At 39.4% G+C, this 144,179-nt stretch overlaps 3 protein-coding genes across 22 annotated transcripts in view; 1 reads left to right on the top strand and 2 right to left on the bottom strand.

Moving 5' to 3' along the window:
* Positions 1-10,789: 10,789 nt before the first annotated feature.
* Positions 10,790-92,111, bottom strand: EMSY (EMSY transcriptional repressor, BRCA2 interacting). 13 transcript variants are annotated; one of them, XR_004527876.2, is made up of 23 exons: positions 91,979-92,111; positions 90,158-90,266; positions 84,815-84,914; positions 83,255-83,329; positions 81,877-81,918; positions 78,236-78,411; positions 76,470-76,622; positions 74,274-74,533; positions 65,401-65,677; positions 56,681-56,935; positions 48,586-48,735; positions 45,369-45,539; positions 39,262-39,398; positions 36,622-36,795; positions 34,476-34,674; positions 26,390-26,554; positions 24,511-24,666; positions 23,396-23,437; positions 20,570-20,721; positions 18,028-18,591; positions 16,560-17,060; positions 15,157-15,367; positions 12,671-12,809 (listed from the first exon to the last, which is right to left on the bottom strand). XR_004527876.2 is itself a non-coding variant. In XM_033862232.2 (22 exons), exons 2-22 carry the CDS (start codon positions 90,225-90,227, stop codon positions 12,615-12,617), a joined length of 4,011 nt encoding a protein of 1,336 aa, XP_033718123.1. In that variant the 5' UTR covers positions 90,228-90,266; positions 91,979-92,110; the 3' UTR covers positions 10,790-12,614. The 13 variants fall into 13 exon arrangements, 12 of the variants coding, with proteins under 12 accessions (XP_033718123.1, XP_033718121.1, XP_033718122.1 ...); XM_033862232.2 differs by lacking the exon at positions 15,157-15,367 and having other exon boundaries at positions 10,790-12,809; positions 76,470-76,619; positions 91,979-92,110; XM_033862230.2 differs by lacking the exon at positions 15,157-15,367 and having other exon boundaries at positions 10,790-12,809; positions 91,979-92,109.
* A 15,304-nt stretch (positions 92,112-107,415) lies between these two features.
* On the bottom strand, positions 107,416-137,494 carry GVQW3 (GVQW motif containing 3). Of its 7 annotated transcripts, none has more exons than XM_073808421.1 (3): positions 135,984-137,494; positions 121,886-121,963; positions 119,226-121,658 (listed from the first exon to the last, which is right to left on the bottom strand). In XM_073808421.1, exon 1 carries the CDS (start codon positions 137,059-137,061, stop codon positions 136,432-136,434), a length of 630 nt encoding a protein of 209 aa, XP_073664522.1. In that variant the 5' UTR covers positions 137,062-137,494; the 3' UTR covers positions 119,226-121,658; positions 121,886-121,963; positions 135,984-136,431. The 7 variants fall into 7 exon arrangements, with proteins under 7 accessions (XP_073664523.1, XP_019804363.1, XP_073664522.1 ...); XM_073808419.1 differs by having other exon boundaries at positions 134,249-137,494; XM_073808422.1 differs by lacking the exons at positions 119,226-121,658; positions 121,886-121,963 and adding an exon at positions 107,416-107,606.
* Positions 137,495-137,562: 68 nt separating this feature from the next.
* THAP12 (THAP domain containing 12) overlaps positions 137,563-144,179 on the top strand; it is a 26,804-nt gene continuing 20,187 nt past the window's right edge. The window contains exons 1-2 of one of the 2 annotated variants that reach the window (XR_012333406.1): positions 137,563-138,145; positions 141,049-144,179. The exon at positions 141,049-144,179 is cut by the window's right edge and continues 5,033 nt beyond it. Coding sequence is in view for 1 of the 2 variants with exons in the window: in XM_019948800.3 (XP_019804359.2) it covers positions 138,057-138,145 (89 nt within the window). In the remaining variant the exon portion in view is untranslated. The remainder of the gene's footprint in view (positions 138,146-141,048) is intronic. The other variant, XM_019948800.3, reaches the window with a different exon arrangement.

The raw sequence follows: 144,179 nt of genomic DNA on the forward strand, positions 1-144,179 counted from the left end.
AATGCACAAAGAAGCAGGAGACTCACTGGTCCTGTGCTCGGGTCAGGGCCTGCCTCTGTTCCCTCACTTACCCCTCTGACTTCTGGGGCAGCTCAGCTGCCTCCACCTTAGATTTTGGGCTCTGGTCTGGATCTGCTCCAGGGAGAGACTGAGCCTGAATTATGCCCCCCTCTTACTCCTTTAGCAAGGCTGTGTATTCTCATTGCGGAGCTGAAAAATTATAACTATGTTCATAATAATGATTCTGAAGAAACAAGAGATGGCAGAATCATGTTCAGGATGGTAGGATAATGTATTTCTGAAATTTACGTTCTAAAGAGGTTAAAATTAACAACAACAACAACAACAATGTCCTGTTGCTTAATTTATTTGAACTGTGGCAATCCGGAAAAGTCGTCACTATGAAATGACTCATTCCCTGAGGGTTCTGAATAAGATTCTAAAATCACCACCCATGGTTTTCCTGCACTTTGAAGTGACAGAACAAATGACAGCAGAGATGGGCACTGTGCTCTGAGTCCAGAATGGCTGATACACAAATATCCCACAACAATAACATCCTCATCCAAAAACAGCCTGCAATAAGGATGTTATTTCTGGGATTTGCTCGTGCATTTTAATGTTAATAAGCATTTGTGCAACTGTGGGCAGAGCCCCAGGACCAGAATGGTCTGAGGTTTTTTTATACAGCCAATCAACAAATTTGTTGATGCCTCATCCACGCCAGGTCCTATGCTAGGGACGTGAAGCGGAATCCAACTCCCAGAGCAAAACTTTCATGGAGCAAAAATTGGGAGGCATAATGAAAATATAGAAGAGCTATAATGGAGATATAGATGAGAGGCTCAGGGGGAAAAGGTTTGGGAAAGTATCTCTGGAAGTGACCTTGGAGATGCAGGGTGAGAAGGGATTTGGTCAGTAATCAGGGATAAGTGCAGTGTAGTAGGAACACAAGGCCCAGGAGGTGAAAGAGCTTGTCAGGGTTCTTTTTCCAGCAGGATAACAATCTAATGCTATGGAGAAAAACTGAAGATAAATAGTCCTTTCGATCATGTAACAAACCATGGATAACTCCATGAGACCCTGACAGAATGCTTTGTTGGCCTCTGGGTGTGTAACAGCCTCCAGGGGACTGCTCTGAGCTCACTGCTCCCTAGTCACTCCACACTCAAGCCCAATTTCCCACCCCATCTTTGGGTTACCTGCCTATTCCATTCGCCTACCCTCTTGCCCATGGAAGATGTCTACCCTCCTTCCAGCATCAGCTCTGGTGTTGCTAATGAAACCAAGAATTAGAAGAAAAGGAGTTGATCTTTCTTGGTTTGGGACAACTTGAGGCTGAAGTACTTATAGGAAATCCACTTGAGGATGTCTCAAGGCAGTTGGTTTTGGCTCAGGGAAGAGATAATATTGTAAATACGGATTTGAGATGCAACAAAAAATTGAAGCAAATGTTACCTACCCACCTACCTGCTTCTGTTCCTGAATATCTTCTTTCTCTTCTGTTGTAATGGATGAACCCAGCACGTCCGCAAATCCCTTCCCTTCCCACTATTCAAGTACAGTGCACGAGGGCTTCCATGGTGGTGCGGTGGTTAAGAATCTGCCTGCCAGTGCTGGGGACACGGGTTCAAGCCCTGGTCTGGGAAGATCCCACATGCCACAGAGCAACTACGCCCGTGCACCACAACTACTGAGCCTGCACTCTAGAGCCCGCGAGTCACAACTACTGAAACCCATGCGTCTAGAGACTGTGCTCCGCAACAAGAGAAGCCACTGCAATGCAAAGCCCACTCACCGCAGCGCGAAGTCTGCTCACCGCAACGCAAAGCCCACTCACCGCAATGAGAAGCCCGCGCACCGCAATGAAAGGTAGCCCCCGCTCTCCGCAAATAAGAAAGCCTGCGCGCAGCAACTTAGACCCAACGCAGCCAAAAATAAATAAATAAATAAATTTATATTATAAAAAAACAATAAAGAACAGTGCACGAGCAATTCTCCTCTCTCCTGCATTATAAACTTTCTCCTCTCCATCGGATCAATCCCATCAGGAATCCCATTTCCTTAAGTTACAAAACTAAAATAAAAAACAAACTTCTTGACCCCACTTGCCTTTCTAGAAATTGCTCCTTTACAGCAACTCATTGAATTATCTATATTCTCAGTCACCAGTTTCCTCCTCACATTCTCCTCTAGCTTTTATCCCTATCTCCGCCATAACTGCTCTTCCCAAAGTCACCAATGACTTCACATGGCTAACTCTGTGAGTTCTCATTTTATTTGACTTAGCAGCTTTCTTCAGCTGTTTCCAAGAAACTACCACCTCAATCTCCAGCTTTACCTCCCATCCTTCTGGCCACTCCTTCTCAGTCTCTTTTCTGGTTCTGCCTCATCTTCCTGACCCCTGTGTGCTGGACTGCCCAGGGATCAGCCCTTGGACCTCTTTTCTTCCCTACCTATCTACTTGACTTTTCCACTTGACGTCTAGCAGGTATCTTGAATTTAGTTTATCCTAAACTGAGCCTTTGATATTCTCCTTCAAAATTAGATCTTCACAACATTGTAAAGCAACTATACTCCAATAAAACTTAATTTTTTAAACATTAGATCTTCCCATAGTCTTTCCTACTTCAGTTAATGGCTATTCTACTCTTCCAAATAGCTCATGACAAAATCTTGTGTTGATGATGATGCCAGCAAAATGGTGGAGTAGTCAGCTCCAAGCTCCCATCGTCCCACAGAAACATTGAAAAACAAGCAGAAACTGTCAGAACCAACTTTGTCAGACTCTGGAATATAGACAAAGGTTTACAGCAATAACCAAACGCTGAATCAAGCAAAAGGCAACTTGAAAAGTGCGGGATGGTCACTAGGGGCTGGGGTGGGGGGCAGGAATAGAAGTTATTATATAATGGGTACTGAGTTTCAGTTGGGGATGAGGAAGAAGTTCTGGAGACAGATAGTGGTAATGGTTGCACAACAATCTGAGTGTACATAATGCCAATGAACTATGCACTTAAAATGGTTAAAATGGTAAACTTTATGTTATGTATATTTTACGACAATAAAAAAAATGAGACAGAAAAAAAACATAGGAAAGCTTTATGGCATTTTACTAGCCTTCACCCTATCCTCTCCCGGGCTTGGTAGTAGTCTCAAAGATGTCCATGTTATCAGTGTAGGACCCTGGTTCCTGGTTCTGGAAGGAGCACAGCAAATCTTATTTGCAAATTATTGTGTACATCTGGTCTAACCTACCTCAGGGCTATTTGAAGGACCGACACAAGGCACTCATTGCTGTTTCACTTAAATCAGAACTCACTCAGGCTGAAAAAGCAGCATACATTGGTTGAAAACATGGTAAGGCTGACAAACAACCTGTAGACACCTGAAGCAAAAGATTATGGTTGAGAAATCAATAAACCACCTAAGGACTGGGAAGAAAAGCTGGGGAAGTGTTTTTTTGGGGATGTGTTTTTTTGTTGTTGTTGTCTTGTTTTTTTGAAATTAGGGCATTCAAAAGCACCTGTATATATAAGGAGAAATTTAGAAAGCCATGCATATACTTAGGAAAAAAACTGAGAAGACCTCAAGCTTTCACCTCAGGATGGTCTGTAAGCTCAGTGGAAGTCTGGGTAAGTGTTGAAGGGCCACAGCACAAAGCCAATCTGCAAAGACAAGGGTGTGTGTGTGTGTGTGTGTGTGTGTGTGTGTTTGCTTAGCTCCTGGGGTCCAAGGAAATCTCTGTCAAACACTAGTTGAATACATGCTGAGGAATAGAGATTTCAGTGACCACACATGAAAAGGAAAACAGTTTCTGAAAAAAAAATAGTTAGGAGAAGTCATTAGACAAGTGAACGATAGCTTTTAACAATCAAAATCAAAAACAAAGAAACACCAAAACAAACAAACAAAAAACCCTGCAAAGCCCAGGGGGAAAGGGAAAATCTGATGTCCAGAGTTACCACATCATAATATTCAGATCTTCACTTTTCAACAAAAAAAACACAAAGTATACAAATAAAAAATAGAGTACAACCCATTCAGAGAAACAAAATTAACTGAAAGCCACCCAGAAAACTCAGACATTGGACTTACTACACAAAGCCTTTAAAATAACTGTCTTGGGCTTCCCTGGTGGCGCAGTGGTTGAGAGTCCGCCTGCCGATACAGGGGACAAGGGTTCATGCTCCGGTTCAGGAGGATCCCACATGCTGCGGAGCGGCTGGGCCCGTGAGCCATGGCCGGCTGAGCCTGTGCATCCGGAGCCTGTACTCCATGGTGGGAGGGGCCACGGCAGTGAGAGGCCCGCGTACCACAAAAAAAAATAAAAAATAAAAAAAATAAAATAACTGTCTTAAATATGCTCAAAGAGCTAAAGGATAACATGGACAAAGAACTAAGGATAACATGGACAAAGAAATAAGGAAAGTGATGTCTAAACAAAATGAGAATATCAATAAAGACAAATTAGAAAAAGGAACCAACAGAAATTCTGGAGATGAAATATACAATTATTAAAATGAAAACGTCATGGAAAAAGTATAAAGGTTCCTAAAAAATTAAAAATAAAGCTACCATATGGTCCAGCAATCCCACTTCTGGGTATATATCCAAAGGGAATAAAATCAGTATCTCTAAGAGATATTTGTACTCCATGTTCATTGCAGCATTATTCCCAATAGCTAAGACATTTGTCCATCAACAAATGAATGGATAAAGAAAATGTGTGTGTATGTGTGTTTTATATATATATATATACAATGGAATATTATTCAGCTTTTAAAAATAAGGAAATTCTGTCATTTTCAACAACATGGTTGAATCTGGAGGACATTATGCTAAGTGAAATAAGACACAGAAAGAAAAACATTGCATGATCTCACTTATATGTGGAATCTAAAACAGGAGAACTCATGAAAGCAGAGTAGAATGGTGGTTGCCAGGGGCTAGGAAAATGGGGGAGATGTTGGTAAATAAGTTTTTTTAAAACTTCACTAGAGGGGCTCAACAGCGAATCTGAGAATGCAGAAGATGGAATCAGTGAACTTGAAGATAAGACAACTGAAATTATCCAGTCTGAGGAGCAGAAAGAGAAAAGAATGAAGAAAAATGAGCAGAGCCTAAAAGGCTGGTGGAACACTAGCAAACAGATCAATATATTCATTATGGGAGTCCCAGAAGGAGAAGAAAGAGAGGGAAGGGCAGAAAGAATATTTGAATAAATAATAACTGAAAACTCCCCAAGTCTAATGACAAACACATGAATCTACACATTCAAGAAGTTCAATGAACTCCAAGTAGATAAAGTTACAGATCCACACTAAGACACATCATAATCAAACTGTCAAAAGACAAAGAGACAATCTTGAAAGAAGAAGAGGGCAGCAACTTGTCATGTACAAAGACTCTTCAATAAGATTAACAGCCAATTTCTCACCAGAAACCATGGAGCCCAGAAGGCAGTGGGATGACATATTTAAAGTGCTGAAAGAAAAAAAAAAAAAAAACCTGTCAATCAGGAATTCAATATCTGGCAAAACTGTCAAAAATAAGGGAGAAATTAAGACATTTCCAGACAAACAAAAGCTAAGGGACTTAATTACCACTAGTTCTTCCCTAAAAGAAATGCTAAAGGGAGTCCTTCGGGTTAAAACAAAAGGCCTCTCAACAGTAACTTGAAGCCATATGAAGAAATAAATAAATAAAGATAAAGATATACATAGGCAAATACAAAAGCTATTATTATTATAATTTTGGTTTGCAACTCTACTTTTTACTTCTTACATAAAAGACAAATGCATTAAAAAATTATAAATGTTATTGAGCACACAATGTATAAAGATGTAATTTGTGATTACAACATAAAGAAGGGATGAAGTTTTATAGGGGCAGAGTTTTGTATGCTATCAAAGTTAAGTCAGTATCAATTCAAACTAGATTGCTATAATTTTAGGATATTCAATGTAATCCCCATGGTAACCACATGGTAACCACAAAGGAAATATCTAAATATCTAAAAAATATACTCAAAGGAATTGAGAAGGGAATCAAAACATTTCACTACAAATAATGAACTAAACACAAAAGAAGGCTGTAATGGAGGAAATGGAGGATAAAAAAGGTATAAGACATATGGAAAACAAACACCATATGGCAAAAGTCCTTCCTTATTAATAATTACATTAAATGTAAATGGATTAAACTCTCCATTCAAAAATATTGGCAGATTGAATTAAAAAAAGATCAAATCTGCTATACACAAGAGACTCATTTTAGATCCAAAGACACAAATAGATTGTAAGTGAAAGGATAGAAAAATATACTCCATGCAAATGGTGACCAAAAGAGAGCTGAGGTGACTAAACTAAATATCAGACAAAATAGACTTTAAGTAAAAACTGTTAAGAGACAAAGAAGCACAATATACACTGATAAAAGGGTTGATTCATCAAAAACACAAAACAATTATAAGGATATATACACCAAACAGAGTTCCAGAATACAAGAGGCAAGTATTAATAAAACTGAAGGGAGAAATAGTTCCACAATAGAGACTTGTGGAGACTTCAGTACACCACTTTCAATCATGGATAGAACATCTATGGGAATGAAGCTAGAAATCAATAAAAGAAGTAAAACTGAAAAATTCACAAATATGTAGAAATTAAACAACACACTCATATAACCAACAGTTGAAGAAATCACAAGAAAAACTAGAAAATATCTGAATTAATGAAAAAAAAAAAAACCCAACATACCAAAGTGTAGGGAATATAGCAAAAGCAATGCACAGGGAAATTTATAGCTGTAAATACCTACATTAAAAAGAAAGCTCTCAAATCAATAACCTAACCTTACATCTTGAGGGACTAGAAAAAGAAGAAAAGCTAAGACCAAAGCTAGCAAAAGAAAGGAAATAATAAAGAATAGAATGGAGATAAATTAAACAGAGAATAGAAAAACAATAGAATCAATGAAGCCAAAAGTCAGTTATTGGAAGAGAAAACTGGCAACGCGTTAAGTACTGACAAAAAAAAAAAAAAAAAAACCTATAAAGATCCTTATGCAATATAGTTTACAGTAGGTAACTAATAATAAGTGCTTAGTAAACACGTTTCTCCCAAAATGCTAGAGGAACCTAGCAGTGGGGGAGGGGGTGGGGGAGGAATGAATCCTCCTTGAAGAGATCTGGACAGTCCTAGTGAAGGAGGTGAAATTCAAGCTGGGCTTTGAGAAATGAGTGAGACTTTCTAATGCAGAGCATAATGTGTGTGCAGTGGGGGAGATAGGCAGTAGGCCAGGGTAGTGAAATGAGTTAAGAATCTAGAAATGTAGGTTGAAGCTTTGGCTAAGACCCTTGAATGCCAGCTTCATACTACAGTACTGGGGAACCACTGAAGATGTTAGAGAAAAAGGACATAAGGAGATGAGACTAGCATCAGAAAATAAATGTTAAATATATTTTTCTGCTCCAATGGACCAACATAACTCCAAATATTTTGTAAATGTATTAATTCATTTTACCAGCTCTAATGGCTTAAAACTTAATGACTTCTCGTTGTTCTTAGAAAAAAGACCCAAACCTTTATAATAAGCTGCAAGATCCATATAGTTTGGTCTCCACCTTCCGCTCCCACCACGCTCACTGCCCTTGCTCTCCATGCTGCTGTCACACTGGCCTAAGTTCCCCTTCCACCACAAGGGTTTTTATCTGCTGTCCATCTACTGGACAGCTGTCCCCCTCCTCTATGCCTAGTTCAATCCTCTTCCTTAAGATTACACTTTAAACAATCCTTCCTGAGGGAAACTCCCCAACTTCCCATTTATATGCTATCATGGCACTATTTCCCTGTCATGGCATTTAGCACTGAATACATTTAGGTGTGATCTTTGATGAACATATCTCCTTTGCTAGGCTGAAGCTCCATGAGGACAGGGGCTTCTCCCCCTGGCTGACAATTGTATCCCCGATGTCAGCCCAAAGAAAGTACCCAGTAACTATTTATTTGAAGGAAGAGAAAGAAAAGTCAGAAAGAACCACTTGGGAGGAATATTACTCATGTCTTTTTTAAAAGTAGGAATTATAATTCATTCCATCTTCTGCTGTTTTAAGCCTCTTAGAGCTTGTCCAAACTCACATGGCTTGTCAGGATTCAAACCAAGGCTTGTTGGGTTTTTTGTTTTGTTTTCAAAGCAAGCACATGTTTTCAGTTACAGTGTATACATAAGCAAGGAAGAGAGAAAAAGGCAGAGTGAGCCTTCTCACAAGTACAAAATCTAGTGTTTCTTTTTTCAATATATATATAGGTCGTCAAACCTCACTTACTTAAAGGCTTACAAACCTGCAAGCAGAGGCAGAAGACTTTTTTCACTATCCTTTCTTGGAAAGGCCTTGCTTATATGGTGCTTTTTTACTCCACTTTCTCTTATCAGGAGCTTGTGACACATAATTAAACTCAAACTGAATTGAGCACCTCTGTTTGAGGCACGTAAGGCTGGTGAAAAGATAGTGTTATAGACAAACGCCAAGTTCCTCTGTCCTTCCAAAGGCTTCTGTCCTTCCTCTGTCCTTCTGTGTGAAGGCAAGTAAGGGGGGCAAAAAGATCGTGTTATAGACCAACACCAAGTTCCTCTGTCCTTCCAAAGGCCAGTCCTGTGTCTGGTGGCACACACTCCTCTAGAGAAAGCAGCAACTTGTGTGACTTGGCACCATACCTATTAGCTCATAATTTGTGAGTTTTGGTACATCATTTTTCTCCAAGCCCTCAGTTTTCTATTTATAGAGGAGTGGTATAAATACTAGACTTAAAAAAATACAGCTCGTAACTCTGTGCCTGGCATTTTTTTGAGATGAATCTGCTTTTTAAAAAATGCCTGAAATTTTACATAAACTATTTCATTTAGTCTTCACAATAATCCTATGGGGTCAGAAACATTCACTTTGTATTATGGGGAATGTGACTTCCTCAAGTTCACATGACCAATAAACAGAGGAGCCTGGGACTCAAATACAGACCACCTGACCACTATTTCCTTTGCACTATCCCAGGTGCTACTGAGGTCTCCTAGCCCAGCAGGCTATTGACAGAACCTCACAAAGAAATGTATTTAAAGGCATTTTCAACTATAAAGCTCTGTACAGTTTTAAGGATGTTAAGCAATTTGTTACATTAGAGGAAGAACGAGAACCTGATTAAGATTTTAAGGGTGATGAATTAATTTCCAGAAAACAGCTTACTTTTCTCTTTAAGAGTAGTAATATTTCTGTACTTCAAAAGCTCTCAATTTAAATAATAAAATAGAAAATAATTCAATTGAGAAATTGGCAAAGGACATTTCTCCATAGATGTATGAACAGCCAATAAGCACATGAAAAAAATGCTCATCATTAGCCATCAGGGAAATGTAAATCAGAACCACAATGAGGTACCACTTCATACACTAGCATGGCTATAATTAAAAAGGCAAATTATAGCAAGTGTTGGTTAAGATGCAGAGAAATTGGAACTCTCCTACACTGCTGGCAAGGATGTAAAATGTGTAGTCACTGTGGAAAAGAGTTTGGCAGTTCCTCACAGTGTTAAAAATACTTACCATATGACCCAGCAATTGCACTCCTAGATATTTACCCAAGAGAACTGAAAATTTATGTAAAACTTGTACACAAATGTTCGTAACAGCATTATTCATAAGAGCGCAAAAGTGGAAACAACCCAAATGCCCATCAACTGATGAATGGATAAAATGTGGTATATCCACACAATGGACTATTACTGAGCCACAAAAAGTAAGGGAGCACTGATACATGCTACAACATCAACCTTGAAAACACTATACTAAGTGAAAGAAGCTAGTCACAAAAGACCACATATTGTATGATTCCATTTATATGAAATGTCCAGAATAGGCAAATCCATAGAGACAGCAATTAGTTTAGCGGATGCCTAGGGCTAGGGTGGTGGTGGTTTCAGGGGTACAGGGTTTCTTTTGGGGTTACGCAAATGCTCTAAAATTGACTGTTGTGATGACTGCCGAACTCTGTGAATATACTAAAAAACCACTGAACTGTATACTTTAAATGGGTGAATTGTATGACATGTGAATTAATCTCAATAAAACTACTTTTTTTTTAAGTTCTCTAAGTTCACCATAAACTGCATCTGCAGTACAAAGTATTTATCAACGTTTACTTTAAACCAAATGGATTTTTCTTATCACTGTCTTTAACAGTTAGGGTTTATTAATTTTGTAGCATTTGCATTGTAATCTCTGAATATCTTTCACGTGGATGACTTAAATTTACATTTAACTTATGGACTTAAACATATGAAATACTAATAGATCTAATGTTAAGACTTTCAATAAAAGTATGCCTGGAGATGGCATCACCACCCACCTACCTAATCAAGAAATCTAAGAGCCACTCTTGTTACCTCTTTCCTTTAGCCTTCGTATCCATTTCATCAGCAGGTAACCTTGTTTATCAACTCCATTAGGGTAGGATTTTCTGTTTATTCACTACGGTATATTCCTGGTGCTTAGAATGGCACCTGGCACACAGAAGATGCTTAATTAATATTTGTCGAATAAACTGAAATTCATGCTCTCCTTGAAATTAACAACTTTAAAAGAAAAAAGATTATATCCCACACTTGATAGTTTGTTAAAATATATACTAATTTTTAAAAATGAAGACTATGGAAATTTCATTTGCCATTTCAGTTGCTGAAACATATTAAGGCTAAATTCTCAAAGGGACACAGGTATGCTATGGTGCCAGAATATGTAGAAGTAGAACATAATGACTTTATTCAAGTTTGCTCTTGTTACCTGATGCATGAATATTTAAAAGATATTTTATAAAAACTTACATCTGTAAGTAATGGACTGACCATAACAGAGGGCTTAACCTGGAATACATGGATAGGCTTAGGGGCCCATGAACCCCTAAAAATGTATGCAAAACCTAACGTGTATATTGGCATGTGTATCTTTTTGGTGAGAGAGTTCATAGTATAATTAGATTTTCAAAGAAGTCTATGACCCAAGAGGTTAAAAAAAATTACTTAACTAGAAACAGTCACAAAGTCTTTTCAACGTGAATTTGTACAACAAAATAATAACCAAGAGCTCCATCTATGGGTATAAGTCCTTATCACGTAGCAGAAATAATGACAACTACCAGAGATCAGTGCATCTTGTGAATGCTTGTGTTTAAATCTTCAGTGTCACTTCAGTGGGAATTTATTAACTACAGGGTCACAGTTTTTTTTTCCAGATACAGATGTAAAAATTCGGAGACCATTGATGAATTCTACTTACAGTACTTCAGCACCAAAAAATTGGGCAGTTATGCTGATATATGTATGTACAGTTCAACATTTGTCAGTCTTAAAACGCTTATTTATAGTGAAATCTATATAAAACCGTTAAAAATTTTTCTATTTACATTTAAAAAAAATGAAAAGTATAGTTTCCTTTGCCACAACTTGTCAAAACTGACTCTTACCCTCCCACCCTCTTACCCCTCACTCTACTTGTGACAGACAGTGATCACAAGACCAAACATATTGCTTTAACAAATGTGTCCTAAAAAGGTAGAATGTTTAAAACCATTACATTTAGAACTGTAAATGAACTTTTTATACATTTCAAAGGGGGGTAAACAAAATTATGTAAAAGTTATTTTCAAAGTCTCAGTCCAACATGAATGTGCAATTTCAATGTTAAGATAGCATCATATGAATAATTTGTTTTCCTGAACATAACTGAACATTTCCTTTGGATCAGAAAATGTTTCTTTTCCTCTGTTTCACAATGAAACATTTTCTCATTAAGTTTTCTTAAAGGAGAAGAGGGAGGTTTGGAGATGGAAAAGGTAGGCAATCCCAGCGTACAGGAAATTTGTCAGAAGGAATATGGCCTGCTTTGAAATGTTTACATTTAAATAAATAGAAGGCAAGTGTGCTGCCTAGAGCACAAAGGAACAACAACACAATAAATTAGCATACAATTGGTGAGAATGTACAAGCCACCCAAAAAGTATTTCCCACGGGTTAGGGACCTGATTTCTACCATCTAACAAGGTTTCTTTAATGCCAGTATTAAAGAACTAGTTATTTTATAAAATATGAACTGAGCAGATGTAAAATGTTAACCAATTCAGCACTTGCAGGGATTTGCAAAAACATACAAGATTTAAAAAAAAACTGTTCCTGACACACTGTTTCAAAATACAAACTATTCACATTCTCCTTTTTTGATGGTGTTTTGCTCAGTAGAAACCAGCTGAGGAACATTCACAGGAAAAGTCGCTTTCCACTGCAAGACAAACTTTTCCATTAGCCATGGTCCGACAGAGAAAGAATATCATGTCTCACGTCACTGTAGATGTGCATCTTTTTCTTTTTTCAAAAAGAAGTATATTCCCCTGTGAATTTTATCTTGTTTTAAAATGCTACTCCTGCAGCAATCCTTGTTCAAACACTGCTGTTTCAGGGTCCACAGTCTAAGCATGGGCAAAGTGCTCTCTTTAGACATCAAAATACAAGGGCTTCCCTGGACACTTGGTAACCAAGTAGGTTTTAAAGTGCACTCCTGTGTCCAAAACACTAGGACCGTTCAGCAGAACTCTGAGAGGGGCTGGGTTCGGTTCCCTCTTCTGTGCTACTGTCTATGTCCTGCTCCATTGCCGTCTCATCGTCATCCAACTGCTGACTGGTGAAGTTGTTTAGCTCAAGGAGCCCGCTGGGCTCTACTACCACATTGGAGCTGGAGTGGCAAGGAATAGCATACTGGGGAATGGCCTGAAAGAGAAGACACAGGAGAGCTTTACAGTTTAAAAAAAAAAAAAAGGTGACAGAAGGATTTCCTCAACAATAAGGAAGGAAAAAAGGAAACTGACATTAATTGGACAACTACTAGATGCCAGGCACTGTGCTAGATGCTTAATATTATTCCCATTTTACAAATGAGGAAACTAAGATAGTAAGCGACTTAATCAAGGTCACACAGTTGGTCAGTGTTAATGCCAGGATGCCATGATTCAAACCCAAGTCCTCTACAACTCAAAGTGATCTTTCTACTCCTTAATGGTGCCTCTTCTAACAAAGGAGGCTGAAGTCTGGGCCTAATTCAAGAGACAGACTTTGAAGGACATTTTTATTTGGTCATTAAGCATATTTTAAATGTAAATGTAATCAGATTTTGCTTATTATTATCTGTAAGATGAATGATTAATCTGCTGATACCATAATATATTTTAAGCCCTTTGGTAGTTCAAAGGGGAAGTTATTTGTTTGGGTCACATAATAACAATCTTTATTGAAAATAAGACTAGGGAGGACAAAACTGTCTTTTGAACAATAAAAATACCAATAGATAAACACATATTAGGCCATATTGCCTTGTCAGATTCTTTTTTCTCAACTTTATTATATACCTTCTTAAAAGGTATATCAGTTCATATCATACTTAAAACTCTACAATTGTTTCCTATTGTACTTGCTATGAAATCAAAAGCCTTACCATGGATGGCTCCAGCCTTATGCCAAACTCACTGGTACCATAGGGTGTTTGCACTAGTTCTTCCCTTCTTCCTGGAATACTCCTCCTCCAAATCCTTACATGGTTGGTTCCATCTTGTCATCTGCATCTTAGCTCAAATGGTTAGAGTAAAAGGCTTTGAAAAGCCTTTCTTCTATGAAAGGAAACCAGAGTACTGGCTCGATCCCACCCCCCACTCCTATTATGTTCTGTTACATTTTCTTCATTGCATTTATCATCTCTTTGTTTTCTTCTCACCCTTAGAATGTAAGATCCAAGACAGTACGGACCAGAGCACAGAACTCGACTATCTTTTTCAGTGTTAGATGCCCATAACTTTAAACAGGGCCCAGCACACATTAGATGCTCAATAAATACTTTCCAAATGAATAATGTATCTTTAACATAAAAACCCCAGAGCAAAGCTGAATATCAGCACTTTGAAAATATACCTAACCAAAACAACCATCTACTGAGGGAAGATGCAAATTTAAGTTTAATACTATCAAGAAAATAGTGTAAGATGCCTAGGCATTGATTCTAGGGTGCTGAAGTTTTTTTGTTTTTCCTCCCTCACCCTCCTGCCCCTGTTCCATATAGCTAATCATTGTGAAAAAGTCTCAGGTAGGGTCAGAATTTTAGTTCAGCTCTGGCTTTGACTTGCTGTGGACCTCTGAAAAAGTCACTTCACTTCCTTGAGCTTTAGTTTAATCTTGTGTAAAATAAGATAATTAGAGAAGATATGCTCTAAAGATCATTGCAGTTCTAAAATTCTATCAATTCCACATATATAGACTCCTTCAGAACAGAAGATACATTCCTTTTGTTTACTCCTCTATCCTCACAACTAGCACAGTGCCTGGAAGACAGAGGTTAAATAATACATGTGGAATGAATGAATGAATGAATAAATGAAATACAGATTATCTGTCTACAAAGCGTTTAATATTAAACATGCTGAATTTTTACAGAATAGTTTTTAAGGAATCAAAGAACTTCTGCAGACTTCCTTCACTCATGTCAATAGGTTCTTTACTAAATCAGTAAAAATCAATACTTTGGGTCAAAGCTAAGCATAACTAGTGAGACCTGAAAATGTTCTAACCGTATATTAGTGATGATTATAATAACAGAAGCTATCCTTATTGAGTATTACTCTGTATCAGACACTTAACCAGCTGCTTTATATACATTTTCTCAATCCTCAAAACAACCCTGTGAGTTAAGTGTTATTGTTTCCATTTCATCACAGGGACAGAGGTTAACTCTGTTGCTCCAAGCCACAATGTGGTTAAGGAGTACAGGTGAGATTCAAATCTAGGCATTTCTGACTCCAAAAGCTTGGTTCTTAATCACTATGCTGCTCTTCCCTCTGGCACAGCAACCCAGCATATGGTACATGCTAAAAGTTAGTTGATATTCTTGTAGAGAACCCACTCATTAGCTGTCATCCTTGATACATGAAGCAAATTACATTTTCACCCCTTTTCACAAAGTACAGAAAATAATTTCTAAATAAGTTATTCAAAATTATTTTCAGTTTAGTGAGTATACCAATTTAAACTCCCAGGAGCCACAGTAAATTTTAGTAAAAATAGTAATAGCTACCATTTATTGGGCAATCACTACAAGCCAGGTACTGTGCTAGGTGCTTCATCTCAATTTTGTGTAATCCTTATGTCAATCGTGTAAAGTAGGCATTCCTTACTCCCATTTTACTGATGAGGAAACGAAGGCACAGTGAGGTTAAGTAGTCTTGCCCAAAGTCACACAGTGAATGGCAAAGCCAGGAAACTTCGTTTTTCACCAAACCCTACCTCTGCAGGTGGAAAGAAAACGTAACAAATCCTTTGGTCAAGGATTATTTAGTTCACTAACATTTGTTCTGACAGGAAGGAACAAATTATTTGAATAATTTAATGGCCAGATCTATTTGCATTTAAGCATTTCCCCCATATTAAGTTAAATCATATTTGGATTAATATTGGTCAATTTGCATTCTCTCATGGCTTGGCATCGCAGGAAAGGCAAAATTTACTATAGGAACACCTAAGTCACACAATAGTGAGTCTACGGTAAATACTAGACTATCCACGTTTCAATACATCCAAATTCTCAATTAACTAAAATGTGCTGCTCTGACACCTTCCAAGCAAAAACGATAAATGTCAAGAGAACAACCTGATACCTTGCAAGGAGAGAGGGAAATAAAACACAACTTCTAAAAGCTACTCTGGACCCAGTGTAACTTTTCAGTCTGGACCTGTTATACAAGATGACAGATGAGTTTTAAAATGAAGGGAATGTGAGGCATAGTTAGATCTACTGTCAATGAATAATCCATCATGTTCACTAGCCTGTACTTACCAGGGCAGGACAGTAACCATAATAAGATTTTTCAATAACACAATGATTGAAATAAAAAGCAAAGCTTTACGGTTAATCTCAGGTTAGACATAAAATTAAATTACTAAGAAACATTTTCTTACAACATGTTTCTCCAGACATTTCAGTTAATTAAGGTTTTATTGTCCTGAAAACCATAAATTTGGATCAAGAACTGTGTTTCTGCAAGGAAAGGGTCCCTGAAACTAACTTGAAATAGGAGTACAATCCAGTTATATCCCAGAAGTACAAACTACTTATATTCTTTGGGCAAAGACTGGGGAGCCCAAAGTTTGACCTGGGAAGTTGCTGATCTTGTAGGTTGACTTGCTGAGTCAACACTGGCAAGTGTGGCTTGCATCTATGAATCAAGCAGACACATGGGCCCAGGGCCCTTGACTGCCTCTAAGGTGTGCTGTTGTGACAATATCCATCAATTTTCTAGGACTTTGTTTCAGAAAATAAGTATAAATTTGTAACAGGTAGTAAACCAAGTTTGTCATATGCCATCTCAAAGATAAATCTCTTTCCAATTTTGGCTTGACTTTTCCTGTGACATCCCAAAACACACCAAACCCACAACCCCCAATATGCTCAAGATTTCTGGTGTTCCTTCCGATTCTTACCTGGATGATAATTTCTGCTGGGCTCTCTTCAGCTTTCTTTTGGACTACATTCTGAATACGCATGAACTGGCCTGTCGTAGGCACTCCTGGTGCATCGATTTTCCTTGTCGTTAGGGGAGGGCCAACAGCAGATGGACTTGAACAGGACTCTCTACATTTCTGTTGCTGGGGAGTGGAATTCGCCATCCCTGCCACCACCACATGGGTGGAGGGTAATGATCCTGCTTCACCAGTGAGCATACTAGTGGCAAGAGCCTTCTTTGGGGGATCCACTACCATATGCTCTACATTTGTATCAATCTGAGCTTCCATCAAAGACATTTTCAAAATGTCTGACACTGCTGTCTTCTCAGAGGCCTGAATGGGAGATATGCTTGTAACTGGTGATGTCAACTTAGGCACAGAACTGCCACCAGTTATCTTTGTAACTGTGGGAGGCTGGCGCCCCTCAAAAGTTATCTTTGTAACAGAGGATCCTTGGGTTATAACTGGCTGCTCCACCTGAAAACAAATTGGGGTTGTGTGTGTTACAGCTACATATCTTTGAGAAAACCTATCAAACACCCCAGACAATATGGCAAAAGAAACATTCGTGCGGTATACTAGGAAGATATTTTGAAGCTCGGTGTTTTAAGAAGAGGGCTGATGGGAAAGTATCTGATTACTTGTCAGAAACCTAGTAAAAGAGGAGGGGTCAAAAGAACCTTTGTTCAGCCAGCCAAGGTTCATAACAGTAAAGGAAAAAAAAGTCACAGCAGCCTTGTTTTCCTTTGGGATTTACATCCCCACACAGTATACCTTCAACCGATCTCAAGTTATTTCATATAATCTTCAGCTTTTTAAAATAAAAAGTAGGGTTTTTTTTCAATCTTCTGCTTCAAAATACATTTATACAAACATATTCTATATATATGTATTTATAATACACACATACATCACTTCAAAGCCACTGATTTTCCATAATATAATTTTTTTTCAATATTCACAGATAATTCCTCCAAAATCTAGAAGATAAATCTAGAAGATAAATTTATTAACCAAATAGTGATGATGTAAAACTACAAAGGAAGATGGTCAATGAAGCTCCTTAAAAGACTATATTTTACTTAGCATTATTGCCACAGAAATAGAGTTTACAGGCATGGAAATAAATATTTTATACCTAAAAATTAAAAATAATTTAGGGATATCGCTTCTAGGCACTGTTGATCAATGCTGAAGTTATTTCATTAAAAACTGCCTGGAAAATCAAGTTCTGAGAGCTATGCTTTTTTTTCTTCCTATATTAACGCGTGCATTTCTTCCCTAATGTCAACCTTCTGATGGGGTAAAGTAATACCAGTGTAATGAGGCTTTTGAGTTTCCTCTTGCCAGGAGAATGCACTGCTAATCACGATAGGGCCGTGATGTTCTCATTTTTTCCGTGAACAGAGAAGTTTAACTTTGCATGCTATCAATATTCCGTTACCTGGCTTGCCGGCTGTTTCTCTGACGAGGCTGGGAGCGGCATTTGGCTCTGGGGGGTTTGGGGCTGCACGTAGATTTTTGGTTGGTTCGGAGCCTGCTGCAGTTTGGGGAGCTGCTGCGTGGTTTTCACTGCAAGCACCTGTACTACAGTTTGTGGGGGCTGTGCCATTAAGGTAGGAAGCTGCCTGTCTTTGGCCACCATGGGATGCTGTGTGTGCTGTACATCTGGCTTGGGCTGTGCTTGTTCTTGCTGGAGAGGGGTGAGTTTTTGATGCCTGATGGAAAGCTGGGGCATTTGCGGGAGTTTGTGCTGGAGCTGGTCTGCCTGCAGGTGGATGGTCTGCTTCTGTTTAGTCTGGAAGCACTGCAGAGTTTTCACTTGCAGCTGAGTCTGTTCCAGCTGTGGCTGGCTAAGTTTCTGCTGTTTAGCTGACTGTGACTGAGTCAGGGCAGATCGATAAAACAGACCTGTCTGAGGGTCTAAAGTGTCCATCTCTTCAACCTCGCCCTCCTCAGTTCCAAGTTCCTCGCTGTGTTTGGTAAAAGCAGTGTGACTGCTTAATGCCTAAGTAAAAAAGGCACAAAGTAAGAATGAAATAAGAAAAACACCTATATTGCTACATTTTCCTCAAATTGGAAAAGACTTGATTACAAGAATCATTCAAAAAAATTTCAGAAGGGAGAACCTAAAAAGACCAAAAAACCCCAAGGTTTCTAAACCTAAAGGGGGCCTTAGATTGAAACTCTTATAATTTCAACTCTTAGTACTTCAACATTAAGTACTGCAAAAACTGGCCAAACTCACTGCAATAAGCAAAGTCCTAGAGGGCCCAGAACTTATAGGTAAGAGAAATAAGGATGCCCTGCAAGCACAGCACGACACAGAAAAAGAAAAGGCTCCCTGGCTCAGGACACAGCTCTCCAGCCTGGTCATCAGAGCTCTTCACCTGTCCAAAGGAAGAACGCAGCAACCCAGGAGTGAGGCAGCCAGAGAAAAGCCAAGGTTCAGAGAAGCCCACTTTGGCCGTGTGCCCATCCATCCAGCACGGTCCAGAGGTAGGCGTTATCTGAAGGCCGTGCCCATCCCAGTCCCCACAGAGGGCCTCTCGGCTCCGAGTGGAGACGGTTCGTCAGGCTTCACGCCAAGGTCTGCATGAACTGCTCGCTGCCCCAGCCCTCCTCGCTCTTTGCTTGGGTTCTAGGCCCACCAGGCAATGGCTCCCCAGAGACCTGGCTCCCAGGAGGGAAGGAGACCGGGGAGGGGACAAGAGTGTTCCTATCAGTAGAAAGGGAGATGGCCTGGTGTCAGTTATAACAGTGTTGGGAGGAGGCAGCGATCTTGAGTGACATGGTTAGGGTCAGCTGTCCGACCTCTCTGGGTGTCTTGAGGAAGGTCAATGTCAGGACAGCCAGACGAGGGCCAGACTCCAGGCTGAGAGCAGACACCCAGCAAAACCTCTGGCCATCTGGCTTCCCTCACTGACAGAAGATCCACCCCAACCCCATCCTTCCCACTGCCTTGTCAAAGGCTACACATCTACTCTAAACTTTAAAACTTTGAGATTCAACTGAAACCCTGCCCTATCTCATAATGACCTTACGCATATAGGTTTTTAATTCAACAATTTCTTCACTGCCTTTCCGGTAGTTTGCCTGTAATTAGGGTCAACCTCTACCAGCTGAGTAATGATAATTTATGTGGCTACTAATAATAAGTCATGCTTAAATCTGATATTTATGATATAACTTTATAATAGAGGCAGGATGCTTTGGGTTTAAATCCTGGCTCTGCCACCCAGAATAGGTTATTTAATTTCTATGAGCATGAGTTTCCTCATTTGTAAGAGAGATAATTCACCCACCTTGCAGGATCATACCAAGAATTAAACAAGTTAAAGTATTTAAAGCTCAAAGCACAGTATCTGGCACAAAATCAATGTCATCAATATATTTTTTCCTTTTCCCCATTACCCTTGGTCCCAGATTTTCTGTTTCATACTAATTCATTCTCCTTCCTGTGAGTCTCTTCCTCAACTGATCACATACAGTAAAAGAAGTAAAATATTCAATAAATATGTTAAAAAATGAAAGAAGTCAAATATTTATTTACCTACTTAATGTTTCCATAAGGATTCATTATAAAAGCAAAGAGTAAAACAAATGAAAAACCCAGCAACAGCAACAAACAGCTAAACAAGCCAAATTCTGTTTCATCTGAAAATCTTACCTCAGTGATAAATCCTTCCATAACAATAAAATACATAGAAACAGTGACCAATTCTGATGTCATAGATTCATCTAGATAGCCTCACCCTTTTGAAATGTTAAGAGTTCACAGAAGATCCAAGAATACTATTTCTTAATTACTTTCTGGTGTTAAGACTCTCAGTTCATTTCCCTTACTCACTCCTCACAGATGAAAGAACTATATACAAACACTCCTCAACTCAGTTATTTCCCCTCTTATAAAAGGAGATGAAACTAAACCTTATTTCAGGAAGGAGGCAGTTACAGAAGGTAGGAGGAAAAAGAAGAGATACAACCTGCTGCATGATGTGGGTGATTGCTCCAGGGGAAGATGCTGGGATGGACTTCACCACCACCGAAGTCTGTGTTGCAGTCTGTGACTGAGCCACGTGTTGGAGGAGGGTCCGCTGAGGCTGGGAGGGCTGCTGGGGCTGGGAGCGATGGCTGACTGAAAATAGAGAAGGTGATGATATTTCTCTAGAAATCACCACAGCATCTGTAACCAGCAGTCATTTGAAACAAACGTCTGTGAGATTGCATCACAGAGAGAAAGTGTGGTACTAGGAGGCAGAAGACCAGAGTCTGCCCACTTATGAGCTGTGTGACTCTGAAAAAGTCACTTAGCTTCTCTGAGACTCTGTGTCCTCATCTGTAAAACGGGAATAACAGAGCTATTAGAAGGATGAGATGAGAAATGTATGTGGAAGCACTGTGAAAACTATTATCACAAAGGAGGAACAAATCCCTTAAAGTTATATCCTCTTGTGAGTTGTACTCTTTCTCCAGTGACCTTTACCCCATTAAGGTAACAAAACAACAATCAGTTTCTGCAATCAAATCCCAGACTAATATCTTTAAGGACAGTGAGACAGTACAAGTTCTTTAATCTCTTGGTCCCCGTTCCAGATGCAATACAAAAACCAGAAGCATTCACTCCTTTATATATAAAGTGACACTGTCTCATATCCTAAAGATGTAAGAGGTCAAGGTGATACTGCAGAAAGAGAACTGGACCAAGAGTCACAACTGGATTCTGTCCCGCTCTGCCACCAACCAGCTATGTGAATTTGAAGAGGTCACTTAAACTCTATGTTATTAACCTCTAAAATTTAGAGGTTTTATTTGTGTTTGTTTTATTTTTGTTTTTTTATTGGGATAAAAACTTATTTTTTAGAAGAGGACCAAATGAAGTAATGAATTGAAAATGGTCCTTAAATTGTTAAGTACTAAAATATAAAGTTAACAAAATAACAGAAAAGTCAGTGTTCTTTCTTTCATCTATTCAAATTTAGCTCATCTGACACAAATGAGTGAGAGTATAGTTTAGGAAACAACCCCACCTCTTAGTCTCTTGCTACAAGGTCCCATGGAGCAAACTATACATTTATATTTACATTTATATACAGATGTAAAACGATACATCTATGTTGATGCCAAACTACCATTTTTAATCAGCCTCAATTTCAACTTTTTTTTTCTTTTTTAAATGTATTTATTTTTGGCTGCGTTGGGTCTTGGTTGCTGTATGCAGGCTTTCTCTAGTTGTGACGAGCGGGGGCTACTCTGTTGAAGTGCGTGGGCTTCTCATTGCTATGGCTTCTCTTGTCACGGAGCACGGGCTCTAGGCACGCAGGCTTCAGTAGTTGTGGCGTGCGGGCTCAGTAGTTCTGGCGCACGGCCTTAGTTGCTCCACGACGTGGGATCTTCCTGGTCCAGGGCTCGAACCCGTGTCCCCTGCATTGGCAGGCGGATTCTCAACCACTGTGCCACCAGGGAAGTCTTCTCAATTTCAACTTTTTAAACAGTATAAACAATTATCACTTCTTATTCTACAGACCTTTAAAAATGCTTATGGTCACTAGGAAACCAACTTTTTGAATCAGGAACAGATTAAAACAAATCTGTAAAATTAGCTAAGGATTTTGAGAGTATCAAAACTCTCTCAATAATCCGTGGTTCTAATTCTCATATATCTTGATCTACAATTTCAAGTAGTAGTGGTTCCATACTTTAAAAAGTCATAGTGGAGTGACCCAGGGTAAGGTGAACACTACAAAAATCAGTGTAAAAGTGCCATTTATGTGTTACAGTACAGAACTTTAAAACTAGCCAGTGAAATATAAACAAGCTTTATTTTTATAACATATTCTATCTAAATTCACAAATGCAGTTTTTCTATTGTTGCTATACATATGCCTACATGTGATATGAGGTTATAGGTAGCACCAGCAGTATTCTTTTATAAATGTACTACAGTATCTTACTGTATTTCACAATATGCTTTATATGTACATTTTAAATTATATGTGTTAATAAAATCTTTCATATGTGTTCAATCAAACTGAAAAAAGGTTTATATTAAAATAAGTATTGAATCATTTATAATATAACTGAAAAAGAGAAAAAACAAATCATACTAATAATATTAAAATTAAGCAAGCAAATTAATGAAGTTTTTTACTGATGTAAGCATCATCAGAAATGAATGACATTTGAAAAATAAATAGTACATAAATATAATTTCTGATGAAATTATCAGATTATATGGCAGATTTCTGTTGCCCACACTAATCTTCATAATTATTACATTAAATTTATTAAGAAATGAAATGGATTTAATAGATGATCAGCTAAAACCATTTAAAAATAATCCTCATTCAAGACACTATAAATCTCTTCATAGTAATTCCCCAGAGTGCAGAAAAGTTAGAGAAAAATAATATCCACTGCAGGATGATACAAGAGGCCAGGGCCAGGAAGCTGGCTTTGAAGTCAAAGAAAAAACTCAGTGAGGCTGAGGATATATATGATGGGAGGAGATTATGGAAGGGAGGTCACAGAGTGCATACTTGGAAAACAGCTGAAGTGACCTTAACTGGGCCATGTAAACACCATAAAACAGTCACTTATTTCTTTAAACAACTCATTTTTCCAATGTCAAACTGCTCATTTCTGAGAAAGAATCCTAGTATTCTGCAAAAGGAAAGTCTCTCTCCCTTTCACTGAGTAGAGCTTACCTTTCCTCTACCAGATCAGAGTAGAGCGCATCCATTTAAGTGGTTCCCCCTCAAACAATCATATTTTACCTTAGGTTATACTACAAATGGATGCACACCACTTACCTAGAAGGGGAAAAGCAACCTCTGTCCCCTCATCAGTGCGTTCTGAAAAGGATAAGTAAGGGAAGAAATCATAGGTCTTTTCATCTATTTACTGTTTGATAATCTAGTCTATCCCCAGAGGTTATTATTGATTTCCCCAACATACTATGCTCTGCTTTTTGCTAAATAGCTCTAAAGAAAGATACTAGATGGCTTTCCATAATCTTTAATTGGATTTTCCCTTTAGGCAATTTTAACCCATTAATCTTAACAATATCTCCTAAAATGATACCAAAGAATTCCTTTTCCACTTTGTTATTTACATCCTTCAAATATTTGTAACTTTATGTTCTTTTTTAATCACTGCTAAAGAAAACGTAAGACAGGTGTTCTTTACATACTGCCTCATAAATTATCTCTCCTAACCCCTAATTATTCACATTGTTACTCTCTGAACTATTTCAAATCTCAAGGTAATGAAGTGTCCAAAACAGAAAGCAGTATTCCAGGTGTGGTCTCACCAGAATATGAAAGAATCTATTATCCTTCTTGCTCCACTTCTCTACATATGCCATCCAAAAACCTCAATAGTGTTTTGCTGCCAGACCACATTTTAAACAAATACCTAATGTGCTTTCCACCAGAACTCCTAAGTATTTACAGGGATTTAAAATTTTCCACTTTTCTTTATATTTTAAAAAAATTATTTTAATTTTCCACATTTTTTTCTTTACATTTTCTTTACATTTAAAAAAAGAAAGAGGCTTTTATACCTTATTTCTCCCTTGACCCACCTCCCCTTCCCCAAAACTAAAAAATCCAGATGCATATGAATATTTATTCTTATATAAAAGATATTCTATCCTCTCACTGCAACTATTGCCCTATGTTCACAGATGTTATTTATGGCCAACTTGCAGTTTTATGTTACTAGCAAACTTTCTAACAACCTATTGATTTTTTCCCCCTGGTCATTAAAGACAGGGTAAATCCCAAGGACAATGTGAATTTGCTCTCAGAGAAAACTGGAAGAGATCTAGAAATATAAAAAATATATTCTCCCCAAAACAACCATCTCATGAAATCCAGATATGTAGCTCTCCTACCTTAATACTGCTTTTTAAGAGGACACCTACCAGTAGTGATGTATTCAGCAACTAGTTCGGACTCTACCACGGCAATTGATGGACTCTCAGGAGAATGTCTCTTTTCCTGGGTCATCTGAATAGGCACTGCCATTTGACTCAAGTCAATAGTGGGTTGTCTTGGTTTAGATTCCAATTTTTCCTTTACTGTATAAAAAAGTCAGGGGAAAAATTAACTTTTATTACAAACAAGTACTAAAACCAGAGTTGTTCTCGGGAATAATGAACAAGACCTCTGGGGTGCCACATGGGCAGTAACTAAGGAGTCAGTGAATTGAAAACAAAAAAGCAGACTGCTATGTATGGCTGTAGAGTGCACAACTTGTGCAACCATACCCAGTAGCCTAGCAAGAACTCATATGCAATCAGACTAAAATCCGCCCCTATTATCACTAGGCCAAACAATTGCATCTGTTTCCCCTGTACATACTCCCCTTAGAACATTTCCTTTACCCTTCTTCAAGGCGGTACCTGGTATTGTGGAGTTCACCAACCTGAAAACAAAGGGTGAGTAAGCAGTACACAGCATGATTTGCTCTAGGGCACACCTGCCCAGAAGAGCACAACACAGTGAATAGTGACCAGTTTAATTTGATCTATTAAAAATTCAAGATAATCTCCAAAGAAATGTTACAATATTTTTAGTGACTCTTAAAGAATAAAAATTTTCAGTGTCAGGAAAATATGGCCTCTCTGTTACTGCAAAAATGTCAATGGAATGGTCTGGAGTCAAGAATGGTTTCCATGGATAGAATAACTTTCTATATTATCACTTTTTCTACAAAATCATTTGGTTTCTACCCTCTATAAGGCTTTAATGGAAATAGCTGAGTATGTAAAAGATAAGGAGCTGAGGAAATGCCTAAAGCCAAAAATAACACCAATAGAAAGATTAACCAAAGACTTACAATAAAAGCTAGTATTCTTTGGGTAGTGTTGAGTGGATGTTACAAACAAATAGTAACCAGTAATTAAGTACACTGAATGATCATTCAGATTATTCTCACCAAGCATATAATGTAACAAAATCAAGATAATCATTTAAACAAAGAAAGCAAAACAAAACCAAAGGAATACAAAAGTCACCCCACAAATAGAGAGGACATTGAACTAGGAATCAAAAGACATGGACTCTCACTCTGCCACTAACCAACTGGGTAACCTCTCTAGGTCTCGGTTTATTTATCCATAATGAAAGGGTTGGATGAGATCATCGCTAAGGTCCCTTAAATACTCTGACAATATTTGACCTATTATAATAAAAGTCAGTATAACTAACACAGTTTTGCCTAGAGCTTATCAAAGATATTTAGTAACTAGAAATACTGATTGGATCTTGTTAAATAAGAATAGCTTTGCATGGAAGCTCAAGTTGTTAAATTACACAAAGAAGTATGAAGATAAAAAAACAAATTAGAATGCTAGCAAGGCCATTAATGGTGTTTTAGGACCACAAAACTGTCCCATCAATATCAAGGAGGATGGCAGGGGCCCTCCAATCTGCCTCCTACTATTCTTGAATAGAACTGGCAACTGTACTGCATTTATCTCCGTGCTAAGAACTCATAGACCTACTCCTTTCTGGTGACAAAAGGCAACAGGATTGTCCATTTTAAGCAGGAGACAGAGAAGAAAGAGCTCTGCCATTTTTTTCTTCTTTCTACTGATTATAGTCTGTCTATCCTTCAGTACTCCTGTGAACATCCTAATGAACTGACAAGTAAACAGACTGCACCAATGATTATAGACAAGTCCAGAGGGGGGAAATGTGCTCAAATAATAACAAAGAAAATATAACAGTAGTAGTATTTTAGCACAACCCATCTCTAGAGAAAACATGCTTCATTCAATTGAGCATGTGAATTCATACCTGTTGTCTGTTGGAGTTCTAACAGAGCTTTGATTGTTGAAGTAGCTGATTGTGATTCACTGGATACATCCTGATAAATTATGGTGGGGCTAGTCTCCATTGCAATCTCATGTTCTGACCAATCCTGACGCCGGGAAGCAATTACATGAACTACAGGCTGGGAATCTGTTTTATATTAGTTAAAAAAAAAAAACCCTATAAACAAAGTTTCTCTTAAAAAAAAACAATTTGTTTTTTTTTTAATCTTTGTTTTACTATAAACTTCATGCTTTATCTCCCCAAGAAGACTGTAAGCCCCCAGAGGGCATAATGTCTTTCATGTCTGTATTCACTTATTCATTCACTCACTGATTCAACAGACTAGGCACCCATGTGCCTGAGTCAACATTTGGCACTGAGGATATAAAGGAGCTCACAGAATAATCAAAGGATGCTCAAGAAGCACACAATCTGGTTGGAGAGACAGACATGTAAAGAGACAAATTACAATTCAATGTTATAATTGCTATAATAAATAGGTGTGCGTTTGTGTGGGTGGGTGCATGTTTGTGTACAGTAAGAACAAAACGCTGTATGAGTCTTGTTTTCCCCACTGCACCTAAAAATGTGTTCTGTATTATAACCTGAGCATTCAGTGAACACTTATTGGATGGCTGAGTTACTGAAAGGAAATCCTGTCCATGACAACAAGAATGGATAAATGATCTAGAAGTAGCATGATATGACACGTATAACATTTGGAGTTCAAAGGCTTACGTTACAGTCCTAGCTCTATCAATTATCAGCAAGTTAATTCTCTGGGTCTCAGTATCATTATTTCTAAAATGGCAACACTAAAATTACCTCTCTACCTCACAGGATTTCTAAGGATATAATGAAATGACATACATAAAAGAGCTTTATAAACTATGAAGGACAATAGAAGTGTTTTATTTTGTTGTTGTGGGTTGAAAAGTTCTAAGCCTTTTTGTTAGTTTCCAAATAAATTATAGCCCTAACTCAAGGCGTATTATATTCATGCTATATAAGTATGCATGTAAATACTAAATACACATCAAATCAAACAACAAATTATTTATTGAGTTTTCCGTCTACAGAATAAGTAGGTTGTATTAGACTATTGTTAAGTTCCTACACTCCTTGGTCCAAGATACCACACAGGAAATTATACAGGCTATAGAAGCATGACTCTTACTCGCAAGTTTAGATTATAATGGAGGAGACATAAAATAAAGATATACATATAGCTTTGTATTTTGGGATAAAGTCAAATGATTAGGGCAAATAGGGCAACTATATAGAAAGAAAAAGACTATTGTGAATTGGAATGGTCAGTGAAAGCATCACAGAAAAGAATTCATGCAGCCCTAAAACCAAGAATAAACAACTTAAGTTCAACCTTCTATGAACTTTGTATTTTCAAAAACCACAAAGTTGTCCAAAAAGGTAAAGCGGGGGGGGGGGGGGGGGGAATGACTCTTAAAAAAACAAAAACAAAAAAACTGTCTTCCTAAAGAAAACAAAATCAATATACAAAATATCTGGAATTTTTATTTACCATTAACAAATTGTATTTCCGCTCCCCACCCTAGCCTCTAAACACTAGGTAGAATATATACCACACCAGGGATGTATAATTTCCATTAAACTTAAAAAAAATCTAGATGACTGAAGGACAATATCCCGTAGTAATATCAAATGCCACATGAGGCATGTAACAGTTTTTCTTTACTCATTCTAAGTTGATATATAGAATTTAAACTTAAGAGAACTGATTATATTAGGGAATCATTAGTTTTATATAAACTAAGTTCTCAATTTTAAGAATTTCTCATGATGCTATAAGTACCCCTGGCTAGGTGAGAGGACCTATAGGCAAAGAATGACTTTGCAACCCAACTCTGTAAAATACACACACTGAATACCCAGAAGAAAGCAAAAACTGCACCGGTAGAGAGATAAGGTAGAATAAGACTGGAAAAGGAGAACAAATTTCCACATGGGACCACCTGTCAGAGACATCACCCCACATAACATCATCCCATAGGGACTGGGGAGATTGGTCTTTCTCTTTCTGCCCATACTCAGAAAGTGTAGCTGACCATACAAAGCACCAATGCAGCAACCCCAAATGCTGTGACACAGAATGAGGGTGTGAACCTAAATGTGAAAAACATTCCTTGAGTGATTTTCCTCTCTACTTTTGGCTTATGCTTAGACTAGATAAATCTACTGCCTACCAAATCTGATGCTGGGGTCAGAGTGCAATGACTGAGACACCAGGAGCCTGATCTAACAGTTCCATTTGATTATGCAGTGTGCATCCATCTAGACTTTCCTATGTCTCTTGAGGATGATGGCCTACTGACCCTCAGATATCTTTCCCCACAGGTCATTTAACAAATATTTATTGGGCATCTACTACATGTTAGGTACTAGAGATAAACACTGTATTGCTATATTCAAAGGCAGATTCAGGCATCTCTATGGAAGAATGTCTCCTATGTCTTTACAATAAAAAGCCTATATCACATTTGCAAAGAATCATAAGATCTCTCAGCTAGAAAAGACAATCTAAAAGTATACTATCATCAATGATAGTATGATCATTGATAGATGATGATATCATCAACTATCATCAAGTAATACTATCATCAATCCTATGCTAAAATCTTCAAAATATCCCTAACAATCTAGGAATCCCACACCACAGAACTCACTGTTTTCTAAGACAGTTTCTTTCCATCTTTGCACTGTTAGGACAATTAGAAAATTTTCTTATATAGAGTGGAAACAGGTCTTCTGATCGCTACTCAATGGTTCTAGTTCTGTCCATGTACCTACCAAAGACCAATTCTTTTCCCTCTTCCATGTCACAGTCCTCAAGATAACTGACAACAGTTCCGTGTCCCCCACAACCCCACCCAATTTTCATCTTCTCTTCTCCATGATAAATGTCCTTTCTCCACCTACCATTCTTCATATAAAATGATTCCCAGATGCCTTATGCATCTAAACCATCTCTTCTAAACTAAACCCAAGATGTCTATATCCCTTCCATGATATAATAGGTACCTTCCCTCTGAAGTACTGTCATAAAGCCCAAGGTCTTCACAGTATTTAACTGCTTATACAGCTTTGCCCCACATGTTCCAGAGAACATTAATTCCTCAAGATGTTCTGCAAAAGGGACTTCCCTGGTGGCGCAGTGGTTAAGAATCTGCCTGCCGATGCAGGGGACACGGGTTCGAGCCCTGGTCCGGGAAGATCCCACATGCCGCAGAGCAACTAAGCCCCTGCGCCACAACTGCTGACCCTGTGCTCTAGAGCCCACAAGCCACAACTACTGAATCCGCATGCCTACAGCCCGTACTCCGCCACAAGAAAAGCCACTACGATGAGAAGCGTGCGCACCACAATGAAGAGTAGCTCCCACTCATCGCAACTAGAGAAAGCCCGTGAGCAGCAACAGACCCAACACAGCCAAAAGTAAATAAATAATTTTTTTTTAAAAAGATGTTCTGCAAAAGAAGGGTTCCATGGCCAAAAAAGTTGGGGGCATTTTACATTATATCCTTCATCTTTCACAACATATATTAGCATATAATGGCTCTGAAAAGTTCTGCAATAAGTACGTTTTGCTTAACCTCGATTTATTCCTCACCCTCACCATGACCTACCAAGATCATGAAGCTTCTGGAAAAACCATCCTAGAAACCAAGTTGTGGCCTACTTAAAGCAATGTCTTTACAGGATGCATTTTTATATTTGCCTCATGCCATGTTCCATCTTAAATCCTTACTCTTGGTTTTTCTCCTTTTTCTCTTCCATTTTACTTCACATAATCTTATATTCTAGCTAATCTACCTTAAAACCTTTTGGAAATAAAGAGAATATAAATAAAGAAAACTTTTAACATTTTTTCTTTCTTTTTTAAAAAAAATCTATAACCCAATAAGCCCAATAACCCTATTCCCAAGTGAGAAAGGGAAAATAAGAAGATCCAAATAGGAAGGAAAGCTCAGGCGCTGTGGAAGGCATACGGTCCAATCTTCAGTAAGTGATCTAGGCAAGTATGACCTTGAACTATTAGGGTTGGTCATCTAGCTATCAGTGTGTAAAAATACTTCAGGGGTATACAGCTTAAAAGGCCCACCCACTAGGTTAGGGGAAACGCCAAAAAGGAAAAAATGTTTTGGACTCAGGCAACAGAAATTAGTTTATAAGGCTGAAGTTTAACTCCATATCACAGTTATTATGGTTGCTGTTCTGCTGTTTGTTCATTCAGGGACTTTTACTGGGTGTCTACTTAGAGCTAGCTAACCTCTTCGCTAATTATTGAATATATAGAGATGAATATGATCCTTGCCTTTGAGAAGCTAGTAGCCTAGTGGAAAGGAAAATAATTATATTAAACAAACAAAAAAAAGTACAAAATAAAATGATCAATGATAAAATAGCTGGTAGTACAAAGCAACTTCGGAAGCGTAGTATATAGAAGGAGTGATGAACCCTCCTAGGGTGATCAAGGAAAGTGCCACAACAAGGTGAAGGTGAAGGTCTCTATTCTAGACTGTGAGGAGATAGTTCAGAAATAAGGTATAAAAAAAAAAGAAGAAAGAAATAAGGTATAAGGCCTAAATTGCTCCTCCTTGCGGGTGGGGAATGGTGGGGAAAGTTTCGAAACCACAAGTAGAATCAAGAAATTCCTTGGCATAAAAGACATCCTTATTCTAAGACTTGTGTAAAGGAAGTCACCAGAAAAAGGATATGAAGTCAAGCAAAGTTGATTCATTATTACAGTAGAATGCCAACTATCTAACAAATAATGGGCTTTAGAAAATTATCAATGGATGCTTAAACTAGTAGATAAATGTTTTATGAGGAATATGATATTTATATAGTCGCAAAGCATCTCCCATAAATTACCATTAATCTCAGAGGGAAATATGGTAACTTCATAATGCAAAAAAAACGGGAAGACATCATCTTAATTAACCAAGAGATCGACATTAACATCATCAATATTGGGACAAACTGACATCAGTGCCTCCTGATAAGACAAAGCTAAGGATATATCACATCTGTAGAATTCCTGCTGAATCAAACGATAAAGAAACATCAGACAATACCAAATTGAAGACTATTCTACAAAGTAACTGATTATTTCCTTCAAAAATGTCAAGATCAAGAAACACAAAGAAAGGCTGGAGGATTATCCAAATTTAAGGGGAAAAAAGAGCCATGACAATTAAATGCAACTAAATGTAATGCATGATCCTAATTTGGATTATGGACTGGTGGGGGGGGCGGGTGGTGGTAAAACTTCAAAGAACATGATTGGACAGCTGATGACATTTGAGTGGATTGTAGATTACAGAACTGTAACTTCATATGTCTTGATTTTGATAACTGTATTTTAGTTATGAACAGACTAACCCTTAAGAAATATAAACCTACAAATGTAAGTATTTAGAGGTAAAGGACATAATATCTACAACTTGCTCTCAAATGGTTAAAAAATTTAAAAATTATAGACACAGGGAGGACAGAAAGAGAATCAACAACAAAGCAAATAGGGCAAAATATAAATAAGTGGTGAATCTACGTAAAGAATATACACAGGAGTTTTTTTTTTTTTTTTTCGGTACATGGGCCTCTCACTGTTGTGGCCTCTCCCATTGCGGAGCACAGGCTCCAGACGCACAGGCTCAGCGGCCATGGCTCACGGGCCCAGCCGCTCCGCGGCATGTGGGATCCTCCCAGATCGGGGCACGAACCCGTGTCCCTTGCATTGGCAGGCGGACTCTCAACCACTGCGCCACCAGGGAAGCCCACAGGAGTTCTTTTTAATCTTCTTGCAACTTTTTGTAAGTTTGAAATTACATTAAAATTTACTAAAAAGAGGTGCACTAAAAACTACAAAAGCGATATAAAGAAAGAATGGACTCTTATATAGTGCTTCTATTCCCCGTTAAGTATGACCCTCTTATACCTTGAAAACCAAACATAAGTCTTAGACTGATCAAAACCTTTATCCCTTTCCCTGGCGGTCCAGTGGTTAAGATTCTGCATTTCCACGGCAGGGGGCGTGGGTTTGATCCCTGGTCGAGGAGCTAAGATCCCACATGCCCTGAGTTGTGGCCAAAAAAACCCCCAAAAAACCCAAAAAAGCCCTTTATCCCTTTCTCTTAAATCATAGCATATGTATTCCCAGTCCCTTGTCTTTGTGAGAATGTACTAAGGAACTATACAAGGATATGGTGAGAGGAGTAAATGCAGACTATAAAAACTGGCTTTATAGGCAACTATATTACATATACCTACTTTGAATGGTGAATTTTTTCTGTATTACAGAATATTTTAAAAAGAAGTAATATGCAATGAAAGATAAACAACAAAAATAAATGAGGCCATATATAATAACAGATCAAAGAGCAGAAAACTTTACACTCAATCAGTTCCAAAAATAGCCAAATTTTTGTCCCTTTCTTAGAATGAAAATTGAAGGCTCACTAATGAAATGGCATGTTAGGGAAGTAATGATTGGCTTATAGCTCTCTTGGGAAAAAACTAGCAATTTCAAAAGATAACCTGAGATTATGTATACACAGACATCTACTGTTCAGGTCCCCATTTCAGCACCAATTCATAACCTAAACATTTTACTGGCCCACTATGAAAATATTTCTCAAGGGAAAAAAAAGGCTGGTATTATTCAAATAACTACAGACTTAAAAATAAAAGAGGGAAAAAAACATCTGATGAGTTAAACTAAGAATGGAATCTATACATATCAAATCAGTAAGTCTAAAAGAAATAAAGAATAAGCATCATCTTACTATAACTAGACATAAACTGATTCATAATCAATACAGAAATAATAAATTAAATCTTAGCAAATTGATTCAGAAAATATTACTATTATTGATAATATGCAGAAGAAAATTATCCATTTTCTAAAATGAGTGCCATATTGTCTGTTTGTTAAAATCAACATTTTAATTTTTAACTGATGAGTTTTCAAAGACCATTTCAAATGCTACCTCCTTCATGAAGCTTTCTCATGAAGTTTAATACATAATATAAACTAATAAATAAATGTCAAATTGAATTAATGGAATAATCAGCAATGTGAACCATTAGTAAGACTAATCTAGGAAGATTCCACTGAAGAGTTAAAATAATAATTCCTGCACAATATGAAGAAGCTGTATTAGAAAAGTGAAGGTGCCAAGAAAGCATTCCAGAGACAATAATGGAGAGGTGAGGAGAGGAAATGGAGTGAGTGAGGAATGATCAAGAGAAGATAAACAGTTTTGTTTGGATATATCAGAGCTTCTAAGTACAGGTATAAATATACTACCTGACAATATGGGTGGTTAAGGTAACTGACAGACATGGGTACTAGATTTGTAGAAAGTCTCAAAGCTTATGATCATGAGTCTATTTCAAATGACTTACTAGAACAACATAATTAAAATAGCACTAAGGATAATGATTTTCCCTATTATGGAGTCTGGCTTCATAGCACCTTCCTTATAATTAGGACAACCATATAATTATCACTAAACTGGAACACTTTTGAGAGTGAAAGCGAATGCTATTAATAATTATTCTAGAACAGAAATAAACTAAGACTTGTCCCATGCAAACTGCAATGTATGATCACCCACTTACAGCCCACTTATGGCCCCATCTCTGACCACCTTGATCCTTTCTCAAGATTCAGCAACAACCATTTCAAAAGGTATATTCACTTTCTTGCATACTTCTCCTACTTACTCAAAGCAAACAGAAGGAATCACAGCTCTATCCAGTTTGATAATACCTACCTGCCAAAATCATCATCTAAAATTTACCAATTACTTGATGAACATATGCCAGGCAGGAAAGAATGGTAATAAGCCTTACCAAAAACAAAACTTCAGCTCACTGATTACATACCAAACAAAAGACAATAAAATCAAAAGAACTAACAAGTCAAAGCATACATGTTTATTTGAGATCCCTAGATTCAACTATTTTAGGACTAGGGCACTATGTCAGCAGCAATTACATAAATCAGAAGTAAAATGGATCTTACCTTGGGAACTTTGGGAGGACTCCGTAGAAGAGGAACTACTATCTGTATAACTCTGTGGTTCTTCTTTTCCCTCCTGAATAGATGAATTACCAGCCTCTGCCACCCTGGATGCTTGCTGTAATGTTTCCGTGACCAGCTGCCTTGTTTGTTCACTAACAACTGTAGCTTGAAACGTCACTGGTTTAGGTTTAATAAGAACCTAGAACACAAGCAAAAATACAACCAGTATAAATTTAGAGCATTTAAAAAATGCTTAACTTCTAGGTCATGATGAAACAAATATTTTCCTGACACAGAAAACAGTGCTCTGTACATTTATTATACTTTGGGCACAGCACTGTTCATCAAAGACTAATTCAATCTATGAACAAATTATAGCAGGCCACATACAAAATTTCAAGCGGTACATGCTACATTACAACAGCTATGATTCTAACAAGAGCCTTTGACCCTGTTTTTTCTTGCCTGTAATGACTTCAGGAGTCATTTTACAGTCTGTAGGCTATACAGTAGAAAGATAGTCACAAACTAAGGATGGCAGAACAGAAAGACACAAGGAGCCTAGATTCCCAGGGGAATTTTTGAGTCACAATAACAGTCCAGGATTTCCTTCCTCTGAATATTTATCAACATAATAAAAATAAAACCCTAATTTGTTTAAGCCACTGTTCTTCAGGTTTCTTTTCTTTAGCAACCAAATGAAATTCCTAATTAACACAACTGCACAAAGTAAAATTGCTAAGGACCTAAGTCATCTTTGAAGAAATCCCCAGAGGAACACTAATTTAGACAACTATTACAATCGATAAGGAACATGCGATAGATCAACTCTTGGCAAAGGTCAAAACCACAGACACTACAACAAGTGAAATGGGAGAAAAGTTTCACAGTGAACCATTCCACTTCAAAATCTGGACTCTGGGAGTTAACTTCAATTGGGTACATGGAATAAAAATATTATTTCACCACAATTATTTTTTATTTCTCCCATATATAAGTTTCTAAACCTTTTCAGACTCTTTAAGTCACCATTTCCAAAAATTCAAGAATGAAAACATGGGTTATGACTTAGATGATAGAGCAAATGAAACTGTTACAGTTGAAATTTAAAGGCAATTTGAACTTATTAGAAAATCACAAAACTTATTGTTTAGATATGTAAACTATTTGGCTATAATACTGAGGGAACTGATTCTAAAGGCAAATTATTAGTTTATAGGTAAATTAGTAGCTTTTACAAAAATTCTAGGATAGCATTTCTCAACCAAAGCTGACATCGATTCCTTTGATATTCTCAGAAAAGTAAAGTACCTGCAAAATAAACAGTAGCCCAGCAACACAGGATTAAATCCTGAGCCTCAGTTTCCCAGACAAATCTCCAGAAAAGCTCCCTTATCGTTTACTTGTTGAAAAATGAATGGATCTTCAGCTTCTCCATTATTTAGGTTTCAAGTAAATCAAATTTTATAATATCCAAAGTGCTTTCAAAGGCCATATAAGCTTATAAAAAATACTTTTGAGAGATTATGAATAACCATCATCCCTCAACCATCTTCTTCTCAAAAAACAATATATACCTTCAGCAAATTTCATTCCAAGGGGATTCTTTTTTTTTTTTTTTCAAAGATTTAATTTTATTTATTTTTTTGGCTGTGTTGTGTCTTCGTTGTTGTGCACAGGCTTTCTCTAGTTGTGGTGAGCGGAGGCCACTCTCGTTATGGTGCGTGGGCTTCTACTTGCAATGGCTTCTCTTATTGTGGGGCACCGGCTTCAGTAGTTGTGGCTCACGGGCTCTAGAGCGCAGGCTCAGTAGTTGTGGCACACGGGCTTAGTTGCTCTGCGGCCTGTGGGATCTTCCCAGACCAGGGATCAAACCCGTGTCCCCTGCGTTGGCAGGCGGATTCTCATCCACCGCGCCACCAGGGAAGTCCTCCAAGGGGATTCTGTTCTCTAAGCTTTGCTCATGACATGACACAAATATTTAAGATGTATATTTTTTTAAGTACTGAAAAGTACTATTTTGAAAACAGATGATTATACACATTCAATCATAACTTTTAATAATCTGATTCTTTAAATATTACTGATCTTTTCTAGGAATTTGAAATATACCAGAGTCAAGAAAAATCACCATATCTTAGCATACCTGTGTTTTCCCTTGCTGCCCATAAACAATTTTTGTTGGGATGATTTTAGCTGCTGGTTGAACTGTGGAACCTATTCCTTTTGGCTGAGTTACAATCATTTTGGTGATGGGTCTTGTAGCAGTGATAATAGCTGGCTTTGCTCCTGTTGGTACCGTCTGAATAGTCTTTTCTCCCTAAATTGAAGTCAGTAAACATATGAGATTTATATGCATTTTTTCACTGAAAATCACAGAAAGGTTTTACCAGGATGATGGGCAAAGGGCTGTAAACTCTGCAACAAAGTACAATGTTTCCAGGTGATCAAAAATCTTAGATCTAGTTGAAATGATCTCAGAAGTCCTCTGACCAACCTTCTGTCCTATGAAGGCATTAAATACTTCTTGGTGAGTGAATTTAAAAAATCACCTTATGTAAGAATACTTATTATACTGTCTCATTCATAGAATATGTACATAAAATAAGAGTCAAAAATTATAGAAGAATATATACTAAAATGCTAACAATGGTTATCTCTAAGTGTTGGGACTATAGGTCTTGTCCCCCCAACATTCATCTTTATTGACGTTTATCTGAAATGAACATATGTGTAATAAAAAAATTACTGTGCATTTTACCAATAGCTAAATGTTCACATACAAAATAAACTACCTCAGTTCCCCAAACATGAAATTATAAGGATATATAGCAGAAGGCCTCTGTGAAACAGTATGGGCAAAAGATGAAATCAGCAGAGATATTAACATTCTTTCTGAGGTTACATGGGAAAATACAAAGAAAAAACATAGGACTTCTCCCACGTCAGCATGTTACTAATATCACTTTAGTCTATTAACTAGATAGTTTAAGCCCATTAACTTTTCACCATTTTCATCTGCTTTATTCTTAAGTACCATTTTCTGGTCAGTTATGGAGTCAATACTTGAGCTTAACTAAATTAAATTCAAATACAGTCATTTTACTAAACTATTAAAATTTTAAAAATTATAATCCATAAAAAGTAAAGGATCTGAAATTTTTTCACCTTATCAGTTTTTCTTTTTAGTCATCATCACCTAAATGTGTGGCCATCTAAACTTAGCAGCCAGTAAAAACAAAGCACCCAGGTGAGCTGGCAAAAAGGTAATCACTCTGTGAATTTAGAGCTAAATGATTACAAAATTCACATGTTTAAATATCTGCCGCAGTTATCTAAGGGAAACATGGAGTGTCTGCCAATCATGTGATTACTTATTTTAATACATGTACACCCTTCACAGCAGCATCTCTGGAAAGAGCTCTAGTTCATTTGCCAAGAGCTGCTAGTTTGCAAGTGGGCATGCCCTTCTATTAAGTAGCTCAATGGGGCCTGTCCAAGTATAATTAAAGACCATTCAAAACCAATCAAAACCAACTAGCAGGCTATTTTTTGAAAAAGCTCTTCTGGTGTGTGTGTGTGTGTGTTTACGCATACACAGGTAAGCAAGTTATGAGTACAGGTACATGTACATATGTGGTTAAGCTGATGGTCTTATACTCTGATCTGCTTGTTTGACTATCATTTCCTGTGTCAAACTGTTGCTATTAGATGTATATAGCAGCTAGTACTCACACACACTATTCTTAGATCTATGTGACCATAGGACCTAGAGTACATGGCACTCCCCTCTTTTAATATCAAGTTCCATGAAATTACAAACCAAAAGATAAAGCATTCTGAAAATCTGAATTCTAATCCTGGCTTTACTTTTGGCTTACTATGTGAACTAAGGCAAGGAACAATCTATGTTTTCCCACGTGATGAAAAAATCTAATACTAGACCCCTACCAACATTGTAAAGACTGTGATGCCTAGGAAGCTACTAGAGATCAACTACAATGAAGTATAGCATTTTTTTTCTAGCAAAGTAGGGACACTACCAAACCTAGATAGTTAAGTACAAAGAGTAATAACAGTAAGAAAAAAAAATTATTGAGGACTTCCTATGTGCCAGGCACTGTTCTAAGCACTTTCAACAGCTACCAGTTAGTTACTCAACAAATTCACTGGTAGAGATCATCATCCCCAACGTACAAATGAGGAAATTAAGGATGAGAGAAGTCGAATAAGTTAGCCAAAGTCAAACAATTATGATACTCAGAGACAAAGCCTAGGTTTGGCTAACTCCAAATCTCTTAACCTCTTAACAACTGCCTTCAGAACTATAAATGAATCTGTTATTTATTTGATTTTTTTTCACTAGCTCAAAGACGTAAAAATGAAAGTAACAAATCATTGTCATTAATTTAGTCTTAGTCCCAAATATTTCTCTTTGCCTAGCCTAGGCGAAATACTAGACTGGTATCTATTGGCCAAAAGCAGGAATAAACTGTCCTCTGACAGAAGTCCCTCTGTAGTTAACCCAGTGGAATCTTCCATCTGGACCAAGCTAAGCATCTAAATCATGGTCATAAGCAACTTAGGTATGAACAACATGTTTTAGAAATTACTATAAAAAATGGCATCAGTAGGTGGTGTTTTTTAACAGTTATTACATCACAGCAGGGGTAAATCAAGCCATTCTGGCCATTGTGGGTTCTGAAGTCCTTAGACAAATATTTGTATAGCTGGTCTTTAAAATCCTTAGTGGATTGCTGAGTCTGCAGTTCAAGCTCTTACTTACTCCAGCATTTAGCAATGTTGTGACAACGTTTTTGCCCGGGAGGCCTTGAATGGTGGTTCCTTTTCCTGTAGTCTTTTGCACAACAATCACATTGGGCTTGGAAGTCATTGGGATTGTAGTGATTTTGGTAGTCGTTCCTTAGAGAAGGGGGGAGAAAAGGAGGCCCGAGTTAAGGACTAGTGATATTTGGTTACTTCTGTTTATGTTGTATACAATTAATACATGTAGTTGATGTCATCCCTAGATGACGTGAAAGCTGTCATGAGGGTGAAAATGAAGGCCTGGAATAATAAATTACAAGTTGTCCTAGAATGAGAGAATATTAAGAATTGACTCTTACAGCATTCATCTTTTTGGAATCTGAGGGCCTACACACCAAACTCAGAATCTAAAAATATCACTATCTGCTTCCCCATCAATATTCCTCTCCTGACTAGTTAACTGAAACAAATTAGAAGCTCTATTCCATGACAAACATTTCTCCCAAACTCAATGGTATTACCTGTGTGACTAGTGTGATAGGAAAACTCTTCAAAAAATAACATAGAAAAGAGGTAAATATGTATCAAAATTCTCATGTAACACTAGACTATAGAGAAAATTGATGAAATGTCATTTATTTTTATGTGACAAGAAAAACACAAAATAAACACAGTCACAGACCAAGTCAGATGAAACGTATACTCATCACCTGCAACACTCTGAAAAGTCAGAGGATGAAACCCTAATTTATATACTTATATATATAAACTTATATTTTCCATCATTAACATCTATGTAGTAGATCTATATCTACTGATCCAAACATATTATTATCTTACCCTCTCCCCCACATCCTTCCACAAACTGCTTCTCTTCCACCTATCAAATCTATCTACCTATCAAATTTATACCCTATATTCTTCTGATTGTTCAAGTTGGAAATCCTGGTGTCAATCTTTGCTTCTTGCCTTGTCTTCATTCCCTGTACCCTCTAACAAAATGAAAGCCCCTTGGCTCCACACTGTATCTTTTCACGCCACTGAGTCCTCAGTGCTTAGCACACACTGTACGGCAATTACTCAAGTAATCATTCAACGAGTATGTGAATGAACTAAATTTGTCACCAACATATGTCTTCTTTCAAAATGTTATCAATGCCAGCTCAATAGACAGGCCCACATCTCTTTTGGCTTCCCATATTTTCTCCCTATTTCAAGTTTCTCTATCATTCAAATAGCTCTGATGCATCCTGCCATAGCAAACATCCTAAAAAAACAAAAACAACTCATTTCACCATATCAAGAACCAACAACATGTGAAATTGGTCAAAAACCTTCCAAATCCCCACTGTATTTAGTTCCAACTTCCTGTCTTGGGTTTCAGAATCCTTTATAATCTGGCCTTAAATCCACCAATTAGATCTTATTTGTTCCTACTCCAAAATACACACCATAAACTCTAGTTTAACAAGTAACTCCTTTTACTATGGCTTCCTATTACCTACCACACAAAGACCAAACTGCTCTGCTTAGCCCTCCAGGTTCCGTCAGACCTTAATTTTCAGGATTATCCAATATATACCTCTCCTTCAATGTGCTGGTTTCCACACTGGTCCTTGAGCACACCAATCCCAGTGCTACTTCTGCACCTATAATTTTCTCTGCCTATGAAAACAGGCAAGTCATATTTTTCTGCTATAGGCCTGCATATCATTTATCAAATGACTAAGCACAGAATGGGTACACATTAAAAACACAACTGATTAATATACTCTCAAGAATAAAAGTTAAAATTTAATCTTTTCTACTGAGAAACCCTAGCATTCCTTACTAGTTTTAGAAATAAGATTGCACAAGAATAAGAATATTCTAGTTATATGTCAGTTTTGGGCCATCTTGTTACAATATCTTTATAATACACTTGCCATCATCTAATGCCTCATCAGTCCAAGGTAACATGCTCAGGTAACATAAAAAAGCACTTTTATCCGTGGGCCAGTTTCACAAATGTTTTTCCCTTTACCTGCAGTCTCTGAATAGTGAACTGTTAAGAGCCACAAAAACCAAGCTGCCTCTTATCCACTTACATCAACTTTAACTCTTAATTAACTCCAGTCCCTCATATGTGATTATGATGCCTCCTCTGACAATGCTCCCTCACCAAATAATTGGTTAATAAAAAAGTGTTCTTAGAAAGTAAGCATTAAGAACTATCTCAAGGAAATGTAAACCAAGATTTAACTCCATACCAAAGTACAAGGATCACTTTTTTGACAAAACTTGCTTAACAAATGAATTATATTTATAACTATGAAAATGTCAAATCCTTTCCATTACGGGTGTGTCAATTTATGAGACAGTTGCAAACCAAGTTCACCAGCTTAACAAAATGGGAGGTGGGGGCAATGTTAGAAAACAGAAGAAAAAGGCATAGCATAAGGAAAAGCAAGTACAGCATTATATTACAATTATGAATAAATTAAGAATACAATTTATGACTAGAATTATCAAATTATAAAAGTTTAAAATTTCAATAGCATGTTTCTATATCTCAGGTGACATCTACATTATATTGAAGAAAGAAGTATTACTCATTTAAAAAAAAGTCTTCCTCGGACTTCCCTGGTGGCACAGCAGTTAAGAATTAGCCTACCAATGCAGGGGACATGGGTTCAATTCCTGGTCCAGGAGGATCCTACATGCCGCGGAGCACCTGAGCTCATGTACCACAACTACTGAGCCTGTGCTCTAGACCCCGCAAGCCACAACTACTGAGCCCATGTGCCACAACTACTGAAGCCCACATGCCTAGAGCCCGCGCTCCACAACAAGAGGAGCCACTGCAATGAGAAGCCCGTGCACTGCAACGAAGAGTAGTTCCTGCTCACCCCAACTAGAGAAAGCCCACACGCAGCAACAAAGACCCAACACAGCCAAAAATAAACAAATAAATAAATAAATAAAGTCTTCCTCTATGTTTTCACAGTATTCAGTGTATAGTTCTCATGTTACAAGAGACTATAGAAGTTCACCTGTTTAGCATTCTTTAGGGCAGAGAATGCACCTCATGTACATCACGGTGTATCACAGCATCCGACCACATATCTAGTTCATAGCGTATTAGAGAACTCACCTATACATAGTCTTTACTTATAAGGAGTCAAGATACAATGGGTGCAAGTAAATGTGAATCACATTTGGATCATGGGCCATGATACTGACGCATTCCAGAGATTCCTATTCAAAAATAAGATGCCTGTAAAAGTTTGAGCATTATGGTAGGTAGGCTTAACGAACACAAATTTATTGGCCCAGATTTTACTATTCACAGATTCTTAAATCACTCTGACAATCTTGGTTTTTTGGATAATGTTTTATGTGTTACTTTGCTCAAAGAATGAGCAAATGAATGAACAAATGGACAAGTATATAGACGCAAGCCTTGCCTGGACGTTGTACTAAAGATCAAGGGAATCAAAATCAAGTCCTGCCATTGTCAAAGGTTCTCATAATGTCCTTAGAGTCAAGATAATGAGTTTACCTCTGGGTTCTGAAGGAACCCATCTTCTGCATAAAATAGGCATGATTTTTCAACAAAGCTCTCCAAAAGACTTACATATCTAATAGTTCTCTCTATATATACACATATAAGTAAATATTTGATTCCATAAGACATGAATTAAATAACTGCAAAAATAGTCATGCCTTCCACTTAATTGCTTATTCTAATAAAAACTTGACCTTTCTAGAAAGCACTTTGAAAGCATGAACTTGCCTTCCAAGATATTATACAAAGAAAATAAGAACTTCACATAATAATTTATGTATAATGATGTTTGTCACAGGATTATTTATGACAAAAAAAATTGTTAAGTAACCTAAAACATTCAACAATGAATAAACAGTTAAATCATGGTGCATCGTATGAGAGAACACTGTATAGTAATTAATCTGGGGAGGGGGTGGGGTGTCAAAATACATTTAATGGAATGGGAAAATGATATTATTATATGAAAAAAGATTAAAACTGATAGTATTAGATCTAAATTTAATTTTAAAAATATACATATATACACAAAAACATTTATACAAAAATCTAAAAAGAAAAAGGAATAAACAGAAATATATACACTTAAATTTTAACATATTTCTCTAGATGGCGAAAATTACAGGTTTTTAATTTTCTTTGTATACCTTTCTGTATTTTCCAAATTCCCAACAATAAAGGGGAAAATATCATTTTTTTAAAGCCTTCTATGCTTACAACCAGGTGTTTGAGTATATTTTAAGAAAAGCATTTCTTTATGGTTGTGGGTTGGTGGGGGCATGGACTCTAGTATCCAGCATCTGATCACGGATGAAGGCAGAAAACTATCTAAATTCATCCAACCAGGCTTATCGGTTTACTGTGAAAAGACAGGGATTGAAAACTACTAATAAACTAACCGATAATCCCAGTATCATAGAGCAACAAGAGTATTATAAAATAAGAAAACTATCTTTATAAAGAATACTGATATGTAACGTAAGGATCAGTTTAAAGCAGTCAGAAATGAGAGAAGTTCTTTAGAATTAAAGTGTCAAATAGTGAAGCAAAGGTTGAGGCAAAATGAGCTCCATGCAATGAATAAAGCTATTTCAGCTGTGAGCCCAGTACATCCTATAGTGCTGAAAAAGTTTAAGAACTCTTCCTCTGTACACCCATACACTTGAAATAGTGACTAACCATGAGTTACTTCATATTTAAAAACAAAGGTGGATGAAATGTATACATGTGTAGGGTATATATCTCACCGCCTCTTTGCTTCTAGGGCAATGTGCTTGCCTGTATTGCTCTAACCTCATACAAAGCAGCTAAATCATAAATAAGGTTTGAAAACAGAGGCTTTTTGACATGTAGACATTCCTCCAAGCTATATGGTATTAAGAATTCATATGTAAGTAAAGAAAAACCCTTATGGTCATAAAAAGCTATACACTAATAAGAAACATGATTACTTTTTGAAAAATGTTTAAGTATGCGCTCTATACTATTTAAAGATATTGTCAGGTAATAAATTATAATTTGAGTTTTAACTGTGTTATTTAAAATATCCTCTTAAAAGCTGGAGTATGATGATTCTTTCCCTACTGATTTCACCCTCCTCAGTTTGGCAAACATTGAAACTTACACTTAAAAAGTAGAGCCAAATTTACCAGCTTTAAATGTAGTGCTTTATGCCAATACCATGCCCTGCTTTTTTTTTCACTCCTTGAGTTATCAGCAACATCATATTACTGCCAGGAACTTCAATCCCTTCACTTTAAAATGTTAGAACAATTCACCTGGGGCATACAAAATATGGCTAGTCTACAAAAATGGTAGACAGTTAAAGTCCACAGGGCTTGCTTGGTCAGAGATTATTCACATCATTTTAATTAAAAAATAATAATCAATGAAAATGGATACCATGTTAACATTCCAGTTCAGGATACACAACGCAAATATTGCAGGAATAAATGAGCCAATAAAAACCAGGTAAGGTTCCAAAATACCAATAAATATTAGCCTTCACTATCTGAGTAAAACATTTTTAAAAAGTAAATAGCCAATATAAATGGTGAAAAGCAAATAAAAATATTCAAGTATTTTTATTTTTAATATGCTAAAGTGACATTAGTAATTGAAATTATGAGATATGATCCCTCAAACATATTTAGACTAATAAATACTAGTTCTTCCTCTATCTAGCTTGTATGGTTTTGGACAGGTCAAGTTCATCCTCTAAACTTAAATATGTCTGTACCTGTAGACTGGGGCTGATACCAACTATTTCAGAGTTATGAGGTATGAATTGATAAATGGGGCAATACTTTGTAAATGAAAAATCTCTACGCAAATGTAAACCATAATCCTTCCATTCTGATTAAATGCAACTAGATGTTCTAAAACTCTCAAAAGTTTAACATATGAAGATTTAATACTAGAACTAAAAAACTATACTTAATCACTAAAACATCAGGACTAAAAACAAAGCTCTAGATTTCTAAGCAGAAAACTGCAATCAAACAGAATCCTTCCAACAGTGAAATGTTTTTTCCTCTTATTGGTCACCTATACCTTTAATGTACTTCAGATATACCTACCAGAAACTATATTACTGCTAATTATCTTGCCCCCCAAGGTAGCTAATGATTTGGGTACTACTGTAATAATGCTACCACTGGTAGTTTTCACGTAGGTTGCAGCTCCAGGGGTTGCAGCCATCCGACCTATAGATGGGCTCACTGTTGGCCGAGTATAGGTTGCCTGTGTGCCTATAAAAGGGAAAAGCCAAGAGAAAAACTTGTCATAACTTTTAGAAGAATGACGATTTATACAGTTTAACTATAATTCAACATAATCTACATTGCTTTAACTTGAAAATGGAATTTCAAGGTGTCAAGCCATTAAGTAACAATTTATAGCCAGTTTTCAATGCACATAGCAAGAACTATAGCCAACTCAATTTGAATTAATTTTACATGTAAAATTTTGTAATGTGTTGCATCAAATTACTAACCCCAAGAAAAAGTATAACCAAATCTGTTCCCTTCTTCCATTACCCTTCTTCCACTAGTTTGATGCCAAAAGAAACTTAAATTTAATCATCTTTCCTGCCAGAGCATTTTAGATATTTCTGTTATAGATTTCAAGGTCTCTGCATCTGTTTTATGCCGTCTCAGTGCCAAACCCAACGGCAGCACTCAGCAAATAAGGCAGTATATTGTTTGACTAAAATTTTATAAATTTTTAGGGCTTCCCTGGTGGCACAGTGGTTGGGGGTCCGCCTGCCGATGCAGGGGACGCGGGTTCATGCCCCGGTCCGGGAGGATCCCGCATGCCGCGGAGCGGCTGGGCCCGTGAGCCGTGGCCGCTGGGCCTACGCGTCCGGGGCCTGTGCTCCGCGGCGGGAGGGGCCCCGGCAGTGAGAGGCCCGCGTACCGCAAAAAAAAAAAAAAAATTTTATAAATTTTTACTGTTTTGTACTCTGCTACCCTCTAAATATATTTCAATCTTTTAAAGAGATATTCCATCATTTTACTAGAGATTAAAATTGAAGCTGCCAAGAGTTACCAGGAATATTTCTTCTTAGCCTAAAAAGTTCACTATTTACATATTTCCTCTTAACTGACCCATTAGAATATTTTTCTTCATATCTCTCAAAGGACTTTACATTCTTCCCCACTATTTCTAGAACTTTTTCCTTTCCCCAAACAGGAATTAAAAATTAACCAGATAAGCCTGTTGTAGTTTGTCACAAATCTGGTAACTCAGAAACACTATTCCTAAGCACTGTTCCTAAATTCCTAACACTGTTCCTAAGAGCCGTTAGTTTTGGGGAGAATGAAGATAACTCAGATAAACACATTCTTCAACTGAAAAAAATTTTTTCATGATAATTAGATTCAGGGGTCACTGTGATAACTATTTCAACAACCCCCTCCCAAAAATGGTTTTACTCAGTTAGTATTTACCGTTTTAAAATATAATCACTACCCAAAAAAGGGAGAAGTGGAAAAACATTAAGTAGAATTACTTTAAATTGATTACAAACATACATCTAAATCAGAAAAAAAATCTAGTGCAAAATAATTATGCTATGAAGATACATAGTTAGAATTAGTTAATTATAGCTGGAAAATATTTCAACTTAAGCTTTTGTTTTAAAATTAGAAACACTTATTCTAATATATATACATAAGCAAAGACACAATATTATTTTTCACTACCTTTCCCTAACATGAGGAATCATATCTACATAGCACTACTATCTTTGTACTAAATGGAGAAAAGTTTTGGGTGAAGAATGATAGATTTAATGCAAGAATAACAGTGTTTTTAAAGCATAGGCTTTGCAAAGAGACAGAAAGTTAGAATGGCAGTTACCAGGGACTGGGGAAAGGTGGGAATGCAGAGTTATTGTTTAATGGGCACAGAGTTTCAGTTTGGGAAGATGTAAAAAGTTCCGGAGCGGGCTTTCCTGGTGGCGCAGTGGTTCAGAGTCCGCCTGCCGATGCAGGGGACACGGGTTAGTGCCCTGGTCCAGGAAGATCCCACATGCCGCAGAGCGGCTAGGCCCGTGAGCCATGGCCGCTGAGCCTGCGCGTCCAGAGCCTGTGCTCCACAACGGGAGAGGCCACAACAATGAGAGGCCCACGTGCCGCAAAAAAAAAAAAAAAAAAAAAAGTTCTGGAGCTAGACGGTTGTAATGGTTGTAAAACAATGTGAATGTACTTAATGCCAATGAACTGTACACTTAAAAATGGTGAAAATGGTAAATTTCATGTTATCTACATTTTACCACAGTTTTTTTTTTTTTTAAGCAGTTTTGGGAGTCAAACAGATCTGGATTCAAATCCCAGTCTTGTCTTTTATTGGCTGTGTGGCCTTGTGCATATTGCTTAACATAAGCCTCTGTTTTGTCTCTGAGAATGAAGATATTAAAGCCTAAGGGAGATTAAGGGTAATGCTTATACATACTTTTATATAATGGCCAATAGATGATAGCTTATAAACTTGAGAAAGGAATCATTTTACACTCTAGATTCTATTATCTAAATCTGGCCCTCTTCAAAAAGTCTGGTAAGAGTTATACAAATTTAAAATAATGGTACTGGCTAATTCTAACATTAATTAATCGTAATGGCTATTGAGCACTCTGCTGGGGACTTTCCATACCTGATTTAACACTTACAATAACTTTATGATCACATTGAAATAGACAATGGAAAAGACTGAGAGGAATTAAAGTAAACTGCTCAAGGTCACAAAAGGTGGTACTATTTAAAATGTTCTATACTGTCACTTCCTTGGGCATAGCCTGGATGCTCTCATAACTGGATAAAATGGCATCCTATGCTTTTCTCAGTCTGAGTAATGCTTACTACACTGTAATGTTATATAGATTCTCAACCTCATCAGTGTGAGATCCTTGCAGGCGGGGACTGTGTTTTCATTCACTCAACAAATCCTGACTAAACACCTACTTACCGACTAGCTCTACATATATATGGTGAATAAAACAGACAAGGTCCCTTATCCTCATGGAGCTCATGGTCTAATAAGGTGAATAACATTAAACAAATCGACAAAAAGTAGCTAAGTAATTAGAAATTATAGTATGTGTTATAAAGGAAAAGAAGAGGACCATGACAATAGCAGAGAGCTAATTTCAGTTGGGAGGAGGAAAGAGTCAAGAAAGACCTCTTTGAAGAACTGTCTCATTAATTTCTATATTCCCAATGTCAAGTGTATTGCTAGTACAGAGAAATTACTCAATAAGTATGATGAATGAATGGACTGACGCTCAAGAAAACTTACCAGTAGGAGTGGTTACAAGTTTAGTTGTCATAATTGCACCATTACTGCTAACCACCATAATAGGGGAATTGCTACTGGTGGGCAGAGTTGCTGTCACTGGTTTGGGTAAGATTTTACTTGGTTGAACTTGTTGTGTGATGATTTTAACACCTTTGAAAGAAGAAAGATAAATCTCAGTACAAATTATTTTTAATAACATGTGCTTTGTATCAACCCAAGAGGGCAGCAGTTACACACATTTACTGAGTCTTGCCTAAAAAGAGGCTTTTGTTCATACTGATGAAAGATATTCTTTTAACTTTTATTCCTCAAATTCCTATCTTCCCAAATTTCTCTCATTCAGAAATATAATTAAAATACCACAAAAGCTATTAACAAGTTTTAATGAAAAACAATTTTTCTTTTGTCTATGATCACATCATATAAGAGCTTTCAAACCAAATTAGCCATTGATCTGAACTTTTACAAACAATCTGTGTTCCATGCAAATACTTGGGATGAAAGGACTAGGATAAGAAGTCAAAAATAAAAGCAGGGCAGGAATACTGATGCAGACATAGAGAACGGACGTGTGGACACAGGGTGAGAAGGGGAGGGTGGGATGAATTGGGAGATTAGGATTGACATATATACACTACCATGTGTAAAATAGATAGCCGGTGGGAACCTGCTGTATAGCACAGGGAGCTCAGCTGGGTGCTCTGTGATGACCTAGGTGGGCAGGATTGGGGGGTGGGGGTGAGGGGTGGGAAGGAGGTCCAAAAGGGAGGGGATATATGTATACATATAGCTGATTCACTTCGTTGTATAGCAGAAACTAACACAATATTATGAAGCAATTATACTCCAATAAAAAAATTTAATGTAGCTTTTATATATTCTCAACTCTACCAAAGATTTCTCTAACCTCTTAAGACTGTAAAGAGCAAGAACATTTTGTTTTTGAACATTTATTTTTAAATTGACTTCTTTTAAAAGTATTTAAATAGCTCACTTTGTCAAAAGTAAAGAACGCACTATTATTGCACCTACATAAAATATGCATGTGGACAAGAACTTGAAGGCAGTATATAAAAATAAAATTAAAATGTTAGGGTGGTGATGTTATGGTAGTTTTTACATTTTTCAACTTTTTAATTTAAATGTTATAAGTGTTACACTGCCTTTTCAAATGTAAGATGTCCATTTAAAAGAAATCTCTCATGTTAACTACAAATTTAAGTACTAATAATTGTTAATCAAGGAAGGAAATTTTTGGTAACACTTTTTCCCCACTAAACTTCACTGAAATAATTCATGGGATAGAATACATTTCAACAGACAACTAAAATTTTTATTACTTTTTTGGATGGTGATTTAGGTTAAGACATTAGGAAGCAAACAAATTTATTTATTTAATAGCCTTAAATAATTTCAAAATACTTGTAGCCAACAAAGAAGTTAAAATTATGACATCCAGGCATAATTAGGCAAATTACTTAATAATCTCTATGACTCAGTTTTCTCATTTATAAAATAAAGATACTATTAGTATATACCTTCTAGGGCTATGTGAAGATTAATTACATCACAGTTGTGAAGTGCCTAATACATAGCAAGAGTTCAATAAATAAAGTATTATTATTGTATAAATAAATTCTGATTACAATAAATCATAAACTGTAAAGTTGTAGGGAAAAAATGATTTCTAATATTATCTTATTAATGAATTACAATAATGCTTAAGGTACATAAAAAGAAACCCCCAAAGAAATAACCACAGAGATAAAAATTAAGGAAATCATAAGACACTACTTTGCTTAGTCCTACACAAACAAGTTGAAAATTTGGATCAAATGGATAATTTTCTAGAAAAACAGTATTTATCAAAAATTGACCTCAAAAAAGATATATAAATAGACAAGTTTCCTTGAAACAAAATTTTAAGAGCTCCTCCCCCTTTCCCCCCAACATAGCAGGCCCAGATAGTTTCACAGGACAATTCTATGGTCCTTTAAAAAGAAAATAACTCCAATGTATTTAAAACCATTCCTCTCATCACAAGAAAAAAAATATGTAACTATGTGGTGATGGATATTAATTAAACTTATTGGGGTAATCATTTCATAATATACGCATATATCAAATCATTATGCTGTACACCTCAAACTAATACAATGTTATATGTGAATTATATCTCCACTTAAAATAAACCAACAACAAAAACCATTCCAGAGAGTGATTTCTGACAAGAGAGCATAAGGAGCTCTGCTAACCTGCTAACCCAATGAAACTGGCAAAAATGATTTAAAAAAACAACCAATGAAAAGCTCTGGAAACGGTCCTAAGACCAAATGAAGAAACATCTATTCAAGAATACACAAAGGGCTTCCCTGGTGGCGCAGTGGTTGAGGGTCTGCCTGCCGATGCGGGGGACGTGGGTTTGAGCCCTGGTCTGGGAGGATCCCACATGCCGTGGAGCAACTAGGCCCGTGAGCCACAACTACTGAGCCTGCGCGTCTGGAGCTTGTGCTCCGCAACAAGATAGGCCGTGACAGTGAGAGGCCTGCATACCACAATGAAGAGTGGCCCCCGCTCGCTGCAACTAGAGAAAGCCCACGCACAGATATGAAGACCCAACACAGCCAAACATAAATAAATAAATAAATAAAAATTTTTTAAAAAGAAAACACAGAAATATTTGCTAAGAACAGTGAAATCTATGACATTTAAACTAACACCTGTTCCTCCTCCCTCCCTATAGGTGAAGCAAGGACTGCTCTCCAGACTGCTGCAGTCAAGAACACAGGGTTTCCTCCTACCCCAGCTCCCAGTTGGCGGGCTTTCTTCTGAGGAGCAGAAGGACTTCAGCTTATCTCTTTCTGCTCCCAGGCACCTGTTTTAAGTCCCAGGCAACTGCAGTCAATAGGTGGGTACTCCCTGCTTCTGCCCAGCCCCCAGTTCATGGAACAAAGGCTCTATCTTGGGCACAGAGCCACTGAGAATACTGGGGTCCTGACCACCACTGCCCTGGCTTGTGAGGGAGTGGCTCCACCAACCAGGGGAAGCAAGCTGAGAGGATCTCAGGCTGCTTGCCCAACCTCCCACACTTGCCTTCACTGAGTGCTCAGCTCCTAGAGCAGGGGTATCATTCAGAGAGAAGTCTGCCATTGACCCTACCCCCAGAGCTCCAGAGCTGCCTGAGGATAGAAACATGTCCTAAAACATATAGCTCCTAGCCTCTTCCCAGAGGAACTGACTTCATATGTAACAGAGCATGAAGAAGTTCAAGCCTAAGGGTGCTCTCAAAAACAGTGGAGGATGTGAATGAAAGGCAACTAGAAGGAGAATCATGGATTTAATTAAGATACCTTTTAGACTATAGGCCAGTTTGCAGGACAGAACTGAATAGTAAGGAAGCTGAGAGGAACGCTCCTATGGTCAGAACAAATATCAAAAATGGACCTTTGAGATTATTCCTTCCAAGAAGCCACAATTTGGATGAGTTCACAGAGCAACTTATGCTCCAGGAATTGTTGAAAAAAATAGAGCAATCAGTTAGTGGAGTTTAACAGCTGGGTGTGGTCAGGAAAAGAGGAAAAAGCCATACCAATATCACTGTCACCTCAGAATAACTGGGCATACCCAGAGCTGTACCTCCCTGAGGAACAACAGCAGAGACTTAACTTCAGCAACATAATTGATCTAGTCACTAAACAACAAAGAACCATGCCAATAACAATAATAAATCAGGGGTGGGGGTAGGGGAAGATCAGTACCCAGCTACAATATATAATGTCTAATATCTATATATCTAATATCTAAAATATCAATGTAAATATCTAAAATGTCCAGTTTCCAACAAAAACTTGCAAAGAAACATGAAAGTATGACCCACACAGTGGAAAAAAAGCAGGCAACAGAAACTGTGAGAGCAACCAGATGTCAGACTTAACAACAACGAAAACACTTCAAAATAGCCATTACACATACGTTCACAGAAGTAGAGGGAAGCATGACTACAAAAGTAAAAGAGGGTATGATGACAAAGTTGCATCAAATAGAGAATATTAATTAAGCAATAGAAATTAGAAGAAAGAACCAAATGGAAAATGCAGAGTTGAAAAGTACAATAACTGAAATAAAAAATTCACTAGAAGGGCTCAAGAATAGATTTGAACTGGCAGAAGAAAGAATTAGCAAATTTAAAGACAGATCAATTAGAGATTATGCAAGCTGAAGAATGGAAAGAAAAAAGAATGAAGAAAATGAACAGAAATGTGGAACACCATTAAGTGCACAACATATGCAATGTAACTACAAAAAGGAAGGAATAGAGAGAAAAGAGAAAAAGAAGTATTCAAAGAAGTAATGGCTGAAAATGTTCCATATTTATTGAAAAGCAATAACTTACACATCCAGGAAGCTAGACAAACACTGAAGAAGATAAATATAAAGAGAACCACAAACAGGCACATCACACTAAAAATGCTGAAAGTCAAAGACAAGGAGAAAATCCTGAGACCATCAAGAGAACAACAATTTCCATTTACAATGGGATTTCATTAAGGTTAGCAACTGACTTTTCAGTGGAAACAATGGAGACCAGTAGGCAGCAGAATAACGTATTCAAAGTGCTCAAAGAAAACCTGTCAACCAAGAATTTGATATCCAGCAAAGCTATCTTTCAAAAAATGCAGATGAAATAGTCTTTACCAGATAAACAAAAACGGAGAGAGTTTGTTGCTAGCAGACCACCTTACAACAGACACTCAAGGAAGTTCTATGAATAGAAGGAACAAGAAACAAAACAATGATATCCACTCTTGCCAGCTATATTCAACATTTTACCAGAGGTTCTAGTTAGGGAAATTAGGCAAGAAAAAGAAATACAAGGCATCCAGACTGTAACAGAAATTATCTCTTTGCAGATGATTTGATCTTTTATATAGAAAATCCTAAGGAATTCACTATAAACTACTAGAACTAAAAAGTGAGTTCAGCTAAGTTGCAGGTACAAAATCAACAAAAAATCACTTGCATCTCTATACATTAGCAATGAGTAATCCAAAAGATGAAGTTAACAGTTCCACTTACAACAGCTACAAAAATAAAATACTTAGAAATAAATTAACAAAAGAAGTGTAAAATTTATACACTAAGAACCACACATTTCAACACGTTGAAAGAAATTAAAGATCTAAATAAACACAAAAACATCCCATGTTCATGGATCAGAAGATTTAACATTATAAAGATGGTAATACTCTTCAATTGATCTACAGATTCAATGCAAACCCCATGAGATTCTCGGCTGATTTCTTTGTAGAAATTGACAAGCTGATTCCAAAATTCATACAGAATTGCAAGGGACCCAGAATAGCCAAAACTATCTTTTAAAAAAGAACAAAACAGGAATACTCACACTTCCTCATCAAAACAATGTAAATCAATGTAATCAAATCAGCATACAAATAGACATATAATGGAACAGAATTGAGAATCCAGAAATAAAGTCATACATGTGCTCAGTGGATTTTCAACAAGGGTGTTGAGACCATTCAATGGGGGGGGAAGACAGTCTTTTTAACAAATGGTATTGGGACAATCGAAGAGCCATGCATGAAAGAATGAAGTGGGATCCTTATTTCACACCTTAACAAAATTAATCAAAATAGATCAAAGACCTAAATTTAAGAGGCAAAATTATCAATCTCTTAGGGGAAAAAATAAGGATAAATCTTTATAACCTGGGATTTGGCAAAAGATTCTTAAATACAATACCAAAAGCACAAGCAACAAAAGAAAAAATAAACTGTACATTACCAAAATTAAACATGTTTGTGTTTCAAAGGACATCATCAAGAAAGTGAAAAGACAACCCACAGAATGGGAGGAAATATTTGTAATTCATGTACCTGATAAAGGTTTAATATCTAAAATATGTATAGTAAAAAAAAAAAAACATACAATTCAATGATAAAAAGACAAATAACTCAATTAAAAAGTGGCAAAGGATATAAATAGGTATTTCTCCAAGGAAGGTATATAAAGGGCCAATAAGCATTATGAAAAGATGGTCAACACCATTAGTCATCAGAGAAATGCAAATCAAAACCACAATGAAATACCACTTCACACAAACTGGGATGGCTAGAACCAAAAAGTCACAGACTAGCAAGTGTTATCAATGGACAAGTGGATAAACAAAATGTGAATTATTATTTGGCCATAAGGAGGAATGAAGTACTAATACATGCTACTTCATGGATGAACCTTAAACATTGTTAAGTAAAAGAAGCCAGTCACAAAAGATCACATATTATATGATTCCATTCACATAAAAATCCAGAATATAGAAATCTATAGACAGAAAGTAGATTAGTGGTTGCTTAGGGCTGGAGAGGTTGTCACGGTGAGTAGGGAGTGATAGCTAAATGGTACAGGGTTTCTTTTGGAACTGATGAAAATGTTCTAAAATCAACGGTAGTGATGGTTGCACATATCTGTGAATATACTACCTACCACTGAACTGTACACTTTAAATCAGTTAATTGAATGGTATGTGAATTATATCTCAATAAAGCTGTCCTTTAATAGAAAAAGTTCCAGAGCGTTTTAAAAAGGAAAACTTTACAATTCTTTCTTGGAAGCACACATATCATTGAAACTAAAGCCTGACAGAGACTGCAGGCAAAGAGAAAACTACAGACCAATTTCCCTATGTCTATCAATGCATTACTATCCATACCTCATACTAGGTATGAGGCAGAGGTGAAATGGTACAAACTTCCAGTTATGAGATAAATAAGTGCTGGGGATATAATAATGTACAGCATGATGACTATAGTTAACAATACTGCATTGTATATTTGAAAGTTGCTAAGAGAGTAAATCTTAAAAGTTCTCATCACAAGAAAAAAAATTGTAACTATGTGTGGTAATAGATGCTAACCTATTGTGATAGTCATTTTGCAATAGATACATATATCAAATCATTATGTTACACCTAAAACTAATACAAAGTTATGTGTCAATTACATCTCAAAAAATAATAATAAAATGTTCCTATCAAAAAATAAAACAAGGGACTTCCTTAGTGGTGCAGTGGTTAAGAATCCACCTACCAACGCAGGGGACATGGGTTCGATCCCTGGTCCAGGAAGCTCCCACATTCCGTGGAGCAACTAAGCCTGTGTGCCACAACTACTGAGCCCACATGCCACAACTACTGAAGCCCGTGCACCTAGAGCCCATGCTCCACAACAAAAAGCAGCCACCGCAATGAGAAGCCCACACACCACAACAAAGAGCAGACCCCACTCGACGCAACTAGAGAAAGCCTGCGCACAGCAACAAAGATCCAACGCAGCCATAAATAAATAAATAAAATAAGATAAAACAAACAAAAAACTGAAAATGTCAGCATCTCCCAAAGTCCTTTTCTACCACCAAATAAAATCCAGCTTCAGTGGAGGAAAAAAATCCATTTTCTTTTCTTAAAGATATTAAGTACGTTAAGATGCTTCTTCGTCTCCCTGTATCTAAGCCTCCATCCTACCTGCCTTTCTATTCAATACTTTTATGATTCGATAACTTAACAGTAATTGCCTCCTACCCCTGCGTTCCCACTGTGCTAGAGATGCTTTCAATAAACTGCTAAATTGTTATACCACAAACTTCTTCACTGTACACAATGTCTTTTAATCTTAGCACCTCTGCCCATGACAAATTTACGCCAGATTCACAATACGGCCTCTAACACAAGACTCCCCAGACTAATTTTTCCACTGCTCACTTCCCATAACCCCAGTGGGCTCCAAAGTATAGTTCTAAAGTCTGGGTTTGTTTCCTCGGCTTCCTTTATCTCTTCTGAGAGTTCACTGAAAAAAACCTCTTCCTGCTGTGCAAACAGCTTTTTTCTCCCTTCTCTATTCCCAAGCACCAGTTCTCTCTATGTAAGTATTTCCAACAGGAGGGTCTCAAAATATATTTTGGAATTAAAACTCTAATGCTTGAGGAAACTGTATGTGGAAGTGAATCCATATATATTGCAATCTTCAGAGAACTGGTGACTGGGGAAGAATTACCATCTCCTGAAACATTTTCCATTTACCTGACTCCTGTTTGATTTGAATGGTAGGCTTGATACCAGGTGGCAAAGGAGACTGCTGAGGCTGTTGCTGATGAGATACCGGAGAAGGCTGGGCCACCTGTTGCTGTGTCTGTTGCTGTACTTGATGTAACTGCTGCTTAGGAGACTGTTGATGCTGTTTAGGAAACTGTGCAAGAATCTGAGTTGGGGCACCCACTAAGCTTTTGGGAGAAGGAAGTCTGGTTGATGCCATTTTGATTGCTGATGTAGATACACCTATAGAAGAGTAAGGATTAGAACATTTAATAGTAAAACATAATTAAAGCTACTTCTGGTTATTGTAGGAAGTAATAGCTTAAAACTAGGCAAATCAACAAAAATAATGATTATTAAGCACCTAGTGTCAGATATAATGTCTATGGTATTTTACATATTTTATACCTAGTCCTCAAACTTTGCAAGGGAAGCATCATTGCTCTAACACTCAAGAAACTAACTGATTTTCCCTTGGTGAAGAGTCAAAACAAAAGAAACAAAGTATCAGGCAGGATGTTCTCACACATGTTTCTCAATAGGTTTTTCTCTTAAAAAACACAGGTTCTCAATGTGAATAAAAGAACACGGGTCGGACAGGGAGGGTGGGAGGGAGACGCAAGAGGGAGGGGATATGGGGATATATGTATACGTATAGCTGATTCACCTTGTTACACAGCAGCAACTAACAACAATGTAAAGCAATTATACTCCAATAAAGATGTTTTTAAAAAAAAAAAGGACAAAGCAAACTAGGTTTTGAATCTTATTTGTAGTACAGTTTTTCGAATATTATTTTTCAGGTTCTAATGAGTCAATTTAAACATAGCATTAGACAAAATAATTCACACTGAAACATTCACCTTTCGAATTATTCAGCATGGCAAAGTACAACAGCTTTTCTATGTCTCATTTCCAATTACCTATAAATAAAATCATTTCTTGAGAACTGGGTCATTACATAATCATGTGAAAAGTTACAAGTGGGCATACTACTCAATATATCCACAGCAAAAAAATTCTCGTGATACAAGGTTTTAAGACACTTCTTTTCAATGCAATACTAATATTAGCAACCATGCGTAGGTAGCAAATACCAACAATTTTCAGTAAAGATGTGTGAGTCTGACAGAAATTCTTCCCTCTCCAAGATTTTTCATCAGTAATCTTATAATTCATCAACAACACAATAGGACTATTATCTGTAAGTAAATTAATACTCCTCACAGAAAGAACCTAGATAGAATATAACTCTCCGTATCAACTTTTTGAGCACTGATAAAACAATGAAAAGAAACTGATAATTTGATGGCCTAATTACCAAGTTCCAATTATCAAACAGGCTATTTCACTCCTTCCTCCACCACAGCCCCACTATGACATTTACATTGTATTACAGAAAAAAATTTAAATAATATCACATTTTTATGTAAAATGTTTCTGGAGAATAATAAAAATGAAGAAGAAGCCTTGAGAAGTCACTCTGACCCTCTCAGGTTCCCCATATGTTGAATTTTCCTTGCCCTATAATTCTCTAAGGGTTGCTATATGGATCAGGTAAAAATCATAGATTGAGGAATAGTTTGAGAGAAGACAAAAGAAAGATGTAGTCAGAATCACCTGGAGGGCTGACTCACATTACTTACACATTCTCCTGCCTTGCCCACTCCCATCCCTCCCTGAATGCTAGGATCTTGGTGACATGTGTATGTTATACTGCTTAGTTGTACTGAACTAGATTATCTCTGGAGCCCTTTTCAGTACCAACATTTTATAACTTAATGAATATAAAGTGCTATTCAAGTAAAACACACTATTTTTAAACGATGTGAAAACTTTAACCTTTATATTGCATTCATAATGAACTCTTGTATTAATTGAGGTAAACTGTGCACATGAGTAACTCCCTAACTAATCTACGTTCTCTATATCCTATTATATAGGAAAAGTATCTAATGTAAAGGCAGTCAGGGTGACTTCAGAATCAGAGAACTGTGTTCAAATTATGTCTTCAGGGCTTCCCTGGTTGCGCAGTGGTTGAGAGTCCGCCTGCCGATGCAAGGGACATGGGTTCGTGCCCTGGTCCGGGAAGATCCCACATGCCGCGGAGCGGCTAGGCCCGTGAGCCATGGCCACTGAGCCTGCGCGTCCGGAGCCTGTGCTCCGCAACGGGAGAGGCCATGGCAGTGAGAGGCCCGTGTACCGCAAAAAAAAAAAAAAATTATGTCTTCAACACATAAACTCATAGTAGCTGTGTGATCTTATTAAAGTATTTAATTCCTTTAGATATTTATTCATTCAATAAAAACTTACTGAGCATATACTTTATGCTATATCCTTGGGAAACTCTTTTGTATCCATGAAACAGTCCCTACCTTCAGGAAGGTTAGAGAAGACAATCAAATGATCACACAAATCTATCATTACAAATTGTAATAAATGTTATTTTTGTTTTAACAAATAAAAAGCCCCCTTCCTCTTCCTTTTGCTCTTCTATTCACAAAAATTTAGTGCTAAAGCCATCAGATGCTGCAAAGCACGATGAACAACTAGATGGCTAAGCAGAATAATGGCTAAGCATGGGGTGTTAGAACCCACTGCAGAGACTGACTGAGCATGGGAGTCAGAGTCCAAGTAGGTTGAGGAGGGAGTACATGCTGTGGGAGCTCAGGGTACAGTGCCACATATAGAGTTAGAACTCAAGTAGGATAAACAGGGGTTCCATGAATGTGAGCCACCTAGCACAGGTTCTCAAAGCTTGAGCAGGATGTCCACAGGAAGGGGTGGGATCAGAGTCCAAACTGGGTGAAGAAGACTTCTGGGTAGGAGGGTGGCCTGGCACAGGTGTCAAAATTGAGCAGGGTGAGAAAGACATCATGCAAAAGGGTGACATGGGGAAAGTGTCAGAACTCAGGTGGAGTGAAGTAGAAGTCTGCAAGATGTTAGAACCTGAGTGGAATGAGGAAGGTATCTGCATGAAGGTAGAGGCAACAGCAGCAACAATGACAGATTGGTTATAGAGTGGGGAACTGATAAAATAAGTAAGTATATGAAAGATAATGGAAGCTAGGTTTTTGAAGAAGGGAGAAAACTAGAATTAACAAGCAGAGTTTGAAATTGGACATATCAGTATGGACCCAAAGTTTTCAACATATAGAAATAAATATAGATGTATATACGTGTGTGTATAAATCTACATGCAGACACACACACACACACACACACACACACACACACACACACACACACCCCTTAGCAATTTTCTTCTAATTATCACTTTCCACTAAAATGAATCAGGGCTCCTTAGAGAAATGGCTAAACCAAGGACTAGAGTAGGAAAAGTACATGAGGTTGGTAAATATAAAAGACTCCCCCCCCCACCTTTCCGTAATTTCTTTAAAAGAAAATTGACTGTTTAAAGCAAAAGTAGTAACAATGCAATGTGGGGTTTATGATATATATAATTAAAATGTATGATAACCAGAGTGCAAGGATGAGAGAGCAGAAATAGAAATAGAAGTGTATTATTCGAAGATTCAAATACAATATGGGAAGTTGAAGACAGACTGTTACAATTTACAATGTATAATGTAAGCTCTAGAGCTGAGTTCTTAACCAGGGCAATTGTGCTCTCCCTTTTGCCCCTGGATATTTGGTAATCACTAGAGACATTTTTTATTGTTATGACAGGAGGGTGTGCTACTGGTATCTAGTAGGTAAAAGCCAGGAATGCTGCTGAACATCCTATAATGCACAAGTCAGCCCCTCATAACAAAAAATTATCTGGTCCAAAATGTCCATATGTGGAGGTTGAGAACCCTACCCTAAGCAATTATTAAAAAAGAACAAAAAAGTAGAGCTAATAAGCCAATGTGTAAGAGATAAAATAGAATCCTTTTTCTTAAAAAACTCAATAAATCCAAAAGAAGACAGTAAAATGGGAGAAAAGAAAGCAAAGAATACAGAAAACAAATAAAAAACAATTATTAAGATAGTAGACCTAAACTCAATCATATTGATAATTATATCGAATATAAATGGACTAAACACTTCAATTAAAAGGCAAAGATGGTCAGAATGGATAAAAAAGTAAGCCCTGACTATACAATGTTCATAAGAGATGTATTTTAAATACAAAGGCACAGATGGGTTAAAAGTAAACAGATGAAAAATATGATGCAAACCCTAATTACGAGAAAGTTGGAGTAGCTACATTAATATCAGAAAAGGTAAACACCAAAATAAGGAGTACTGAGAGAAAAAGAGCAATGTTTCATAATAAAAAGGAAGTCAATTCATCAAGAATATACAACGTTTCATAATAAAAAGGAAGTCAACTCATCAAGAATATACAACAATCCTAAACGTGCATACACCTAATAACAGAGCTCAAAATACATGTGACAACAACCGACAAAGGGAAAAATGTACAAACCCACAATTACAGCTGGAGGTTTTTACACTCCTCTCAATAACTGATACTACAAATAGACGCCGCCCAAAAAAGGAAAATTTGATCAATTTGTCTTTTGTGGTTGTGTCAAAAGAATTTAAAAGCCAACTTGAAGAGGCTCCCACTGCAACAGATTGGACAATTTGAGCACCAAAAGAATATTTGTGATGGATTGACAGACATCACAAATCTTAATGATACGGGGAACAAAAATCTTATTGGTCACTGAACCATCTCATTATCTGAAAACATATAAATAAACAGAAATAATTCCTGTATGAACTGTACCTCAGGATAACCCATGGTAGTAAGTTAAAGTTCTTTAAGAATTCCAGCTAATAAATGAAGAAAATGAAGATAAAATTCATTTTGCAACTACCAATAAAATAATGATCTAGGGAAAGATTACCAATAGCTATAAAAACATTTGGTAACACTTATATCTACCGATTAATGTTAATATCATTAGAGACCAGACATGTGCCTCCTAAAATGATGCACAGGAAGTACACTTAAATACACTTATAGGTACACATCAGGAATACCACTTATCGAACGTTCATTCCCCATATCTCCAAAAACAATCAGACTTGAATCTGATCAAGTTTCTTGATTTAACTACCAGTTTTATGGAAATATAAACAGGAGAGGGGCTTCCCTGGTAGCACAGTGGTTAAGAATCCGTCTGCCAATACAGGGTACATGGGTTTGAGCCCTGGTCCGGGAAGATCCCACATGCCGTGGAGCAACTAAGCCCGTGCGCCACAACTACTGAGCCTGCGCTCTAGAGCCCATGAGCCACAACTACTGAAGCCCACATGCCTAGAGCCCGTGCTCCACAACAAGAGAAGCCTGCGCACCTCAAGGAAGAGTAGCCCCTGCTCGCCACAACCAGAGAAAAGCCCGTGTGCAGCAACAAAGACCCAGTGCAGCCAAAAATAAAATAAATAAATTTAATAAAAAAATAATAAATAGGAGAACTTGTTAAACCATAGGAATTAAAATCAGCAAAACCCAGACTACGGGAAACTCTCAGGAAAAATGACTGATTTCTTCAACAAATAATTTGAAAAGAAAAGAAAAAAACAGAAGAGGGACCCATGAGTTAAAAAAGATATAACCATATCAATGTGTGGACCTTATTTAGATCTTACTTTTAAAAAATTCTTTTATGACATAAGGAAATTTGGATACTAACTAAATATTTTATTATATGAAGAAACTGTTAAAAATTCTAGATGTGATAGTGGTATTGTGAGTTTTGATACATACTGAAGTATTTATAACTGAAATTATATGATATTTGGGATTTGCTTCAAAATATTCCGGGTCACTGATGTGTAGAGGAAAATAGCAGGTTCAGATGAAACAAGACTGATGATGTGTTGCTCATCCTTGAAGCTGGGTAATGGGTACAATGAGGGTTCATTTTACTATTCTATCCACTTATGTGTTTGGAATTTTCCATAATAAAAAAGAAAATTTCAGTTATCCTGTTTCGTGGATGACCAATTCAGAATAAGCATTCTAATTGGTAGAATTTAAGACTTCCTGTATGAGCCAACCATACACAATCCCCCTACTCCCTACCTCTGGAACCATCTCTACACTTATAAACATGGAGTTAGCCACGAAGTTATTGCTACTAAGACTCTTCCCCCTCTATGACCAGCTGCCCCTATAAGACTAACCAGAGACAGATACATCAGCTCTAAAACAGTCTGTCTCTAGTCCCCAACAGAAGCAGACACTGAATGCCCTTGTCCCCTAGGTACCCACACAAGAGCTGCTAAAGAAGCCCTGCAGTCAGAATCACAACTGCAGTTTATATATTACCACTTCCACTAACATTTACCTTTTTAAAAGAAAATGGCTTAATTTCCTTAGCACTTATATCTAAATTAAATATCTCAAACAAAACCCCAAAATAATCATATAGTTTCCTTGAGTATCTACATTCAGATAGTTTACTTTTACATCTTTCATGCTGTATTGAATTTATGAGAAATCTTTGAGATGTCTAGCTCCCCTAAAATGACGTAGGACTCAAAGAGATATAGGATGCTAAGAAACAAAGGAGAAAATAGGGAAGTCATAAGTTCCCAAGAGATTCAGAAGATAGTTGGAGAAATATAAGAATGAAAAACAGAAGCATGGAATATTCATTTTGCTTAAAAATATTTCGATAGTAACTAAGAGAGATACCCCTCTTATCTCAAATAATAACAATTTCCTTGGAAGAACAGTAATCCTTCTACTACAGCAACACTTTGGCAAACTGTGTGATGAGCACTAGAAGGGAACAACTATCAATGGATGACAACTTTGATACAGGGGTCAGTCAGGTGAGAAAACAGGTGGTCTTTCCTTCTCTCATCACCTTGAAATTTTGAAATGGTGAATTTGGATCATGTTTGCAACCAACATTTATACAGATTTTCTATATAAAAATTATTTCTATTTTTAATAATACTATGTTGTAGTTTACTGCTGTACAAACAGAAAGGCTGGAATGGTTTATTTAAATTACTTAAGGTAACAAATAAAAGAAAATTTCAAGCCTACTATTTCCTATCATTGACTGAGACATTAAATGGGTATTGGAGACAGAAAAGGACAGATGCTCTCACATTCTACCAGTTAGACCTGCAGAATGAATGAATACTGACTGCATCTGCATCTATGTAACCTCTTCCTTGCTAACAGTTATATGGAACACACTAAAATTACTAAAGCAATTATGAAAAACACTGTTTGCCTATTTGAGTGCCTGCATCACCACTAGTTCATAAACTAGGATATTTCCAAGTCTCAGCCTATCTTAAGCTATATATTGTGCAAGTAAAATTCAATGAAAACGAACACTAAATACTGTTCTATATTGCTTCTGTGCTCCCTTTGAAAGACTACAACCATGGCTATGAATTCTGTATTATAAATGGCTCCCTCTGATTCCCATCTTAAGACTTACCAACACTATAAAAAGAAAATTCTGACAGTGTGCTATCTGCTCTTTATATGAGAGGAAAACAAAGATTTGGAAGAGAGCTCAAGTGATTTAAGCTAACATGGAACTGAGGTTTCCACATTTCCTTTCCTCTGCTATTAAGCAGCAATTGTCCTTCAGTTCAGCCTCAGTTCCTATCAATACTTTCCATCATCCTCCCATACAGAAAAATTTAGAAGCCTGAAGAAAAGGTGAATGGCATGTCCTTGAAATCATCCTCTTCCCCCTACTTCTTATCATTGGGTAACTTACTTTGAAGAGGTTGTAGGTTGTATATTTAATGTTTCTTTTGAAAAAACCTATAGTAAAATAATTTCAAGTTCCTCACTTAAAATTTTCATTATATTACAGATATTTGTATATGCCTTTGAAATTTGTGGTGACAAGATTTAACCTACATAATTGCCTAGGTGACTAGGTACTGTGCATTTGAAAAAAAAAACTCAAAGTAAGGATATTAATGTAAGGAAACTGAGTAACCCACTATCTTGACATTCTCAAACTAGGGGAGGGAAAGTGGTAATCTCTGATATAACAGATGGTACCTTCACACCCAAAGCATACAAACACACCCACAAAGTCTTCTTCAAAATTCCCACACCCTAATGTTCATTGCAGCATTGTTTACAATAGCCAAGACATGGAAGCAACCTAAATGCAACCTAAATTCGTCAACAGAGGAATGGATAAAGAAGATGTGGTACATATATACAATGGAATATTACTCAGCCATAAAGAAGAATGAAATAATGCCATCTGCAGCAACATGGATGGATCTAGAGATTTTCATACTGAGTGAAGTAAGTCAGGCAGAGAAAGACAAATATCATATATCACTCATGTGGAATCTAATTTAAAAAAAAAAATACAAATGAACTTATTTACAAAACAGAAAGAGACTTACAGATACCGAAAACAAACTTATGGTTACCGAAGGGGAAACGTTGCGGGGAGGGATAAATCAGGAGCTTGGGATGAACATACACACACTACTATATATAAAATAGGTAACCAGCAAGGACCTACTGTATAGCACAGGGAACTCTGTGATATTCTGTGATAACCTATATGAGAAAAGAATCTAAAAATGAATGAATATATGCATATGTATAACTGAATCACTTTGCTCTATACCTGAAACTAACACAACACTGTAAATCAACTATACTCCAATAAAATTAAAATATTTAAAAAGAAAGAAATTCCCATAAACACAGGGACAGAATTACCTGATGAATTACCACTTACCTTGTGCTACTGTTGACATGACCACAGATGGTGTGGAAGAAACCACAGCTGTTACTGCAACTGTATTAGGAATAGGTGATGGTGTAGAACTGCTGCTGCCACTGCTGCTACTACTGACCAGAGAGGACTGTGAAGCAGTTATAACCACTGGCGGCTTCTGAGTTGTGGAAGCAATGACTGATGTTGGTACAAGCTTAGTGACTGCTGCATAGTTATGGGATTTGGAGAGAATGTTGGGCACGAAGGTTGAACTTGGTGATGTGGTCACTATAATAACCTAAGGAAGATAAAATAAGTTATTTTCATGTACCTACCATACTACTAATGTATCTAGACTCACAGTTACATACAATTTAAAAATAGCTTATGAAACGTGATGAAGCAGTTCAAGAAAAAGAAATTTACAACTAAAAATATACAAAAGCTCTCCTTTACTAGTAATCATCAAAATGTATTTAAAAGAAACAATTTTTACCAACCAAACATTTTAATAGACAATATTCAATGCTGTACAAGATCAAGTAAAGTAAGCATTTCAATATACTGCTTAGGGAGTATAAATTGGCACAATTTTTCTAGAAAATAATTTGGATAGTCATTCATTTATAAATATTTGTTGAGCATCTACTATGTGCCAGGCATGGTTCTAGAGGCTGAGGATAGTGGAATGAACAAAACAGACAAAGTTCTTATTTTCATGGAGCTACATTCCAGTAAGGGGAGAAAAACAATAAACAAATAAAAAAGTAAATATATGTCATGTAGAGATAAATGGAAGAGACAATAAAGCAGGACAGGAAATAAAAGAAAATGGAAGTGGTGCATGATTTTTTATAAAACATTCAATGAAGATCTCTCTGATAAGGTGACAACTAAGCAGAAACTAGAAGTAGGGGCTGATCCATGTTGCTACCTAGAGGAAGAGCATCCAATGGAAGCAGGAGTAGCAAATACAAAGCCCCTGAGGCAGAAGCAAGCTTGGTATGTTCAAGAAACCTCTAGGACCCTAATGAACGGGATTGAAATTTATAAGGTAGAGAGCAGTAGGAGACAGATTTAGCAAAGTAATGGGGGACTAGGTGGTGTAAGGTCTTGTTGATAGCATATCAACATGTTATGACGAAAATGGCACTTTATCTCTGTGGTCTTCCTTCCAAAAACCTATAACCTTAGTCTAATCATGAGAAAAACATGAGATAAATTGCAGTAGTGGGGCATCCTACAAAATACTTGACTAGTAATCCTCAAAACTGTCAAGGTCATCAAACACAAGGAAGTTTGAGAAACTTTCACAGCCAAGAGGAGCCTAAGGAGACATGACGAGAAAATATAATGTGGTATCCTGGAACAGAGAAAGACAATAGGTAAAAACTAAACAAATCTGAATAAACCATGGACTTTAGTTAATATTAATGCATCAATATCGGTTCATTAATTGTAACAAATATACCATACTAATATAAATTGTTTAGAACAGGGGACACTGAATACAGGGTATATGAGAACTCTCTGTACTATCTTTTCAATTTTCCTATAAATCCAAAACTGTTCTAAAAAATAAAGTACTTTTAAAAAAGCATTACTTGATCTGCTAGGTGAAAAGTACAGCAGGGCAGAGACAGTAGAAACAGGCAGACAAATTAGGAGGCTCTTTCAATGACCAAAATGTTTGTGGTAGAACTGATGAAAAGTGAACAGATTCTGAATATATTTAAAGGTAAAACCAACAGGATTTGCTCATAGATACACAAAATGGAGGAAAAAAGCGGCAGGAAAGAGACTTCAAGGTTAGCCAGTATGACTAGAAAAGTGTAGATGATACGGGACAGAGCATTTCAGATGGAGAGAACAGGATGGGGCAAAGGACCTAAGGTAGGAATTAGCTTGATGTATTTAAAAACAGAAAAGAGAACCAGTATAGCAAAAGCATATAGGGTAAAGAGGGGTTGCAAAAGTAAGCAGAGTCCAGATCAAATTTGTAAACCAGAGTAAAGAATCTAAGTTTTATACTAAGTATAATGGGAAGCCATGAGAGGATTTTAAGTAAGGAAACAACAAAACTTGATTTATATTTTAAAAGATCATTCTAGCTGCTATGTGGTAAGAGGTAAGAGCAGAAGCAGTGAAACTAGTAAAGAAGCCACTGCAGTAGACTAGGCAAGAAATGGTAGAGGCTGGTTGGACTGGGGTGTTAGTAGTCAAAATAAAGAGAAGTGATCAGATTCAGATTATCTTAAGAGGTAGAGTCAACAGGACTTGATGTATGGAAATGGCAGGGTTGAGGAAAAGAACAGAAACAAGATTAGCTCCTAGAGCTAATACACATTGGCCTATTTAAATCTCCCAACAATCCTATGACAGAGATACTATTATTATCCCCATTTTACAGCTGAGAACACAAAAATTACTTATAAATCTGTAGTATCAGTTTTATTCTGGGCAAGTATAATGGTAGTTTAATGATACCCCCAAACAACACAGAGTGTCTTCTTCCTCTTTCACCAAAATTATTTTCACCTACCTAGGAGAGAAAATTGTTTTGAAAAATCCAAACAATTTAAGGGGGAAATTCTTTTGCATTTTTGTACCAGTCCTAAAGAAGTTCTGAAATTAAATCAGTCAGTCAAACTTACTGAGTATGTCTGTACTCAGTATTGACATCTCAAAGAAGCTTTGATTATATCATCATAATTATATATTTCAGTGTTAGAGAATTCTAAGTATGTGTCCATTACTTTAAGGAGTTTGTTGATTATCTGAGGAGTCAAGAGAGACATACAAGTCTTGACCAGCAAACACCTCTATAGAGTTGACCAGCATACTTCTACATAGACTCAACCAGTAAACACATATATAGCACTATTACAAACACAACCATCAGCCACCATATAAACCGAGAAGTAGACTAATATGGCAAAAAGACCAGAAGTTAAGAGACAAATGAACCTGAGCTGAATCCTGCCTCTGCCACTAACAAATGGCAGGGCCCTGGACATGTTAAAATCTCTGGGTTCCAATTTTCATCTATAAAATAGGGATAATAATACCTACCTTGCAAATCATTATAAAGATTAAATGAGATAATGATGTGAAGCATCTAACATAGTGCTAGGCACATAGCAGGTGGTCAATATTTGGCAGTTCACAAATGGTACTTATTAGTATCTTGTTATTACTACTTAATAAATGTTAGAAGGATATCAGTAAAGGTGTTATAGATCAAATCAAACTGGAAATTTATTTTAATGTACTCTATTTTTGTTTCATTAAAAAATTTTATATATCTTTTTCCCAAATTCTGATACCCTTGAGAATCCAAAGAGCTCACAGTTACTAGCACAGCCAAGCCAATTAAGAGTAGTAATAGCAAGTAGGTTTCATATTTGCCAATTCTGAACTAATAGTAGTGCCTTCCTAGAATACAGTTTTTATAAGGACTCTGTGACACAGCTGAGGATTCACCAAGGCTTGGCAGGAAAGTAGGCCACAGTTAATAAACAATCTCTGTCATGGGTAGGGAAGGGGAAGCATTCACACTTGGGTCAAACATTTGCAATTTTAGAACTAGAGTATGCATGTAGACTTCTAACATTAAGACAATAACTTCAGCAAAATAAATCTAGAGTCTTTGAGAGCATGTTTTAGGTTACAGGTACAAATGATAAAACATATTTTGAGATTTCAGTCTACAAACTAATTTCTGATCTGAAAAGGGGTTATCCAAAATTAGAGATCCACCTTGAAGAAAATTTACTTGCACTTTAGTTACATGTTACAACAAGGGAAACAAAGGGATTTTGAAACCAAGTGAACCAAACAGTGTTTATTCAGGCCATAATTCAAATTACTGACCTTCTAGCACTCACAAAAACTCCTTAAGAGTGCTGGGACTTGCACCCTAAGGATAAAATGAAAAATATCAATCAAGCATGTGAAAGCATAAAGCTATATTCTGTTGCTTTGTTTATATAAGTGTTGTACCAATGTTATACTCAAAATGAAGGCACCACATTAACACAGGTGGAAATTTGTCTACCCTGAAAATATATGACCTACTTGAATTTGAATCAAGTCCACAAATTCATAAGTAATTATACTTAATGTACAAGTAACTTTAACTAAAGTAATTTCCTAAGTTGACTTCCATATGATTTGTGAGAAATCCAAGGTGAATGTATAATGGCAACAGCCTTACAGAGATTTCAAAAAAAATCCAATTATCCAGCAAAAGGAAAACAAAAAACACACAAAAAATCCCAAAGAATATCTATTAGTCCTACCCACACTCAGTTTGTCCAAGAAATAACAAAAGTAATGGCACTGAGTACACATGAAGTAAGAGTACAGTTTTACATCTAGAACATAATAGATACTTAGCAAATATTTGTGGAATGAATGAGTCTTTTTTTTTTTTTTTTTTTTGCGGTATGCGGGCCTCTCACTGTTGTGGCCTCTCCTGTTGTGGAGCACAGGCTCCAGATGCGCAGGCTCAGCGGCCATGGCTCACGGGCCCAGCCGCTCCGCGGCATGTGGGATCTTCCCGGACCGGGGCACGAACCCGTGTCCCCTGCATCGGCAGGTGGACTCTCAACCACTGCGCCACCAGGGAAGCCCTGAATGAGTCTTATTTTTAATTTAATTTGTTTTAAATGTTTATTTTTTAAACACAGTAGGACAAATCTAAGGTTCTGAGCCTGGAATCTCATGGTATGACTCATATATGACTTTGGAGATAAATATGTCCTCTTATGAGCATTACAAGTCTGACAATCTCAACCATCCACTCTCAACTGACAATTCAGAAGAAAAGAAAAAATTAAAATATGGTAACGTCAGTGAATCAAAAAAAAAAGTTCATCAATTTCACTTACAGGTGAGCCCCCATCTACTACAAGTATTTTTACATAGGTCAACTAAGAAGATTGGAAAGTTAATAATGTTAGGTGACATTTACTGAACACTCATCATAAGCACTATGTTAAGCACTTTCCATGAATCATCTCATTTAATTATCTAGTAAGCACTATTATTATCTTTGTTTTATAAGGAAGCTGAGGCTCAAGAGAGGTGGAGAGCCAGTACTGGAACCAGATATACTTATTCATTTATTCATTCATTCATTCAACAAATATTAGTCAACACCTATTGCATGTCAGGCACTGTTCTAAACATTACGGAATAGTAATAAATAAGACAAAGTCTCTACCTTCAGTAATTTATACTCTATGGGAGAAATGGGAAATAAATAAATATAATGTCAACTAGTTATAAGCAAAACAGAATAAGGAAATAAAAGGACATGGATTTGAGATGGGTACTCTTTTAGCTATAACTTTGCTGCATTATTTTCTCAAATATCAAATTAAAAGAGAAGATGAGAAGGGGGAGAAGAGAGAAGAATTACTGATAAAATAGATCCAGCAAAGAAGGTAGTAAAAAATTACAAAAGTAGATTTAAAAATTCTTAGAGTATAGCAGGCTGAAGACACCTAATATACAGCTTGCCCAGAAAGCAATATTATAATAATATATAAAAATTGATATTCAGAAAGATTACCTTGGAGCCATTAAATACAAAAATTATGTTAAGTGTAACATTTAAGAAACCACCAAAAATAGTCAATTTCTATATATTAAGGGGTAAGCTTCAGTGAACTGATAAATTCATTATTTGGAACAGCACATTCTCAACACTGCAATTAATTTTTATTTTTAAAGTTCACTGACTTCACTTATAGGTTTACCCCTTCTATTAAAATATTTTTATATAGGTCTACCAAAGAAGACTGGAAAGTTCATAAAGTTAGGTAACACTGCTTTCCATAAAATACCTGCAAGGGAAGGGACCTAACATTTTCTGAGTACATACATTATGCTGTACTTTAAAATACCCAATCCCATTTAATCCTCACGACAGCCTTATAAAATTGGCGTTACTCTCATCTCACAGATGGGTAAACAGATTTAGAAAGACTAATTTATCTCAGGTCATACTGGAAGAACTGGGGTTCTAATCCAGGCCTCTTTGACTACAAAAATTCTTACTTGATTTTAACACTAAACTATAATGCCTCATCCTAAGACTGAAGCTAGAATTATATTACACAGATCAACTCACTGTCATTTCTAGTTTGTTAAGAAAATTGTAATTTTTTATATATTATATAATGACATATTTCCAAGAAACTCAAGGAGTTTCTTTAAATGAAAATTATCATGAACCTGAAGATTTAAAAGTAGGAAAGACCGTCTATTGAAAACAAGAATTCATCTCTACTCCTTCCCCAAAATCCCTCTAAAACAGTATGAAGGGATTTTTTAGAAGAGGCACATAAACCCATAAGGTCAAAATGGAAAGGAGACAATAGCTATCAACTTCTGGAAAGTGGAAAACAAACAGACAAGTAGTAACTGATCAAGCATACTCAAGAAAGTGGAAACCTAAGACAGCAAACAGAAGAAAAAACAAGACAGCTTTCAGAGAACCACAGAAAGACTCAGTAATTTGAGAACACCAGATACTTCTGAAGTGGGGATAAAAGTGGGACTAAAAAGATGTAAATTAGTTGAAAATCTGTTTAAGCAGCATTAAGATCCCCAGCTATCCTCCCTTATCCTCAAGGAAGATTTAAAACTTATTCTCTTGAGGGAGAGATTGAATCCAAAGGAATCTGATGATACCAGGCAGAGGCAGGTAGGTGCTATGCTGAAAACAGAGAGGTTAGGTAAAGTCTATATACTGAATGATGAGACTATCCAGCCCACTCCTTGCCTTTACTCCCAAAATACTAGCAGACAGGCTTACTACTGTAGGCAAAAGACTGGAAGATTCTTCTCTGAGGAAACTGTCCAGTCCATGAAAAAGCCCTAAAGAGAATGACAACTGGTGGAGGTAAAGGGGTGGCGGGTGTTCATCAACAAAACAGCCCAGCTAGCTCAAACTACAATGAAAGTTAGCATGTCCCACCCTACACACAGAGCCTTCTGTCAGCTTTTAGTGTCCGTTTCCACAACCAGCATTTAAGGAAACTGAAATGGAAGAGATAAAATGAAAAAATAAAAGAAATTTACAGGTAAGAGAGAAAACATGAAAGAAGAAAACATCAAAAAAAATTATCATGAATATCATCAGAAAAGAGAACATAGTGACTATGAAAGAGCAGGATGCTATTTTTAAAAAACAGAAAGAAAGAAACTTTCAGAAAACCAGACAGAGTTACTAGAAATTTAAAATAGGATGGCAAAAATGAAAAATTCCAGAGAAGTAATGAAGGATAAAGTTAAAAGATAAAGAAAATAATACTTACAGAGCATTTACTATGTGCTAGGCTCTGTTCTACTGGTTTGTATTTATTATCTCATTTATTTACACCCCAAAACCCTATAAAATAGATATATTATTTTCCCTATTTTACAAGAGAAAAACTTAGGTCTAGAGTTTAGTTTTCCCAAAGTCACATAGCTAGTAAGTAGCATAAAATGGGATTCAAATTCAGGAAGTCTAGTTCTAAAATCCAGGCTTTTAACTACTATACTACAGTAGAAAAAGCAAACAAATGGAAATTGGGGGTGAGAGTCACATAGCTAGTAAGTAGCATAAAATGGGATTCAAATTCAGGAAGTCTAGTTCTAAAATCCAGGCTTTTAACTACTATACTACAGTAGAAAAAGCAAACAAATGGAAATTGGGGGTGAGAAAGACTGAAAAATTAAAGGATGAATCTAGGCATTCAACATCCAGAATAACAGGTGATCCAAAAAGAGAGGACAGAGAAAAATCAAAGAAATAATTCAAGAAATTTCCCAGAATGGAAGGATATGAGTGTTATTCTATGAGTGTTATTCTAGAATAACAGGGGCCACTGAGTATGTAACCCAATGGATAAAATAAAGACCCACACCAAGGAAAATTACCTTGAACTTTCAGAACTCTGACTTCTTCCAAGAGAAAAAGAGGATCTGGAATTAGAATGGCATTACTGGGCTTCTCAAAAGCAATACTGGAAGCCAACAGCCCATGAAGCAATACCTTCAAAATTCTCAAGGAAAATGACTTCTCACCTAGAATACTTACCTAGTTAAACTTATATCAAAACAGTAGGAGGGTAGAATAAAGAAATTTTCAGTCTACCATACAAGCTCTTAAAAACTTTACTTTCCATCCCACCCATATACCAAGAAGCTACTGGAAGATATGCTCCAGTAAATCAGTAAATAAACCAAGAAAGAGGAAGATCAGAATGAAAGTGAAGGGAGATCTCGGACACAGAGGTATATAACAAGCCTAGGGTACCATCAGCATCCAGATCAGTGTGGCAAGTAGAGGGCTCTAATAACAAAATTGACAGAATACTGATGATTTGAACATACTGACAGAAGAGTTTAGAAATGAATTAATGATAGCATTTAAGAATTAAAAAGAAGATAACAATTATTCACTTAATCATATCCTTCCTTTCGTCTATGAAACACCTAACTCTGACAACTTCATTACTCTGGCAATATAAGAACTAAGTTCCTAAAGGTAAAGTTATCCAAATACAGGCTGAAAGAATCCTTTATATTTTAATTATTTCCCAAATGGAATCACAATGGTAAAATATAATGAAAGTCTTAGAAGATCTGCTAGCTGTGTCATATTAGGCAAGTCATTTGGCATCTCTGAGCCTCATATACAAAAATATACACAAAAAGTGAAATAATAATACCTAACCCAAAGCTTTATGTGCAGAATTAAAGAAAGAGATGTGAACATTCCCACCATAATGCCAAGCACATAGTAAGCACTCAGTGCCATGTTTGTTAAATCTGAATCATATTGACTGAAAGAGATAAAAACAGCAATTGGCAGACAGACTCCCTCCACCACGTACCTTCTGTGTTGTTGTGTTTGTTGTCTGTGTTGATGGCTTGGTGAAGGTTATTTTCACAGGAGACATGTGGGGTGGTAAGGAGTTGGCAATGCTCTGCATGATGTTGCTCATCTTAGGACTGCCACTCACAGGTACAGTGATCGTCTTTGAGACCGGAACAACAGCCTTTGGAACTTCCTTTAGGACAACGGGGGAGGAGCTAGAAGAGTTTGTTCGCCTTCGTTTTCTGGGTTTTTCATCTTCATCTGAACAGCTAACACCTGTGAGGCAGTGACAATATTGCTACACTTATAGCAATATAACCTTGTATTTTATACTTTATTTTTAAATCATTGCATCATCACTCATCCTTGACCTCTCCCTTTGCCTCATGCCCAATCAGACAGTAAGTTCTATCAATCCTCCCTCAGGGAAGCTGTCTCTGAATGCCTTCCCTTTTTTCTTTAACCCTATGGCCATGTCAGGCCTTCTTATCTTCTGCCTGTATTTTAGCGACAACCTCCTAAAAGGTGTACGTGCTTCTAATCTCTCCACTTCCATTCTACCCTTCATCCTACTACCAGCTATAAAAATCTCACACATCTAATAAAGCCAATGCCCTGCCTCAAATCCTTTAGTAGTTTTTATCTCCCTACAAGATGAGGCACAAAAATCATTTCTTTATCATTCAAGGTCCCATATCTTTCTAAGAACACAATACCCTATTCCACCCACCTTATCCTGGCACACTAAACTGCTCACCATTCCCCAAAGTCACCTTATCACATATTCTATCCATCTGGAGTCTCTATATACTACTGTTCTTTGGGGAACACCACATACATTCAATGACCTCTTCATCATCCAGCAATCATGATCCTGCAAGCCATCTCCTCGGTGAAGCTTTCCCTTACTCCTCTAAGCAAAGCGAATTCATGTCTCCTCTGAGCTTATAAAGCACTTTGTACATTCTCTTCTGTATCACTTACCCCATGGTAATGTGGCTGTCAGTCTGCACATCTCCTGTTATTAAGGGGCTCCCAAAGGACAACGACTAAGTCTTATCGGTTTGTTTCCCTGGTATAGTGTCTTGCACATATGAAGTTAGGTGAATGTATAATTATATCTCAAACTAATGTTGCCTGTGTGACTTCTGAGAATGAAACAATAAACTTCCTGTTACTTCAAACTATATATTGTGTGAAATGGTTTCTTCATGTTTGGAATTCACCTTCAACATTTAAAAAAACAATTAAAAAATAGACCTCTATGGTTATTTTAAAAGATCATCTTGGCTAAATCCACAGAAATCTGATATAAACTTAATATTCCCAGATTCTTAGTTTTTTCTTAATGCACTAAAGCCTCAACTGTTTTTGTACTTTTTTTAAAAAATCAAGTGAGAAACATAAAACCTTGCAATATACATAGGAAATCTCTATAAAGCAGACATTTAAAAAATGACTCATGGAATTGGTAATAAAACATAACTCCTTATACCCTCAATTTTTAAACCCTAAGCAAGACTGAAAATGACCTAAAATCATTTGTCTAAAACAGCTAAGTCCATCTCTAAAAGCTACAAAGAAATCAAGTTTATAACTATACTGAGAAAAATGAAAGTCAAATATTAATGATCTCCAGTTGATACCAAAAGCAAATCAATACTGACATAACAGACATTAAAAAAAAAAATGAACTGGACATTAAACTGCTTCACAGCGTAGAATCAAAGGGGTTAAAAATTGCAAATAAATTTCAAAAAATTACAGTCAACTAGAAATATGAAAGGACTCTCTAGAATGCTTCACTGAATTTAACAGTTGAATGATATGGTACATAAATAATTTTTTAAAACACTACAAAGATTACATTATAGGAGTAAACACTACATAAATGACATAAGCACATTCCTTTAGTTTCTATTCACATTTCTATTCCATGAAAACCAAAACAAGTGAATCTTAGAGTATAGCACTGTTCAAGGCAGATTCCCCATAGAAAACAAAAAAGAAGTAATTTCTCAACCCCAGAACTGATTAAAAAGCAATATATACCTAGTTACATGTAAAGAAAGGAATTCTTTACAACCTTCAAAAACTAACCACTGCTAATAGCCAGTGGACCAATGAATTAATCAGGAAGGCAGATCTAATCAGAGCCTATGCTGCAGCTTTTAGTCAAGATGGCCCTGATAACACCGAGAGTATCACTTACTTTTGACATAAACAGTACTTCCACTTGGCAAGACAACTACATTGGAGGCAGGACTGGCAGGTCTTGGAGACTTAACCGTTGCTATGCTGCCACTTGGAACAGGGGTAGAGGTTGGGGTTGACGTGGTACTTGTGTAGGAATAGCAAACCACTACTGAAGGAACGATAAAAAAGTCTGCTGTTAACTTTCACCAAAACTGTCCATGCATACAGTAAAATTATTTTTTTTCTGCAGGCCAATTTTAACACTTTTATATAATCAGAAGTTAGAGGCCAGTACTAGGTTAAAACGTATTAATAAGCTTTCCTGAAAATCATCACTTAACTAGGTTTCCCCCAAGTATTTCGCAGCTGTCTACAGGTGACACTGACAATGGAGAAGAGGACAGTTACAAAGAAACCAAGTTTAAAACTGAGAAAAATGAAAATCATTTTTCCTTCATGGCAGGAGTTGGACAAAAAGCATATACTTGTATTCTTTTTTAATACTAATAGCAGCATCAGTGATGGAGTGATGGATAATTTTTCCCTAACCATAGCAATTTCCAACTTGGCTCCTGGAGAGAAACAAGGTAAGTTTCTTTTATCATAAACAACTCACTAGTCACTTGCCATCTAAGCAGTGCAATAATAACTAAGGTAATGACAACATCATATTTCAATTTATTGAATAACAACAAGCAGAAGTAGCTCATAGGCACTATTTACTGAGTACCATACATTATGCTAAATCCTTTCCATATATTATCACTAATTCTCACAACACTACATCCTCATTTTAAAGATGAGGAACCCAAGGCTCACAGAAGCTAAAAAGACTTGCTGGAGGTCACAAAGCAAAGAAATGGCAAACTAGGATTCAAACATAGATTAGACTATTGAAAATTCTATATTCTTTCCAGTGAACCAGAGAGGTGGTAAACAGAAAAGACAAAAGTCGGAAGAGAAGAAAGATAGCTCTCCTGCAACAAAGAAAACAGGAACTCAGTGGAGGCCAAGTTTGCACACTGATAACTGTCTCTCCCTAAATATAGCTTCCTTCCGTGTAAAACAGAGTCTGGCACGTATGAAAGGAATGCCTCTTCTGCTCCACAACCCATTGCTAGTCAAGAAAAGACAATTCTGCAAAGTAATCTGACAACTGCATTATTTTCAGGGTCATTTTCATGTAACACCAAACTAAGCTACCGAAGTCAACCCAAACATGCGCTCTCAAATTTAATATTACTCTTGGTGACCTCAGGAGACTCCAAGGATTTTTAAAGCATGTATCAATTATTAGATTAAATAACAATAAGAAAGCCATCCCCATCGGCCACGTAACCCCTAACAGATTCAGCACATTGACTGGAACAGAGAAGCAGCATATACCACTGATTCCAGAAGACAAAAACAGAGCTTTATTTTCTAAAGAATCAGTTCAGCATCTTTCTTCAGCAGATAAATGACTTCTATCATCTTATTAATTTTCCATGTCACCTGTTAAGGCCTCTTATCCACTTCTAACAAGACACGCTCATATGAAAAAATTCATTCCAAGAAGGCTTTTTGCAATTTTGTGATTAATATAATTCACACTTTGAACAAAAGGGATATTTAATTTTGGCTGAGACTAAAAACTTGGCAGTTTCTCGTTTCAGAACAAGTGTTGCTCATTATGTTTCACAACTTTTAAACACTGGACAAAAACAGATGAAAAATAAGACAACTTTTCTTGAAGAATCTGAGAAAAGTCATTTCTACACACAGAACTATTTCTCTACTCACCTTCCTTGCTTCCTGTTTCTGCAGGCACTGGAAGAGATGCATTGTGCTGGATAGCTGCATTGGCAACAGCATTAGCTGTTACTGTGAAGGCAGTTTGGGGAACCAGCCGAGGCATCAGGGGTACCAATCGACGACCTTCAATGGACCATTCTGAAGAGCTATTAGGTCCAGACATACTAAACAAAAAAGAAAACACTGCTACAAGAGTTCTCAATTGCTAAAAATGAAGCAAATATATACACTCAAATATAACTTTTTAAATTAGAAAAAGTGCCCTGAGTGAACAGGAGAGGCTTTATTTTAAGCAAGCAAGATCAAAATTATGAATAATAATCAGAATTCAAGGAATTTCACACACACTTAGATTTTTACACATTTTATTCCATAATCTGAATCTTATAATGAACATAATTGAAACTATGAAAAACTGTCCCATGCCTTTTAAATAAATATCAACATTATTTTCATTAGTTTAAATCTGGTATTGCTAATGAAAACTAGTATTTCTACTAACTTTTAGAACTTAATGTTATAATTAAGCTAAAAAGGTAAAAAGTACTCATTATTTCAAAAATCAGATTTTCCTGAATAATTAAGGATGGAATTCATTGAACTTTTGTAAAATTATCCTAACTGCCTGCATGGCCAGAGGTTCTAAGGCTTTCAAACAAGGGAAACTGAGGCAGTAAACGAGGGAGACTAGGTACTGGGGGATAGAAGGGAGCTGTATATATCACTGCATGTGTCACTGACAGTGTGTTATATTACTATCCTTCCTGTTAAAAAAAGTATACTAGATGTGAGGACACTGCAAGAAACCTGCCACTACTTTAATTTTACTTATTTATACCATTCTTCACTCTAAGGAATGTTTGAGGCAATTGAACTCTACCCCTAAGCAGACATTATTATCAGTTTTACTCAATTTCTTGAGCAAATTTTATCCTAGGAATCCAAACAGAGGTTGAAATATGAAAAGACAGTTGTTCACTTCCCTTGGCTTGGCTCCACAAAAGGTAGTGGTATCATTTTTCCTGACTAATGATTAGTGTCGAGGTTTAAAATTCACCCAGAATCAATCAATCAATCAACCTCTTCACTAAGTCAGAAGTATTTCTGCATCTTTTTCAAAACCAAAGATTCTACAACCCAACCTAGAGTTTAAGATTCTGTAGGTCCACTGATTCTTCAAATTTAGATAGAGTACACAAAAGCCCTTGTTAGTGGATAGTGGAATAATGATGATGATGGTAATGATGAAAATTAACATCAATTAGCACTTAGTATATGTGGGGCATTGTTCTAAACATTTTACATGTATTAACTCATACAATTCTTTCAATCTTATGAAATTGGTAATATTATTATCTCCATTTTTAAGATGGGAAAACTGAATTACCAAGAGGTTAAATAACTTGCTTATGGTCACACAGCTACTAAATGTCTCCTTCAACAAGCATACATCATGCTACTGAAAACAACTGCCACATCACAAGTGGAAGGTATAAAAATTTTCAGATGTGTTTTGTCTAACTTTTGCCTTTGAATTATACTAAGTGGGCACTGCTGTCTAATCACTAGTAACTTTCACTGAATGGAACAAATAAATTACTTTACAACTTGAGAAGAATTTACACTCAGTCAAGAAAGGAATTTCTAGGAGTTGATGAATTCAATAGAGTTACAGTGGGAAATCTGCAAATTCCTTCATGGTATAACATAGTCCTACCTAAGACATGGGAAAGAGGGATTCTTACCCCAATAACCCTCACAAATTTGTTATCACATAATCTCCAATTGATGCTAGTTCTGAAACAAAATTCGTACAAACAAGAAAGAGAGACAGAAACAGACCTATTGCTAATTGTCAAAGGAAAAAATTCTAAAAGCTATTCAGCATTTTCTTGGCTTACTCCTAGTTTGCTATCATTTTATTAGAATATCACTACTAAATATGCTTGGTGAGAGTTTACCATACAAATAAAGTGATGTCTACACTTACCTGGTACATTGTTAAATGGTGGCAGAAATTATGGAAGATTAATAATTTAAAATACATGAATATATATGCTATTGAAAGGACAGAATTTGCAGTGCAAAAGATACAACTGCAACTTTTAGAAAGATCTATAAATCTTCCAAATTTCTACTCAGGCAAACATATTCAAACTTTTTTTAAGTGAATGAAAAATTAAACATCATGTTAGAATTAGATCAAAATTCCTATTTTGCTTACTAATGAGGGTGTATATATGCATTAGTTGCACAAATCATCTAGATAGAATTTTACAGGTTTCTGTAAACATCTTATTCCAGGGCTTTCCTGAGATTCCTAAGTTTCAAAGAACTCCTCTCTATTTATACTAAATATAGCAAGGGAGGGTGGAAACCTGGCTCCAGCCCCTTTTCTGAGAAGTGGAACTACCTTGGCCCTCTCATCCTTTGGTATGCAGCGCACCAGCATGAAATCCTCATCCTCACATAGAAACTTAAACAGCATCCCATGAATGTCTGGCTGATGGAAAAGGAGTTAAGAGAATAGTAATTCTGGATAGCCACTTTATTTAGATACAATGCTGGCAAGAGTGGCCCAATTAAAAACTGTGAAGCCCCTTGACATTCCAGGCTTTAATACTATAATATTCTGACATGTTTCAAAACTGAATTAGAGTATCAAACTTAATAAATGGTCTCATGCCAAATAATAAACACGTGTTATGGTTCAAGCAAGGCTTTTCTTTGATCCCAGACACTCCACTCCTTTTGTTTCCATCTCCTTTGTGCTCAACCTTCTTGGCTTTCTCTTTACCTTTCAACCACATTCCTTCTGGCCTAAGCTGCTGTTTTGAGTGGGGGAGGGAAGGGAGAGGAGAAAGGGAATGCAGTCAGTTCAGATGCATTCCTCCTTGGCTCAAGTTACTTTTTTCAGGCTCAGAGTTTGAAGCCCTCCTATAGATAATCTTTAGAACTAGGTTCTGTTACTACTTCTGAGGGAAAGAGGGCAGAGGAGACAGACAGAATGAGCGATCTATGTCTTCCTCACCATTCCCCACTCATTGACCCTTGGGCTCAACAAGTAAATACGACGTCTGGTCGAACTAAAACCACAATATAAAATATTAAAACAGGAGTATAGAAAGACCTAAGTAGCTTAAAATTATACATTGAAGTAAACGGTTTTCAAAAAATTAAATTTATGTGTTAAAGAAATCAGAAAGGAGAGAAAAAAAGAGGAAACAGGTAGATAGAAGCCAACTCTCAATTATCCATGCTAATAGAGAGAGGAGGGAAAGGGAGAGGTCAAACAGATCAAAGAAACTAACATATTATCCAAAAATACTTTGGCAAATACTTGTAAGTTCTTCCATCAAACCTCTCCCAGGACAACTAACAAGTAGTAAAATGAGTAATTAAAATTTTCACCTCCTCTCCCTTCCCACCCTCTGACTAGAGGTACTTTCAAGCAGCAAAATAGCTAAAGGGTGGGCAGTATTAGGAAGGAAGGGGAGGAGGGGAAGAGAAGTAAAAGCAAGGGGCACAGTTAATTCATAAATGGAATATGTGCCCCTGAATAATTGAGAGCTTCAATTTTGAAATAAATACAAGAAAAAGCCTGAAATAATAATAACCTATTTGCATACCTGTAACTTGGTCTTTCACCCAAATATAAGGATAAATTCATTCTTTAAAGGGGAAAAAAGGAAAAGGAGACTAAATAAGTGTTATCTTTAAGTATGAAACTGATGCATCAACTTACAACTAACTGCCCCACAATACTGTTCCAATGCTTTTAAGGTACTAATTTTGTCTCTAAGTGCCTCTGAATGCAAACTATTATCTACTTCTTTATTACCTAGCACATAAGTTTCCTATTACAAGTTCTCAAATTAGAATCTAGGCTCAGTTACTATTTTTAGAGTATCCCAATTTAAAAGTTTAGAGCATTTAAAGAAGGAACACAATATGTGAATGTTTTAGCCATGTTGGCCTAACAAGTAAATACTTAATGATGCTAGAGGAAAATTTTCAAATTTCTACAGTGCATACATACCAACCACTGAAAAATCTCCAAATTCAAACAGCTTAACTTTCAAACTACACAGTTAAAAAGGTAGCACCCCATTTTATCAGTCAAGTAAAATCAGTAACATTAAAGCACCACATGAAGCTAATGGATCTTCAGGGTCAATACGATACTGCCAATTGGGTTAAAAGCATTATTTATTACATTATGGAAATGTACTGAATTTTTTCCTTTAGTTTTATTTCACATTAAAACATAAAAATAAAAAACAGATGAATATTCTATAACATACCTTATTTTATAAAATGTTCCTACCATCTTGCATTAACATTTAAAGGATAATTTCTGTTCTTTTCTGTTTTTCAGGAGGCACTGTCTCCATACATACTGTTAATGCTCAGTCTGTGTCTTCCACCACCCTCCACCCCATCTATCAAATAGTTATAATGATCTGAAAACAGTTTGATAAGAATCCTTTACAATTTTATTTTTTTGGCTTTTCAAAGTAAATTAAGGTATACTGTAGTCATATTTCTTAAAAGCAGAATATATATTTTACAATCTTTTTGCTGAATCTCAAAATACATGAAATATTAGTCAGTTAAAAAATTTATAATGCCTATTTATAAAGCAATATACATATCAAATACTATTACAAAGTAACTCTAAGGGGCTGTCAAATTTGGGGAGCACACTACTTTCTTCTTGAACTTTGCTTCGAGTAAAGGAATCATCTGCTAAACTGTGGAGGCCTTTAGTTATACAGAGATTACACTGCAACAGGATTTGACCTGAGTACTTAAAGCTTGCCTAACCAAATGCAAAAACATAACCAATTGAATAAATAGTTAACACAGCTATGGTCAGGATCCCTGAGTACAGAGATATTACTATCAAGATAAAAGACTCAGGAATCTGCTACACAATAGGAAGACTTTCAAAACTACGGTATACTACGTCATGAAAAATCAGGGGTGGTATGACTAATGGCTTACTTATGTGCAATTGTTGTTAACCGTTCATCGTTTACTGCTCTCCGAACTTCAGCACGGTGGCGCTCTGTTGAGATGCTATGAAAAAAAATAGCCATTATAGAACTCTGCCAAGCAGGCAGCTCTTTTCTATACTTTTATTAATGTTTAAGTCAACATTTTGCTTGTGGGGGGGGCAAAATTGATTTGTAAAAAGATATAGATAGGGGCCTAATATATATCTTCAAATGCTTTAATTAAAGTCATAGAAAAGGATTCAGAATGATTCTGTGTAATTGCAGAGAGAATTAGTTACAAATTAGAAATCACAGGAAGACAAATTCAGCTTGATATCAAGTCATTACATCCAAAACTCAGAAATATCAGACCATGTTCAAGATTAGCAGAGGTTCCTGTTATCTAAATGTAAAAAGCCACTGAATGACCCCTAACATGGTTACTGAGAAGAGGATTTTGGCACTTGGAAGAAAGTCTTCTAAAGTCCTTTCTAAAGCTTAAGAGCCTATAATTTTATGTTTAGTGAATATAATAAAGAAATGAAAGTGGCAAGATAATGTTTCCTGTAGATATATGCTATGAAACTTGACACTAGGATATTACTCCTTTATTACTCAACACTTGAGCTGTGTGTCTTCTACATTGTATCATGTTACCACTATAGTAAAAATGTACTTATGTTGATTCTGATTAAATACATGTAAAGTTAAATCTAAACAACTGAAAAAAGGCTATACCCATTCCATTCATAAATACTCAATAAAATGAATAGCACCCTTAAAAGTGTAATCTTTATTGCTAAGTTAAATCTATATCACGGACTAAAATATTTAAGGGGCTGGAAAGCAGAAATTTACGAGGCAATGTAAACAACAAACAAAAAATATAAATTGTTAAGTATGGAGGCAATAAGACTGATGATTTGGCTTAATAACATCCCTATTTTAATGTTAATTAAATGCAGGAAAAAAATCTCTTCCCTATTTTCACTTAAAAAAAGAATAGGACAAAATGGTCTTAAATGTAGAAAGGAAACTTCAGTTAAAACAGAACTGAATTTACTGATGTAAGATGTTAAGAATGGATCAAGGCAAAGTATCAAAGAATCCCTTTCACCAGAATTTTTTTAATGAATTTTTTTAACTCTAGTGGGAAGCTGAAGGTATAAACTATCCCTAAGGCTATGACTATTAATCACCACCCATTTCTATAAATTAAGACAACAACTTCCTAGTGTCTCCTTCTACCCCCTAACAAATGCCACTGGGCCACTCTAGATCTTCCTATCCAGTCGCTGCCAGCTCTTCTTTCCTTCACCCAGGTCAAAAATACCTCCCTTTTCCAAGCGGCCCAAACCTAAGATAACCTGCCTTAAACCTTTTCTGATTAGATTACATAATAAATGGTAAATTACAAAATTTTCTGTAACAAAGCACACAACTGGGATGGGATCTCTAAACACCAACAACTTGACACCTCTGTCTTCACCTTAAGAGTGAAAAGTATTGAAACACCTCAAAATGAAATTTCTAGACTCATCTCTCACAAACTTTTATGATAATTTACCTAAGAACTTTTGAGAGTTCTCCAAGAAGATCTTTCTTTTCCTTGGTGAGATCTCCCTGTGCCCGAAGTGCACTGATAACTCCAGCATATGCCTCCAATTCTAGAAGAAGAAAATTATTTTATCAAGATAGGCCATCAATATTTAAGTACTATGGCTACATAGAGTGAAACTTCAGGGCAGGAAACCTAAAAATCAATATGCAAATATTTCATTAATGTCCTCTCAAAAATTTTATCTAAAACCATAGGTTAAAATGTGGCTTTTATAATCTTATTTTCTTTTTTACTGCCTCACAGAAGTCATGTATATAAAAAGTTTAGGTAGAAAAATCTAATGGTAAATATTTCGTCTTATGCATCATCCTGAAGAACATTCAACTCAGATGCTACCAACACCTGGGAACAGGTTCCAAGTGATATAATAAGGCTGATGAGAGAAGTTTTTAGCATTATTGATAGGTACCTTTACTGGCCAAACTTTGAAATAATTCCTTAGGCTTGCCTAGAATTTGACCTATATTCTATCTGTGAATAGTGTGCAAGTGAAAAACTACTGGATCAAGAGTCAAATGACCAGATTCTGGCTCCAGCACTGACACTAGTTGTGTGACTTTGGACAAGTCCTTTCTCATCTCTGATCCTCAGTTTCTTTATCTAGAAGACACTTTGAAGGTACCTTCCATTTCTATGATCCTCTGCATCTATAAAAACCACCAGCAAAATGACTAAGGCAGATTAGCACACATGAATTGCTCTTACAGCAATCAGGACATAATACACTGAACCCTAATGCCAGACAGTTTCATTTCACTAACTTTCCACAGCAACAACTGTTATTTAATGAAACTGTCAGTCCCTAGTAGTGGTTAAAATATAAAACCAAAAAGCCCTCAATGGCTCCCAATGAACCATGCCTGCCTCTCAGTGTACTTCCTCGTGTACCACCTTCCAATAGTCCCTCCCACACTGACTCTGGGCTTGGCATGTGACTTGATTTGGCCAATGGAACATCAGCATACATGAGGCAAATAGCAACCGTGGACACAGGACCTTGCTTTCTTGTAAGCTTGAGATCACCAAGCTATGAAGAAGCCCAGGATGAAAGGTCACATGGAGAGAGAGGCCCAGCCACCTCAGCTGAGCCCAATTAACCAGCTAAGCTACCAGCTGAATAGAGCCACATGAGAGAGCTCAGGCAAGACAAGTAACCCATAGAATCATGAGAAATAATAAAATAGTTGTTTCAAACCATTAACACTATGAGACAAGTATACCTGAGCAAAACAAAATGATGGGAAATAAGTGTCCAGACTACAGTTATCTTCTTACTCAATTCAAGTTGCTACCGTATTTGCCAACGCCTTACATACAACAGATACTGAATATTAGCCAAATAATTAAGGCATGCATACCTGCATCCAAGGTACTACACCAACAATAAAACAGCAGCCTCATTCAGTTCATATTATTCACAGTTCTATCAAAAGAAAAGACTTTATATAGAAGAGTGAGCTTAAATAGAAATGTCTGGTCCAACTGAATTATCCCATGTGTAAACATCCTGCATGTTCAATCTAGGCTGGATATTACGTAGATGTTTCATGTGGTCTCTCTGGAAGGCCAAACTCTGCTTCTCTGGAGTAGTGAAGGAAATACTTTGTTCCAGGAAACACATATTTCAGCTTTTATTAGGACCTAAAGTAGAGTTCAGAAAGACACTGGGGATAACTAAGAAACCACTATATCTAAATGTTTATGCCCCATTTATGGAATATTTTACTCAACAAATCAGTATTGAGTCCTATTATATATACCAGATAGTATGCTAAATCCTGCCCTTAAGAAGTTAACTCTAGAATAAAGCTACAGTGAAACAAGTCATCAGACAATTCTAATACAGTGGTAAAGGCACAGAAGAAAAACACATCATCTAGTCTGGAAGCATAAGCTTTAATCAGAAAGAGAACTGTGCTCTAGGCAGGCAGTGGGGGAAATGCAAATGTGCAAAAGGAACAGAGAGAGTAAAAGAGCATATAATGTTTCACAGAGACATTAAATTTCCAGTAATAGTGACTATTTTGAGAGTTTTACACTAGGGAAAGTAAAAATATGTCCATACTTGGTTAGTTGCTAATTCAAACCAAACTACTAATTGAACACTACTACTACGAGGTACCATGGAGAATCTTTATATGAACAAAACAAAGTCCTTATCCTCAAGGTGATTAAAATCCAACAAGGATAAAAATGGAAAAACTGTTTGGGGCCAGACTAAGAAAAGCCACCATTTCCAATCTAAAAAGTTTTTGATAGAACTCAGTGATTGATTAAATGTGGAAGGAATGGCAGAAGGAAAAGAATCAGGTTTTTCAGTTTCCAAGGTATTTAGTAGAATGGCAATACCATAAAAAGAAATGGAGAGGTCAGAGAGAGGAAGTGGTTTGAGGAAAATCTTCACTTTTGGCCTGTGGAATTTATGATGATCAAAATTTCACTATTTCACAATATTTCAAAAAAAGTGAAATTAACTAAAGAAAGACAAAGATTCTTGACATCTCAAGTCTCATTCCAAGTCCAACTAAAAAGTCATGCACAAAAGAGGTGGCAACCTCACACAAAACTGTAACTCAGAACACAGTTCTCATAGCTACACAATCCAATGCATACCTCCTCCCTTCATTCAATGAGAAACTCACTCATTGTAAAGAACTTTTACTAGCTTCCCAACCTCATTCACATTTGTGGATTTCATTTGATGAGAATCCTAAGATTCTGACAAATATCAAACTCAGTTGAATTTCTGGTATTATTTTTGGTACCATTCTATTACAGTGTTAACTCTAATGACGCATAAGTATAACAAAATAACACACGAAAAAACACAGAAAACAAAAGATTTGCCAAACTATTTTTATAAAGCCCTCAACCCGTTCCATTTAAAAAAACCAGCCATTCAATTATACTACAGTTCATAAAGCCTCATGTAAGAGTTACAGTTCAGGAGTGGTCATAAAAAAATAGGGCAGGGGAGAGGCAGGATAGAAGGAAGGAAGCATTTATCTATCACTGGTATGTTCAGTGTGTCATAAAGAAATTCTCTATCCCAATTTCTCTACACTTAAGTAAAATGTAATGTTTAGCATCTGATGTTAAAATAATTTATAACATTTTTAAAAAGAATTGTTTTAAAATGAATTCTTTTTTTTTTTTTTTTTTTTTTTTTGCAGTACGCGGGCCTCTCACCGTTGTGGCCTCTCCCGTTGCGGAGCACAGGCTCCGGACGCACAGGCTCAGTGGCCATGGTTCACGGGCCCAGCCGCTCCACGGCATGTGGGATCTTCCCGGACCGGGGCACGAACCCATGTCCCCTGCATCGGCAGGAGGACTCTCAACCACTGCACCGCCAGGGAAGCCCCTTAAAGCTAATTCTTAAAATATTTTAAGCTAATTTTTAAATGCAGTACCTTCTCTAAACTTCGGACCTAGAGCTAGTGTTTGAAAGCTATTCAAAGGTTTCACTGTTATGATAATGAGCCAACGGGTGGGGAGGAAGTCTTTCCGCAAATCACTCTCAAGGCTCACCTCCCAAAAGATGATGATGTTACCCTCTAGGAAGGCTGTTTTCTTTTGTATAGAAGCAGCTCTTCAGCAATATTACCCACACAACTCTGACTAAAATTAAGGATAAATTTAGACTTAAAGATTACAATTTTTATATTCAAACATAATCTCTTGATTCAAGGTCCCAAAAGCCCAGAAACTCTAATGCAATCAACTTCAGTTGTGATCTGCAATTATTTCAGCTATGAAATAAATAAAAATCCAACTTTATAACTGGTAGCTAGCAAGTTAGAGCAATTGCATATAAGTGTGTAGAAAATCACCCTCGAATTACTAAAAGTTTGGATATAAGGTTAAAAAAAAAAAAGAATAATTGACCCCCAAAAAAAACAACCCACCCCAAAACAAAACAAAAAACCTCTCTAGAGGTGCCAAAATACAATGCTAAGAAGTAGTTTAAAATATAGAAATCCTCATAGTGGCCTAAGGGGAAATAAAAGGGCAAAGGTTATTAGCAGGCAGGGCCATATTTGCTATGATTCAGATTTATGCATAGGAATTCCCAACAAAGATTTCCTTTGAAGAAAAGATTCACCTGCAAATAAATAAATGTCTGAAAGCAACTGCTTTAAAACGCTATATACTCATATGTCAGGCACTGTGATAGGCCCTTTTTATATACACTTAATCCACTTAAACTTATGAGGCAGATATTATTGTCCTTCATTTACAAAAGTGTCAATAAATTTAGGGAGATTAAACAACTTGTCCTTGGATCATGTCGGTCATTAGTAACAGGACCAAGACCCCAGGTCTATCTGAATTCAAGGTCCACACTTTCCCTTTCAAAGTCAGAGATATCTAAATAATTCCTATCCACTGCCAAAACATCTAATATTCTTTTTCAAATTACTTTTTTATTTACTGAGTCCCTACTATGTGCTGGCCTGAGACTACAGTGGTAAATAAGACAAAAAGGTTCCTTCTTGGACCTTACAGTCTAAGGCTGCATTTCTCAACCAAGGATACTCATGTAAACCACAGAATAAAGAAAATGATTTGAATAACTCTTTTCTTCTCAATTTTCCCAAGGATAATACATACCATTCTAGATGCATGAAAAAAGTTAGTTCATTACATACAATGGATAACTTAGTATTAGGGCTTAATTCTCTCCCTAAATGCTAGTTGAGAAAGGCTGCTCTAAAGGAAAAGAAGCACTAAATAATTCATTACAGGCGTAAATGGTGTTTTATTACTGAAAGTAAAATATAATTTGTTAAAGTCAGCATAGCTTACATTAACTTAGAATTCAGAAACAGTATGTAATTCACACATACATTCATGAAGGTTAAAAGTATGTTAACATGAGACTGGAATCCTATTCCCTGGGTTGAAATTCTGACCCCATGACTTACTATCAGCATTACTTCGGGTTCTAAGCTTCAGGTCTGTCATCTGTAAAACGGGGACAAAAGAAGAAACATACCTATCTTTTTGGTTTGAATGAGGATTAAATGAGGTGCTGAATGTAAAGGACTCAGAATAGCCCAGTAGCCCTGAAGAACTTTTAGCTGCTATTATTATTAATATGATTCATGCATCTACTGTGTACAAAGCACTATACAAAGCAGTAGAGAAATAACAGAGTAAGACAAGAACTATACCTCTGAAGAATTTCTAACCATCATGAAATATGATATCCATGCAAACAGCCATGACCCAAACAGAAAGGGAAAAGGATCACAGGGAGGCATGAAACATCAAAAATGAAAATCATACCCAATTTTCGAAGAATCCTTTTGCATTCATCCCTGCTGAGATCCAAAAGCGTTGGCCACACAACAGGCATTGCTGCTTCTTTTTGGTAGCCCCAAAGAGCTTGTCTTCCCTACCAAAACAAAAACCAAAAACTCAAATTACAAAAGTACATTCAAAAGCCCACTCACGTGGAGATCCACACGCTAAGAAGCAAAACCAGTAAGAATATCTCACAATCCTATTTCACCTCCATGCTTTCCAACTTCTGACAAATGAAGAATTTAACCATATGCGAGCTTACTATTCCAGCCTATCATAGTGGAAAGAGCATAGGCGTTGGACACATATAGGTTCTAATTCAATCTTTCAACTTACTGGCTGTGTGATCCTGGGTAGATTGGCCTATCTGAACATAAACTTTACACATCTGTGAAACAGAGATTTTATGAATCAGTTTGTTATGAGGATTAAATAACAGTGTATGTGAAGTTCTTATCCTAGTGGCTGACACATTATTTCATAAATAGATGCCACTACCTGTGTAACCTTGGGCAAGTCACTTGACTTCTGCCGGCTTTCTCATTATGAGCTACATGAAATAAAATACGTAAAGTTCCTAGGACGTTAAGTGGGTTAATGGAACTTAATATAGTACTTTCTCCTCGAGTCTTAACAATGAAACATGAATTTACACCCAGCAGTCCTCAAAAAAACATTTACCAAAAGTTTAGATGTCAGGAACTTGGTACTGGGAATTCCCTGGTCTAGAGAAAAAGACAACAGCGCTGGGCCCTTGCACTATACCTGCTTAGCACACAGCAGATCCGCTGTAAATATCTGTTAAATAAACAGATGAATGACTGAGAAGAGCAAGTAATATGAATGAATGAATGAATGAGCGAGTGAACGTATGAATAAGCGAGCTCAGTGTCTCGTCTAGGAGTCAGGCATCGACCCGTAATAACTGCTATCTCCCGTTCCAAGAGCTGGGACTGCTAACTCCAACTCCACGCCTGAAGTTGAGCCCCCTCCCCCTACTTCCCATAGTCCTCTCATCTAAGAACCAACCCAGAGCAAGGAGAACTGGAGTGCGCGCCCCAGCCGGCAGAATGACATAAAGAAAAGGGGTGGGGAGGAAGAAGGGGCAGAGCCAAAGGAATCCGCTCCCTCCACAAGCCAGTCCCCGCCTCCCGACAGGATCTTGGAGGCGGCCGGCGGCAGCCGGAATCAAGCACCACGTCACAGCATCCCGACGCGTCCCCGCCGGCGGACCCCATTGCGGGGCCGCATCGCACTGGAAACCTGGGCAGAGGTTGCCGGAGCCCGCTCCGAGAACCGGAATCCTGTCTAATCCTTCCCCCACTCGAGTGTCAAGGAGGCAAGCCCGCCCCGCCCCCTCCCCAAACACGCACTCTCTCGCAGCACCACAACAAGAGCAGCCCGCCCACCCTCCTCACCGGTGCCGCTCAGCGCTCACCCCAATGTCAAGCTCACGACCCAAGCCCTCTCAAGAACAGTAGCCGGAGTCAGGGGCTCCGGCAGGCATCAGCGATTCTCTCCCTCCTCAGCGGAGAGGACAACGGAGAGAAAGAGTAGACGCTCGGTCAGCCAGGCAGACGACCGAGACTCACTGGGAGGCCCCCAGAGCTGGACCCCAGCAATCTCAGTACCAGGCCTGCCAGAGTCCCCCTCAGCCCACCTCGGGAGCCCCACGATCCCGTTAGGAGACAACGGAGGATGGGGTTGGGCGCCCCAAGCCGGGCTCCGAATGCTTGGCCCGGCGCTCTTCCAGACTGGCTATCCTGCCAGTTCTTCCCAGCACCCTGTCTAAGAATCACCCACCTGCCCGGCCTTTCTGGGCTCATCTAAAAGGCTCCTCCGCCAAGACTAGGGGACACCAGGAATTGGGTTTGTTTGCTGTGCCTCAGAAGGGGCAAGATGGCGACAGGTATCAAGGCGCAGGCGCAGCCGCGCGCTGCCAGTCGGGAGGTGTAGTTCGCCTTTCCCGCCTTTCGGAGAACGGACACCAGAAGGCCTCCATTCTTCTGTCCCTCTTTTCCTGCACGTTTTGAAAGGAAAGGAGAGACATCGCGAGGGGTGCTGGGAGTTGTGGTCCGAACCCAAACTCCCTCCTCTTTCGCTCTTGGTGTGCACGCGCAAGGAAGACTGGGATTGTAGTTTCCTTGGCTTGTCCTCCACACCTTCCTCTCCGGCTTCGCGCGCCTCGCCTCCGCCTGCAGCCTCCCAGCCAATGGGCTGCGCTCTCCGCTACGTGCGGCGTCACACGTAGTGATCAAGATGGCGTTGGTAGCTGTAGCTGAAGGTTCCCCGCGACCTTTATTCTGGGGGGGGGGGGGGGCGGTGAGGAACGGTGGGAAAGCACGTTAGTCCCTGAAGCGCCATTGAGGATTAGGATCGGATTCCTCAAGAGTCTTGGGAGCAATTATCAGCGGCCTCCAGCCCCGTCAGACGCAGCTCGAGGAGAGAGAATACACGCTACGACACCTGACACAGTGGACGTCGCAGTTGCGCGTACCCGATCTGGGGGTTGCGGAGTTGCAAGTAGAGAAGAGGAACCCGAGCGTTCTCGACTTTGGGTTTCTCCGCGTGTGAAGTAGGAATGATAGTGCTATATCTGTCAAAGGCAAGAAGGAGAAGGGGTGTGTTTGAGGCCCTGCGACGTGGTAGGTTCACCCTTCAGCCTTTGTTCGTGTTTAATCACAAAACAGTTGTGTGAAGAGGGTATTGTTGCCCCTGTTTTACGGATGAGAAAAGGGGCCCAATATACAAATAATCGCGGCCATAAGATCGAAGCCAGTAACTGCTACTGTTGAAGATCCAATCAAGTTTTGTGATTGCTCTCCCTTTTAAATTTTGTACTTTGGGAGACATCGGATATGGTAAAAATACTCAAATGGAAAGGAGTTTTTAAAGTGCTTTATGATATTAACAAAGTTTTCTTATAAAATGTTAGGTTAATATTACCCTATAGGGATGTTGTGATACACAAAGTAGAGAAAAGTTATTTGTAAATTTTGGACCACTATACAAACGTGTGAGATTGTTCATGTTCTTGAATCTCCATTGTAGGTTAGGTTAGGAAGAAAAAATAAATAACGGCATTTGTGTACTATTTGCCCATTAGCTAAAAATCCTCTCTGAGGCCCAGGAAAATTATTGTTGAAACCCAAGTCTGCCCCTTCAGAAAGTCAGGAAGTGGGACAAATAGTCTCCCGGCTTTCCCACCACTCCTTCCCTGATCTTCCAATGCATTCTTTTCCATCTATTTTCTACTGAATTGAGGTACCACCGCTTTCTGGCCAGATACTTAACTCTTGGAAAGATTTAAATGAAACTTTAATAGAAGATTTTGTAGTTGAACATATATTTTTTGATTTGAGTATCTTAGTGAGGCAGGTATAATTAAGATTACCCCCTACTAGGAGTGAGAAAAACAGATATTCAAGAACTCACCCAATTGAAGGGAGTTGGGCTTTATAACTCCAGATCTTCGACTGGAATTCACCCAAGTCCTATAGGTTTGGCTGAATTCTCTTCTTGTAGTCCCCCGAATATCTTATAGTCCTTCCGCTTATGCTTGGCCTTGGTAGGTGCCAAGTACTGTTCTAAGCATTTAAAATATTTATTCCATCCTTAAAACAACTTTATGAGGTAGAAACTATTATCTAATTACAAATGAGGAAACTGAGGCATAGGAAGGAGGTGAAATAGCTTGCCTAAAGTTACACATTATAAGTAAATGGTGGTTATACTCCAATAAAGATGTTTAAATAAGTAAATAAGTAAGTGGTGGGACTTCCCTGGTGATCCAGTGGTTAAGACTCCTTGCTTCTGCTGCAGGGGGCATGGGTTCCATCCCTGGTCGAGAAACTAAGATCCCCCATGCTGTAGTGACACGACCAAGTAATGATAATAATAATGATAATAAGTAAATGGTAAAGCCAGGATTGAAACCTAAGCAGCTTGGCTCCAGTGTGTGCTCTGGACTAGTGGTTCTTAAATTTCAGTGTTCAAAGAATCACCTGAGTATCTTGTTAAAATACAAATTTTAATTGAGTAGGTCTGGGTAGCGCCTAAGAGCCTGTATTTCTATCAAGCTCTCAACTGCTGATGCTCTGGCATCAACTACTACCTCTGATCTACCACACATCCTCCCTTTCCTTGGAACCATATTTGTCTTTTGCAGCAAGAAACTGCCTTCCCCATGCTGTCGGTTACTGCTCCATATTCCCAAATGTTCCCAACATTGAATTCTCTTCTTTAAGAATCAGACTCAAACTTTACCCTCAAGAATATTGTCCTGCCCCTGCCTTTCTCTCTGGGATGAGACAGGCATTCTTGCCTCTGCTCCTACACCACTTATTATACATCTTGTTACAGAACTCAGAACACTGAGTTATGGTCATTTGCTTGAAAATATTTCTGACCAGGCAGTGAGCTCTTTAAGGAGGCACAAGAGTCTGTACACTCTTGTGCCTAGCACATAAGAATAATAGCTAATACTTATCGACGGCTTTCTCTCTTCCAGATGCTTTTACACACCTAATAAACTTGTTTAATCTCCACAATAGCCTTATGAGATATATTATGACCCCCATTTTATGGATGAAGAAACTAAGGCACAGAGATTTCAAGTAGTTTGCCCAGTGTAACAAGCTAGTAAGTAGCAGAGCCATGAATTCAAGTGAAGGCACTTTGACTCCAGGAAATGTATGGTAAATAAAGTAAGAACCACTCTCCTCTACCTCTGGTCTGAGAAAATGCATTGGAATATAGTACCTATCTCAAACTTTATTCCTCTATTCACAAAGCAGATTAAGCAGGTTTCTTGGAACAAACTTCAAGATGCCTACCATCCACCATTCTAATTTTGTAGTACTCTGTTGGAGAAGGTGGATTTCACCATTATCATGAAAATATCTGAAAATAGCTCCTATGGTATTGTACAGGTAGGCAAATTGAAATGGATAAGACCTTAGAGATTCACTTTCTAAATTAAAAAAAGTGAGGTCCAAAGAAGAAATGAGTTAACCAAAGTCATACAAGAATTTCATGGCAGGATTGGGACTGGGAAGCAGCCCTTTTGACTTATAGGCTGCTGCTCTTTCCACTGTATCACACTGCCGTTAGATTCTTACCATCAGAAAGTTTTATTACCACACTGGTATAGCCAGAAGGTGTACTAAAAGGGAATAGCAAGACCAAAATTTTTTAAAAATATACAAGTAGAATATCAAATAGTAGATCAAAATAAGTGGATTTGGGGGACAGAAAAGAAAGAAGGAAAGTAAACTGGAGATAACTGACAATTACATATCCAGGCTCAATAGAGGATTAGAAGTGCTTGGAACAATCTAGAACAGGTTCAGAAAGGTAAAAGATCTGGCCACTGCCTTGTCCACTGTCCCTTACTCTCCCCCACTGTCCATTCAGTTCTCTAGTCTCTACTTCCTAGGTAGCTGACCCCATTGTTTTAGTAGGCTGATGATGAGGCCTCATCACCTGTGTGAGATGGACCTTTATACCAACAGTTTTTCTCCAAAGGAACCTCTCTATACTCCTTGCCAGTACATCTACCATACTGCCACTACTGTCAGGGTGAGTTTTCTGAACTTCAAAGCACTTGTCAGTCCCCTGCATAAAACTTGGGAGGCTCCCAGATGCTAACAGAATAAAGTTTTAGCTTTTTTATAAGCAAACCCATGCTAATTCAAAGAAACATCCTTACACATCTAACCTTTTCCTAGAGCACTGCTGTCACCTTTTAATCTAGTCTAAAATCTAATGTTTTCCTTAAGTTCACTGCTTCCCTTGAAGCCCTTTCAAATGGAGTTCTTCCTTCCCCCCCCATCTTCAATATCCTGAACCAGAAATAAAGGCTGGCAGCCTCCTAACTTGTCACTACATCTGTATTAAGGTCGTCTACCCCTGTTTTATGGCTTTCACCATTAAGCCATTCAAACTCCCTTTCACCCTCATTCCATCACTCTAGGGATGAAAGGATCTTAAGGAGAAGATTTTTTTTAATAAACTTATTTATTTTGGCTGCGTTGGGTCTTCAGTGCTGTGTGCGGGCTTTCTCTAGTTGTGGTGAGCAGGGGCTACTCTTGGTTGCGGTGCGCGGGCTTATTGCAGTAGCTTCTCTTGTTGCAGAGCACGGCCTCTAGGCACGTGGGCTTCAGTAGTTGTGGCTCGCAGGCCCTAGCGGGCAGGCTTAGTAGTTGTGGTGCAAGGGCTTAGTTGCTCCACGGCATGTGGAATCTTCCAGGACTAGGGCTCGAACCCATGTCCCCTGCATTGGCAGGTGGATTCTTAACCACTGCGCCACCAGGGAAGTCTCGTTCCACCTTTGAATCAGTAAGCAAGGTATTCCACATTCAAAACAAAACTTTCTTTTTTTGCATATTCTTACTCCTTTACCCTCACCAAACCTGCTCTTCAGCTTCAGTGAAATCTGCAGTTTACAGTCTCCCAGTTCCAAATCTGTTCCCTCATCTGGTTTTGCTTTCTTCCCTTTCTACCCTGGACTCCATGATGATTTATTTCAAACTCAGTCTCATCAACACTTTCAAGTCCATTCAGCCATCTCTGCCCTTCCACATTGACCCTGAAACAGCCCTCAACCTTGAATCAGTTTCTTCCCTGCATCCCTCCTCATGATGACTGATCTATTAGTTAACTATTAGTGCATAATACGTTATCCCAAACCTTAGTGACGTAGACCAATAATTTTTTTTTTTAATTTCATACAGTTTTTGCAGTTTCTATGGGAATCAAGAGTGGCTTAGGAGGGTGGTTCTGGCTTGGGATCTCTAAAAGGTTGCAGTCATCTGAAGGCTGACTAGGGCTAGAGGATCAGCTTCCAGGTAGGTCACTCACATGGTTGGCAAGTTAGTGAGTCAAGAGGTCTGTTTCTCACTATATGGATCTCCTTATAAGGCGGCTTGAGCATCCTTATGAAATGGTAGCTGGCGTCCCCTAGAACAAGTGTTCCAAGAGAGCAATGTAGAAACTGCAGTATTGTGATGTGCCTGTGTGTGTATATACAAAATCAGGTTTTATATTTGTGTGTATATGACACATACCATGAAAGGGAATTTGTACAAAGCAGTAAATCTAGAACAACTTGACAGAAGTAAGTTGAAATAATATTAGGTAGCATTTGTTTAAGTCCCATTATAAAAAGAGCACCTTGTGTGTATTATCTCATTTAAACCTCACAACATTCCCATGATGTAGTAATTATTGTTCCATTTTACAACTGAGGAAACCAAGGCCTAGAGAGAAGAAATTATCCAAAGTCTGATATCACCAGAAGACTTCCCAAGAACACACAGATACTACAGAGTCCTAGTTATCTATTGTTGCATAACAAACCATTGCTGTGGCTTAAACGATTTATTTTGCTCTCAAATCTCCAGTTTGGGTAGGGTTTAGTGGGGACAGCTCATCTCTACTCCTCTGGGCAACTTGAAGACTAAGAGCTGGAATCATCTGAGTGCTCATTCGTTCAGCAATTAGCAATTGATTAGCAATTGATGTTGGCTGTTGCCTGGAATCTTTGCTGGGATTATCAACGGGAACATCTGTATGTGGCATCTCCATGTGGCCTAGGCTTCCTTACAACATGTGGCCAGATTCCAAGGGTGAGTGACTGGAGAGAAGGAAACTATATCATCTTTATAATCAAGCTATGGAAGTCATAGCATTATTTCTGCCATACTCCTGATTGGAACAGTCAAGCCCAGCCGGGTTCAAGGGGAAGGGAAATAGATTCCATTGCTAGATAGAAGAGTGGTAGAGTTCTGAAAGAACATGTGGGAACAGAAATGTTGCTGTGGCCATTTTTGGAAAATGTCCTCTGTCCACAATAATCCCTCTCACATGCGAAACACACTCATTCCTTCCCTGCAAAACCCAAAGTCTCTTCCCATTATGACAGCAGACCTGGGCTGTTCAGAGACTAGGAGGTTGCAGTCATACTGTGAAATTCCATTTATATAAAGTTCAAAAGCAATAAAATCTGTAGTTATAGAAGTTGAAGAATAAATACCTTTAGCGGAGCAACTACTTGAATGGAGCTTGTAGGAATGTACCAGGGTGCTGTAAATGTTCTATATCTTGATCTGGGTAGGAATTATATAAATAGATATGCACATGTAAAAGTTTACTAAGCTGTACATGTTTACCAAGTGCACATGTAAATTGTGTCCTTTCTGTAGATTATACCTCAATAAAAAGTAAAAGGGCACTACAGTGGTAGATACAAGCCATTACACATTTGTCAAAACCTGTGGAATGTACAACACAAAGAGTGAACCCTAATGTAAACTGTGGACTTTGGGTGATAATGATGTATCATTATCATATCATAATCGATGTGTAGGTTCATTGATTGTAACAAATGTACCACTCTGGTGTGGGATGTTGATAGTGAGGGAGGTTAGGAGGCAAATGAGAATTTTCCACTCAATTTTGCTGTGAACATAAAACTGCTCTAAAAAATAATTAATTAATAATAAATTTTTTAAAAAGCCGTAAGTTAAAAGGATTGAAAAAACCTATCTGTGCCAGTTAGGGGCCGTGTGTGTGTGTGTGTGTGTGTGTGTGAGAGAGAGAGAGAGAGAGAGAGAGAGAGAGAGACAAATGATAGATGAATGAATATATGGATGGGTGAATGAGTGAGTGAGTAAAATGATTTAAGGAACAATGGAAATTTTTGGTTCACTTAAAAGTGAGTGCTGGGGTAGTTCTGGCTTCAGGCATTACTGAATCTAGGATTCTAACAGGGCCAGTCTTAGTATCTCTCCATCCCTCAGCTCTGTCTTCTACTGTGTTGGCTTCATTCTCAGGCTACATGTGTTGGCTCCCAGCAGTTCCAAGCTAATATGTTACGCCTGCTTATAGGCTCAGAAGAAAAGAGCACATGTCATTTCTTCCAGCAGTCTTAACAAAAGTCTTCTTGCTCTGTTGCTCTTGACTCCATCTGAGTCACATGCCAATCCCTGAACTGTGGCCAGGGGAATGTAATGCTCTGATTTGCCAGGCCTGAACCACATGTTACTCTCTGGGAAAGGACGAAGGGTGTGGGTAAAGTCAGTTATTCCCAAAGCACAGGGAGTGGGTGTGAGCGTGGGCTTGGTTTCCCTTAGGAAAGTTAGAGTACTATAATCAGAGGAAAATAAAAGAATGCCGCACAGCAAAATCACAGATGCTTACTAAAGTAAAAGATGGCAATGTGATAAGAGTCATAAAAATGTTCCTACCCTTAGATATAGGATTCCCATCTGTGGGAATAATCCAAAATATGGGAACACTTACATATACAAAGATTTTAATTTCAATGCTATCTAAAAAGATTGACAACTTAATTGTCTTACAATAGGAGAGTATTTACATACCCCATACATCTGTTTCAGTATGTAGTCATTTAAGATGAAAATTACAAATAATTAACATCAAGGAATATGCTTATGATAAGTGGTAAAACCATGTACATATAAACATCAAAAAAATAATGGAAGAAAAACACGCCAAAACAATAGCATACTAGAGTGGTAGAACCATGGACGATCCTTTTCCGTTCACTGTATTTCCAAGTCTTCTTTTAGTATTTATATTATTGTTATGATTTAATGTATTTGGTAAAACTCCTTAGTGTCTTACCAAGAATACTTCTTTCTCTTAAGTATGGAGTAGAGCCAGAATAAACAAACTGCTACATCAGTTGGCTAGTGATTGTGGTTAAGGTCATAGATCCTCAGAGTTAGAAGAAACCTCAGAGGTATTCAGTTTAAACCGCCCCCCCCCCCCATTTTACAGGAGAGGTGTCTGAGACCCAGAGAGGTAGATTGAACCAATCAATTAAGATTTGGATTTTGGTGAGATTGTCTGCTTTTCTGAAAACCCATCCTCAAGTTCAAGTTGATATCTAGCCTTCCTAATTCAAATTAAAGCAGTTACCGTGTTTGTTGGGAAAGTGGTGTTCTTAAAAGAATATTAAAAACTAACATCATGGCCCTTTAGGTCCTTCCCTTTCACATCCTTGCACTCTTTCTTTGTAAACAACTTAGTGAATAAATGCAAAGGAAGCCCAGATCTGGCTAAATTTAATGGGCCAATGTTTACTTCTTTTGGGTATCAACTTATTCATTCAATGAATGTCAGGCCATGAAATTATGAAGATGAATAAGATACAACAGTTATCCTCCTGGAGCTCACAGTTGAGTGGGGAAGTTAGACACATGCAGATAGCTCTATATACCATAGGAGACTGTGGTAACACAGAACGTTCACAGAAGCATTTAAGGAGTGCTATGGGATCAGGGAGAAAAAGATTGTTTCCATCACAGAAGGCTTCTAAGGAGAGGTAGCATTTGAGCTGGGCCTCACAAAGTAACAGGATTTTACCAGGCAGAGAAGTAAGGAGAGGGTATCAAGGGTGTCATGGCAGAGAAAATAGGAGAAGCAAAGGCATGGAAGCATAAAAGGACACATAGAAATGAAATGAGAGATATTGGATTCTTAGTGGTCCTCAACTGGGAGTACCTGTCAGAACAACTTGGGGAGCTCTATCAAATTTCAGAAGATTGTGATGTACACTCTTGGCTAAAAGCCTTAGGTGGCCACTGAGATCTTGTCCGTACCCTAAATAATTACCACAGTACCTCACAAGAGAGCACCAGACCTAATAGCACAAGTTATTGCCATTTAATCCTCGTTGGAACCCAAGTGGCAAAAATACTGTCTGCTCTGGACGGTGATTTGACACTGATTAATGACTTGATCATTAGAAAGCCAAAGGGAATTGCAAATGAAAATAGAAATAAAGACATAATCTCACACATTAAGTTTTCCCTAGTTCATTTTTGAAAAAAAAAATTCAGGTTCACCCAAGTGCTAAGGTGCCTCAGGTGAGGAGCTGATTATAATCAGTGATTATCCAAGGTGAGATCCAAAATATTTCATGAAGATGGAAATAATAACCCTGTCGGAAATGGAAATCAGCTATCATGGGGGAGGGGGCTATAAATCCAAACATAATATTCAACTTGTCTTCACCTCAGAGAGTTTCCAGCTGTTTATGACATTTGCTGTGATTTGCCAGAGATGAAATGCATTTTTTAAAACTCTGCTCCAGCCAGCAGAATGAAAGCCTTGGAGCCATAGTCTCTTTCAAAAAGTGTTGAGCACTTGTGAAGTCTTCAGAGAAATGGTAGAAAGTGTCTGCTTTCTTGTCAGTTCCAGTGAAGGTTTTTTTCCTGTAACCCTAGGATTGATCATTATTTTCTAGGTGAGCTAGTGGAAGACCAAGTCAGGTCTCTCATGGGTGAAAGGGCACTTATTGAGATGCTATGGGCTTTAAACTTATCACATGAAAAAAACCCCACAAACTTAACCACATCAAGGCCAGCAGTTCAAATCCAAGCCTTGCTAAAGGCAGAGAGATAATAAAGGAACACATGCTTATGAAGAGCCTGAGGAATATATGTGTTGAGAAATGATTGTGGGAAGGAAATGGTCCAAACAACGCTTGTGTGAGTGTGCTCATGTGCGCGCGCGCACACACACACACACACACATGCGCGCGCACCCTGAGCTGAAGTGTACAAGGCAATCAGTGCTGATAACAGTTATCTCACCAGACTCTCATTAGATTGGAGACTCCTTGAGAGCAAGGACTGAGGTTTTTGGCTTCTGAGTCCCCAGCACTGTTGACTGAATTACTGAATGGTGTGTTGAACCCAAAAGTACAGTGGTGTGGGCATGTGGCAATGTCTTCCCACAGTCACCCAGCCTGCCTAAGTTTCCCCAGGCAGGCGTTACACCTTCATGCTCTGCCCTAGGGCTGTTCTCCTTCCATTCTTCCTCTGCCTGGAATGCTTTTACCCTGTCCCTTCATCCACCCCCTTGCCTTTTGAAGCCTATCAAAATCCTTCTTATTCTTTATAGTCCATCTCAAAATGTCTTTTGAAAATAATTCTCCAAGCACAGATAGGAGCAGGGCATGTTCTTGAAAGTCAGAAAGATTTGGGTTTGAATCCAGTTCTACCTCATTCAAATTCTTGAACAAGTTACCTCATGTCCTTGTGCCTCTGTTTCCTCCAGATGGGCTTTGGGGAAGATTTAATGTGAAAACGTATGTACGGTGCCTGGGTCAGTGACCAGCACAGGATAGATTATCAGTAAGTGTTAGCTCTCTGAAACCCAGCTCAGTTCTTTAAAAATGTTAGGTCCCGCTGCCCATACATTCTTTAGGTTTCCATTAGACTTCTTCCCCCTCCCCAACCCCAACTCCCTCATCAAGAATAACTGCTCCCTCCTCTGTTCTGTAGTGCTTTGTTTATGCCTGTTTTCTAGCACTTAGTATAAACTGACGTGTGCTGTAACTCATTGTGTTTCCCTCCCACTTTCGCTGAAAATGCCTCAAGGGCAGTATCTCCAGCAACTACATTAGGGACTAGCTTAGGACAGACATTTCATAAATGGTTATCTAATTGAAACAACATTTAACCCAGCTTTCCAGGAGGCAAAGTGAGCATGTAACATGTCTTCTCTCAACCAGCGTTGAATGGTCTAAGTAGCAAGGAGGAAATTCCCCTGCAATTAAGTGGTTCAGAGTTGATTGCTGTCCATCCAGCCCAAGTGAGCAGAGCCTCCACTTCCAGATGTCTTTGTTTCTCTCACTTCCAACTCAGCCCGGCCAGAGGAGCATTCCCATAAGGGTAACTCAATATATGGTGGTTGTTTGTTGTGTTTTTTTTTTTTTTTTTTTGCTGATCTGATTAGAGTGTGAAATATTTTCTTTGGAGAAAATGCACAAGAGTGAGGTTTTCTTCTTTTTCACAAGGGATAGAAGGTGAGGGAGAAAGAGGAAAATTGAAGCCAGAGGAAAATCTGTTGTAACCCAGGAGATGAACACATACAATCAACACATCAGATACTGTCCTGGGTCAAAACTTCAGAGCCTGAGCCATAAAGGACTCCATACCTTTGCACTGATCCTAGGAAAAGAATTAAACAGAAGCAAAAGCAAAAAAATTTAAAAATCTCTTCCCCAGAAGCTATTCTTTGCAGTGATATCTATACCAGTGAACTGGAAGCAACCTAAAAATTGAGTCCAATTCAACAAATATTTACTGAACTGCTAAGTGCAAGGGCATTGGATTTATGGAGATAATGGTGAAGATAGACTTTTAACCTTAGGCTGTTCTTCTATTCACTCAATTATTTTCATCCTTGGGAAAAACACAGTATTTCAGTCAGTGTTCACCTAAGGAAGCAGAACTCTTATGAATTATGGGATAAGGGGTTTATTATAGGAATTGGAACTTGCACAATTGTGGGAGAAGCTGGGGCAGTGTAGCTCTGAAAGTGGAGGGGGGCGGGGATCAGTGAAGTCACCAACCAGAAGAAAGCAAGCACACCCAGCTGCAGAATGGGGCTGTGATGGGGGAGCTCCTGGAGAAGTCTAAGGGGGAAGTCTGTGGGTGCTCAGCCAAGTGTCTGGTGGTGGGCTTGGAGCTATGATGGGCCAGCAGAGTCAGCAGTGGGAGGAGCTGGATGTGGAGTGGAGGAGAGTGAAGACAAGCTGGCACCTGCCGGCACCTCCATGTCTGCTGTCAGACCCATGACTTCAGAGAGCAATGGCTGCTGATTCACTTCTGCTTCCCAAATCTCAAGCAACTGTTCTTTTTAAACCAAGTTTAACCTAGAATCATACAGTTGCAGCTTAAGCAAGCGGACACACATAAATTGCCTCCATCATCACAAAGTCATTTCTGTCTTTTCCCAATTTTCTACAATGGAAAAAGAGTGTCCTTTTAAGTCTAACAGGACCTGAGTTCTAATCCTCCCTAGCTGTATGTTCTCAGGTAAATTACATTTCTGGACCTGAATGGATCAGGAGCCCTTGCTCTGTGCTACCATAGCTCTCTGCTTCTCTCTGTTGTAGCATTTACTTCACTTTCTTGTCATTATCTATTTATGCCTCCATTTCCTCCACCAGACCACAAGCTCAAGCACGGGGATCATATCTGATTCTGCTCTATAGTTATGGTACCTAACAGAACCTGGCACAGAATAGATGCTCCACAGATGCTTGCTGAGAATGAATCCTTGAAATGGAGAAGAGAAACTCATCAGACTGTCAAGCTAATAGTGGAGTCCGGCACAAAGACATTAAGGAAGTGTACCCTTCTCTGTCCCTATCATGCTCTCAGCACACTGTAAAAACAGGCTCCAGATACCCTTACTTCATCCATAGCTTCTATCTTAAACCATTCCACTTCCCAGCCTGTTTTAATCATCCCGATTCCTAGCTCCTGGGCTTGTCTTCTCTTTACTACCCGCAATCACCTCTTGGACTTTTACTTGAAATGTTCAGGGCTTTGGCTCTCTATCTTGTTTTCCCCTCTGATTAAACTATTTCTACTTTCTTGACATATTTCTCACCCTCCGAACCCTAGATTCTCAGGTCAAAGACTACAAAAGTTCCTGCCCTCAAGGAGTTCTCAGGCTGGCGAACAAAAGACAAGGAAACCAGCAATTCCGGGACAGTGTAGTAAGAGGTCTGGTTGAAGTATGTGCAGGGTACTGTGGGAGCAGAGAGAGAATGACGAGCACCTAATCTTACAAAGAGAAGGGTAGCTGTTAGAAGGAAGTATAGTTTGATCTGGGTCTTAAGAAATTGCTTAAGAAATTCCCAGGCAGAGAAAAGGGAGGACATGCATTGCAGACTGAGACCAACAATGCAGAGGTGTGAAGACAGGAGAGATCAAGTTCTGGGGGGGCTGCAGGCGGGTTGGTGTGGTGGGAAGGGCTTGGAAGCACAGTTGGGAAGTGGAGGGAAATGAGCCAATGTTTTAAAATTCAGAGATTTCACATAAAATCCTGGATTTCCAGCTTCTGTTGAAAAATCAGAAGATCTGGCCACACCAGGCTCTCATTCTCACGTTAGCTGAGTATTGTTTGTCCTTCTTAGATGCCAGGGGTGTTTTATAACTTGCAAGTCTCTACCACACCCTTTTATCATCACACTTGCACTCTTGTTTTTCTTTAAGGGAAGAAATATTTCTTAGTACCCATGTCTCTGTGGAAAGTGGGGAAATGGAGGTTAGATCACAAGGGGCAGGCAATAAAAAAAAAAAAAAAGCAACGAGGAATAGCATGTTTCTTTGTGGACGTGAAGAAATGTGTATCTGTTGGAGAACTGCAACTTTCTCTTAAACCCGGGTCCCTCACTCATTTATGTTACCTGCAGGGTTTGCTATATAAGGAGCGATGACTTCATGGGGCTGCCTTACTTTTCATAAAACTTTGCAATGTTCACAGGCCATCAAGAAGGAATGTGCCAGGAGTGCTAGTCTTAAAGAAGGTGTAGGAGACATGTGCATGTCTGGCCAGAGCCTGTCGAAGAGAAGCCAGCACTGACTTTCAGAGCCTCAAATAGGTGATGAATCAAGTAGGAAGAGATTGAGAGGGCCCAGAAAAGGGCTTGTCCATGGCCCAGAGGCAGCTAATGGCAGGGGTTCTCTGCAGCTGGTGACAGCGTGGAGGAAATGCTGTGCAACCCCTGCTTCCAGATCCAGGGCCAGAAAACCAAGCTGCTCCCAGTAATCATGCAGAACTGGCCCAGCTTCTCAGTAACAGGGTTACTGGATCCTTCAGAAACCCCCCTAGTCCTCACATCCTGGGACTGACGGCGCTGCACTTCCAAGTACTATCTAAGGCCTCCAGCTTTCCCAGAGCCTGGAACTCCTCCTCTGGGCTCCTCACAGCTGGCTGAGAGGCTGCCTTGAGCTCCTTTGAGACCTCCTGTCTTCAGTGATAATTCTCTGCAGCTTGGCTCTGGCAGTCTTACCTCCTCTCCCTGTGTAACTGATCCTGGTCCTCTGGCTCTGTCAGCACCTCTGCTGAGTGCACCGTGACGTGTGTGAGCCTTGAGCTGGGAGGGAACGCTCAGAGCGAAGTGTGAGTTTCTTCCCAGGCCATTGAAGCTGCCTTTCCGTGGTATGCAAGACACTTGGTCTCTGCTAGTAGGAAAGGAGTGCCTTCATTAGGTGGTAAGGGAGAAGGGATCCCTTAAATCTTCAAATTGATCTCCCCGATTCCCCATCTTTTCCCACATCAATTCTGCTTGTACCTGCTGAATTAACTTACACTAAAGCCTAATGCTGAGCATGCTCCTGTGTGGTATTGTTTGTTTGTTTCTTTGGCCATGCAACGTGGCTTGTGGGATCTTAGTTCGCCGACCAGGGATCGAACCCTCGCCCTCGGCACTGAGGGCATGGAGTCCTAACCACTGGACCACTAGGGTATTCCCATGAGGATGTTATGTTTCTGATCAAAAGCCTTCATTGGCTCATTTCCTTCCAAATTCCAACCAAGTCATCTGCCCTGGCATGCTGGAACTTTCTCAGGATGACCCCAAATGTTTTTCTAGGCTTCTTGGTACCTCTCAGGTAATCCTAGACGCTTCAGCAAAGGAATGGACCTTAGCTGTTATTTTGTCTAATCCTGAATTTGATGATAAGAATCTCTTTGTGACATCCCGGCTTCACTGCCAGGGGACGATGCAAGGTAATTTCCTGTTGGGGGAGTTGGAAAGTGGTTAGGTCCATCCAGGTAGAACTAAACCTGGGGCAAGAGAGAGATTTTATATACAAAAGCATTAGAGTTAGCCCAGTTGTGTCTTGTTGGAGGCCAGGCTATCCCTTACAACAGATGTTCTCAAGCCACAGTGGCAGAAAAGGCCCAGTCTGCTGGTAACAGGGGACTCAGACCAAACCAATACATGTGTCTGGGTCCCTTTCAATTGCAACCATACTGCCTTGCATCCTGTGGCTGCCCCTCCTCTTCCTAATGGGTGCCAGCATATCTTAAGCACCACACATCATGGATTCAAGTTTCTGAGAATTTCATCCCAGAGACTGGGAAGCAATGAAATGTGGAGGAACAATCCTGGTCTTTGGAGCCAGCCAGACCACGTTGGGTTTTCATTGTCTTGCATAGTATGATGTGGTTAAGAACTCTGGCTCTGGAGTTAGGCAGAGCTAGGTTCAGATACTATTCTACCATTTCCCATCTCTGTGACTAAGGACAAATTACTCAACTTCTCTGAGCCTTCATTTTCTAATACGTAAAATAGGGACAATAACACCAGCCTCATTGATTTTTGGTGACAAATGATAAAGTACATGTGTATCAGCTAGAATGTCTTCAGCTGCAAGTAACAAATAAAAACTCAAAATTGCTGAAACAATTAGGAAAATGTATTATCTCACAAAACAAGAAGTCTAGAAGTAGGAAAGTTCCAGGATTGGTTTATTCTTCAAGGACTCAGATTTGTTCCGTCTTTATGCTCTTCCAACCTCAGCTTGTAGGCTTTCCTAGGCTGGCCTTCCTCATGAACATAAGATGACCGCCACAGTTCCAGACATCACATCCACTACAATATGCAAAAGTAGAAGAGGATCATCTCTTTTGTGTTTTCTTTTTAAGAGTAAGAAAACCTTTCCCTGGTGTTATCACAGAACACACTGTCTCTCTCCTAGAAGTCTATATATGCTACTTCCTCTCACATCTTTGGCTGGAGCTGGGTCACAAGCCTACCTTTAATCCAATCACTGACAAAAGGGATAGAATCACCATGATTGGCTTGGCCAGTCATACTGGAGATAGAGTCCCCTTTCCTTAGGGATGGATATCTGGACAAAACTAGGATTCTGTGAGCAGAGAAGGAGTGGGATGGTTGTTATGTAGACAGCCAACAGTGTCTGTTACCACATGGAATCTGGCACATGGTAAGCATTAAATATATGTTAGCTATTGTTGTTATTTATTATTATTAGCTGTGCAAACTTATTCAAGTCACATATCTCCTAGAGTGCCAAGTTTCTAGTTTGTTGGATGGTTATAAAATTAAATGAGATGGCATATGTAAAGCCTTAGGTGCTTAGTAAATGTAGCTGTTTATTGTAGTGGTACATAATTATTGCCAGAGGACTTGGGCAGCAGGCTGACCATCTTCAACAAAGGTTCCTGGGATGACCTCACTAGAGCACTAGAACCAGTTCAAATTTAATGTTCTATAGTTGTGATTGTGCATGTTAATTTGCCAGCCCTAATCCTTCAGGAACAGTTACGTATGCCTTTGTGTCAGGAGACCCAGTTAAGACAATGATTCTGCTAAGTGACCCACTGTGCTGGTGCCCTTGCCCCTAGAGGGCACTAGAGGCCTCCCCTACTCAAGGGTTTGATGGCCTAAGATTAACAACCCATTTACCACCAAGAGTAGATCTCACTTTTTGGCCTTGAGTCCTCAGCTTAGGAGGGGAGCTTGATGGGCAAGAATCATCTTCTCCACGGCACTTAGGACTATAGCTTTGTCGGATCCAGATTCCCATCCCAGCTCTATTACTTACTAGCAGTGTGACCTTAGGCAGAACTCTTTATTTCTCTTTGAGTATCATTTTCCTCATCTGTAGAATGGGGATGATCATGTAATATCCATTAGAGTTATGGTAAAGATTAAATTAGATGGTAGCTGTACATAATGCTTGTCCAATTGGGTGAAGCTTAATAAATGGTGCCTGTGTTCTTGTAAGTACTCAATAACTGTTTGCTGATTGACTACAGAAGGTGAATTCATGCACATATGCACTTGAAGACAGTGATAATTAACCCAAGTCCAATGCTTATACTTTTACAAACTAAATTTTCCCAGTAGAGGTAGAAATTAGCCTTGGCCTAATTTTTACACACGATGATACTGAGGCTCAGAGAATAAGAACTTAGTGTGGATCTCAAAGCAAGTTAATGGCAGAGCAGGGATTTGAACCCATGTATCTCTGATGCCAAAGCCCCATACTCTTCCACTGACCCATCTTTCCCTCTTACCCTGCTCATTTGAAGGCAGTGACCCTCACTAACCACACGTTCCACATCCTTCCCCACAGCGGTCTCTTTAGCCTCTGAGTTCTGAGAGCACTTGCTTGAACCTTCCATTGGTTCACACTTATGAGTACGTCCAGTTAGCCAGGCCATAAACCTGGGCTCACCCTCCACCCTTCCCTCTCTTTCACTCTTCATGTCTAATAGGTTACTAATGTCTGTCAATTCTACCTTTTAAATAACGCTGAAGTCGTTACATGCTTCTCTCTTCCCACTACCACCACCCTGTTTCAAGCCTCCAACATCTCTCTGAGTAATGCGGCCTGGAGTAATGCAGCAGCCTCTCGACTGGTCTCTCTGGCCCCCATGCCATTCTCCAATGACATTTCTGACAGAGAAAGCTGACCGTGTCACTCATACACCTAAAACTCCTTCAGAACAGGTGTCCCTGCTCACCTGCGCAGCCTCATCTTTCATCACTTTCCCTTCAAATTCTGGTCGCTGGTCTCTTGTGATGACCTGCCGTCCCTGAACAGACACACTGTCTCTCCTCTCCAAGCCTTTGCACATGCTACTTCCTCTGCCGGAATCAATGCCAACCCCACTCTCAGGCTTGCCTGGAAAACCCCTCCTCATCCTTCAGGATGAGGTTCAGGAAAGCACCCCCTCTTTCTCTACCTCCTACTCACAACTCAAGTGATCCGGAAGCACCTTGCACTTACTTCTATCATTGCACTGATCTCCCTGGATTGATAACTTGTAACTGTCTTTTTCTTCTCAATCTTTACCACGAGATTGTAAGACCATTAGTTGAGGGCAGGGTTCCCTAACTTATTCGTTGCTCTACCCTCTGATGAGTAGCGTGTTGAAGTGTTATCACTGCACTGAAGTCTTATCAGTGAAGGGGAGCTCTGCAGTTTCCACTGAAGTTGCCCGACATAGCACCACATTCACCTTCCCTCCCTCTTCACCCCCAGAATCCCAACCACAAAATATAGCATGATGACTTACTTCCTTGGGAGCCTTCCAGCAAGTGGAGCATTTCAATAAACAAACAATAAAAGCGTAGAACAAATGGGAGAGGGAAAATGTAGGCCCTCAAGAGGAGGATTGAAATCAGACTTGGCAAGAGGCTGTGAATGCTTCTAAGTCTGATAGATTTATGATTGGGAATTTTGTGTTTCCACGTGGACCTTGCCTGCCTCTATTATGCTAACAGGCAGGGCTGGAGTGAAAGTGATTTGAGGAGAGGAGACCTAGATTCTTCTGACTTGGAAACAGCTTTGAGTTTCTACATTCCATCTTCAAACACAGGGATCCTAAATGGTCTTAGGGGGGTACAGATGCCTTTATGCACACGTGTGCTCTCTCTCTGCTCTCCCTCTCTTTCTGTCTCATGACACACACACACACACACACACACACACACACATCTATATGTAAGGATTGATTTTTTAAAAAAACTTGATCACTTTCTCATACTTACCCAAGAAATTAGATCGATAGAAAAGAGACCCATAAGCTTTTTTATTTTTCTGGATCTCAGGAGGATTTAGGCATTTTAGATTCTCCTATTTGTCTGAATGAAACCAAATGTCTCCATTCCATGTCTCAGGATTCCATTCCTTCTCATTCATGCCCTAACTTTCATCAAAGAAACCCGGGGAACCTGTGACTTCCACTAACATTATAACTGGGCAGCCACAGGATCAAAGTTTGAGTCTGATTTTCAATTATATTAGTCCTGAAGTTGTAATAGGTAAAAAAATTATTTTCAAGCCATAGTAGAAGCTCTCCATTTCTCTTAATGTGCCTAGAACTGAGAGTGTAGAACTCTGAGCTTGTGATTTTCTTCCAATAAGCCTCCTGGTGCCGTCAGAAGCAGCCAACCTGTCTCAAAATCCTTGTAGTCACAATTCCCACCACAATAGTCATTTCAGCAGAAATCTGGTCTCCCAAAGACTGGCCTTGAATAGGCATTTCATCCCAGGTATTCACAGGTAATAATTTTTTTTCATTTTTTTGTTTAATTTCACAGGTGATAGTTTAAGTAACCCTTGCTGTTACATGTCATGGATTACTAATTACTGGAAGAGGCAGTCCACCACGGGCCCCAAGGGTCCCCGTACATCCTTGTTTTTTATTTATTTATTTTTTGCTGTGTTGGGTCTTCGTTGGGTCTTCATTGCTGTGTGCGGGCTTTCTCTAGTTATGGCGAGCAAGGGCTACTCTTCGTTGCGGTGCTCGGGCTTCTCACTGCACTGGCTTCTCTTGTTGCGGAGCACGGGCTCTGGGCCTGCGGGCTCAGTAGCTGTGGCTCGCGGGCTATAGAGCGCAGGCTCGGTAGTTGTGGTGCCGGGGCTTAGTTGCTCCGCGGCATGTGGGATCTTCCCGGACCAGGGCTTGAACCCGTGACCCCTGCATTGCCAGGCAGATTCTTAACCACTGCACCACCAGGGAAGCCCACTGTACACCCTTGTTGAGCGTGCCAAACTGCAAGGCCTAACCATGCTTGGACCCTGGGTCATTTCTGTAACTAGTCTCAAAGGCAATTAAGTAGACCAAGGTGACCACAGCATGACTTTTGTACAACCATTCACTCACTCCCTTGGGGAAGGAGACTGGCTTGTTGGTTGCTTGTTGTAAAAGGTTCTGAGCCCTTGTCCAGGGCTCCTCAGTGACAGTGCAACCCCATTGCATGTGTAGCTGCCATCTGGGCCCATTGCATTGCCCCATAGGAATTGAGGGCAAGGAAACCAGCTGTACCATGCTGTTGTTCCTGCTCTTTGCAGTGCTGTGAAATACAGTCTTTCTCTGATCCACTGAACTTGTCTACTTTGGGGACCTCTGGAGTGTAGCAAGCCAACTTGGAGTCTTGTTACTGCTTGCCATCTTCCATGAGGTTGGGGTTCTTCCCTGACCAGTATCCCATTTTCCACTGACAAAGACCTTATAGCTGAATTCAAGCCCAATCAGGTCGTATAACAATCCCAGAGTCCCATCTCTGAGGGTCAGTTTCCCAACCACTTTCCATATCAACTACTGTATCAGCCAGTGTTTTTCCAGTCAGAAAAACAAATCCTTCTAGGTCTGTGCTGTCCAGTACTGTAGCCATTAACCGCATGTGGTTATTTACATTTAAATTATTAAAATCAAAAGTAATTAAAAAGTTAGTTCCTCAGTCACACTAGCCGCATTTCAAGTAGCTACATACGCCTAGTCAATACTGTACTGGTCAGCGCAATTAGGACATTCCTATCATCACAGAACATTCTATGGGACAGCACTGCTCCAGATCATTTCAAGCAGAAAGGGATTTAAAACAGGAAATTGTTAAGCATATGGGAGTAAACCAAGGAAGAAAGGGCTTAGGAGGGTTAGAAGAGAAAAAGGGACATGAAGAGGGTGCCGCCACCCTGGGAGAAGCCAGCCCACAGTAGGTAACTGATCTATTAGGGGTGTCGCTGCTGGGGGCACCACCAAAAAGCAGGACAAAACGATGCCTTCTTCCTTCCTCCTGCCTTTCGGTCTCCTGCCAATACCTTCCATCTGGCAAGAGAGGCTTAAAAAATAATTTGTGAGTTCCTATACTTCTTGTAGTACTAAAGAGAGCAAAGGATGGGGGGAAATGTATCTTACAGCAAACAGACAAATAACTGCAGAGTAGGGGTTTTATCAATAATAATAATATTATTAGGAGACGCCAGGAATCCCACCCTGTAGCTCACATCCATTCCTTTATCTCTAGCAACTGCCCCCTGCCCTTTATGTTCCAGCTACATGGCACTGCTTTCAGTTCTGCCCTGAAACCTTATGATATTGCTCCTCCTCAAATCCTGCACATACTGTTCCTTCTGCCTGGAACACGCTCTCCCTTGCTCTTCACATAGCTGGCTATTCTCATCCTTCAGATATAGGTCCGATGTCACTTCCTCAGAGAGACTTTCCATGACCTTGCCAATCTGTCTAAACTAGCCTCAGCTCTCCTACCTCCTGCCCCAGCCATCAAGTCATCCTGTTTATTTTTTTTTTTATTTTTATTTTTTTTGCGGTACGCGGGCCTCTCACTGCCGTGGCCTCTCCCGCTGCGGAGAACAGGCTCCGGACGTGCAGGCTCAGTGGGGCTCAGGGGCCCAGCCGCTCTGCGGCATGTGGGATCCTCCTGGACTGGGGCACGAACATGTGTCCCCTGCATCGGCAGGCGGACTCTCAACCACTGCGCCACCAGGGAAGCCCATCCTGTTTATTTTATAGTCCTTGTTTCAATTGAAAATTATCTTCTGTGTTTACTATGTCTCCTCTCACTAGAATGTAAGCCATTGGAAGGCAGGGGCTTTGTCTGTCTTGTTTGATACTGTGTTCTCAGCATTTAGAACAGTGGCCGGCATGTAAGAGGCCCTCAGTAAATATATACTGTCTAAATGAATAGTTTCCATCCATTCTTAAGGTCTGAAATCTTTCCTGTCTCTCTAGCTGGGTGAGGTATTTCTGCTATGTGTTCTAAGAGGAACCCAGACTTCTCCCATTGTGACACTTAAAATTACTGTAATTACTTATATCTGATCCCTTGCTGGACTTAAACTCAATGAAAGCAGGGACCATGTCTTTCTTGTTCACAGTTGAGTTCCCAGTGCCTAGCACAGTGCCTGGGATATAGCTGAAAGTGAGAAATTACTTGATGGATTTGGTAATCATATTGTTCTACCAAAGAGTTTGGGAGAAGATTTATTAGTGATGGGTATATTGAAACTAAGCAAAAGAAAACAAGGCAATTATTAACTCTTGGAAAAACTCCAGGAAAAATCTTGGCAAAAATGGAAATGCTATCACACAGCCCTGCACAGCTTGACTATGAATAATATTTACATAGCTGTAATCAGGGTCAACAGAACTCTATTAGTTATATTAGACTTTATAAGTTGTTAACGTTTTGACACTTTTCTATACTGGTTAGTAAATATCAATAGTAGTTACCCCAAGCTCCCTGAGTACCCCACTGCCACTGCTCCAGCTGCCCTTGCCCCCCATCTTAAAACTCCTTGAACCTTCTCAGGATCCACAACTACAGAGACAATACCTGGCACAGACTGGGGCTCTAGACCCTGCTGGAAAGGCCAGCATCTCTTTGGATCCGTCAAGTGTCCGTGTCAGTCAGCAGCCTACAGCCCCTCCTGGGCACTGCCTTTGGTTTCCCCAGAAGGCTTAACTCAGCACTGCTTGTTACACCTACCGGGGCCCAGGGAGCCCTGCATAGGAACCATCCAGAGACACCCGGCTACTAGCCAGTGGCCAGCCTGCCCCACCTCCCACATATCAACCCCCATTCCTGAATGTTCCGCCTTCCCCCAGCAGGCTCAGACCTCACCCCCGAGAGATAGCAGTCCTGGAGGGAATGCTGGCATCTCAGATGGCAAATATTTTTAATGGTACTCCTGGTCATAATATGTAAATACCACAGAATGATGTAACCCAAAATTGTGATATAATTATATTGGAAGATAGGCAGGGAAGTGGTGTTAGAGAAATCTTCCATTGTTCAAAGTCAATATATAATGTCTGAACTTAAAAATCAAGAAATAACAGTAGAGCTATATTATTTGGAAAACAGAAGTAAATACCAAAAGAAACAGCTGGAAGAGTTGAAAGTGTCTAGTTGTCTCTGAGAAGAAGGGCTTGGTGTGGGAGAGATGAGACAAGAATCTACTGTTTTCTATCATAAGCTTTAAAGAAAATTTGACTTTTGAACCATGTACATATTACTTTTTTTTTCTTTTAGGAGACTATTCCAGGAATCCTGATGAGAGGTGATGGTCAATGGTGATGGCAATGAGAGAGATAAGTGGATGCAAAATTATAATTAGGATATGAATTAGCATAACTTGGTAATTGCCTGGTGCAAAGAGTGAGAGAGGGGGAGAGGGAGGAGACTCACACAGATTTGGGCGTGTAAGCTGGGATTAGAGGATGACAGTTTCTTGGTGAGCACTTGGATGCCAAGGGTCCCTCCAATCACCACATAAGGCAAGAGTGACTTACTCCACTTAGGAAGATTGGAACTAGTTCACAAAGAAGGGGTATTTGAGCTGAGTCTTAAAGATAGTATAGAAGTTCCCGGTTCCACAAAAGATGAGCTCTGTGGTGAGAGGGTATGTTAAGGGAAGGATATTCTCAGGCAAGGGTGATGGGAAATAATAGGAAGTACAAAGGCACAAAAGCATGGAAGCATTATTTTGGAGGGAAGATATTGAGTTGTCCTGTGTGGCTGCAGTGTGGGAGGCGAGAAAGAAAGAAAGACGTTGGGGAAGAAAATGGTGAAAAATGAGCAGTAACGAGAGTCTGTGGCCAGAATCCAAGAGCCTGTAATGTAGTCCAAGTGGTCCTCTCTCTCGAGCTGGTGGCGGAATAACAGGTACAAACCTTCTGGAAAATCAACTTGGAAATATACATCAGAAGCTGTTCAGATGTTTCTAACCTCTGTTCTAGTGATCCTTTTCCTGGGGATTGTTCTTAAGGAATACTTTTTTTAAAGGATGGAGTAAGCAATATACATTAAGATACTTATTACATCAATATTGGAAACAATAAAAAATTGGAAAACAACCAACATTTCCATCAGAGGAGACTACCTAAGTAAAAGATGGCACATTCATCCAATGAATAATAAATACAGGGCTTCCCTGGTGGCACAGTGGTTAAGAATCCGCCTGCCAATGCAACGGATACGGGTTCGAGCCCTGGTCCGGGAAGATCCCACATGCCGCGGAGCAACTAAGCCCGTGCACTACAACTATTGAGCCTGTGCTCTAGAGCCTGCGAGCCACAACTACTGAGCCCACACGTCTAGAGCCTGTGCTCCGCAACAAGAGAAGCCACCGCAGTGAGAAGCCCGCACACCGCAACGAAGAGTAGCCCCCACTCACCGCAACTAGAGAAAGCCCGCGCACAGCAACGAAGACCCAACACAGCCAAAATAATAATAATAATAATAATAATAATAAAAAATACACAGACTGGAGTGCTTGTCAGAATTTAGGTGAACTCACCCAGGAGGCCTGCTGGGCTCAGGGGAGAGGAGAAGGTCCAATGTGGGCAGGAGAAGAAGGGTGGAAGCAGAGTGGACCCAAGGCCAGTCCCAGCAAGGGCACAGGCAAGGCAGCCACCATTATGGGGCATTTGCCTTTTGGTATCTCTTTTAATCCTCACAGCAATAGCAATCTTATGAGGGTGGTACTAATACCAACCCGATTTTACAGACAAGGACCTGAGGCTCAAAGGAATGGAGCGATCTGCCCAGGGCTATCTAGCTTCGACGTAGATTCCACCCCAAGTCTATGTGATGGCAGAGCAGTCAGTGCTTTCCTCTGCACCATGACGGCAAGTGTCAACAACCACCACGTTATCTATGGGGCATCCCTTTTTACATGGCCCTGGCATCTTTCTTCAGTCTTGGGGTAACAGGGCCAAGACTGTGTGGACACCAGAGATTGGCGGTAAGTAGCAAAATGGAAAAAGCTGTATGATGACATATTCTTATTGCTTACAAAGCTGAGCAATAAGAATATGTAATTGTATCAGTGATCAAAGCTGCCCCCCAAAATTGTGCTCACAGTCAACAGCAGGAAGGGGCAAAAAGAAATGGAAACAGATAATGTGTGAATGGGTTATCTCTTTCTCCTAGTTTTGAGGTTTCTGTTCTTATCACTGTATTATGTGCACAATAAAAAAACAATTTACGGGGCTTCCCTGGTGGCGAAGTGGTTAGGAGTTTGACTGCTAATGCGGGGGACGCGGGTTCGAGCCCTGGTCCGGGAGGGTCCCACATGCTGCGGAGCGGCTGGGCCCGTGCACCACGGCTACTGAGCCTGTGCTCTAGAGCCTGAGAGCCACGACTGCTGAAGCCCATGTGCCTAGAGCCCATGCTCCACAAGAAGAGAAGCCACCACAATGAGAAGCCCGTGCACTGCAATGAAGAGTAGCCCCCGCTCACTACAACTAGAGAAAGCCTGTGTGCAGCGACGGGGACCCAATGCAGCCAGAAATAAATAAATAAATAAATATTAAAAAACAAAAAACACCAATTTACAATGAAAAATGGAAACATGGAGAAAATATGAGTCGCTGGGGTGGCCCATGGCCATGCCTGGAGCCCAGCTGCAGCTCCTGGCCTTCCAAAACCATTCTGACAGCAACACACATAAAGAAGAAGTTGGCTTCTTCTGAACAAAGGAGGAAAGGAGAGAAATGTAGTGTGTGACCCATGCCAAGAGGCCTCAGGTCCTTGCCATCATGCTTCAGATGTTGGTGTCATGGCTGCATCTATGTGACCTTCTCACCTGGGCCAGGGATGTATGGTTGTGACCAGAGCTTCCCAGTCCAGGCCACTTTGTATCTGATGGTCGTTGCTGTTCCCCATTCATTTTTGTTGTTGGCTCTCCCACCTGGGGCTTGAGTTTGGCCTTGCTGGAGGAAGAGCCAGTACAGGATTCTCTCTGATTGAGGGACAGAGGCCAAGGTAACCTCAGCCAGCAAAGAGAACAGTGAAACAGCAACATCCATGCTTGGGTTTCAGAGCTGGGGCCCAGCGAGTCTTCTTTTGTTCATGCTCACACTCCCTATCTCACTCAGTTTTACTCTGTCCTCTAGATCACCATTCCTATCATGATTTCATGCACTTGCCCACGCTGTTCCTTCAGTCTAGAGCACCCTTTCTGGTGCTTCCTGACAGAGCTAAACCCTGCTTATCCTTTAATACCACGTCCTTGATGAAACTTTTCCCGATCTCCTTTTGGGGAATGAATCATTCCCTCCTCTGACTCACACAGAACTTGATTTGTATCTTTCCTATGGCAATTGTATTTTTCTGCAGTATGTTATAGTTATTTGTGTCCATGTCTGTTTCTCCCACTGAATGGCGAGCTTCTCAATGTGGCCAAGGAGCATGTCTTATCCAACTCTGATTCCCCACACAGCGTGGCCAACGCCTGCTATATGGTAGGTGCTCAATCAAAGTGTGGAATGACATTAAATTACAAGGGCTGAGTTCTTTGTCTTCCTGTGTCATGGATTCTCTGGGAAAGCTGTTGAGATTGTGGGCAGATGATCAATTGGTTTTATATCCCTTTCTTTCCTGTGCATTTTGAAAGGGGCTGGAAGAGGAAGAGAGTTAAAGCTATCTGCGGATCCATATTGCAGAGATTTCAGCCAGGGGTCCTTGGAGAGGGTAGTAATATGAATAATAACTAACGTGTGCAGGGACTCTTATACTTTTACACCCATTAACTCTGCTGGGTCTCACAAGGACTGTAGGATGTAGGCTGGGTAGGCAATATTTGGCTTGTCCCAGTGTTATAGCTGAGGAACCCAAGGCTCAGAAAAATGAAGTGATTTGCTCAAGATTACATCAACTCAAAGGAGAGCTGGGACTCAGACCCAGACCTGTTGACTTCAAATCATATGCTCTTGGGATTGCAGAGGCGACAAAAACACAGACTCTTCCTCTTGATAAATGTTTGCAGAATGAAGGAAGGAAACCAACAGTTTAACCCTTGAGGAGGTGTACCTGCATCAGACCCCACTTGTTATCCTCACACATGTTTGTTTGCTCATCTAGGGGTTTAGCTCCTCAAAGGTAGGATCCATGCCTTCTCCTTTATTTCTCTCCCCACAGCTCAGGCCTTTGGCAGGCGCCTCACTTTTGCTGGCTCTTGGCTTCCATGTCTATAAAATGAGGAGGCTGAGCTAGAAGTTTAAGTCGGGTCACATTCCCACCAGCGCCCAGCACAGAGCCTGGCCCACAGTTTCCATGAGCCTCCCCATGGACGACTCTCAGCTCCAACACTAGAGGCCTCCAGGACTCTAGCTGACATGATGGAGTGTGTACCCTGCACGCTGCAGCCTCTTCCCAGGCTGGCTTTGGAAACCGAGCTTCCTCCAGACAGCAGGACTGCTCCGCTCACACAGATCAAGTTGGGAACCTCATTAGTCATGTCAGATGACACAGTTAACACTTGGGGCTGGCATGACCAGTTCATCAAAAGCTCCTATATGCCTGGCTCCATCGCTGCAGCTGAGGAACTACTGTATGTGGAGCAGGCAGCACGTCAGAGGAGCAGTGCCAGAGAGCTTCCAAATTGGTTTTGATTAATTGCATGGACATGTCTTTAATTGGTGCCAGGCTAGCGGCCAGAGAACTTATGGGAAAGCAGGATGTTATGCTTTCATTCCCTGAAGTCCCATAAAGCAATGAAAGATGAGGAACAGAATCACTGCTCGTTGAAAATTTATTGACCGTGCAGACCCAGAAAACAAAAATTAACTATCTGAATCGAAACCTAACCTCATTTTCCCAACTCATTGGAAGCCATGCATGTTCCCCTTTGTGCCCCTGGCTTCCTGCTGAGATGTACAACTGAGTGAAAGGTGTGATTTCTAAGGAATGAGTGCTGTAGCATGGAGATGGTACCCTCAGCTTTCCCATATGGGCGCAGAGGTATCTGGGAAGGTCCCTCGCTCAGAAACATCTCTTCCTCCAGCGCATCACCGTCCCATGAACTGATATCAGTCGTTGATCCGTTTTGGGTGAAGTATTCATTTACACATTCATTCTTTCTTTTCCATCCTTAGAGATTTGTGTTGAGTGTGTCCTAAATACATAGCACTGTTCTGGTGTCATGGAGAATACAGAATGGAATGGTGTCAAGTACAGATCCTTCCCTAAGGGAAAAGGTTATCTAGGAGAAAGGAGAGGATGGGTACACAAATGAACTGATGCATGATGGGTGCATCACAGAAAATGAAGCATTGAGATTTGCCATCAAGAGGACTTGGGTTCAAATCTCAGCCCTGATTCTTATTTCTGAGTCACCATGGAAGTCACTCCGATCCTCTGAGTTTTAACTACAGGATAGGATAATAACACTGCACCTGGCTGCCATGAGGCTTATAAGAGGTAGCAGAGTTGAAAGAACACAGTGCAGGACCTGGCACCGACCAGTAAACGGTTGCTAATTCTGAATAAGCGGTACCAGGGAGGTTCTGAGAAAGTGCTATATGACAGTTCATGTATTCAAGGAACAAATGTTTACCAATTACAGACTCTGTGCCAGGCTCTGTGATGGGCATTAGGGATTTAGACATGAAGTTCTGCCATTGACAAGACTGAGATCCACTAGGGAGTAGCAATGCTATAGTATGGTAAGAATGGCAAGTCGTTACATGTGTGCTGACAGAAGTCTGCTCTGAGCCAGTGGGGAGGAAAGGAGACAGTGGTCACTTTCACTCAGGGAAAATAAATAGGATAGATTTGCCTGAAGAGGCGATGCTTGAGCTAAGTCCTAAAAAATGAGAAGATTTTTGTTTGTAGATAAAGCACAAAAGGGTATTCCATGCGCAATACCACAGTGTTCTTTTTGTTTCTAGAACAAGCAGTGGTTATCCCCTGAGATTTTGGAGTTAGCTGCTTTCTTTGTATGGAAAGTTCTTCCCCTAAATTTCCCCAAAGGGGACTTCTTGACATTTATAACCTGGTATTTTCTTTTTTTTTTTTTTTTTGCGGTACGCGGGCCTCTCACTGTTGTGGCCTCTCCCGTTGCAGCGCACAGGCTCCGGACGTGCAGGCTCAGCGGCCATGGCTTCACGGGCCTAGCTGCTCCGCGGCATGTGGGATCTTCCTGGACCGGGGCACGAACCCGTGTCCCCTGCATCGGCAGGCGGACTCTCAACCACAGCGCCACTAGGGAAGCCCAACCTGGTATTTTCTTATTCATTCCTTTGTTTATTTTATGTCTCCCTGACTAGAATGACAGGTCCAAGAGAACACAAGATCTTGGCTGTCTTTCTCTCCACTCTATCACAATGTCTAGGACACTGCCTAGCATAGTGTAGGTGTTCAATACATGTTTGTTGCCTGAATAAATAAATAAACAACAGGAGGCACAGGAGGGCCTACTGCAATCAAAGAACCATAAGCACACAGCCTGGTGCACAGCGGGCATTGAATTTTTTTCTCATAAAATTGAACAACGAGGAATACCTAAGGCATAGGCTGGAGGAATTGAGGTGGGAGATAACAGAAGAGGTGGCCTCTGAGCTGCTCCCTGAAGGCCAAGAAGGATGACAATGTGATGGGGATGTTGGGAGGGGATCAGGAGGACTAAGTAAGATAACTTTTCAATCTCTTCCAACCTTGAGCTTCTAAGACTTTCTCCCAAACAAATCAGCTCTTGCCAACCTTCCGGGTCTCCTCACTCACACTCCTCCTTTCTACTCCACTCTGTCTGGAGGCTGTAAGGACATCTGACACACCATTTCCTGCCAGTGTAAATCACGGACTGATATGTGATGCTTGTTCTCAGTTTTTACCATCCCCCAGGTGGAGATGGCCCTATAACTCAGGGTGGAGGCCCCAAGCAAAGGCAGCCTTTCCACAGGATGGCAAATAAGGGGGAACTTGTTTACCCACCAGCACCTTCCTGGCCCTGCTCCCAGGTAATTTTATGTCCTCTGGTCCTGGATCTACTTCTTAGTTGGATGCACCTCAGTTCACTTGCTGGAGCACTGATGTGTGACTGTTTAACTGCCGCTGCTTCCTGTCCCAGGGATCCTGGGCCTCAGGGAGCATGAGAAAGAGACAAGAAAGAGAGCTTTATATGAGGTAAGCTTTGACAGTCATAATAAAGGCCAAAAACTAACTTACACTTACATAGTGCTTAACAATTTACAAAGCCCTAGAGAACTCCTGTTCATCCTTCAAGACCCTGCACAAATGTTACCTCTTTTCACCCAACTTCAACTCCAGGTAGAGCTAATCCTTCCCTCCATTATAGCCCTTATTACCTTGTAATGAATTTATTTGCGTATGTGTCTCATTTCCTTCATCAAACCATCAGCACCTTGGGGACAGATCTCTTCTCTCTAGTAAAACACATTTCTTTTTTTCTTAAAAAGTAATTTTCATCATACATATTTTTCTAATTATGAAAGTAATATTTATAGATATAATGATAAAAAATTGTATATATAAAAGTATAATGAAGAAAATTTTAAATCACTTATTTCATCACCCAGATAAAACCACTGGCACCATTTTGAGTATATCTTGAGTCTTTTTTTAGCATACAGAAAGTAAAAATGGACTATGTAATGCATCTGGTTTTATAGTCTGGCTTTAGCATCTATTCCATTGTGAACATAAACACGTCATTGACAGTTCTTCAAAAACATCATTTTAAATGGCTGCATTATTTTCATTTAATGAGTATACCACAGTTTACCTGACAATTTCCTCATTGTGGGACATTTGGACCAGTTACTTCTTTTTACTGTCTTACAAATAAAATCAATAACTGTATACATAAATCTTTGTCTGCATCTTTGACTATTTCCCTAAGAAAGATTCCTAGAAATGGAATGTCTAAGTCAGCAAAATGCCAGGGGTGAATTATCCATAAAGGCTAATAATGGAGAGAAGCCAGAGGTACCAAGTCAACTTTAAGATGCCTAGATATCTTGCATGGGATTTTGCAAACAGACTGGACACAAAACCCATTTCCCCATTTAAAGTTTTATGGCTTTGGCAATTCGGACAACCATTCTGAGTTTCCATTTTCTTATCTAAAAAATGAAGACAATAAATGTCTTTCTCACAGAATGATTCCTTCTGATCTGGGAACTTCCAGAAACATGATCAACTATCCTAATATAGATGGGTTTCCCATCCCACCCCCTGCTACAGACACGTAGAGATGCTGGATGAACTATAACAGACGTTATATTTTTATTGCCAAATTTGAAAAAAATAAAGAGAAATCCCCAGATATCAAAAATGAAAAAGAAATGAAAAGCTCAAAGCCAGAACAGGTCATAGGTGACGTGCCTTAGCTGCCACAAGGATTTCACACTTAGCTATAGTTCCTGAGATCTGCAGGCCAGGGTTCCACCGAACACTAAGGAGTAGGAGATGGGGCTCCAGTCCTGGGCAGGTGAGAAAGCTGGAACTGAGCCCCTTGCATACAGCTCTGACATTGGAAGCTTTGTCCCCTTCCATGAAAAGGAGACTGGAAAAACTCTACCCCAAGGTTAGAGAAGTTCAAGGAACCTTGATGTCTGAAGAGGCCTTGGGAAGGGAAGAAATGGCACTCAAGAGAAACAGAAATCCCAATCGGTGCCAAATGCATATGGAGGTTTAAATTTACTCTACCTGTATGTGCAGACAGCTAGTGAGATAAATTAACAGAAACATTGGTCCAGACCTTAAAATTCTTAGGTTAGGGCTGAAGTAAGACCTATTAAAATTCTTAGGTTTAGGCTGAAGTGAATTCAAAATAGCTCTGCAGGGATGTTTACCAATCCAGGGCTTGCAGAATCCACTAGAAAAAACAATCCCTGATGAAGCTGCTCCTGAAAAGTATCAAACCACATGAGGAAAGAAATGAGCAAAATGGAGAGTCAACCAACACAACAAACTAGAGAGAAGAAGGGTTAAAATAGAACCATTTAAAAGAGACTGTGGGTGGGAGGGAGTGTCAAGAGGGAGGGGATATGTGGATATATGTATACATATAGCTGATTCACTTTGTTATACAGCAGAAACTAACACAACATCATAAAGCAATTATACTCCAATAAAGATATAAAAAAATTAAATGAAACCTCTTTTCTATTCAACTATAAATAAATAAATAAATAAATAAATAAATAAATAAATAAATAAATAAAGACTGTGGGGACTTCCCTGGTGGTGCAGTGGTTAAGAATCCACCTGCCAATGCAGGGGACACGGGTTCAAGCCCTGGTCCAGGAAGATCCCTCATGCCACGGAGCAACTAAGCCCGTGCGCCACAACTACTGAGCCTGTGCTCTGGAGCCCGCGAGCCACAACTACTGTGTGCCACAACTACTGAAGCCCACGTGCCTAGAGGCTGTGCTCCGCAACAAGGGAAGCCACCACAATCACACCGCAATGAAGAGTAGCCCCTGCTCACCGCAATGAGAGAAAGTCCGTGCACAGCAGTGAAGACCCAACTCAGCCAAAACTTGTTTCTTTAATTAATTATTTTTAAAAAAGGAAGAAGAAAATTCAATCTAGAAAAATAAGTTAGATGTAAGGAGGGGGATGCAAGTGAGGTGCTAGAGTCAGCTCTTATCAGCCCAAAGAGCAACTGTTAAATTTTAAGGAATTTTGAGAACTGGTTGTAAAACACAGTCATTGCTAAAAATTAAATTATACAAACTTGCAATTAAACGAATTACTTTCAAAATAAAGGTAAAAAATCCTCACAGTGCATCACTTCTTAATTATTTTACTACAATTTTTCTATTATCTATGCACTTGAGGTTATTATCTCCCACATCTATATGGTAGAAATACTATAGAATGGTGTGCTGCTGTGCATCTTTTTCCTTCTCTATATTTCAGTGATGTCACATTGGTAACTTGAGTATTTGCACCTCAGAGCTCAACAAATGCTACAAGTCAGGGCTCCCTTACTCCTACTACATGAGAACTGGTTGTTAAACATCTAAACACCACTGAATATAAGAAATAATGGTTTACACTGCTAGGTATATATCCAAGAGAACTGAAAACATATGTCCACAAAAATACTTGTACACAAATGTACGTAGCAGCCTTATGTATAATACCAAAAAGTGGAGCTAATTCAAAAGTCCACCAACTAATGAATAGATAAATAAAATATGGTTTATCCATAAAAGGGAATATTATTCAGGCATAAGAAGGAATGAAGGACTGATACATGTTCCCACATGGATGAACATTGAAAACATTGTGCTAAGTGAAAGAAGCCAGACACAAAAAGCCATATATTACATGATTCCATTTATATGAAACACCCAGAATAGGTAAATCCATGGAGACAGAAAGTAGATTAATGGTTGCCAGGGGTTAGGGATAGGAGGAATGGGGAGATTTCTTTTGGGGATAATGAAAATGTTCTAAAATTAGATCGTGGTGATGGTTGCACAATTTTGTGAATATGCTAAAAACTATTGAATTGTATCTTTAAAATGATGAATTTTATTGTACACAAACTATATTTCAATGAAAAGAAAGGACTAAAGAAAGGTAGGCAGAGAAATTGGTATGCATGTTTGTAAATATAAATAAATTCTGGTTGTTAAAACATCTAATGGGGGGGTGAGTGGTTAAAAGTCAGTTGGAACTAAAATACTAAAAACCAAATTAAGTGGAAGATAGAGGGGGTGGAGAACAGAATTAAAGAACTCTAAAGTTCCTGAAATTTTCACAGTGTGCTAAAGATAGTGATTAACTTAACAATGTTAGGTTGAGTATGCACATTGATAACATAAGAACACCCACTGAAGGAATATAATTAGAATGTATAACTTCCAAACCACTAGTGAGGCAAAAAAGGGAGTAAAGAAAACAACCAAAGTAAAAGAGGGCAGGGTAAGAGAATAAAGCAAATAAAACACATGGCAAAGGACAAAACAAAGGGGGAAAATATCCACAATAGGTCATAAGTAGAAGAAATGTAAACACGCTTAAGAAAAGACAAAGATTCTCAGATTGGATTCTTAAAAATCCAGCTGTATGTTGGTTACAAGAATGCATTCGGGCTTCCCTGGTGGCGCAGTGGTTGAGAGTCCGCCTGCCGATGCAGGGGACGCGGGTTCGTGCCCGGTCTGGGAGGATCCCACATGCCGCGGAGCGGCTGGGCCCGTGAGCCATGGCCGCTGAGCCTGCGCGTCCGGAGCCTGTGCTCCGCAACGGGAGAGGTCACAACAGTGAGAGGCCCGCGTACGCAAAAAAACCCAAAAAAACAAACAAAAAAAACAGAGTTGCCCCCACTTGTTGCAACTAGAGAAAGCCCGCATGTAGCAACGAAGACCCAAGGCAGTTAAAAATAAATAAATAAATTTATTAGGAAAAAAACAGAAAAACAGGTGTTTAAACAAAAACTTGTACACACATGTTCATAGTAGCACCATTTATAAGTCAAAAGGTGGAAACAACCTAAATATCCATCAGACATTTAAACATCAACAGATAAACAAGAAGTGGTATATCAATACAACAGCCTGTTACTCAGCCCTAAAATGTAATGAAGTTCTGATGCACGCTACAACATGGATGAATCTTGAAAACATTATGCTAAGTGAAAAAAGCCAGACACAGTGGTCACATATTGCATGACTCCATTTATTTGAAATGTCCAGAACAGGCCAATCCACAGAGACAGGAAGTTGATTAGTGGTTGCCAGGGGCTAGGGGAAAGGGGGTGAATGGGGAGTGACTGTTCAATGGATACAACGTTTCCTTTTGGAGTGTTCTGGAACTAGATAGCCGTGATGATTGCACAACACTGTGAATGTGCTAAATGCCACTGAAATGTACACTTTAAAATGGTGAGTTTAATCAGAAATTTAAAGAAGCAATTTCCATAAGTCTATTCTTTCATTCATCTATCAGACATTTATTGAACAGCTCCAGGGAAGCTTTATTCCGGATGCAGGCAATACAGAGAAATCAGATGTGGTCTTGGCTTTCAAGTTCATGGGTTGGTAGGGGAGGAAAAACATTCTGCAGACAATTAAGTGCAATTAAGTGTTAGGGTTTCCTTCACTTAAGAATGGGCATTGTACACTGTGGGGACTGCTTTGCCACGAAGTGAGGGGTAGAGAATAGCAACGGTAAGGCTGAGGCTTGAGTGCTGAGTAGGAGTTTTCTAGGTGGATGGCAGCAAGGATGGATTTGAGACAGCGGGTGTGACCTGAGCAGGCTCAAAAAGCTGGCATCAAAAAGCCTCCGGTTTTCAGCAAACTCCAAACTAAATAGCACGTGTGCAGCAGCGCAGAGGATGGACTTCAGGACAGTGACGTGAGAGGTGGGTGACCACCCTGTCCGGTTGCAGTAGGTGACGCTAAGACATGTTAGGGGAATGACCTGGACTTGACTGCATGTGAGAGTCAAAGGAAGTATGATGCCAAGATTGGGCTACGTTGTTGGTAGTGGAAACTGCCAGTCCCTAAAGTGGGTCTGCAGGACATTCTGTTCTCAGGGGACGTGAAACTAGAATTTACACTCCCCCCCATCTTATGTATTCTACTATTTTTTAATGATTTTTTTTCTTTTTGTATTTATATTTGAAACCTACTTCCCTTTTCTTTGGGCTTCCTCTGTTTTCCTGTTTGAAATATATGTTACTCTGGAAATGTCATGGCATAGTATAGTGGCATTTACAAGTGAAATGTAAAGAATTTTCAGAACATCTAGAAACGCAAGTCTAGGGTTTAGGAATATAAGCCCTAACGATGTGATAGCGTTCATGCCTTCAGACACTGTGTCATAAATATAAACACACCCGAAAATTTGAGACAGCATAGAAGAGATAGTTGAGAACTTTATTAGAATTTATGTGCCCAGATTTTTAAAAATGTATATGAGAAATATTAAAAACACAAAACATAACACACTAGGGAAGAACATCTGGAAAAAATGAATGACAGAATGCCAACATTTACTTGTGAATACACAGTCTGGGAGAAGGACCAGGGGGCCTGGACACCCCAGGAAAACTTGGAAAAACCTTTGCACCACCTTCTCTGTCATAAATATGTTCCCCACAAACTGCATGTAAATCAGTTGTTGGTAAATCATATTTATCAAATGCAAGGGTGACAATTATTTTAAAGTTATCTTAAGAATGTACACTTTAGTAAAGGATATTATTACCAATGGAGTAATGGAAAAAAACCTCACTGGACCAAGAGAAATTCAAGGTCCTTCATTATTATCCTGGCTCTGCCACCAACTAGATGTGTGATTAGAGAAAATTCACTCAATCTCCCTGGGCCAATTTCCTCATCTAATCTGGGTTGTACCTCTGAATTTTCACTTATTAGATTCTTAAAGCAAGATACAGGGGTACTGGCTCACAGCCTAATGTCTAGTTTCTTCTGAAAGGTGATACTGCAGGACAGAACTGAGGGCCCTTTTACATAAGAGGAGCCGGGGATGGCAAGGCCAGCAGGCCAGTTACCAATGCTTCACCAATGCTTTGTGTGTTTTGCCTCTTTATACTCCACTTTCTCATTCCTACAATCACCCTAACTGTGATGATAACAACTTTTGTTCCAAATTCTTTACAAAAGCTTGTTCCTTAGAGCTGTGCTCTGGGAGAGACTGACAGTCTAAGGTAGGAGCCCATTCCCAGTGGTCTCTCCACCTCTGGCCCTTTCCCTACCCCCACAAGGCTGGTACTGCCTAAGGGCAAGGGCTATACCCTCTATGCCTAGTACAGGCCCAGGCCTAAAGAAGGAATTCAGTAAATGACTATTCACTGGATGTTTTTGAAGGAGCAAGCTGAGGCAGAGAGATGGGTCTGGTGAAATAACTGAATCCTAGGGGTGAACTTTTGGCTACTTCTTTAAACATTTCTGAACTTCCCAAATTTTCTACAATGGGCAAAAATATATAGAAACCACAAGTATTAAACCCTCTTTTTCCAGGCTTTTAGTCAATGCCCTGGTTTCCCATAAATAATGTAAATTTTGTCCAGTTCTCCGATGTTTGGAACAGGACAAAGGTCACACATCTTTTAAGAGAAACAGCTAGTACAGTTTCCTAGTTCATTTTGCTTAAACAGCAAAGAAACAATGCATTTGTCTTTGTGGACAAATGCCGTCTAGCTCCAAGCAAGGACCCCTGCCAACTGGCTTCAGAAAAGGCCATTTATCAACAGTGTTTAGGCACCACCTTGATTAATCTGCCATACAGGAAGTACAAAGCACATCTGTAAGCATTCTTTTGTCTTCTTAAGCAAAATAGGTTTAGGCCGTATTAACTTGAAAGAGGTAGAAGGCAATGGGTCAGGCCTTCCGCTGATTACTACCATGCTGTAGACTAATTCAGGAACTGTTCGGAAGACTGAAGAAGCAAAGGAAATTACTCTCTGTTGAGTACTTACTACATGCCAGATATTGTGCTGGGCACCCCATATACATTATTTTAATGTAAGCCTCACATCTAACAATAACTATCTAACATACTATATTTTCACTCATTTATCTTATTTCTTGTCTGTCTCCCCCACTTAAATGTAAGCTCATAAGAAGAAACATTTTTTTTGTCTTGTTCACTGCTGTATCCTCAGTGTCTACAACAGGGTCAGATACATATAAACAATCAATAAATATTTGTTGAATGAACAAAGTGAACATCTCCATGAGACAGGTTTTATTATTCTCCTTTTATGGATGAGTAACCTCAAGTGCTCCAGTGGTGCAAATGAACTGCCCAAAGTCCCATGGCTTGTTAAGGAGCAGGACAAACCCCAGTCTCACTCCTTTGTTCTTTCTATAGACCAAGAGACTTAGACCTTGAAAAACTTTTCCAGCTTGACAAATCTGTAGCCTAGATGCCTATAAAACATGTATTTACTTTGGGTACTCATTTGAAAATCTGAAATTTCACCGAGGAGATATATTTGGCATTTTAATGGTAAACATTTTGCTAAAATAACAATGAAAGACACATTTTCCCAACAGAACAATTTCATCTATGGATATAGACAGGAATTATCTACATCATTTCATACCTGAAAATCCTGTGAATAATTACTCTTCAGATATAAATAAAAGCACAGTAATTCTGGACACCAACAAAAACATTTGCAAACTTTCGAGTTTCCTAAGTTACATCATTAAGATGACTATTGATATTCATGTGGTATTCTCAGTGTGGAATATCAAATACTCCCATGTACATCCGTGTTGAGTGTCCCAGCATGGGAAGAGGTAGACTCGGCACATCAAAAGCCATTCCTATCCTAAAGAAATTATATGGGAAGCTCAAGGATTCTTCAGAGAATCAGTTGTAATAAAATCCATCTCAAGAATATTCATTTTGTATGAGAGAATGGAAGAATGAGGTTAATTTTACCCAGGAGAATACTTCAAATCCTTTCCATTTGTCAGAATATATTTGATCCATATGTGCTCCTTTACCTCCCTAGGACCACATAACAGGAACATGCCGTTTGTGGTGTCTTCTCATATCACTTGGGATTTTTGTAGGGATTCTGGTCCCCTTCTCCTTCGGGGAAGGCCCCTTTCCCTTCTGTCCCACTCCTGCTACCAATACAATAGTATCATACAGTCTCCATGTGGACCCAGCCAGTTAATTGTTCCTGGACCAAACTAATGGTTTGGCCCCATTCTCTCCATTGCCAACTTTTGGTGCTATTGTTTTATTCTGATAATAAAAGTATTAATATTTTAGAAAAATATTTTTGGATTTATGTATATAATTTTGTATGTCACTCTTTTCACTTATAAGTATTTTGCCATGCTGTTTTAACACTTCACAAACATTAATTATAATGACTGCATAATAGTCTACTATATCATCATAGTGTAATTTACTTAACCAATTTTCTACTGTTGGACTTCTGGATTGTTAAAGCATAAACTCTGCCCACATTTCAGACTATTTCTTTTTCTTTTTTTTTTTTTTGCGGTACGCGGGCCTCTCACTGTTGTGGCCTCTCCCGTTGCGGAGCACAGGCTCCGGACGCGCAGGCTCAGCGGCCATGGCTCACGGGCCCAGCCGCTCCGCGGCATGTGGGATCTTCCCGGACTGGGGCACAAACCCGTGTCCCCTGCATCGGCAGGCGGACTCTCAACCACTGCGCCACCAGGGAAGCCCCAGACTATTTCTTTAGGACAGATTCCCAGAAGTAAAATTAGAGGATCAGAAGTTATAAACATTTTTAAAGCTCCTGATAGATACTGCCAAATTGCTTTTCAGAAAGCTGTTGCCAATTTACACTTGCAACATTGCCAGCGTGTTTTTCTACCAATACAGATTGGTCTAAAGAATAATAAAATTTAAGTGGAACATACAGTCCTTAAATTATTAATGCAGCTGGAGAGGCATCATGACCACAGCAGAGAGGCCTGTGGCAAACGTCATACCTTTTTCCAGGTATGCAATTAACAATGAGTTAGTGTGAGCACATGGAACAGAAGTTTTGCAAGAGTGAACAGCAATATAATTAGATTTCAGACTCAAATCTAAGGCTTGTGTCTGCTTTGTCTGTTGCTGTACCCTAGCACATAGGACAGTGCCTGGCACATAGAGCCACTCGATAAAAATTTGCTGAATTAACACAGAATCTCCTTTCAGATGCAGTTTTTCAGCAGCTGTAGGATTTAGCCACTCCTGGATTCAAAGGAAACATGACTGGCTGGATTAAACATCCTTGCAAAGGTCTGTTCAATCCTGAGATTCTATTTCAACTTTGGAAAATCAGTTTAAGTGAAGGTGACACAATATGGCACTCTTTAGGAGAAAAACAAGTAAACATATCTAAAAGAACATAGCTTGGTACCAGTTGCCAATATATATATATATAATTTTTTTACAAGCATGCAAAAAAATATAATTCAATGAGTTTTGTCACCTCCATAGTAGTCCCTTTCATAGATGATAACAAACTTATTCAAATGCTGCTCATGGTCAAGGCAATTTTGGAATTACCTTCAGTTCATTCTGTTATCACTGGTTGTAACTTGGCACCATTTTCAGTATTGCCAATTTTTTTTGGAAATATTACAAGGGCAAAATATAGGTAGTAGTTTGTGTACTATAATTTTTAGCCGAGAACAGCACAAAACTTATTTTGTGAATCAGAATATGGTCAAGGTAATACAGTCAATCATTCAGCTCTAGTTCACGCTCCTGGCACCATAAAGACTACCTTCAATATTCCACAATTTCTATAGTAGTAAATTGTCAGACATTGCCAGATCAGTTTGGCATTAACAATGTTACTGATGGATCAATCATCTGTCATTTTTATATACACATTTTATATACATTAGACCAGGGGTCAGCAAACTATGGCCCATGGACCAAATCTGGCCCACCATCTGGTTTTCTATGAACTTACTGCAAGCTAAGAATTTTTTTAATATTCTCAGTGGTTTGAAAAAAATATTTTGTGACATGTGAAAACTATATGAAATTTAAATCCCCGTATCCATAAATGAAGTCTCATTAGGACACAGCCATGCTCATCTGTTTCCATATTAGCTATGTCTGGTTTTGCATTAAAATGTTGAGAAATTACAATAGCCACTGTATGGCCCACACAGCCTAAGACATTTCCTTTACAGAAGAAGTTTGCTGACCTCTTCACTAAATGCAAGTGGGACCTAAGAAGTACTGAAGTTTCCCACTACAGATTTTTTGTTTCTGGATATTAATACTGGGAGAAGGGTGATGCAACTGGGACAGTATTTGCAAGGATCTGATAAGACAGAGACTAGAGAAGATAAATATGAGTGTTGCCTCAAATAGGATGTCAAAGCCTGGCAGAATCTGAGGGGTCTGATCCAACTAAGGAGTTAGAGAACACAGGGTTACATATACAATCCCAGCAGCAAAGAAGACTCTTATTGAGCCACATAGGACCCTGGTGACCAATCCCAAGGAGCCTAGTGAGACTTGCTGGCAATGAGGTCTGTAAACGGCAGGCTGGCTGATCAGTAGATGTGATACAGCGACAGTTCCCAATAGTACCCCACTCCTGTACTAGATATCCTCAAGTCATTTAGCATCCAGATTTATCCGGGCACCTCCAAAGTCTGAACTCTAAGAAATGGATCTGAAAGGAAGACTCTGGAAAGCAGGCCCCATGTACACATTCTTCCCAAACAATAACATTTCAGTGAGAACTCAGAGCCAGGGGCAGAATTCAGAAGACTGGAGAACTACCCACGTTTTTCGAAATCAAAGATTGGTGAATACTTTATTCTTTCTGTTTTTGATCATTACCAGTGGGACAGGTGGAAGGTGGGATGATGGGTGGAGAACGGACTGGATAAACTCAATGATGAAATGATCTGCCCTGGAAAGTGTTTATTCCTCCCAGACTTCCAGCTGTAGTGTATAACATTCCATGTGGATTTTGAACCAGAATGGGGAAGGGGAAGTTCAGCCTGAAACCCAGAGAGATTCCTTGACTGTGTGTTTAGCTTGAGAATTATGGTCAAGGTTTGCAGATGGCCAGCTCTCTTCCTGACAACCTACAGAGAGCCAGGCTTCATCTCTTATGGTTAGATGGAGCTTCTCCTGCCAGGGAAAATACAGTTGCTGGGAGAGTGCGATTTGCATATTATATCTCTGAAAAACTTTCATAACTCCTGAGTACTAGAGGTAACCAAATTGCCTCAAGAAACTGGTAATACTGGTTGCCTCTGGGGAGTGGAACCCCTCGTGGCTAAGGGTGAGAGGGAGCTTTTTTGTTCCTTCCCAGTGTGCCCCTTATATATGAAGGCAATCTGGGGCCAGGGATGGAGCAATTTCTTTACTCAAGACTATAGGGCTGGGAATTCCCTGGCGGTCCAGTGGTTAGGGCTCTGTGCTCTCACTGCTGAAGGCCTGGGTTCAGTCCCTAGTTGGGGAACTAAGATCCCACAAGCTGCGTGGCACTGCCAAAAAAAACCCCCACAAAACAAACAAAACAAAAGACTATAGGGCTGAAATGGGGAGCTGGAAGAGGGATCTAAAAATCAGAAGAGAGAAAAGTTGCAGTTGAGTGGAAAACCATGACCAAAAGGGGAATTCAAGGTAAGCATACCAAAGTGGCCAAAAGCAGCTATTGGAGGGTGCGGTCCAGAACCAGAAAACAAAGCCCAGGGAAACAGAAGAGCAAGAGCAAACTGGAGAATAAACTGAGTGATATCTGAGAAAAGTCAAGGACAAGGGCCTAGGGCATGATGGGTGGAACCCTGAGATTATAGGATCAAAAAGCTCAAGAGGCCTAGGCAGCAAGGTGCAGGCTGGGCAAAATTCATGTCAGAAATAAAACAGATTCGGCAGGTGGACAGATAAGGGGTACTGTTACATGAGAACTCTCTTGTGTGAGGACAGTCTTTTGAGATTATGCTCTAAACTGGTGTGTAGAGATTCTGAGCAGCCATGTGTGAATGGTTTGCTCTGCGTGAATATTTTTACTTCCCTCCAAACTCGAGGCTTCCTAGGGTGTATTATCATCTTATTGAATATTTTCTGAGAAGCCTTGCAAACGGGCAATGGGTTCAGGTAGTGCAGTTCAACCTGACTACCGTCCAGGAGATGATCTAAGGTTATAAGGTAAGTCCTTTTCATTACAGCTACTTGTAACAATTTGAATTCACCCTCCTGATTACCTGCTTCTGGTTGCTTTGCGTCCAAACCCTGTCTGGGACAACATGGCTTCCAGTATCCTACTCTCCAACATGGTCGTGGTCCAGCACCTTTGGCAGGGTCACTCCAGCCCTGTTTACAGGACAGGGATAAATCCAGAAATAAGTTCTCTCAGGACCTCTGTGTTATCACAGATTGGAAATAATGCCTGTAGGTACTGTTGTGGGAACCTGGCCTAGGCATAGGGGCATACAATTCTGCAACAATTACCCCCTGGGCTGAGCAAGGATTAATATTGGTTCAGTCACCAAGTGGCCAGCTGTGGCGGCTTTCTTCCAGAAGTGCAGTGTCCCTGTTGCAAAGGCCTTATGGGGAGCCCAGGGCCTTATCCGATGTAGGAAGATGTAATGGTCCTGAGATGGAATGTCTAGAAATTGCTAAGCAGGCAGACGTCTGTGAGCTGTTGCTTGGTTTGAGAGCTTTCCTGAACAATATCTTTTATTTGTGAGATAAGGTCTAAGTTTCAGAGTGCCTCAAAGCTGACAGGTATTAGTGGGAAACTTGTAATTTTTTGAAGGTGACAGTGAAAAGAACTAAAAACAGCTGTGTTGAATAAATGTTGGGCCTCTACTATCAACCAATACTGTTTACTAACTTACCAGTTAAATAATAGGAATGTAAGAATCCTTGGGTTAAAACATAGACATTGGCCAATCCTGTGAAATGCTGTTACTAACCATTCCCCCCACCCAACACACACACACACACACACACACACACACACACACACACACACACACACACTCCTCCACCAGCCATTCTGAGATGTTTCCAGTCTATGTGGTATTACTTGGAACCCAATTGGGAACGTTCCATTCCATAAATCCTGGCAGAGAGCCAGAAAGAGATAAAGGAGTCTCAACTAGGAAAGACTGCTTTTTTGAAGGTTTGATGAGAAACTTAGATAATCAAATAAGTAGGCTATTATCTAAACCTACCCACAGACTCAGGGGAAGCAATTTATAAACTACTAGCATAGAGTTGGGGGCGGAGAGAGGAAGCAAGTCATCCCAAATTATTTATCTTCTGTATAACACCATTATCTTCCTCTTTGGACTTTGCTATTTCAGCCAATAGTGCCCTCATTGTCCTACTGACGGAGGTTCGGAGCCTCATGCTGTTCTACCCGCCTGGGAAGCATGCCCTCATTTCCTAGCCTCCTTGTCCCATCCTTCCTTACGGATCCAGTCCAGGAACTACCTCATCCATGGAGTCCACCCAGCTCTTGGTGACCTTATTTCATAATATCACACTGTCAATGCTCAGCAGTGTTCTAAACACTGAAGGTGCTTAAAAAAAAAACAAAACCAACAAGGTTGATATTAGTTACTAGAAACAGGCTGCGGTGTGGGAATCAGCACGTAGGCAGCAGACTCCCTTAATTCAAGGTCTAGAGTGTCACCTTGTCTTCCTCCTCACATATCACAGCCTGGACCTTAGTGCCCTGGTTTCTATTTTCCAGGACCAGATCCTCCTCCTCCATCAGAGGGGATACACCCAAATGAGGGGGGGGCGGGGTTCCAAAGCACAAGACTAGAATGAAACAAACCCAGCACTTCTGTGAGGGGTAGGTCTGTGAGAAAGTCAGGATGGGTGGCCAACCCCTGAGTTCTGAGGGGCTCCCACTGAGTCATTTGGGAGGGATCGGCCCTTAGCATTGCTCACTATGTCAGTATGCCACTGCCTCCTGTACCATACCTCAGGCCCTGACTGTGAAGCAGGCTGGAACTGTAGGCCTTCTTTTGGGGTCCTCCCAGCAGAGTATGCCTCCCTGGGCACAGAGAGAGAGACTCCAAGAGGTCCTGCTCCCACTTTTCATTCGTATGATCCCCTGAGGCAGAATACTGAGAACAAAGGAAGAGGACAGTCACAACAAGCTAAGGTCTGGACAGTGAAGAAAAAACTTGGTAAGGAAAAAAAAAAGAAAAGTCAAGCACAAGCAAGTACCAGAAGCCAACAGCCAGAAGTTCTTCAAAGTTGTGGAGAACAGCAAGGAAGATGACCCAAGAGTCCAGCAAAGAGTAAGTTGCAGGGCCATGACATGTAGAGAGGAGTCATAAAGAAGCTGAAAATAGATGAGCGGCAAATGAAGGTGCCTAACCTTGAGGCAGCTTTCTAGTTTGGGTTCAGCTACCCCAGATTCCTTTCACCACGGTGTGAACCAATCCTGAGCCGCCCTGCTGGGAAGGCTTGTTGAAGATGAAGTCTGCAGCAGCTGGCTGGCAGGAGGGATTTTGGGATGGGATACAGGCAGAGGCATTTCCCCACCAGCTTCGCACTGGAGATGACTCCATGGTTCAGAATTTGTTACTTTTTCCCTCACACATGAGCTATTTTTCCTAGTTTCCTTTGAATGATCAGACCGAAAGTCAAGTTTTCGAGGTTTAGGCTCATCCTTCAAAATACCCGATATAACTTTTGCAGATACCTTCCTCATATTCAAGTTTTCTTTCAGAATGAGCCTAACGGTTTCTTTATCTAAATTTAACTCTTCAGCCATCATCCTCACAGTTAACTGCCTATTCGAACAAACCAAGTCCTTGACCTTCTGGATATTTTCATCCGTCCGGTGGGTGACTGGACGACCACTTCGGGCATCATCTCGAATGTCTTCCCGCCCTTCTTTAAACCTTTTATGCCAGTCGAAAACTCTGGCCCTTGACATGACTTCATCCCCATAAGCTTCTTTTAAAAGATGGTGAGTTTCACTTGCAGACTTGTTCAATTTCACGCAGAATTTGATACTAATCCTTTGTTCTAGATATCGGTCACTCATTTTGGCACTCAAATAACACAGGAACGTTAAAATGCCACGAGTGTGAGGGGAAGACAGAGGGACCAATCTCTATAGGGCTGCAGGTGGAATCATGTCGCTATTCTTGCTCCTCTGAAGACTCATCAGGGAAGAGTAATTGCTTTTCTGAGTTTCAGACCCTCGGCTTCCAATCTAGAAGCTAACGGGGCCAAAGAGTAGCTGCAAAGCTGGGGAAAATGAAAGCTCCTAGAACCCACGTCTGCGTCCAACTCCGCGGCACGGAGATCTGCCGGGGGTGTGAAAACCAGTTACTGAGGCCGTCCCGTTCCGCGGCCCTTAAGAGTCTATGGCGATTTCCGCAATAAAAGCCTATGTGGTGTTAATTTAAGCAAGCAAGAAGCGATGCACCGGTGATGTAACGTGCAAGCTCGCCCCAGACCTGCAGAAACCCACGCACGCGAAACCTACCGGAGCTGCCCCGGGATCCGAGGCTCTAGAGGCCGGGAGACACGCCCGCACGCGCCATTCCCTCCACTCTCGGGGTAGGCCGTGCGCAGGCGCACTGCGGCAAACTGGGCCAGGCCCCGCCTCCGCCTCCGCCTCGCCACGCCCGAGCAGGCGCGCTTCCTTGCGCGTGCCCGCCTACGGAGAAGTCGGCGGAAAGGAGGGGACGGGGAGGAAGGCTGAGGGAAGAGAGGGCACCCACGGGCGCCAGGGTGCATTGTGGGAAGGAGGCGGCAGCGTCCCGGGCGGGCGGGAGGTGCACCAGCGGCGGCGGCGGCGGTAAATCCTCCCGGCCGCTCACAGCACTGTCGAGCCGCATCCCCAGCCCGGCCTCGGACCGCGGCGCCCCTCCTGCCCCTCGCGGCTTCTCTCCCGCCCGCCCCTCCCCCCGGCGCGCCGGCCCTAACGAGCCGGCCGGCCGGCCTGGCTCCCCTCCCCGGCCCCGACGGGCGGGCGGGCTGCCCTGAGGAGGCGGGGAGGGGAGGGCTGGGCCGGCCGGCGGGCAGACAACGATGCCGAACTTCTGCGCGGCCCCCAACTGCACGCGGAAGAGCACGCAGTCGGACCTGGCCTTTTTCAGGTTCCCGCGGGATCCAGCCAGGTGAGCGGTGGGCGCGGAGCTGGCAGCCCGGGCCCTCCTCCGCGATGCGCGCTGCCAACCGCCGACCCCGGGCAGGCTCCGGGGCTAAGAGGGGCTGGGGGGGCACAGTTGTCGACCCCAGTCCGGCTCCGAGGTGGGGAGCGGGCCTCTAGCCGTGGGCGGGGTGGCGCTCTAGGGCCTTGGAGCACGTGCGCCCGCGGGGGCTCGGCGCGTAGGGCTCCACCCGAAATTAGAGGCAACTGGGGCGGCGAGGGCGGGGTAAGGTGGGTTCTCGCCCTGATGAGCTCGTGTGACCTCGGACAAGTCTCTGTCCTCCCTGGGCTTTAGTTTCCCCAGCTGTCAAAAGAGGGACTTGGATTCTATGGTTGTGGTCACCGGGGCCCTTCTACCCCCGGGACAGTGTTTCTTTTTGGAGTCCGGCCACCTTTGATCTCAAGTCAGGTCACAACTACTCCCTCCTTCGGACTTGTTCATGGTTCATATTCTGGCTCTGACCGTTACTCATTATCTCACTTGGTTAATGTGGGGATAACGGGGGGTGGGGCGGGGGCGGGGTACGCAAGAGGGCATGGGAGTTGGTATTGAAACCTCTTCTCTGAGGTAACCCACATGCTCTGACTTGTATTTAGAGAGTGGTAGAGTAGGGACTGTGTTTGAAAGGCTGAGGATTTTTTCCTTGGCATCCCTTGTTGATTCATTCATTTCAGATCAACACCTACTGTGTGCTAGGGCACTAACATTAGAGGTACTGGAAATTCACAGTGAACGAGGTAGCGGTGCTGCCTGCAGGAAGCTTACAGTCCATTAAGGAGGCAGATATGTAAGCAAGCGATTATAATATAGCATGCTGTTTATTAGTTCTACAAATATCTATCGAAGGCCTACTAGGTACTAGGCATTATTCTGAGCACTGGGAGGGTACAGATAAATAAATCGAAGTCCCTGCTGTCATGGAGTTTACGTTCTAGTGGGGTGAAATAAGTAAATATACCTTGTGTCAGACGGTGATAAATACTATGGAGAAAAAGCAAGTGTTTGATGGGAGATAGGGTAGGGGAATAGGAGTAGCAGGGGAGGCACGATTGCTATTTTAAATCGGATTATCAGAGAAGGCTTCACTAAGAGGGTGTATTTGAGCAAAGACCAGAAGTAGGTTAGGGGGTCAGCCATGGAGGTATCTAGGGGAAGAGCATTTCAGTCTCTGGAAACAGTAAATGCATAGGCAGGGCATGCTTGTTAGAGGTCAACCAGAAGTCTGGTTGGACTGCTAAAGCTGGTTTAAGGAAGGAGGGAGAGGAAAAGATGAGACCAGAAAAATGTGTGTGTGTATGTGGTAGGGGCAAATTGTGTAGGCCATTGTAGGCGGTGGAAAGCACTATGGCATTTATACTGAGTGAAATAGGAAGTCGTGGAAGGGTTTAGAGGGGAGAGACGTATACTTTAAACAGGATCACTGGGTACTTGTTAAATACATTGTAGGGAGGCAGAGGTGGGAGCAGAAAGGCCAGTTAAAGGCAATTGCGATAATCCAGGTTAATAGAGGAGGAGGTGGTAAGTAGTTGCATTTGAGATATATTTTGGAAGGTGAAACCAACAGGATTTGTTAATGGTGTAGATGTAGGTTGTAAGAGAAAAACTGAAGTCAAGAATGACTCTAAGATTTTTAATCTGAGCCTTTATTGAGCTATGGAAGACAGGGAGGAGCAGGTTTGGTGGAGGAATATTAAAAGTTTGGTTTAGGACATGTGAAGTTTGAGAGGCCTGATAGACATTCAAGAATAGATGTCTTCATACTATATACATCAGTGAACTCAAAATGGTCCATATTTAGATCAATGATCTAAATATTTAAGAGCTAAAACCATAAAAAGATATACAAGTCAGGAATTTAGAGACTTCCAGACTGGAGATTGTAAATATGGGTGTTCTCAATTTATAGAGGGTATTTAAAACCGTGGAACCAGGTAAATAAAGCAGAGTAGGTATGAGGATTGAGCCCTGGGGTGTTCCTAGTGTTTAAAATTCCGGGAGATGAGGAGGAACTAGCTCAAGAGAGTGAGGAAAAGCTGTTGGGTTCTGTGGGAGCAGAGAAGAGGAGCATCTTAATCTGCCTGAGCCTCACTCCATTCAGCATTATCTTCCTTTGAGACAAATTGGGAGTATATTTCACTTGCGTAATGAGGACACCACTAGTCAATTCTGGACCACAGGTTGTTCGTGTTCATAGGTAGTGGATACTCTTTTCATTATACTTCTTAGTCAGGGAGTATGTCCTTTAGGGGCTTACAGTCTCAGATTTGGAAGGAGTTTTTAGATCTAGTGCAGTATCCTTTGAAGTGTCAGAATTCCCTCAAGAATAGTGGCTTTTAAACCTTTTTTGGGTCTCTGTCCCCTTTGGGAATCTAATGTAAGGACCGTTGAGAGAAGACATCGACACAATTTCATGGCAAATTTTTTATGGACCCTTTAGGGATCCTGCGCATTTCTGACAGGTGAGCCTTTGCTAAAACACCCCCAGTACCAGTTTCTCTGCTTTGTGAGGGGATACTTGAGGATTCTGGACAGCATTGGCTATTGTTTCTTCCTTTTATTGAGTGGAAATGTGCCTCCCTATAATTTATGTTTGGGAGGTCCTAGTTTTGTTCTTAGGGTGACAATGAACAAAGCTGTTTCCTGTTTTATTTTATTTTTAAATTTTATTATTTTATTTAATTTATTTTTGGCCTTGCCGTGCGGCATGCGGGATCTTAGTTCCCCAACTAGGGATCAAACCCGTGCCCCCTAGAGTGGAAGTGTGGAGTTTTAACCACTGGACCGCCAAGGAGGTCCCTGGTGCCCTTTTTATGTAAGAGCCCCTTGAGTATTTCAAGACCAAATTATGAACTTTTCTTAATTTTTTTAAGAAAACATCTTTATTGGGCTTCCCTGGTGGCACAGGGGTTAAGAATACGCCTGCCAATGCAGGGGACACGGGTTCGAGCCCTGGTCAGGGAAGATCCCACATGCCGCGGAGCAACTAATCCCATGCGCCACAACTACTGAGCCTGTGCTATAGATCCCGTGAGCCACAACTACTGAAGCCCACGCCTAGAGCCTCTGCTCCACAACAAGAGAAGCCACCACAATGAGAAGCCCGTGCACCGCAACGAAGAGTAGCCCCCTCTCTGCAACTAGAGAAAGCCCGTGCCCAGCAATGAAGACCCAATGCAGCCTAAAATAAATAAATAAAATAAGTAAATTTATTAAAAAAAAATCTTTATCGAGATATGCACATACCATACAATTCACCCACTTAAAGTGTGCAATTCAGTGGCTTTTGGTATGTTACATTGTTAATTTTTAAATTTTTTGATAAAAATATACTGTTGTCCTTGGTATCTGCAGGGGACTAATTCCAGGACCCCCCCCACCACCGCGGATACCAAAATCCATGGATGCTCAAGTCCCTTATATAAAATGGCAGTAGTGGGCTTCCCTGGTGGCGCAGTGGTTGAGAGTCCGCCTGCCGATGCAGGGGACACGGGTTCGTGCCCCGGTCCGGGAAGATCCCACGTGCCGCGGAGCGGCTGGGCCCGTGAGCCATGGCCGCTGAGCCTGCGCGTCCGGAGCCAGTGCCCTGCGGCGGGAGACGCCACAACAGTGAGAGGCCCGCGTACTGCAAAAAAAAAAAAAAAAAAAATGGCAGTAGTATAACATAAAATTTGCCATTTTAACCATTTTTTTAAAACTATTTTTGAGTGTATAATTCAGTGGCATTAGTTACATTCACTGTGTTCTGCAATCATCACCACTCTCTATTTCCACAGCTTTTTCATTACCCTGAGCAAAAACTCTAACCATTAAGCAATAACTCCTCATATCCCAGTCAACTTTTCAGTCTCCATGAATTTGTCTGTTTTAGGTACTTTCTACTCATACTGTGAGTGGAATCATACAATAATAGTCCTTTTGTGTCTGGCTTATTTTACTTAACAGTGTATTAAAGATCTTAACTTTTTTCTGAACCAAAGGTCAATACTATAGGATTTCAAATTCTACTGAATTTGACAGTTTTTTTCCACTGTGCCCAGAGTTAATTATAATAAAGGAGTACATAGTTTCCAGAGTTGTTTATTGAATTAATAACAGTATTCTTAGGGTTAGTGATTATAACTAGTTTTTTTTTCTGTAAATGGGTTGTAGGGAGGATTGATAAAAGGTGACATTGCCACCCTACCTATTATTCAAAAGTTAACTCACATTGTTAACTAACAGTAAAGATAAGTATATTTAATGCTATTAAATAGTACATTTCCCATTCATATTTATAAATGCCTTGCACACTTTTAGAAACATCTATTTAGAGGTAACTTAAAATTCAAGAGTGTAGGGCTTCCCTGGTGGCGCAGTGGTTGGGAGTCCGCCTGCCGATGCAGGGGACACGGGTTCGTGCCCCGGTCCGAGAGGATCCCACATGCCGCGGAGCGGCTGGGCCCGTGAGCCATGGCCGCCGAGCCTGCGCATCCGGAGCCTGTGCTCCACAGCGGGAGAGGTCACAACAGTGAGAGGCCCGCGTACCGCAAAAAAAAAAAAAAAAATTCAAGAGTGTAATCAATAAACGGCACTATGTGGAATTTCATACTCTAATATCTCATTGGTTTAGAAAAAGTGGCATTAATGTACTTTTTAAAAAATATAAAATAATAGAATCAACTCACCTTAGGGCAGTGGCAGGGAGATAGATTACCTAAAGTTAAAGTTTAAAAAGAAAAACGCCTGAATCATGATTGCCCCAGGATGGCTTGACTAATAATGCCCAAGCTTGGCAGGAACCTGGGGGCAGGTTACAGTGGAACTCATCCCCAGACCAGGTAAAGGTAGAGCTAATGAATTGCTCTTATTATTAGAGAGAGTTGGGCAGTTAAAGGGCTCTCCTTCCTCCTCAGGCAGTTAGTACTGACTCATCCCTGAGCTAGTGAGGTCTTCCAAGTTTCTTTGGTAATTTAATCAAAGTTAATTGAGAGTTGATGTGCTCTAAGATGTAAAATGTAAAACGGTGGTTTCCCAGGCACTTGTGAGGGTCTCCAAGACCCTTTCAAGGAGTCTACAAGGTAAAAACTACTTCATAATAACACTGATATTATTTGCTTTTTTCATGCTCATTCTCTCAGGAGTGCACAGTGGAGTTTTTAGGGGCTAAGTAACATTGTGAAATCACTGCTCAGATAAATTACATTTTGTGTTCTATAAAATTTTCTAACTGTGATTATTCAGATGCAGGTGTTTGGTAGATATTTTCTTGGAAATGAACAAAAATAAGCCTGCCACGTCAAGGAAAGCAACTGACAGCCAAGCATTCAAGGAAAAATTAGAATTTTGGAAAATTTATATTCATCACTTTGAGCTTGACAGCTCTCTAATATTTAGACTTTTCTGATGCGATCAGTGGTGATATTGATAAATGTGACTTTTAATATATTGTATAGTGAAATGTGTTACCATTCCGATGGTCTGCCTAACTCAAACTGATAAATTCATGATTTTACAAAGACATGCATGGATAAAAGTTCTATTCAAAGTGCAAGTTAGACTAATGGATTTTAATGAAACAGTGTGAAAAGGCTCATTGGTCTGGTTTCAGATTCCACATTGCAGCTAATCTTTAAGAAACCACCACTTGTGGACTTCCAGTGTCCTATCAAAGAACATCCACAACTAAATGGGAAACAGAGGAATATTGTAATAACCTTTGAAACTACATGGCATTGAGGAGTCATTGTCTTTGGTTGAAGTCAACCAGAATAACATTTGGCAACAGATTAAATACAAAAGCAGATGTGAGAATCTAGGTATCTTCTGTTAAGTTAGACATTAAAGAGATTTGCAAAGATGGTGAACAGTGCCATTCTTTTCACTAAATGTTTTTTGTTTTGGAAAAATAGTTATTTTATTAAAATGTTTTCTGTGTTAACGTGTGATGGGATTGCTATTTTTAATGAATTAATAAATATTTTTTAAAATTCTAAGTTTTAGTTTCTATAATTATGAACATTGT

The sequence above is a fragment of the Tursiops truncatus genome, chromosome 8 (assembly GCF_011762595.2).
Source record: "Tursiops truncatus isolate mTurTru1 chromosome 8, mTurTru1.mat.Y, whole genome shotgun sequence".
NCBI lineage: Eukaryota > Metazoa > Chordata > Mammalia > Artiodactyla > Delphinidae > Tursiops > Tursiops truncatus.

What these genes read in the sequence shown, in the direction of transcription:
- EMSY (XM_033862230.2), bottom strand. Translation starts at nt 90,227, where the DNA reads ATGCCTGTTGTGTGGCCAACGCTTTTGGATCTCAGCAGGGATGAATGC. An exon ending in TCAAATCAAACAGGAGTCAG is followed by an intron (nt 48,736 to 56,680) that starts GTAAATGGAAAA and finishes CTTCTTTCAAAG; the next exon opens with GTGTTAAAATCATCACACAA. An exon ending in CAACATTGCTAAATGCTGGA is followed by an intron (nt 36,796 to 39,261) that starts GTAAGTAAGAGC and finishes ACTTCAATTTAG; the next exon opens with GGAGAAAAGACTATTCAGAC.
- GVQW3 (XM_019948804.3), bottom strand. Translation starts at nt 137,061, where the DNA reads ATGAGTGACCGATATCTAGAACAAAGGATTAGTATCAAATTCTGCGTG. An exon ending in GCTCATGTGTGAGGGAAAAA is followed by an intron (nt 119,367 to 136,596) that starts GTAACAAATTCT and finishes CGATTCAGATAG; the next exon opens with TTAATTTTTGTTTTCTGGGT.